Source organism: Porcisia hertigi, chromosome 36 (assembly GCF_017918235.1).
Source record: "Porcisia hertigi strain C119 chromosome 36, whole genome shotgun sequence".
Classification (NCBI taxonomy): Eukaryota; Euglenozoa; class Kinetoplastea; order Trypanosomatida; family Trypanosomatidae; genus Porcisia; species Porcisia hertigi.
In genome coordinates this window covers 149,817-283,487 of record NC_090595.1, presented here as the reverse complement: position 1 = coordinate 283,487, position 133,671 = coordinate 149,817, and the positions used below count along the sequence as shown (strand labels likewise).

The 133,671-nt window shown below is 52.4% G+C and overlaps 35 protein-coding genes across 35 annotated transcripts; 16 read left to right on the top strand and 19 right to left on the bottom strand.

Annotated features, from left to right (window-relative positions):
* Positions 1–6,304: 6,304 nt before the first annotated feature.
* On the bottom strand, positions 6,305–17,462 carry JKF63_00068 (uncharacterized protein; the record flags this gene model as incomplete). Its single annotated transcript, XM_067896121.1, has 2 exons — positions 6,305–7,870; positions 16,173–17,462. The coding sequence occupies 2 exons, from the start codon at positions 17,460–17,462 to the stop codon at positions 6,305–6,307; spliced, it is 2,856 nt and encodes a 951-aa protein (XP_067752278.1).
* A 7,365-nt stretch (positions 17,463–24,827) lies between these two features.
* On the bottom strand, positions 24,828–26,195 carry JKF63_00067 (uncharacterized protein; the record flags this gene model as incomplete). Its single annotated transcript, XM_067896120.1, has 1 exon — positions 24,828–26,195. The coding sequence occupies one exon, from the start codon at positions 26,193–26,195 to the stop codon at positions 24,828–24,830; it is 1,368 nt and encodes a 455-aa protein (XP_067752277.1).
* Positions 26,196–28,952: 2,757 nt separating this feature from the next.
* Positions 28,953–29,735, bottom strand: JKF63_00066 (uncharacterized protein; the record flags this gene model as incomplete). The annotated part of the gene is made up of 1 exon (XM_067896119.1): positions 28,953–29,735. One exon carries the CDS (start codon positions 29,733–29,735, stop codon positions 28,953–28,955), a length of 783 nt encoding a protein of 260 aa, XP_067752276.1.
* Positions 29,736–30,593: 858 nt separating this feature from the next.
* Positions 30,594–31,286, bottom strand: JKF63_00065 (uncharacterized protein; the record flags this gene model as incomplete). Its single annotated transcript, XM_067896118.1, has 1 exon — positions 30,594–31,286. One exon carries the CDS (start codon positions 31,284–31,286, stop codon positions 30,594–30,596), a length of 693 nt encoding a protein of 230 aa, XP_067752275.1.
* Positions 31,287–32,026: 740 nt separating this feature from the next.
* JKF63_00064 (uncharacterized protein) lies at positions 32,027–32,830 on the bottom strand (the record flags this gene model as incomplete). Its single annotated transcript, XM_067896117.1, has 1 exon — positions 32,027–32,830. One exon carries the CDS (start codon positions 32,828–32,830, stop codon positions 32,027–32,029), a length of 804 nt encoding a protein of 267 aa, XP_067752274.1.
* A 917-nt stretch (positions 32,831–33,747) lies between these two features.
* Positions 33,748–36,564, bottom strand: JKF63_00063 (uncharacterized protein; the record flags this gene model as incomplete). The annotated part of the gene is made up of 2 exons (XM_067896116.1): positions 33,748–35,724; positions 35,761–36,564. 2 exons carry the CDS (start codon positions 36,562–36,564, stop codon positions 33,748–33,750), a joined length of 2,781 nt encoding a protein of 926 aa, XP_067752273.1.
* Positions 36,565–46,771: 10,207 nt separating this feature from the next.
* JKF63_00062 (uncharacterized protein) lies at positions 46,772–47,422 on the bottom strand (the record flags this gene model as incomplete). The annotated part of the gene is made up of 1 exon (XM_067896115.1): positions 46,772–47,422. One exon carries the CDS (start codon positions 47,420–47,422, stop codon positions 46,772–46,774), a length of 651 nt encoding a protein of 216 aa, XP_067752272.1.
* A 3,799-nt stretch (positions 47,423–51,221) lies between these two features.
* On the bottom strand, positions 51,222–52,712 carry JKF63_00061 (uncharacterized protein; the record flags this gene model as incomplete). The annotated part of the gene is made up of 1 exon (XM_067896114.1): positions 51,222–52,712. One exon carries the CDS (start codon positions 52,710–52,712, stop codon positions 51,222–51,224), a length of 1,491 nt encoding a protein of 496 aa, XP_067752271.1.
* Positions 52,713–54,073: 1,361 nt separating this feature from the next.
* JKF63_00060 (uncharacterized protein) lies at positions 54,074–55,030 on the bottom strand (the record flags this gene model as incomplete). The annotated part of the gene is made up of 1 exon (XM_067896113.1): positions 54,074–55,030. One exon carries the CDS (start codon positions 55,028–55,030, stop codon positions 54,074–54,076), a length of 957 nt encoding a protein of 318 aa, XP_067752270.1.
* Positions 55,031–56,056: 1,026 nt separating this feature from the next.
* Positions 56,057–56,623, bottom strand: JKF63_00059 (uncharacterized protein; the record flags this gene model as incomplete). Its single annotated transcript, XM_067896112.1, has 1 exon — positions 56,057–56,623. One exon carries the CDS (start codon positions 56,621–56,623, stop codon positions 56,057–56,059), a length of 567 nt encoding a protein of 188 aa, XP_067752269.1.
* Positions 56,624–58,069: 1,446 nt separating this feature from the next.
* On the bottom strand, positions 58,070–58,291 carry JKF63_00058 (uncharacterized protein; the record flags this gene model as incomplete). Its single annotated transcript, XM_067896111.1, has 1 exon — positions 58,070–58,291. The coding sequence occupies one exon, from the start codon at positions 58,289–58,291 to the stop codon at positions 58,070–58,072; it is 222 nt and encodes a 73-aa protein (XP_067752268.1).
* A 1,483-nt stretch (positions 58,292–59,774) lies between these two features.
* JKF63_00057 (uncharacterized protein) lies at positions 59,775–60,698 on the bottom strand (the record flags this gene model as incomplete). Its single annotated transcript, XM_067896110.1, has 1 exon — positions 59,775–60,698. The coding sequence occupies one exon, from the start codon at positions 60,696–60,698 to the stop codon at positions 59,775–59,777; it is 924 nt and encodes a 307-aa protein (XP_067752267.1).
* Positions 60,699–61,708: 1,010 nt separating this feature from the next.
* JKF63_00056 (uncharacterized protein) lies at positions 61,709–62,167 on the bottom strand (the record flags this gene model as incomplete). The annotated part of the gene is made up of 1 exon (XM_067896109.1): positions 61,709–62,167. One exon carries the CDS (start codon positions 62,165–62,167, stop codon positions 61,709–61,711), a length of 459 nt encoding a protein of 152 aa, XP_067752266.1.
* Positions 62,168–64,535: 2,368 nt separating this feature from the next.
* Positions 64,536–65,180, bottom strand: JKF63_00055 (uncharacterized protein; the record flags this gene model as incomplete). Its single annotated transcript, XM_067896108.1, has 1 exon — positions 64,536–65,180. The coding sequence occupies one exon, from the start codon at positions 65,178–65,180 to the stop codon at positions 64,536–64,538; it is 645 nt and encodes a 214-aa protein (XP_067752265.1).
* A 3,080-nt stretch (positions 65,181–68,260) lies between these two features.
* On the bottom strand, positions 68,261–69,538 carry JKF63_00054 (uncharacterized protein; the record flags this gene model as incomplete). Its single annotated transcript, XM_067896107.1, has 1 exon — positions 68,261–69,538. The coding sequence occupies one exon, from the start codon at positions 69,536–69,538 to the stop codon at positions 68,261–68,263; it is 1,278 nt and encodes a 425-aa protein (XP_067752264.1).
* Positions 69,539–74,246: 4,708 nt separating this feature from the next.
* On the bottom strand, positions 74,247–76,490 carry JKF63_00053 (uncharacterized protein; the record flags this gene model as incomplete). The annotated part of the gene is made up of 1 exon (XM_067896106.1): positions 74,247–76,490. One exon carries the CDS (start codon positions 76,488–76,490, stop codon positions 74,247–74,249), a length of 2,244 nt encoding a protein of 747 aa, XP_067752263.1.
* Positions 76,491–78,875: 2,385 nt separating this feature from the next.
* On the bottom strand, positions 78,876–79,811 carry JKF63_00051 (uncharacterized protein; the record flags this gene model as incomplete). The annotated part of the gene is made up of 1 exon (XM_067896105.1): positions 78,876–79,811. One exon carries the CDS (start codon positions 79,809–79,811, stop codon positions 78,876–78,878), a length of 936 nt encoding a protein of 311 aa, XP_067752262.1.
* Positions 79,812–80,570: 759 nt separating this feature from the next.
* Positions 80,571–81,509, bottom strand: JKF63_00050 (uncharacterized protein; the record flags this gene model as incomplete). Its single annotated transcript, XM_067896104.1, has 1 exon — positions 80,571–81,509. The coding sequence occupies one exon, from the start codon at positions 81,507–81,509 to the stop codon at positions 80,571–80,573; it is 939 nt and encodes a 312-aa protein (XP_067752261.1).
* Positions 81,510–82,122: 613 nt separating this feature from the next.
* On the bottom strand, positions 82,123–82,755 carry JKF63_00049 (uncharacterized protein; the record flags this gene model as incomplete). The annotated part of the gene is made up of 1 exon (XM_067896103.1): positions 82,123–82,755. The coding sequence occupies one exon, from the start codon at positions 82,753–82,755 to the stop codon at positions 82,123–82,125; it is 633 nt and encodes a 210-aa protein (XP_067752260.1).
* Positions 82,756–83,844: 1,089 nt separating this feature from the next.
* JKF63_00048 (uncharacterized protein) lies at positions 83,845–84,270 on the top strand (the record flags this gene model as incomplete). The annotated part of the gene is made up of 1 exon (XM_067896102.1): positions 83,845–84,270. The coding sequence occupies one exon, from the start codon at positions 83,845–83,847 to the stop codon at positions 84,268–84,270; it is 426 nt and encodes a 141-aa protein (XP_067752259.1).
* Positions 84,271–84,853: 583 nt separating this feature from the next.
* On the top strand, positions 84,854–85,750 carry JKF63_00047 (uncharacterized protein; the record flags this gene model as incomplete). The annotated part of the gene is made up of 1 exon (XM_067896101.1): positions 84,854–85,750. One exon carries the CDS (start codon positions 84,854–84,856, stop codon positions 85,748–85,750), a length of 897 nt encoding a protein of 298 aa, XP_067752258.1.
* Positions 85,751–86,651: 901 nt separating this feature from the next.
* Positions 86,652–87,989, top strand: JKF63_00046 (uncharacterized protein; the record flags this gene model as incomplete). Its single annotated transcript, XM_067896100.1, has 1 exon — positions 86,652–87,989. The coding sequence occupies one exon, from the start codon at positions 86,652–86,654 to the stop codon at positions 87,987–87,989; it is 1,338 nt and encodes a 445-aa protein (XP_067752257.1).
* Positions 87,990–88,744: 755 nt separating this feature from the next.
* On the top strand, positions 88,745–91,012 carry JKF63_00045 (uncharacterized protein; the record flags this gene model as incomplete). The annotated part of the gene is made up of 1 exon (XM_067896099.1): positions 88,745–91,012. One exon carries the CDS (start codon positions 88,745–88,747, stop codon positions 91,010–91,012), a length of 2,268 nt encoding a protein of 755 aa, XP_067752256.1.
* A 4,323-nt stretch (positions 91,013–95,335) lies between these two features.
* Positions 95,336–96,886, top strand: JKF63_00044 (uncharacterized protein; the record flags this gene model as incomplete). The annotated part of the gene is made up of 1 exon (XM_067896098.1): positions 95,336–96,886. The coding sequence occupies one exon, from the start codon at positions 95,336–95,338 to the stop codon at positions 96,884–96,886; it is 1,551 nt and encodes a 516-aa protein (XP_067752255.1).
* Positions 96,887–98,287: 1,401 nt separating this feature from the next.
* JKF63_00043 (uncharacterized protein) lies at positions 98,288–99,319 on the top strand (the record flags this gene model as incomplete). Its single annotated transcript, XM_067896097.1, has 1 exon — positions 98,288–99,319. One exon carries the CDS (start codon positions 98,288–98,290, stop codon positions 99,317–99,319), a length of 1,032 nt encoding a protein of 343 aa, XP_067752254.1.
* Positions 99,320–103,016: 3,697 nt separating this feature from the next.
* Positions 103,017–103,694, top strand: JKF63_00042 (uncharacterized protein; the record flags this gene model as incomplete). The annotated part of the gene is made up of 1 exon (XM_067896096.1): positions 103,017–103,694. One exon carries the CDS (start codon positions 103,017–103,019, stop codon positions 103,692–103,694), a length of 678 nt encoding a protein of 225 aa, XP_067752253.1.
* Positions 103,695–105,507: 1,813 nt separating this feature from the next.
* On the top strand, positions 105,508–106,830 carry JKF63_00041 (uncharacterized protein; the record flags this gene model as incomplete). Its single annotated transcript, XM_067896095.1, has 1 exon — positions 105,508–106,830. The coding sequence occupies one exon, from the start codon at positions 105,508–105,510 to the stop codon at positions 106,828–106,830; it is 1,323 nt and encodes a 440-aa protein (XP_067752252.1).
* A 1,095-nt stretch (positions 106,831–107,925) lies between these two features.
* Positions 107,926–109,779, top strand: JKF63_00040 (uncharacterized protein; the record flags this gene model as incomplete). The annotated part of the gene is made up of 1 exon (XM_067896094.1): positions 107,926–109,779. The coding sequence occupies one exon, from the start codon at positions 107,926–107,928 to the stop codon at positions 109,777–109,779; it is 1,854 nt and encodes a 617-aa protein (XP_067752251.1).
* Positions 109,780–111,694: 1,915 nt separating this feature from the next.
* JKF63_00039 (uncharacterized protein) lies at positions 111,695–113,260 on the top strand (the record flags this gene model as incomplete). The annotated part of the gene is made up of 1 exon (XM_067896093.1): positions 111,695–113,260. One exon carries the CDS (start codon positions 111,695–111,697, stop codon positions 113,258–113,260), a length of 1,566 nt encoding a protein of 521 aa, XP_067752250.1.
* A 2,455-nt stretch (positions 113,261–115,715) lies between these two features.
* JKF63_00038 (uncharacterized protein) lies at positions 115,716–117,164 on the top strand (the record flags this gene model as incomplete). The annotated part of the gene is made up of 1 exon (XM_067896092.1): positions 115,716–117,164. The coding sequence occupies one exon, from the start codon at positions 115,716–115,718 to the stop codon at positions 117,162–117,164; it is 1,449 nt and encodes a 482-aa protein (XP_067752249.1).
* A 964-nt stretch (positions 117,165–118,128) lies between these two features.
* Positions 118,129–118,671, top strand: JKF63_00037 (uncharacterized protein; the record flags this gene model as incomplete). Its single annotated transcript, XM_067896091.1, has 1 exon — positions 118,129–118,671. One exon carries the CDS (start codon positions 118,129–118,131, stop codon positions 118,669–118,671), a length of 543 nt encoding a protein of 180 aa, XP_067752248.1.
* A 2,400-nt stretch (positions 118,672–121,071) lies between these two features.
* Positions 121,072–122,481, top strand: JKF63_00036 (uncharacterized protein; the record flags this gene model as incomplete). Its single annotated transcript, XM_067896090.1, has 1 exon — positions 121,072–122,481. One exon carries the CDS (start codon positions 121,072–121,074, stop codon positions 122,479–122,481), a length of 1,410 nt encoding a protein of 469 aa, XP_067752247.1.
* Positions 122,482–123,535: 1,054 nt separating this feature from the next.
* Positions 123,536–124,132, top strand: JKF63_00035 (uncharacterized protein; the record flags this gene model as incomplete). Its single annotated transcript, XM_067896089.1, has 1 exon — positions 123,536–124,132. The coding sequence occupies one exon, from the start codon at positions 123,536–123,538 to the stop codon at positions 124,130–124,132; it is 597 nt and encodes a 198-aa protein (XP_067752246.1).
* A 597-nt stretch (positions 124,133–124,729) lies between these two features.
* Positions 124,730–125,227, top strand: JKF63_00034 (uncharacterized protein; the record flags this gene model as incomplete). The annotated part of the gene is made up of 1 exon (XM_067896088.1): positions 124,730–125,227. One exon carries the CDS (start codon positions 124,730–124,732, stop codon positions 125,225–125,227), a length of 498 nt encoding a protein of 165 aa, XP_067752245.1.
* A 1,221-nt stretch (positions 125,228–126,448) lies between these two features.
* JKF63_00033 (uncharacterized protein) lies at positions 126,449–128,473 on the top strand (the record flags this gene model as incomplete). The annotated part of the gene is made up of 1 exon (XM_067896087.1): positions 126,449–128,473. One exon carries the CDS (start codon positions 126,449–126,451, stop codon positions 128,471–128,473), a length of 2,025 nt encoding a protein of 674 aa, XP_067752244.1.
* Between the last annotated feature and the right edge of the window lie 5,198 nt (positions 128,474–133,671).

Here is a 133,671-nt window from a genome sequence, read left to right as displayed (position 1 = left end):
GAGCGAACAGGGGGCGTTTATTGTGGGAAAAAAAAGGCCCTCCTGTTTTTCTTCTCCCCACGACACCGGAGACTACGGCACTGCTGTGTCCCATGCTTCAATGTGGCGACGATGCCCCCCCCCCTTGCTCCCTTCCAGATTTATTGCAAAACATCTCGATAAGAATAAGGCACATGTGTCTTGGCGTATGTGTGTGAATTTCTGTATCTGCAGAGTGCACATAAAAGCGGATACGGGACGAGTACGAGAGTGTGTACACGGCACCGGCGTTGCCCCTCCCCTGGTTTAGGGGGGAGAGGTGCGAAAGCGATACAAGATAACACACAAAAAAAAGGGAAGAGACCGCTCACAACAACAGTCAAAAAAAAGCCTACATGGTGACAGTCTGGTATGTGACACTCTCTTTTCTGTCTGACCTCCCCCTCCCTTCACTGCCCTCAGGTGTTTTCCGTAAAGGTGGCCGTGGAACCATGCGATGCGCCTTGTGAAGCAAAATAGGTGAAGGGTGGGGAAGGAAGGTGGTTGGATGGATTGAAGCCTGGGATAAGACAAGCGTCACAAGAATAAATGTCACGAAAAGGGAGATATGGGGGAGGGGGAAGAGAACACACCAACGCTGCCATGACAAGTCAACAGGCAACAACCACAACAAAGTAGACCAAGAGATGAGACACAAAAACGATAAAAGTAATGCGTCAAAAATACTCAAAATAAAATACCCAGACGTGGATGGCCTGCAGCGGGGGGAAGACGAGGAAGCAAAAGGCGGGGGAAAATCGAGTACGTTGTTCGGCGAGGGTGCAGACAAAAAATCAAAAATAAAAAAATCAGGGAAAGGACAGGGTCTTAGCATCCATCCCACTTCTTTTTATTTTTTTGCAAAAGAAGTAAAAAAAAAAAACAGAGTGGAAAAAAGATGGGGAAGCAACTTGACAGATTGCCACACACGAGAAAGTCATATTTACAGAGAAAAGAGACACGTAAACATGGAGCCGGGTGCTCATTTGGCCAACAAACAAAAAACGATCGCACAGACTCACAAAGACAACGAATGCCACGATTCCTTCAGTGCCAAAACGTGAGAACGTGTGGGTGTGCCCCGAAGAAAAGAGAGCTCATAAGTGGATGTATTTGCCTGAGATGCAGCCTTTGGGGGATTCTTTGTCGGGTTCTCATGCAAGACTTCGTCCAGTCACCCAGCATTCTTAGAGAATGGGAGGGAGGGAAGGAGGGAGGGAGGGAGTTGCAGTTGCCCTGGTGACGAATTGTGAAGCCGGCGATTGCTTGTCTGTGCGATTGACCTTGGGTGTGCTATGGGGAGAGACTCTTTTTGTTTTTTTTTCTCGAGTAAGACCTTCCCTCCTCCTTGGAATACGTTTTGAGAATGACGTGTATACATACACATATATACAAAATAAATAAATAATTGTCTTTTGCGGGAAGGGGAGGGGGGAGGGGGAAGTCGGCTTCGTCACTTACATTTTTTGTTTATTTGTTCCTCCCTTCGTTTTTCCTATGTGTGTAGCGTACGCGAACTTACATTTGCGCTCCCTCACCTAACAGATGAGAGAAGTGATGACACACACACACACACACACACAACGCACACCCTCTCGGATTCACGTACGCTGCAGCCAAGAAACTTTTTTGTTCTTGGCGTTAGTGTCTTTCTCTGTCTGTTAACCGTCTCCCCGCCCTCACACGTCGGCACCACCTTTCCCTCTTTACGTCGGAGTTCTATTAACACATTGGTGCTGCGTTGGACAGATGAAAGCGAAAGGGTGGAACAAAGTGCCGGGAAAGTGAAGGAGTGGCGGCGGTAGAACAACAAAAGGAGGCGCTAGAGGTGCAGAGAAAGGGGTGAGGAGGGAGGAGGGAGGAGGGAGAGGGAGAGGGAGAGGAAGGAGGAGGGAGGAGGGAGGAGGGAGGAAGGAGGAGGGAGAGGGAGGAGGGAAGGAGGAGACAGAACTGCCAAAAAGCACGGAAAGGCGACAGGGAGGGAGGGGGCAGAGAAGTCGAAGAGGAAATGAAAGCGTGGGTTATGAGAGGAAAACGTAAAGTCAAGAAGTGGGGATGGGGAAAGGAAGACCAAAGCAGGAAAAATAGGGTGGTGGTGTGTATGTGTGTGTGTGTGTGTATGTGTGTGTGTGTGTGTATGTGAGGGGGGAGGGGGGGAGGGGTAAACCAAAACAAAGGGAGTGGTATGGAATCAAAGTAGGAAAGGGGCGAGAAAGGAATACGCCAAGAGGTCAAAAGTCGGTGGAAAGGAGGAGGAAGAAACAAAAAAAAAATGCTCACCAAAACCAAGAAAAGGATTAATATGCACGGCAGCCAAGTCACTCGGTGCCCAAGGCAGAAAGAGGGTAGAGACAAGAGGAAGGGAAAAGACGTGGGTAGGAAGGAAGGGCAGGGAAACACACACACACACACAGTTGGAAGCGAAGCGGAGAAACGGTTTTTTATTTTTAAGGAGCGCTACACACAATCACCCAACAGGAACAGAGAAGCAACACAACAAGCAAGAAGATAGGAGGTTGGGGCTACGATATGTAAAATGGTGGCTCTCTTCGGCCTTGGGTGTTTGTGTGCGATTAACGCGCCAAGTTCATCGCCCAACATTCTAGGGGGTACATGTCGCAACTAATGATAACATTTGACACGCACAAAACGACCATCTCGCCATTTCCGCTGTGGTGTTACAGATGAACAGCGGTGTACGTGGTAGAGAATAAAGAGATGGGAGGAGAGGGGGGGGGGCAACTCACTGTCCAGACGAGTCTGCGAGTAAAGAAGAGTGCGAGAGAGACTCCAAAGGTGTGACAGGCAGGTGGATGCGCGCTCAGGTTTTGACAATGTCGAGGAGGAGGAAGACGCGCCATAAAAGGATTGGTGAGGAGTGAGCGATAAAGAAAAAAAGAACAAATTACGGAGAAAGAAACAGGCGAGCAGAAAAGGAGGAAAGGAAAAAACACTCAGACACTCACAGAGACAGGGATGAGAGATTGAAAAAAAAAGACATACAGGCACGCACAGTAAACCACAGTTCTCACAAGAAAGCAAACACAAATGACAAAGAATTGCACGAAGAAAAAAAAAGGCCCCCACTGAAGGTGAAAAAAAAAACGAAGAAAGGGGGGCACGTAAAATGAGATGGAAGCACCCTCAAATACAAAATATTCTGGAGCGAAAAAGCAAAGATATCCAGGAGAAAGCAAAGTGCCGAAAGGACACGCCAGAGATGACACACAGACGCGCACACACGCATATATATATATATATATATATATATATATGAAGGGAAAGAACAGTGAGTAAGTCAACGAGGGGCGGGAAAACAGAAAGAAGTTAGCCGGGGTAAACGTGTGCATCATACAAAAGGAAGAAAGCAAAAAGACGAGTGTATGTCAGGGAAACGAACAACGCAGAAACAAAAAAAAAGGAGGGGGACGAGGAGTACAAATAAAGAGGGACTTTTGAAAATGTGATACAATAGAAACAGACGAAGTGGGAGAAAGCACCGGAAAAGCAAGCGGCATGCAAGGTGGACGGAAGGGAGGCAGAATATATGTACATATAGGTGACAGAGAAGACATACATGCACGGAGAAAAATAAAGATCGACAGGCACACCACGAAACAAACACCGGATAACACACGTGGAGAGCAAGTCAAACAGCAGAATTAGTGATAAAAGGGGGGAGAGAGACGAGAGGTGTGGAGAAAATAAACTTTTTGAAAAAAAAAATACAAACAACCTGCTCTATATATATATATATGCCTGTGCAGGGATCCGTATGCATGTGTATACGTATATATATATACACACACGCGATCATCCTTGATGGATTCCCTTTCTCTTTTTTCCCCCTTAAGTTGATCGTCTTCTTTTTCATGTAATGTTATACCCGTAAGACATGCGCACACACAAACGTCTTTCACTGAGGTGTGGATGTGCTGCAGACTCAACACACAACTGTTTGGTAGACACACACACACACACACACACAAACACAAGCACAAACACGACGAGACGAAAACAAGTGAGAACCCCCCCCCGGGTCTTTTTTTTTGCGTCGATGTGGTGGTGGTGGTGAGCGTGTGACGATTCTCAGATCTACTTTCCCAGCTTCACCTCTTTGTCCAGTTCCCTTCTCGATGCCGATGGTATAACTGTACCACCACCTCTTCCGCAGCGGCGGCGAACATGGAGTGAAAGAAAGCAGAGAGATCTCGGCAAAGGGAGAACGGGACACGGAGACCCGCTCCCGTGTCACACACGAGAGGAGGAAAGGAAGTTCTACTCTTGTTGAGACCTGGGGACGCCCCATAATGCGAGAGCCTCCATCACCAGTACCGAGTGTCCCATGTGTGCATATCGTGTTCTGTGGCTGCCTGTTCGTCTTCTGCTCTTCCTTTTTTTTCCGCTGCTGTGGTTGTTGTTTTGTTCGCTTGTAATTTGTCCACCCCCTCGAAAACATATTTCAACCGAATACGTTTTGCTTGGGATGCGAGAAAGGAAAAAATATATACACAAAAAAAAGAAAAAAATGTGGGAACGGGGGGGGGGGGGCGCCGCCTCGCTGTATTGAGACCATCCCGACTATGGCGCAGACAATTTCAGAAAAAGAAGCGCACGAGGCAGCGAACACACCGCTCACAGAGGTGAGCACATCGGGGCCTGCATCTGCGCATTCAATAATGACCCCCTCTGTTGTCCACATGTATCGTGCGCAGTGTGCACGTCATGATAAGGAGCGTGTGTCTGTGTGGGCGATGATCGTTGCGTATTTTCTTTGAGAGAGTTTGCACAAGCGTGAAAAAAAAAGGGGTGGGCAGAACAATGACCTACTGCCAATCGCCTGCCAAAATCCACACGGAAACATTCAAGTGAAATCCACCCGATGCAAAATAAATACAACAAACATGCAATGGAGTGCCGCTCCGCTCCTCCCCCACCCCACCCCCCCCCACTCCCCCGCCCCTTCCACTCCCACAAAACGCACACCAGCGCAGAAGCTTACCAACATAGAACACACATAGAGGAAAGCACGGATAACCAGAGACGTGCCGCAGCGCGAGGGAGAGGGGAGGGGGCCGGCGGCGCTCCTGGTGTCCCAAAACAAGAACCCAAGTGGATTTTATTTTTGGTCGACGTGCAACGAGAGCCACCATGCCAAGAAAAGCAGAAACGACAAGACAAAAAGAGAGAGGGGCACTGGCAATCACGGAATGGAACAGTGCGCGGAACAAGAACACAGATGTAAAAGAAAGGCAAATACAAGGGGAACGCCAACCAACAAGATAGGAAGCCGGGAGAGAGAGGGGGGGGACGAAGAACGAAAAGGGTTGAGGGGGAAGAAGGGGAGGGAAAAAAAATGGGAAGAAAAAAGGGGGAAAAGTGTGAGACACGAAACTAAGATCAATGTAGCAAACCAATCACTAGACCAAGGTGAGCTGGAAGACACTTTCTTTTCCCACTCGACTTTCGTCTTGGTGAAGAGCACAAGAAAAACGAGCAGAATCGAGATGAACCAAAGCAAACGGGGCACGACAATATGGTAAAAAACCAAAAAGAAGGGGGTATTGCACAAAATTTGGAAAGGAGAGGACTTGAGATGCGCACCAATCACCACAAGACAGAAGAGGAAGAGGAAAGAACATCAGCGAAAAGACAAAAAAGACACGTCACATGTGGGACGCTGAGGGGAAAAAAAACGAAAAGGAGCGCACACGTCTCAACATTAAGGACAGCACCGCACCACAAACAGCAAACACTCACCTTCCCCAGCAATGCATCGAAAAAAACAGAACAATGTAATACAAACAAAACAAAAAAGAAGCGGCGGTCGAGACAACATGATGGCCATGATGGCAGAAGCTGGTCGATACGAGAGGAGACAAAAATAGAACAAAAGAGGCACTGCGCTAAAGCAAAACAACAGCGCGCACAACAAAAAAAAAGGGGAGAGAAAACGCGTTCTGGATTGACAATAGGGGGAAAAACGCAGAAGCACCGCCACCGCGCGACATGAGCCGCATGATAGAGTGAAAACTAGTGGTGCCGGAATCCATTAAGAGCGCAACAACAACGCACACAGGAAACAGGCGCACATGGTGCAACCCCTTCCCTCCCATCCTTGGGTGTATGGAGGAAGTGTACGCATTGATGTATCCGTGCGTGAAGTGCTGTACCCCCGGCGCAGGACAGAGGCTTGACCGGAGATATGTTCTTCCCCGTCTGTTGTGGGTTCCCCCCCCCTCTAACTTGCTTCATTTTGTTCTGTTTTTTTTTCACCATAGCGAACCTACTTCATCTGCGTCGAAAATTCATCCTCCAACCTCGAGTCGCCCTCTTCCACCACCACCTTCGCTTTCGCAGCAGCCTCGGCTAACTCGGCATCCCTGCGCTCCTGGATTTCTTGCTCTGTAGGGAGTACGTGAAGGAACCTGCAGGACTCGCCAAGGCGGCACATATCCTTGAGGCGGAAGTGCGCACAGTGCTGCATTCGTTTGCGGGCCGGCACGCAGTTCATCTCCTGCTCGTACTGTTTTTGATACGCCCTGGCCCCTGCCGTGATGAGAAGATTTCCACCTGGGTAGTCACGCCACGTGTCGTTGCTGTTCTGATTGAAGACACGCACTGTCATATCCGCAGGAAGACGAGGCACATCAGCCATGGCCTCAGCATTGTTGATGTGTGTCGCGTTTGCGCTGCTCTGGCGTACCATCTCTAAATCAGCGAGAGAGCAGTGGATGTCCTCGCACTCTTCCCCCTTCTCGCACACAGTGCGCTCAAGCGTTGCCGCGCAGAGCTTGAACTTCATCTTGAAGTTGTCACCGTGATCATTGAACATGTTCACATAATCCGCACTACCCTTGGTGACGTAGACGGACCCCGACGGGACCTTGTAGTACCGAGTCAACGTCGGATCATAGCAGTGCACGAAGAAACCAGTAGAGTACGCCTTCTTCCCGTCCTTCTCCATCACTTCCGCCACTATTTGTGGCCACGTGTACTCGAGACCGGCGATGTGCACCTTATCGCACCCGCTACCATGGATGCATCCCTGCGGACTGAGAAAGTTCAAGCACAAGACCAATTTTGTTGTCTTTGGGTCGCACTTGGGTCCCGCCAAAGCGTCGCCCTTCTCCTTCTGTCTCTCATCCTTATTGGCGCCCCTCTCCAGTTTGTCGTCCATGACGCTCGTATTGTTGCTCAAAGAAGTGCTGTGGCTGCCCAAGTTCTGATACTGGAGATGCGGGCGAGTGTCAGCCATGGTGCTGTAGATACGATTTAGTTTGATGCTGATTATTTTCTTTGCCTCGGGGTGTATAAGATGCACAGTTGGTGTCTTTTCCGGCACAGCATTGTTACTGCTGTAATGGTGTTGCTGGTTATAAAAGTAGTTGTTGTGCACCTGTCGATGGAATTGGCCCCCGTATCCCCCGTGTATACCGCCGCGCCCACGTCCGCCATGATAGCGTGGGTGACCACTGCCATGACCGCTCATGTGCTGGTTGGTGCTGTTGTTGTTGCCCTGCTGATTGTAGCGGATGGGCGGCGGCGGCTGGGTCTGGGTCTGGGGAGTCATTACTGAAGGAAAAAACTGCTGGTTTAACGGTTGTTGTTGCTGCTGCTGCTGTTGCTGTTGCTGAGGGTAGCCGTAGGGGAACATCTGCTGTTGATGCATGTACTGCTGTGAGGACACAAAGTTCATTGCACCCTTCCCAGGGTTGGGGGCCGCGGTGCCAGAATATGCCAAGTAGGATTGCTGCTGCGGCGGCGGTGGCGGCTGATATCCATACTGCGAAGGGAACATCTGCTGTTGGTGCTGTTGGGGGTTCTGCTGCGCCATCTGGTGTTGCTGACGCTGTGGAGTGGGTTGGTTGTTACGGTACACCATCTGCTGGTTGCCGCTGTTGGCGATATCCATGTGAAACATTTTAACTCGTGGTCGAGTGAGCGAGTTGAGTTTGTTCAGAGGTTTGTATTGCCCTGGTACAACACACCACTGTCACCCGCAATGCTGGCGTGTGTAAGTGATGAGTCCGTGTGACTCTGTATGTACTTCTTTTTGATTTCGCTTCGTGGCAGGGGTGTGGCTGGATGTCGCTCTCCTTTCGTGTAGATGATGAGGAAAAACCTGCCGACGCACGATTCGGAGGGGGAGGGGGGACTTAAAGTGGAGATTTCCTTTGGTTGTGGAGCGAATTGACAGACGTACACCGGGGGGGGGTACCGCACGTATGCCCCAGGAGAACCGGACGTAAAAAAAAAAAAAGAAGAAACACAGGGATTAGAAGCGCAAAGCGTGCCTGGGTGGAGAAGAGGGAGAGAACCACCGATAAGATCACCAAAGCAAAAGAACAGAAAGATGTAGTCAACAGTGAAAAGACGAGGAAAGGGGCTATCTAAAAAAAGGAAAATGGGGGAGGGGGGGGGAGGGGGAGGGGGGGGAAGCGAGGGAAGGAAGGAAAGTAGACACGCGCAAGAGGGCTTACCACAAAAGCAGGCGAATACCTACCAGAGGAGACAGTGGAAACCGAAAAAAAAGTGAAGGAGCGGAGACCACGTCGAACAGAAAAGGGAGGGAGAAAGCAAGCGCAGAAGTTGTGGGAGGGAGGGAGAAGGAGGAAAGGGCGAGGGGCACGACGGAAGTGGGGATGAAACACGAGAGACAAAGACGCGCTGGAAGGAAAGGAGGGCCGAGCCGAGACCTGTTGGATGGAGGGCAGCAGAATACGAGGAAGAGATGCAGAGATCAAAGAGAGGGGGTTGTAGGGGAGGCAGCGCAGTCGCAGTGCATGCTACTAACCTGCCACCGACAGCGTGGAATTCCTCTCCGGCTACCCCGACAAGCGGACAGCGACGTGGCCACTTTTTTCTGCTTCTTTTTTAATCTTTGGGTGTGCTTTTATCTCAACCCTGTAGTCTCTACGTATGTGCGTGTGTTTGGGATGAGAGAGGGGAGGGGGGAGGGGGGAGGGGAGGGAAGGGGAGGGAAGGGGAGGGAAGGGAAGGGAAAGATCAACCAAGATGCACACCAGAATAGTGGCACAAGATTCAGATCCGATAGCGAGTTGACAACAAGAGCAAAATGCACCGGGAAAAAGATGAACAGATGGGTGAAAATTGACCAACAGAGCAAAAAAAAATAGGGAATTGTCAGCAGTGTCCAAAGACGGGAATAAGGAAAGAGAAAGGGGAGAAGATGGAATCGGATTATCACAGACAGACAAATACGCACGTGAAATGCGGGCAAAGGGGAGGAGGGGAAAAAGAGGGAGGGGGGGGGGGGGGGATCGGCAACCAAAGGTGACAAAAGGCGATTGCTTCAGAGTACGCGTCGACAAGTGTCGGTGAGCGTATGGGGAGGTGCACGCGCACTTTGTAAAGGTGTGCGCACCCAGTCAAATCAAAATCTAGACACACACACACTCACACGTTCCCACACCTCCGGGGGGAGACACTCAGGCAGACACGCACAGTAGCACAGATATCTATACGGCAAATGAACCCTCGCAGCAAGTCCGCACGCTCCTGGTGAGGAAATAAAACAGGAGAAAGGGGTGGTGCAGCTCCCAAAAAAAAATGGGAAAAATCGAATCGGCACTGAAACGCAAACGATGAAATGCAAACGGATTGCGAAATACACTGAAGGGATCGAAAGGCGAGTATCCCCCCCCACTCCCGTATAAGAAGATCACAATGCTTTTGTTTTTACCCCGATAGACAAACAGGTGGAGGTGTTGGTGTGTGCGTGTGTGTATGTGTGTGTGCGCTCTCTTTTTTTTAGGCTTGACGTATTCTCTTGCTTTCTCTCACTCTTTTTTTCCTTTACACTGTCACAACACGCTCCAGTATGGTCTTGGCATACAAACACACGAATTCACACACACACACACACACATGCAGTCGGTGTGCGCAGTATCTTGTGTACAAGAGCGTGTAGAAACGAAAGGCACAGCGGCTCAGTGTGCGCCAACTCAGAGATGGACAGGCCTAGGGAAGATGGAGGAGGTGCAAGAAAACGCGAGAGAGAGAGAGAGTAGCGAGGAAGACACACGAAAGCCAAGAGAGGACGAGAGAGTGACGCTGATATGAGAGAAAAAGACACACGAGGTGGGAAGAAGGCGGGAGAGGGGGCGAAACACGATCCGAGAAGAGAGCACAAACGCGAATACGAAGGGGGAAGAAAAAAAACGCAATCACAAGAAGAGAGATGGAAAGGGAAAGGAAGACTAAGAGCGATGAGAGAAATGTTTGTTGCTGTGGAAGAGGAGCTGTATTTCCTGAAGCAAAGGGAAGAAAGAAGACGGAGCGAGGAAAAAAGGGGGGTAGAGGGAACACGCAAAAAAAAAAAGAACGGCTCTTCAAGACACCTTGATATCAACGATTTGATTGATTTTTTCTTCGTTTTTGGGGGGGAGGGAGGGGTCTCCTCAAGTACGCACGTGTGTACGTGGGTATATACAGTGTGAGAGAATCCCAGGATGGAAGAGGGGGAGGGGAGAGAAAGCGAAACAAATACACTGCGAAGGAGCTGAAAAACAACAAGAAAAATGAAAATGATCTGAAGAAAATGGCGACGCCAATGGTGTGTATAATAGGAGAAAAACACCAGCACAGAAAGAGAGGGAAGCGTGAGAGCCTTGGGAGGGGGAGGGGAGGGAGGAGGGAGGGCGGATGAGCAACGAAGACGTCCGATCGACACCAACAAACAACAAGGCCGATGCACAAGAGAAAAACAAAAGAGGGAGATCAGCGGTTTGAAGGGCGGGGGAGGGGGACTCAAGTACGGCAACCACAAAAAAAGGGGGAAGGAAAAGTACGAGTGGCTCAAGAGGGGGGAGGGAATCAGGGAACAAAAAAGAAAAACACCAAAGTTGAACAAAAGAAGAGAAACACAAAGGGGAGAAGAGGGGGAAAAAGAAAAGAATGAAGATAGAATATAGGAGAGAGGGGAAGTAGGTATGTAGAATAGGGAGGGGGGGAAGAGAAACGGGTCGGCGGGGACAATACAAATGAAACGGCACAGCGGATGTGCAACTCCTTTCCCTTGTCGGTAGAGTTTGGTAGACGATGCTGGTGATGACAATAATCAGAGACAGAAATAGAGAAAACGATCCATAAACACGCACACACACGCACAAATAGAGAGTGGGGGTATACTTATACACTACATATATATATATAAATATATATGCATATATATATATTTATAGTTCGAGGCGCGGCGAGATGGAGGTGAAAGGGGGTTTTCGATGGTAATGAAATCCTACAGACACCACGAAGACAGAAAAAGATGAGCAGTGCGCTGTAATGGACAAGGGGGGTTGTTGCAGGCGTACACTGGGAGAGGGATGTCGAGCGGTGAAACAAAAAAGAAAACGGGATAAGCCTTTTTTCAATGCCGGCGAGGGGGGAGGAGGAGGGGGGTTGAAGATGAGGTGATGGCACCAAGACGCTTCAGATCTGTGTGTGTGTGTGTGTGAAGGTATTGCGAGGAGGTGAGAACGGGAAAAGAAGACAGAAGCAGTGGGGTTTGTGCGCACAGAATCGCATGTAAGGATGCAGAAAAAGCGTGAGGAGAGCGCGTCAGGGGGAGACCAGCCCAAAAGGCAGGTGAGGGAGAAGGGGGGATATAGGGGACCCAACTGACACTGGCATGTCACACATACGTGCATATATTTATGTATGTTTGTCGAGGGTAGAGATGAGGTGAATAACGTTGGTGACCCCGAGTTTGGTAGAGGGAATGCATAGAGAAAACCTCTGAAAGCGATTTACTTTTTTTCTCCCAGCTCAGACTATTCCCCTCACTCCCCCCTCTTCTCGTCTGTTTAAGTGGTTCGCTTTGTTTTCCTCCTCCTTTCATGTGTACATGTAAATCTCCACCGTCATTTAGAATATGCCTGGCCCCACGCTGCCGGGGAGAAAGGGGGGGGAGGGAGGAGGGCATACGCGAAGCAAAAGGGGGAGAGTAAAAGACTGCGAGAGGCCACAAGTCAACACCCGCCGTGCAGAACACGGGGTAGAGGAAAGGAGCGAGGGGGGAACGGAAATGGGCGGGGGGAGGGGGGTTGGGGGCGTTTTGATGCGAGTATGAGCAGAGATCAGGCGCCACACTGAACGGCGGGGGAGGGGAGGGGGAGGGAAGAAAGAGAAACAAAGCCTGGAATGCTTCCACAATCATCCGCATGTGGCACGAGCACACGCTCACGAGCAGGAGCGCGCACAAGAGCATCCGTGGTGTCTATACCACACACACACACACACACCATTAGAGGCACGAACAAACACAACCACACGGAGTCTCGCCTGTCCATCTTCAGTGCACGTACTCCCCTCTTCGATGCGCTACGGTGCCCACGGAAGGACGCCTAAAATGCAATACAGAAAAGAGCGAGCAGAGCGATAAACAAAGCGATGGTGGTCGAAAAGAGTGGGACAATGGGGATGAGAACAGCCTCAGTAAAGAAAGGTAGCAGAGCGGACATCGCGTAATATAGAAGAGAGGATTCCTTCGAGACGAGCAGTCGATTTCTTTGGACCCGCCATGGGTGGCAGCATCGACTTCACCACCCCAGCACCGTTCCCACTCTCTCCCCCTCGAACGACCCATCACCCCTCTGTTTTCAGACACATGCTTCCAAAGCGGTCCGATGTGAAGCTGTGCCACACCTCTACACTCACAGGCAACAGTCGTGCTGTCTCGAAGCCACATCGGTGATCATGTGGAGTGATGAGAGCCCATTTCCCTCCCCCTCGAGGGGGGGGGGGCGCAACGGAGAACCATCGGCATGAAGATCAAAGCGAAAGAGAACAAGATGGTGCTCGCGCGCAGGGAAAACAAAGGAGCACTACTTGACAAGGTGATCAGTTGAAAGAAAAGTTCGCCATGTGAAGGAGGAGGGGAGTCCCGAAAAACGCTGACTCGAAAAATATCAAGTGCGAGACATGACAAGCCGTCATGCGCGCAGACTGCACAGGAGATTCCACCAAACCGGACAAAAAAAAAACAGATGAGAAGAATATCAAGGTAAAAAATATAGAAACCGTTCAAGATAAAAAAAAATGAGAGGACAGTTAAACAGGGAAAGGAAAAATAACGTCAAGACACCCCCTGCATACGAAACACAGGCTCTTAAACAAGGTGAAACAAGCAAAGATGAATGCGCAAAAAGGCACAAAAATAACAAGAGCAATAGACCGCCTGTACTTCTGCCTTGAATACACATGTCCGAAAACATACGCACACGCACATACACAGACACACCCTCTCCTCCTCCTCCCAGACTACTGTTGTCTTGAAGAAAATTACCCTGTTCATATTCTTCTTTGCGCTCCGTGTGTGTGCGTGTGCGTGTGTGTGTGTGTGTGTGTGTTGTATCCCCTCCTCGTGAAGAAAACATGCAAGAAATCTTTTGTAGGAAAAGGAAAAAAAAACATAATAATAATTTTTAACAGGTGCCTGAGAGGAGCGAGATGAAACAAAAAAGAAAGGAAAGAAAAATGGGTGGGGGCAGAAGAAAGCCGCACTAGTGCCCCAACACCGCTCGCACGCAGGTAGAACACGAGAAAGAGTAAAACAAATTAAGGGAGACGCGGAAAAAAAGAAACAGCAATGAGATCCCTTTCAAGAGAAAAAAACATAAGACGGTCACGAGCAGGGGGGCTCCTGGGAGCTAACGAGAGGACGGAGAAACAAACATAGAGAGGGGGGGAGGAGAACAAGCAGACACAGACACGAAACGGCAAAAAGAAAGCATAACTGTTACAGTGGGTGGATGAGCGGATAGATGTCGCGAACATGAGTGTATAAAAACATGTAGGCAGCCCTCCCGCTTTACTCAGATCAAGGCGGAGGCGAAAAATCTACACCCGAAAAAAAGAAGGGACTCTGAAAAAAAAAAGGGGGAAAGGGGGTGGACAAAAAAAAAAACAGAGAGGGAGGAAAGAGAAAGAGAAAGGGGAGGAGACTGATACATAGAGAAGCACACGCGCGACCAGAAAAGAACGGGAATAAGATAATCATAAGCAAAGAAAAAATGGGAGCCACGACGAAGTAAAAGAGGGATAACAATCGAAAGACGGCAAAGAAACCGTGAGCGAGATAGGGGGAGAAGGGTTTTCGCTTCCACGCAGTAGGTGACACCCTGTGTCTGCAGGAAAAAAAAGTATAGTGGGGGGAGCAAGGAAGGGGAGACAAACAAAAAAAAGACAAGGGAAAAGACCCAGAGACTAGAAACCCAAGTGCGAGAAAAAAGAGATTAGAAGAAATGTTTGATAGTGTGAATGAGCGAACACCGACACTCGCACAGAGGATAACACGCGAAGAATTCCATGCAGTCATCAGCAGAGCACGATAAGTATGCAAAAAAAAAAGAATTCCTCCGCAAATAAACCACCTGATTCTGTTGACACGGTGCAAGTTGTGAAAGCGAAGGTTGAGCAAAAAAGCTCTCAAGTGTACGAGTGGTGAATTATGGGGAACAGTTGTGTCTGCCAGGGGAAGCGAAACCTAGAAACGGTGATGCATGTACACGGCTCCGTGTAAATCATCTCTCACACACAAAAAAAAAGGGGGAAGAGCCCAGGTATGTATAAATGCTCCAAAGTCAACATACGGGAGCACGCAAGTCTCAACCAACCTCGAGATAGGAAAAAGAAGGGGGAGGGGGGAAACTACCAATAAGCCAATAGTATAAGAAAAAAAAAGTTGAACGTATTTCGCGAGAGACCACGGCACCCCCAACACGTCACTCAAGAAAAAAAAATGAGCACATGCAGATAGAGTTGAAGACGAAGTCAGGCGATCCGACGGAACACCGACACCTCTCTCTCTCCTCTTTCTTTTGGTTTACGTACATGGGCTTCTCCGGTTCACTCTATTTTCCTCGTTGATTACTTCTTCTTTTTGTTCAAAGTGGTGGAGAGGAGAGGAGGGGAGGGAGGGGAGGGGATGGGAGGGGGGGGGAGGGGTTACTGCTCATTTTATCGACCCGCAGGGAGATTCAACCACAAAAATGATTTACGCCAATTTCACAGCATACGATGCAAAAGCACATATCGTCATCGTCCGCACGCGCAACGGGGCGAGCGCGCGGAGCCGGAAGGAGGGAGCAAGGCACACGCAGGTCAGAAATGCATGACCCAATGCGCTTACTGGAACACGGGGAGGGGAGGGGGGGAGGGGGGGAGGGAGGGGGGAGGAGCCTGAAAAGCCTCCTCACAACGATGAGAAAGCACATCATACAGGCAAAAAAAAAAGATCGTGGAGTTTTTTTATGCTGTCCTATCGATTTAACAGGAATCCCATGGAAAAATAAAGGGGGGAAAGGATACAAGCAAGAGGGAAGTAATAGAGAGAACACAACGAGAAAAACAAGAATGAGTGGGGGGAGACGGGAGAGGGCTACATTGCGTGTCACAGCGATGACATCAAACCCACTACACGACACTATACTACATTACATTACACCTCACTGCACACACACACAGCACACACACACACACACACACACAGACTAATGGAAAAAGATGGAGGAGGAACGAGAAACGAGAGAGGACGCAGCCATATATATATATGTGTGTGTACCGAACACCGGAGTCACCGACATTTCAACAACAAAAAGACAACACGAAAAAAAAGGCAATTCTAGAGGAGGGGTGTGTCCATGGAATCATGACCTTGTCAAAGGACTTGTGTATGTGGTCATCAATCTTTTTTTTGTTTGCTTGGAATACGTGGAGGCTGTAGGTGGGAGAGTGGAACCCGAATGCACATGAGGTACACATGGGCTAGAAGTGAGTGCCTCAGCAAGCACAAAGGACAATGGATAAAATGGTCTGGGGTAGTGTGTGTGTGTATGTGTATGTGTGTGTGTGTGTGTGTTGCGCGCCACCAGTGCTGCTCAATTAAGGCTTGTGGAGGAGGGCGAGAGTGAGTATGGGTTGTTGCGACGCAAAGGCGAAGTTCGACTCTGGAGCTGCGGCGGCGGTGTACCCGACACGGCAACATTCGGGAAGGAGATCGGCGAGAGTCGCAGTGCTGGCGCTCCCTCCATTTGACCTGGGGTCACCACCACCTTTATCGGTGATTGACGTCCGGTGGTGCGGTACAGGACCGGGGAGACACGCCCATTTGCGGTGCCGGCAGACACTCCACCGTAGGGATTGGCAGAACTCGTTTGTGGTGGAGACTGATGCGGCTGTGGCAGCTGTGACTGCGGGGATGGCTCCAGCGGCAGCGTTGCCGCTGGCGCCTGAGTACCGTACTTTTGAGTACGTCCGTTCGACTCCCCTGGCACGACGTTGTCTGCTTGAGAACCAGTGCATCGCAGCTCCTCAGTGGCCATGGCAGCCGCTGCCATCTCAGCCGCTGCTTTCATCACGATGTCCTCCTCGCGCAACTGGTGCCCTGGAGTAGTGATGACTGGCGTCGTCGTTGTGGATGGTGGATTTGCAGCCGTGCTGGCGGTGGTGGCCTCGCTGGGTGCACTGGCGGCAAATGTCGAGGTTGTTGTTGGGACTGGAGACGGCGGGATTGACACCTCCTCATCCGGCGCAGGGCTGGCTAGTGCAACCGAGACGACGTGAAGGAAGCGACAGCCGTCACCCATGCGGCACAACTTCTTGGTTTGGAAGTGGGCGCAGTGCTGCATCTTCAGCGTCGGGATGTCGCTGTTCTGCTTGAAAGCCTCCTCGTACTGTGTGGCGCCCGCGGTTCGAAGAACGTCGTCGCCGGGGAAATCCACACCATCGCCCGGTGTGTTCGGCTGGTAGACGCGCACGATGAGCTCTCGGGGCATGTGCTCATAGCGGGCCACAGCCTCCTTGGTGGCGCGGTGGGTAGCGATGTGAGGAAACTGGTCGAGGTCCGCCACAGCACAGTGAATGTCATCGCATTGTTCGTTGTTGTCGCACACGCCGTGCAACTGCAGATTTGGGCACAGTCGACACTTGTCTTTGAAGTTGTCACCGTTGTCGTTGAAAAGCTCCACGTAGCGGTCGCTCCCCTTCGTTTGATAAATAAACTCGCTAGGGATGTCGTAGTAGACGTTCATGTCAGGGGTGTAACAGCGAACGTTAAACCCAGGGTGGTAAAATAGGGTTTTGGGGTCCACTTGGGGACTTAGCAAGCGCCACAGATACTGTTTGGGGACGTGAACGTACTGACACCCGTTTCCAGAGTCGCAGTGGCCTTTGAGGAAGCTCTCGCACAGCTCCGCGTCATTCTCAGGTTTCGATTTGGTCCGCTGCACGCGGTTCAGCTTCGTGCACATCGTCTCACCCGTCGACGGCTGTGAAAAGCGCACCGTCGTGATGCGCTCTTGGTAGGAGCGGCGCCCATTGGGGCTGCGGCGGCCCTCAGATGTGATTGTGGGGCTCTGACGCGACCCCATTTCCCCAGAGTTGGAGAAGCTCCAGTTGCGATGCTGCGGGTGCGCGCCGGGCATGCTGGAAACCTTAAAAGAGACCTGGTGAGGGGGGTTATACAGCAGCGACAAGACGTAAAACGTGTGTTTGTGCCTGTGTGTGTGTGTCTCACACCACGCCTGTGTAACCCCTCCGTGTTGTCGGAAGCGCCGTCGGGAGGAAGTGATTGGAGACAAGACGAGGATGTTGATCGTATGAGCGAGGAGGATGCGCAATTGGACAAAGGCAAAAATAAAAAGGGAGAGAGAAGGTCGAGAAAAACGCGGCAGCACTGAAGTACTAAACTGGTGCGTGTAACACAACTACACGAGGCGACAAAAATAAGGCGGGAGGGAAAACAAAAAAAAAAAACAAGATGGGAAGAACAGCACGATGTGGATGTTAGATGGGCAAAAAAAGAGGCTCAGAGAGAGAAAGAGGCTGGGGGAGGGGGGGGGCTCAAAATGGCTTTATAGAGATAAGAGCACAGACCTGATTAGCCAAGAATGAGGTGTCAATATGCGTTTGAGGCGCGAGACGAGAGAAAAAAAGTGGCGTGTGAAGCGGCACAAAGCCAACAGTATACACAAAAAAAAATGCTCAACTCGTAAGGATTTTTTAAACCCGATGGCGTTAGCACCTAATCCAAGATAGAGTGGGTGACGACAAGCCAAACCGATATGAAAGAGGAGACGTGAAGGGAAAAGGAAAAAAAAACAGAGTGTTCTGGTGTACAAGGGGGAAAACTCAACGCATGATCACTGAAAGACAGCAAAAACAGCGATGCCAAGACAGCCGAAAGCCAAGGCAGAACTTTTTTGTGAAGCAAGGGTGAGAGACAAAGAGAGAGGCGGAGGGAACGGGTAGAAGAGAACCACAAGAGAAATGCGGAAACACGAGGAGGAGGAGGAGGAGGAGGAGGAAAAAAAAGAAGGCGGAGCTAAAAGATGAGAGAGAAAACAAAGCGGGTCCGTTTGTGTGTATAAAACGTTCTCGCACTTGTTTTCCCCCCTTATCTCGTTTGTTCGTTTTGTTACTGCGGCCGTGGTTTTGAAAATGCTCAAAGAAGGGGGATCGATGTGAGGAGGGAATGGAAGGGGAAGGGATGGGATGGGAAGGGGGGGAGGGGGAGGGGAGGGGAGGGGAACGCCGGGCAAACGGCAGGGGTGAGAGGTGAAAAACACTCCAATGCCAATGATCAAGTATTCGGCCCTACCAACCCTCCTAGATCCGCACCGTTCCTTTCCGCTTTTCACAACAACAAAGCGGTGGCTGTTTGTTATCTTCTACGTACGCCTTGCTCAGTGATTTCTCAAGGGCTCGCAACAAGACACCCACTGAAGAACAAGCAACAGACGCCGACGTGGAAAGTGGAAGCGCAGACAGGCGCGCTTTAACACACATGCACACAAGAAAAAAAACGAGCACACGTCTCACTATCCTCTCTTTTTCTTTTGATTTCCCTTCAACCTTCTCCACCGTCTCTGTTGCTGCTGATGGGCAGAGATTTGATGGTGGTGTGGGGTGTGATTATATCTCTATATACTTGGGTACCTTCATACATATATATATATAGAAGATGCGGTGGTGCTTCCCTCGCAGTTCGCCCGCTACAGCAAACCGAGAGAGAAAGAGAGGAAGAAGCAACAGAAAGTGGGCTTGAATCAGTGGTGGTACAGTGCTTGATCGAGTGCAAGAGTGTAGAGACAACTTGAAAAGTGGGGCGCTTGAGTTGGCAAATGTGTGCGCAAAGACGTTACAGGAAAAGCGCAAGAGACTAGAGGCAAACGCACGGTGAAAAACACCGCCGGACGTGTGTGGAGGGAGAGAGCGCTTGACAAATCAAATAAGAGGTGTGCGTTGCTGCTTAGCGGTTGAAATAGTGGCCACGAATGAAGTGAGTGTCAAGGCGGGTGGGGAGGGGGGAGGGGGAGAGGAGCCGAGACGCGGCAACACCACCGGTCATGAGGGACGAGAAATCGCAAGTATCGCGAGCGTGCCCATGTGCAGTTGCACACGGATCCGCGTACGTAAAGTGCCAAGTAAATTTCAAAGAGAGAGAGAAAACCACCAAGAATTAAGATGATGTATTTAAATAAATCGCAAAGACCGTTGGAAGAGGAGGACAAGACATTTCATGAGCGGGTGAGGGGAGGGGGGGAGAACACCCCTAGGTGTGCCTCCGAGTAACACCTGCCTTCGGCGGAGAATCAATCTCCGTTCTTGGGCCAGTCAAACATCTCTGGCGCCACCGCCGGCAAGCCCCCCATCCACCCCTACAGTTTTTTTTTAAAGGATGCAGATGTCGGTGTGCGCTGGTGATGCAGTAGCTAGCTCTTTCTCCCGCCTCGCTGAATCCAAAACGACAATCCCCATGAGATGCAAATCATCACCGAAGGATGACCAAAGCTCATGAAAGAAAACACCGCCGCCTCAAAAAGCGACACGCAATCGTATGGCGCCTCCCTCCCCTCCAGAACTGTTTTTTTCATGAATTGTTTTCTGTGTTCTTTGACGGGCTTTAGGGGGGTCCCTACTCTTTTCTCGTGATTCCCACCGCTGTCCACATTTTCGCTGCTGGTCTTAGCTGCCTCCACTGCGTTCCTAGTCTGCATGTCTGCCACAACGACGATATGGCACCAGAGGGGAGGGGGGGAGATCTTTTCTATAGACCTAGACGAAGAGGGGAAAAGTGCGGCGTAAGGCGCGGGTAATAGGGAGGACAAAGGGACAGCGAAAAGGTGTAAACAAAAAAAAAGTGAACAACGGGACACCCACAAAACGCCAAACGAGATGACAAGCGACTGACACCTGACCGCCATCTGCTCTCCGTGACTTGCTCCCACAGGGCTGGTGCGCAGCGCCGGTTATCAGAAGAGAGAAAAGAGTGGCCAGGGAACGACAGGCATCACAATCACTGGCGCGCACATACTCGCGTACACCAGCAGAGAAATACAGGATGAGCGATTGCGAGACGCACACGAAAAAAAAAACTCAAGTAGAACACAAAAAAGAGAGAGTGATCCAAGAAGTGAGGAGCGTGGAGCCAACATTAGACACACGCGAAACCTAAACACACACACACACGACGCAGCAAGACACAGCAACGAGATTCTCTTCAATTTGCACAATATTCGGGAAAAAAAGAACAAAAATAAATAAAAAAGGCAATAAAAGGTGCGTATGGAAAAGTTGATGATGAGATCTGGGCGCGCACATACACACATGTACACGAACCACACACACACACACACACAGACACACAGACACACACGGTCAGTAACGAACACCTGTAACAAAAGAGCTATAGAAAAAAAAAACTGGTGAGATCAATAGGCGCAAAACAGGAGCCGCAGGAGCAGGGAGGGGAGAGGGCAGTAGAGAAACGGGTTCACTAAAAACTTACCACACCCGCAATCGAAAAACAACTTGACCCCCGCCCCCACACCACCGACCTTCTGTAGACAAACCACTAGATGCAGCGATTGCAACACGAAAAGCAGCATAAAGCATGAAGAGACAAACAGAAGAGCGGGGAAGGGGGGGGCTAGATGTCTGTGACACCCCGATATGCGAAATGACGTAAACAAACGAAAACGTCCCCGAATGTCTCGGGTGCGTCGTGAGCGGCTTCACAAAACACACGCATACCGCCACAGAGTCTGGCCGGCCTCTTCTGCACCATGGCCGCCCTATTCCCCGCCTCTGGGGAGTGACACTGGCTGTCCGACCGGGACATTGCGTCCAAACAAGCTCCTTCCGTCCTCCTCACGCCCCTTCTTCCAAGGCGGGGCTGCACTGCCGGCGCCAGACGAGCCAGGGCGGAGGACGTGCCACCATCAAGATGGGCCGCATCCAGTCTTCTGCTCTGCGGCCAAAGCAATGGCGCCTGTCGCGCGGTGAGTAGGGGGTGTCGGATTAGTTCCTGAGGACAGGGAAAGGGGGGGGGAGGGGGAGGGACGTCCACTTTGTCACCCGTGCAGCCGGCGTCAGCTCCTCTGACATCGCCGGTTTGGAGAACGCGTCAGCTTCACCCTTGTGCAGCAACCCCACCACGGACAAAGACATACCGAGAAATGAGTTGCGCACAACGGGTTGGGTAGCGTGTGTGGGTGTGAGTGTGTACTCTGTTAAATCAAACACGCGATTCGTAGGGAGTGGGTGCGAGCGTGACCCTGTCCGCGAGTCCCTCCCGGCAAAACGCCAACCCATGGACTTGTGCGCCAACGCCAAGAACCCGCAAGCGCACACGAGGGCAGGCCGCAGGCTCTGGACCTCCCCCACAGCGTGGGCACTAGACCCTGTGATGCAGCGGGGAGGTGGCCGGCATCATCAGGGAGCACGAAAAGAGAAACGGAGTCATATTACGAGAAGGTGATGCGGCTACAGTGCCCTGTTGTCTCTCGATGTCCGCCCCACCGTACCCCAGAGTGCGCTTCTTTCAACACTCACCCACCCCTTTTTCCGAGCATTAGAAAGCCAAGAGGAGCAGGGGAAACCGCCAGAGCAGTTCACGACACTTTTTTCCACGTTCGCTCTGTGCCACTGTGCCGCCTTGAGGTAGCCCTTGAAGCCTCCACAAACTCGTATGTCACGGAAAAAACTTCCCCCGCCCCCTGTTCCATCAAGTATATGGACCTGAGCGTGTTCTGCATCAAGTGTTTGGCATAGAAATAATCTCTAAACACACACACTCACGCGCCCATGTCTACATACAAATGTGCAGGTGCAGGGGACACACACCTAAAAGCGCGCACGCGGATACGGATGTCCCTACTTCTCGAGAGAAGCAAGAAAGCGAGGCAAAGCAGGCCGGGAAAAAGGGGGGAGGAGAATCGAGGTGGTGAAGGACCTGAGTGGTAGCACAAGGCAAAGGAGCACAGAGAGCCGACGACAATCCTAGCGAAACGCGGAGTCGCTGTCAAACAAACAGAGAATGACACCACGATAAAAAAAAAAGATGGAGGAGCAACTAAACCCAAAAAAAACAAACGTGGAAATGAAAAAATCATGTGTTCGAACACGCATTTTTGAGTATAAGCGTGGGGCGCGACAGAGAAAAAAGTCCCCATGATGCCAGGGCGGTAGAGAAGGCAAAAATGCAAAACGTCGAAAAGTGGTGGCGGTTATGCTGACACGCAGCAAGGAAGTCAGCCTCACTGCGAATAAATCCTTTGGTGCTCAGGTGGGCAATCCTTCAATATGAATGGCTTTAAAAGAGGGAAGGAGCGGCAAGCGAGGAGGCAAAAGCTGACGGAGTAACGCACACCGCATTGAGAGCTACCATCCGTACCTCTGCTCGTCCTTCACAACTGCCCCCCCCCCGCTGGACTCGTATCTCGCCAGCACAACCCTACCAGGATGTGTAGAAAGTCTCAAGAGCAACCTTGGAAGAGAGGCAACTCTTCCTGGGAACGAAGAATGTGTGTTGACAGCCTCTCTTATGAGCATGAGGATAAGACCACACCGTACAGTACATATCACGCAAACAAAAGTAAAGTGGCGAACAGGCACATGTGATACAGAGACCAGGGAAATGGGAGCAGGACACAGGTTGGCACCATGAGCAGAGAGACGCACACATGTGAAGACGTGCATGAATGCCTGTGCTTGTGTGACTTCACCAGGGAAGGAGAGCCGAACACACAGGGAGAAAAGGGGAGAACGACAACGATCGCAGCAGGACATGCAGGATCAACGCGAATGTGTGAAAGGTGTGTGTCGATTAGCGAACCTAAAAATAGTCGAAGAAGCGGAGGGTGGCAAGGCAGGTGGTGCCACACAGCGAAGAAGAGCAAGATCAACACACACACACACACACACACAGACATGGGGACCCATATCCGAACGTTCTTACGCGCGCTGAGAACAGCGAGTAAAACTGGTCCCCCATCCTTTGAAATACAATAAGAACGAGAACGGTTCAATTATAAGCCAGGATGTCGATGAAGGGGGGTTCGTGAAACGAGTTAAAGGACGCCAATACGGTGGTGGTGGTGGCGAAAAAAAAAGCAACTGTCAAGAAAAACTCACAAGACGCGCTCACAGCACAGTGGCAACGTGAACCGAGACAATGGCCACCGGGGACGATAAAGATACACCACTAGAAGTGCTCCCTCACACGCTACTGAACCCAGAGGATGGCAGACGAACACACACACATATACACACACATACATGCTAACACTCCGCAAATAACAAAAGCAAACCAATCTAATGCCTTGGAAAAAAAGAAAATGAACGAAGATTGGAAAAAAAAGACACTCCCCCCCCCCTTCCTCCCCACCCGCTGTAGATAATCGAAACTAGACGACACACATAGACACACCCAAGCGCGCGAAGTCACAAAAGAATGACAAGGCAGAAGCGTTTGTGTGTGTGTGTGTGTGTAAGGTGAAAAAGGGGGGAATCACGTACTCTGGAAAACAGTACTGCAGGTGAAGAGAGAGAAACGAAATCTCCAAATGATCGGGGGTAGGGAGGGGAGAAGAAAACGTGTCATCGTAGTCACGTGCCCCTTTTTTCCTCGTTTTGTTTTTGTGGGGGAGAGGGGAGAAGCTTGTAAAAAATTTTTAAAAGAGAAACGGTGACGGAACGCGGACAGAGAGGCAGACTGGGGCGACCCGTCAATGTAACGGAAAGCGAGACGAGAAAACACAGAAAAGTGGAGCAGACCCGAAAATGCGCGAGCCGCCTGTGTCTCAGCGAAAGTGCGGAAGTTGGGGGAGGGGAGCGGAGGTGAAACATAGCCACATCTGCCGGATATCCCCCCCCCCCCTGCGACGTCCTCTCGTGCCTCACAAACGAATTCGCCCCTGTCCATCCCGTACTCTTGGAGAAGTCGTGAAGATCGCAATACACCCCACCTCAACCCAAGATGACAACAGGAAAGTGAGTTCCAGCTCTCAAGGCGAGAGAAGCAATGATACATAAAATGGGTAGAGGAGTACACTGTTGAAACAAGAAACGCCCCGCCTCTCCCCCCCCCCCTCAAGTGGAAGAAGTGACCAAAACCAGTGGAGGCGAAGGTGGTGGCAGTGCATAACCGACGCGACACGTATTCAAAAACAGCACTCGTGTGGTGTAATGCCGCTTCATCAGATGCAGGACGCCACTAACGGACACCAACGATAAAGGTCGAAAGGTGAACTATGACGCGAAACGCAATCGACGAGGTGGGGGCTTTACGCGGAGAAAGAGTCGTGTACCGTTTTTTTTCGTCGTACGCGTACAGAAGAAGGCAGAGAATGAGCGCCCCCCCCCCAAAAAAAAAAAAAGTGAGCCGAACCTTTTCACACGCACACACACACACAATGGAAACCTCCCCCTCGTCATTCCCCCACCCACCCACCCACCCGCCACTCCACTCCACACTACAAAGACGGCAGAGGCTGCAGCTGTGACGATCACTTCCGCACCGCTGCCTCGCGCACGACGGATCTGCTTTCCAGACCAGAGGCGGCAGACGTTGCCGGGCGAGAAGCAGGGCGGGCGTACGTCTTTGAGGCTAATGAATCGTTGGCTACAGTGCTCGAGGAAGACTTCACAGCGCTGCGCTGCGGAGCCGCCCGTGCGGGTGCGCTGCTGCTAGCAGTGCTTCGCGTGGCCCCAGTAATGCCAGTGCCTGGGCGAGCGTTGCTCGTGGTGTTGGTACCGCTGGTAGACATCTTTCGGCTAGCAGTGCCACTCGAAGTTTGTCGCTCCGTACGTTGTCTGTGCTCGCCTGTGGCGTTGGCGCGGCGAAGAGCGGCGATTTGCTCGTAGATGGCGTCTCTGTACTTGTCCAATGGCAGGCGTTCGTTGTCGGGGAATAATATGGTGATCGGATCTGCGGCGACCGGCTCCTCTTCAGGACGATGAAAAGCGGCGACGTACGGATGCTTCAGAGCCTCTTCGGCAGTGAGACGGCGGTTTGGATTAAAGCACATCAGGCGCTTAATGAGGTCCAGTGCATCTGGAGAAGCGCTCGGAAGCAACTCGGCGAACGTGCGTCGGTGCGTCAAGTGGATGTCACGAAGCATGGCCTGAGCAAACTGCGAATTGGTCGCCGCCACATCTGCCGCGGAGGGCATGCCAATCACGCTACAGATCAACTCCAATTGATTCGTCGTGGAGCGGCCAGGAAAGATGGGCTTTCCAAGCATCAGCTCTCCAAGAATGCAACCCACCGACCACATATCAACACCCTTAGTGTAGTGTGTCGAGCCGAGTAGAATCTCCGGCGGCCGGTACCAGCGAGTCGCAATGTAGTCCGTTAGCACCGGACGCGACGTCTGTTCACTCTCCAGGGACAGGATGGAACGTGCGAGACCGAAGTCGGCTACCTTCATCGTGCAGTCACTGTTGACAAGGAGATTGCTTGGCTTCATGTCACGGTGTAGAATCTCGGCAGAGTGGAGATACTTCATTGTCTTGAGCAGCTGATAAATGATGAACTGTTTATGGATATCCTCCAAGATGTTCGCCCGAATCACGACGTGCAGGTCGGTCTCCATATACTCAAATACGAGGTAAATATCCCGATCGTTGTAGGCACGATGAACGTGCAGGAGCTTTATGATATTAGGGTGGTGCAGCCGGTGCAAAAACATGATCTCGCGGAAGGTGCGCTGCGCATCAGTCGAGTTTTGAAAAGCATCATAGATTTTCTTGAGTGCAACGATTCGGTTATCTTTGCGCTCCACAGCGCGCCAGACGATGCCGTAGGCGCCCTGTCCAAGCTGTGTTTGAATCTCGTACCTCTTCAAAATATGCGACTCGATCTCGGTTGACATCTCGGGCGTCGTGTACGCTAATGCCTGAGAAAGGAAGGGAAGAAAGAGAGAGAGAGCGCGCCTGCCCCCTCAGCCAGTCAACGTTAGGAGCGACGGCGTCAATGGAGAAGACAAGGGCCAAGAGGGATAAAACAGAAAGGAATGAAAAGAGTGCTGGGATGGAGAGCCGACACACCACACACAAACGTGTAAGACACAACAGCGGCGGGTGATGTAGGACGTGTGTGTGTGTGTGTGTGTATATATATATGAGGCGGGGGACACAAATAGAATGAAAACGGCACGAGACAGATTAAAAAGAAGAATGGAAGTGGCGCTGATATATGTGTGATCCACAAGCCCACGGACCCACGGCGGACGACCTTTGAAGCGTTCCTCAAATGTATCAAGCACAAGAGGAGAATATACGTAGATGCAAAATCACAAACGTGAGTTCAAATATACACACAAGTGACGGGCAGAGGTAGAACCGTACAATAGGGGGGAGGGAATGTCGAAGATGCAACAACAGCGCACCTACATCGATTGATGGTGTCGCGGGTGAGAGGCAAAAAGGAATCTTGGGCACAACAGACTGTGCGCGACACGCGGTATCAAGAAAAAGGGGGGGAGGAGGGGCAAGAAGGCCGTAGAGAAAGCGAGAGAGAAAGAGGGGAGGGAAGATGAAATATATGTGTTTTTTTTTCCTGTACAGAGACAAGTTGCAGCCGTGCCACCAATGCGTTGGTAGAAGATATCTCAGAAATTCGAGCAATGACGAGAGGGGCAAGGCAAGGAAGGGGGGTAAGTCATATACATGCACATATGTATGTATATAACCTGTATATAAGAAAGCGCGATTGGTTACTTCACCTTTGCTCTTTTTGGTTGGGTTGGTTGGTTGGTTTGAAGGCTTGAGAACTACGGCGGCAGCTAGCAGTAACGCACGATGCCAGACAACATATCTGAAAGTGGATGTGTCGTTCACACAGGAATAATGGTAGCGTGGAGGAAAGGGGATGAGAGGCGAGTTGAGATGAGTGAAGAGGGGGTCGCGGGGCCGAGGCGTGTGAAAACCCCGAGGAGAGAAAGGAGGCAATAGATCCAAAACACATTTCAAAAATAGTAATAAATTTTGGAGTCAGTACTCGCAAAGAAGTTTTAAGATGAGAAGGGGAAGAGTGCATGTGCCTCCGTATTGGCGATGAACAATTGCGCTCCACAGAGCGGCAGCCGTCCACGATCCGAGCCGCAAAGAAAAAACGCCGTTTGTAGGCGCAGTGGGAGGGCCAGGAGCTCTGGTTAGTCGCCGCTCCTCTCCATGAAATCCAGGGGGACTGAACTCTTTGTACGTGGCAGAAAGGTCGTTCGAAATGGCGTCCGCAGAACAATGACCCTCTTTTTGTAAAGACGACTGCCTTTATGTTGTTCGTGCTACACGATTTGTTGTGTTTCTTTTGAGAGAAATGCAGGTCTTTCTTCCCCCTTTTCGCTCCCTTTTTTTGTGTACGTGTGTGCGTGTGTAAAAGGGGAGGGGGGCCGTCATCACCTTGGCAAAGCCTCGCATCCAAACTGGGTAACAAGACAGCCTAAAATAAGAGGAAAACATGGTGTGCCAGACACATACACACACACACATGTATATATATATATAAACATACGTAAAAACGATACAAAGAGACGGAGGAAGACACTGTTATGCACCCCCCTGTGTGTGTGTGTGTATTCACCTTCCCCCAACATGCTCACAGTTCTAGTGAAAAGACACATGAGTCCAACCTCTCAATCATCTGAAACCCCCTCAAAAAAAAAACAGCCGCTGGACGGCTGTTTGTCGACCGCTCCTCACGCGGTGCAATATAATGCTTGACACGCTCTAAAACAATGCCGCACCAGCCAACTGGGAGAAGGGCCTCTGCCTCGAGCTCTACACTCACCCCACCCGGCGCCGCTACAGAGGTCGTCGCACAGCGGCTCCTATTATGCGTGTCGCCCCGTGTTGCATCCCTCGGGCTTGCCCAGGCTGTCCCGCCAGTAAGCAGTGAGAGTCAGGATAGATGCAATCCAATCACCTTTGAGGCTCCACCTACAACCCCAGTGTGGTACAACCCTGTCTATTAGCGCAGGATACCTAGATGCAGCGCCATCAGGGGACCTGTGCGTCGATAACGGTAGCCCTGGATTTCCGTGACGACAGTACGTTCCAGGTACTTGGACCCTGTCACCAGCACAAGTGCTTTGAGATGGACAAAAGACTGAGGGAAGCAGCTTGGCTCCCCCCCCCCTCCCTCCCTCTTCGCACAAAGGGGGAAAGGACTGGGGGCACGCGATACCCTACGCTGAGGTGTTCCTCGTCATCCGGGTCGTGTTATATAACACACAACAGTGACCAAGCCTCAGTCCGACGTACAACCCTCTTTCCCCAAACGACAGGCGAAAACAATGACAATAATAGTTACAATAACATAATGACCACCCGCTGCAGCGCCATCCAATGTGATGAAAGAAAGGGAGCGGAACAACAACAACACAATGCCAAGGGCCAATAGAGAAACACGGCAACACAATAGTAAGCACACAATTACGCACACATGGTGCTCGATAAAAAAAAAGTGTGTGTATTTGTTGGGAGAGTGGGAATGAAAAACCCTGGCACTCCTTTGAAGGAGAGCAGAGAGCAAAGAAGTAGGGGGGGGGGGGAAGAGGACCAGAAATTTAAAAGGTCGGCCGGGTTGTGTCCAAAACAGGAGGGAACGCCTCTGAGCAACTAGCACGCGGCTACTGCGAATTCTCCTGCGAGTACTTGGCTACCTTTTCCTTTTGTTTCTCGATACGCTCGTGTACCTCGCGTTGCAGCAGCTCCAGGGAGTCCACCGTCAACTCAGACAGTAGCGATACGACGGAAAGCAGAATCGTGCGCTGGGCGGAAACGGTGGTGAAAAGGACCGTTCTACCACTGGCACTTCGTTCCTCAATAATGCCTGAGTTGAAACTGCCGCCGGGCTTACCCGGAGTTGTCGCGTCGTCCGTCCCCTTCGCGGGACTCACGCCGCCGACGCCGGCGTTCTTTTTGGGTTGGGGAGACGAGGCAGCTTCATCGGCTACAGCCCTGCCAAGAATGTCGTCCAGGACCTTGGTTGTCATGCGCTTTCCCGCTGCCTTGCGCTCCTCTGCTGTGATCTCGACTCCGTCTAGCTGCCGCAGTCCCGGGCAGCAGTGCAAAACAAACTCGCGGTAGTACGGGTGCTGCGCACAAGGATTGTCTCGCAGCCACAGCACACTAAGAGTCGGCAGCAGCCGCAAGGCCGTCACCTCGCGAAGGTTCGCCACCTTGTTCTTGCGCACGTACAATTCCTGCAACATCCCGCACCCTTGGAGGGCCTTCAACGAGGAAACGTTGTTCGCTGCGAGGCCGAGCACTTCAAGGCGGGGAAGCTTCGCTAATAAAGAGATGTCGGTGAGCCCTTCACCCCACAAATCAAGGCGCTGCACATCGCCCAAAGATTTCACCTTCGTCTTCTCCAAGACGAGCTTTTCGGAGAGGGCCTTTACACTACTCATGACTAAGTCTGCCGTAATGGCGGCAATGGTGATTGTTGTTCGATGCATAGACCGATCCACGGGCAAGAAAGATGTCGTTCAAGAAGAGACAAGGGAGAAACAAGAACGATCAAGTGGAAAAAGGGGGAGGAGAAGGGGGGGGGGAGGGGTTGAGGAGGAGGGGGAGGGGGAGGGGGAGGGAGAAAAGCAGCGGGAGGACGAAAAGACCAGCAGCCGTTCTTGTTTGGTCGGGTAAGGAGAGAAGGGGGTTTCCTCGCTTGAAAAGGAGTTGAGTATTACTGTAAATACCGACGCAGATAGGGGGAGGGGGGGACGCGTGGGAGGAAAAGAGGGGAGACCCGGAGCGGAGTATATTCACCGAAGTCAGCGCCATTGCTCAGCATGCCTGTGTATTTTCGGCTTTACCCATATGTAAGACGAGGGCGGGGGTAAAGCAAAGCATGACCGCTATCAATCCATGATGAAAACATACAGACTTTTCCACATCACCACTGGGATGCCAGCTCGTGTGCCAAATCACAACTGAAGACCAAACCGAGCGGTCTCGCCCGCACGATAAAAAGAAAACACAACACGCGACAGCATCATCTGCGCCACAACAGCGCACACGGACACGGACACACTTGGTCTGGCACTGACGCAATGCCGATAGTGCATCGGCTCAACGTGAACACAGGATAAAGCGTTGCTGCTGCCTCGGTTTCCCCTCCCAAAAAAAAAAGACTGGTCGGCACCCGCAGTGACCCACACATCACCACAACTAGCATATCCCCATCGCGTGGCTCGACGACGAGAAGATGGAAAAGCTGCGCTGGGGAAACCGCGAAGAGTTAAGACTGCGTCCGCGATATGACGCCTTCACGGCGCCTTCTCAGTCTTCGTACTAGAGCTGTTACTCTCGTCCGGTGAGGCAGTGCCCACAGCACCACTATTACTGTTGTCCAGTTCACCCGTGGGCGCGTTCACCGGCGACGGAGGGGATCGACGGTCGCCGTACACGACGGACACCTGGCCATGCGGCGGCTGAACTTGTATGTAGGGAAAGTAGTAGTACTTGTTGCACGATGGCTCCATCTGCGGGTTCAAGCGCAGGCGGCCGTTCACGCACACCACGCTGCCCTCGCTGAGTTTGGAGCGGACCTCTCGGGAAAAAACATCGCCGAAGCAACGCACTGTGTGGTGATCCTTCTCTACCACGCACTCTTGGGCTTGGTTGGCTGTGTCCAGACTGGTAGTGGTGAGCGTGAATTGGGTGACTGCATCTTCGAAGACGTAGCCGGTTTGAATGTCATGCACCACGCCAACGAGTGTTACGCAGTTGATTGATGGCGCGCGCTGACCAGGTCGACATGCGGTGAGACCCGCACTCCTCGTGGAAGAGGCAGTGCCAGATGAGCTGTTGCCGCTGGTGCTGCTGCATCCACGCATTGCCCCACAGGAAACCACGTCACGCGTCCGTGTAAGTGGCACGAAACCTACCGCAGAGGTCACCGGAAGTGCCATGACCGCCATCAGTGGCGTCGCTGGAGCAGAGAAAAGGCGTCGAAACATGCGGTTATTTTATGTTGCTTTGATGCCTTTCCCAGCGACTAGCCATCCGCGAAAAATCCACAAGCGAGCCGGAGCCGACGCAGGCCGAAGCGGATGCACCAAGCTGGAGGATGCAGCAATGAAGTCGACCCAAAACGAGGCTGTATTGTTAAAAAGAGTGCCAAAGTGGGGATATAAACAGGCGAGAAAGGTGCAGAAATATGGGGGGGAGGCAAGGGACAACAGCTACACAGAAAGCAAACATATATAAGCTGCGACAGAAACACGTGATGAGATGACGTGCCCCTGTCGATAGGGGGAGCACAAGTACCCACTCGCGCCTTATCGCCTTGCTCATAATCAGCGAGTCACCACCATTGAAAGGGGGAGGGGGAGAAGAATGTGCAAGGAATAAAGGGGGAGTTCGAGCAGACGCCCTCGATACTATGGAGAAAAGAAGTCCAATAAACGCACGCGTGGACCTGTGTAGGCACCAGTTCTTTTTGGGGGTGGGGAATCCTGGGTCACACCTCCCGCGCCAGGCTCTCCCATGCTGACACAGGGTGAAATATAAACGTATGGTGTGTTGTAACGACTAAGACGCGGCAGACACCACCTGATAGACAGACACACCCAGCGCCTCTCAGACACGGAGCACGGAAACACAGAGAGGACAGCAAAAAAAAAAGTGAGCGCGGCTGCGTCGTAGGGAGAAATCGGAGGAAATAGTAACGAAGACAAGCGGTGTCAGACACATTCTCTCATGATAAACCCCCCTGAGGCAGGGCACGCACGCTCCCCTTAAAATTATCCCTTGCGACCTCCAGCACAGGCACCGTCACAACCTTTTCCAAATCACCGTCGTAGACGTCCTCCATGCGCAGCTGACCGCTCACCAGTGCCCACCGATGAAGCACCAAATCCTCGGCCCAAGTCTTTACACGGCGCAGCTTATCCATCTCTGACAAGATTGAAGATGATGCAGCAGCTTCGCCCGTGTCGCCAGCCTCGATAGCCTCGCTACCCACCGCGGATGGAGTCGCTTGCCAGCACGTTTCCATGGCTCCTGGAGACAATGCACAACGTACAGCCAACATCCCAGGAGACTCCGTCGAGACCCATAGGAGCAACATTGCGCAAGATTGGGACGTCAAGGTTGCAGTGGCAATAGTGCGCTTGCCGGGGGTGCCTCCTCCAGACGGTCCTGGTGAGTGAGAGGCCGGGTAGCCGCAGTGCACCGAATGCACATACACAGAGAGATGGGCCATGTTCACACACGAGACAGTGGCTGCGATATTGTTCTGGGCAGTGGAATGTCGCTCATTGAAAAGGTGATGCTGCCGACGCCTTATTTCATCCCAGGAGGAAGACCTGATGTCCTGTCTATTCCCCGCGCACGCAGCGTCGATGGAGCGACCACGAGAATGCGATGATACCGTGGCAGAGTCAAAACGTGTAGCTGCTCTACTCAGTTGTATCGCCTCGCGAAGTGACATGACAGTGCTACTTGAGGACGCCGATGGGCTGCACCCCAAGCCGGAAAATAGGCGACAACAGTGCCGCATCTGCTATGGCCCGCCGATCCTTGAGAGGCAGAGGCGCAAGAGACTGAGCACCGACACCTCCCTCTGATAACTGTAGGGAGAGGCACGGGTGATTTGAGATGACAGGTGGTTTTAACAAGGGACCAGCAAGGGGAGAGGAAGAGATGTAGGAAAGTACCGGCAATACACCAGCAAGGCAGACCTAAGAGCCTAACAAAAAGAGAGTGCAGCCCCTCCCCATCCCCATTTTTGGCATTGGAGTCCACCTCATTTTCTTCCTCCCAACTCTAACCCCACTTTTTTTCTTTCGGTTTATTGGACCTGTTCCATTTTGCACAGAAGGGAAACGGCATATCAGATAGGAGGAAAGGGAAGGGGGGAGGGGGCGTCACGCGAAGCGCCGACTAGGAATCAAACGTGCTACCACTTCGAAGTGTCGTAGACCGCAAACCCTCCGAGTCGCAGAAGAAAATAATGCAATGGCTGTTCACACCTTGAGCGTAGCTGGTGCCATCGGGACCTCCGGCGCTTCTCGTTGCTTCGTCGCAGCAGAGCCGATTCCCCAAAAAAAAAACACGTGCATCCCTCCCCTTCTCCCCCCCCCCCCCGGCCCCGCTGCAGAGCGGCTGTGGTGAGGGAAAGAAGAAAAAGAGGCGCACAACCCACACTCATCTTCGTGAGTGTGCGCATGCTGCTTGTCATGAGCAAGTGCTCTGGACCTGCTGCAATACGCCAGTCGAATTCACCACCTTCTACCTTGTCTTCAACCCTAACCCCTCCCACAACCCTTCGACAAGCTCAGGTGAGTAGGAAAAAAACAGGACTGCATACTTCAAGGTGCGTGTAGGGGTCGCCTAAGGGAGGAGGGGGAAAAAAGACGGACACGAGTGCGCAGGAAAGGAGACTCACAGCTCATCCACTTCGTTTGGGATAAAGATCTATTTGGAAGCTGACTGACGCGCCTCTGTTGGATTGCCAGAGTTGAGCAGCGTGCGTGAGTTCGGCGCCACGATCAGTCGGCGGTCCCGCTGCAAGGTGGCCGTGCCTTCGAGAATAAAGTGGTGCAGCAACACGCTTTGGTCCTCCATCCAGCGCCGCTGCAGCTCAGCGCGACATAACTTCTCCAGTGTTGAGAGACGGGTCAGACGCGCAGCGAAGAGGGCGGCCTCGCCTGATGAGGCCCATTGCGTTGCACCACCATTATCACCACCCCGAAGTGAGGCGACTCGGTCAGACAGCCATGCAAAAGATGTGATGGTCGTTTCTGATGGAGGTAGCGTGGTGCGCACCGCTCCCTTTGATTCATACGAAAAGGGTGCACGGACATCACGACAAGCGACAGGCGCAGGCGACCGTACACGTCGGTATTGAGAAGAGGATATGGGTGAGCGGCGCAGCCAAGAACCCGCATAGGTATCTCCGCTAACCCCGTTGAAGGACGAGGATGCGGGCGTCTGTAAAGTACGCTTGAACACAGGGCTCGTCCGCTTCGCAGTGCTCTGTCGCGCATCCGACTCTCGCAGGAACGGCGATGATGCCCTCGGTTCATTGTACACGGCATCGAAAAAGCGCTTGTACTGTCCGTAACTGTTGAACCCCTCGCGACGACGGCTCTCTATGCGTTGCGCAACCAGCGATGTCCTCCGATTCGTCGCAACGTTGTTGCGCGGGCTGCGCAGAAGATTATTGCCACGGGTACCGAGCTTCACTGGAAGTTGCTGGCATCGAGAAGCCTCGTTGGGGGCGTAGCGAGCGGGGTCTCCTGCCACGCGGGTCTCCGTTGGATGAATGCCGGTGGCTAGGCTGATGTGGCGACTCGCAGTCGTGGCGGAAACAAGACTTACGCTGGCATTCCTCACGGGACTCGACGCGACCTGAGATGAACCACGTCTTCCCTTCTGTGCGGTACACTGAAGTGAAAAGCCTCTCGAGACAGAGGGCGAGAGGGCACAAAGAGAAGAAGAGGCCCGGTCGATAGAGGCAATACCCGCGGCTGGCGGCACGGTGTCTCGCCACTCTGGCCACCCCTGCCGCCTCAGTGCCGCAGATGATGAACGAAGAGAAGCGGAAGCAAATGAGAGGCGACCGGTTGTGAGTGGTGATGTACACACCACGTGTGGCACAAGAGGCGTTCTCGACCCCTTCTGAGGCCGCCCATGACGGTCGTCTCTGTTCGCATTGCCCTCAACATGCGCACACGCCATCCCCCCCGCACGCCGTGTCACACCACTGTACTTGTCGATGCGGGGGGTACGCCAGGGCGAGAATAAGCGCGCTCGGCTCCGCATTGACGAGGGTTCGCCTGAGGTGCACACGAACGGTGATGCTGTCTCGGCCATTTGCATAGAAGAATAGTCCAGTATGCGAGATGTGGGAGGCGAAGAGGTGTGGGACCCCCGCAAGCGATGCTGTTGATCAGGTGAGCTTCGGCGCGCGTCCGCGTCACAGCCTATATGGGTCGAACTTGGCTTCTTGAACTGGTGCGCCAACACGCTACCAGCGGTGCGGCTCTCCTGATTAGCCCCCCCGCTCCGCCGACCCCGTGCGCCGATGACAGACGAATTCAAAAAGGAACTCACACGATCTGCAGCAACGGTGTTGGTGGCCATTGCGGAAGAAGGCGGTGCCCTTTGGTTGCCGGGGCTCCCACTCAGCGTGTTGGGTGCGCTTGTGTGGAAGCTGTCGAGAAAACGCCTTGACATGACATTGCCTCTTCGCGGAAATGTCAGTTGCAACGTGTCGTCGTCGCTGTAGCCCCGGTCGGAACCCTCGGCTGCCCACATGCGATACACCGAAAGTACAGCCTTGTGGGCGTGATACAGGCACCGTCTCTCTTCCGTCTCCCGCGTTTCGAGCTGTACACGGTGCCCCTCCTCCGTGTAAAATATGCTATACCGCAGTGGGCTCGGTGGTGACTGCGGTATCAGTGCGCACTTGTCCACAACTATCACCTCACCGACCGAAGGCCTCCTTGTCGACACGGGCGGGCCCTCTAGCGGAGGCTCACACGGCGTGGAAGACGAAGCCAGCAAGGGCGATAATAAAGGTGGCGATCGGGGCCTTCTCAACTTACACTCACGAGTCCCACTGCGCATCACAATGTATTTCTCAGCATCGATATTGGATTCCATGTTGACCAGCGCTGGACTCGCGCCGTTCTTATCCAGAACAGTACTGGCTCTGGGAGGTGTAGTGGAAGATACACCGCTTGACATATTTTTCCCGGGGTCCTCGAGGACCGGCGTAGGCGTGCTCGAGGGTGATGATGGCGCCCTATTGTTCTGGTCTGGAATAGATAACGGAGAGCTCGACGTGAGGTTAGCGTGATCTAGGCCATTTGTCGACGCTTCGCCACATGCTTTCTGCGACGGTGACATGCTGGCACTCACGAGAGGCGAACTGTGTCTTCCTGGACGGTCGCTGGATTGGTTAGCCATGGTTGTTGCCGGGGATGCATCCCCGCCGGTTGCGCTGAATGGGGTCAGGTACTCGCAGGAGCCGGGCCGCCGCGGTCTACCATCGGTGTGAGGAGATGAGTACGCGGTGTCCGCGAGCGGCGAACAGTGCGAAGCGAGTGGGTAGGAATCCTTATCGCCGCAGATGAGCTGCCTGTTTTGGTGATCGCCGCTGTTGCCTCCAGCAGAGGAAGACGCTGATGTGACGCACGTACAAGAGGGTGACAATGGGGAAGCTCTAATGTCGCTGCTAAAGTCGTCCACATTACTGATGGTTGTCGCCAACAAGCCGGTGAACATTTTTTTTGAGAAACTTCTGCACGAAAAGCGATAGCGTGTCACGGGGACAGAGAATATCCCCAAGCATTATTTTTTTTTTTCCTTTTTCTAGGGAGAGGAAGGGAAGGGGGGAGGGGGGAGGGGAGGGGAGGGGAGGGGAGAGGTGAGCGATAACCTTGCAGAGACTTCGAGTATCAGGAAGCCTACACCAGAGCCCCTTTTAGTCGCCAAGAGAGGCTACTTCAACAAAATGATATAAAAATGTATCAGTGAAAGTGGCACAAAAACACGCGACAAAGGCATGACAGACACGGGCAATCTATGCATATCCTCTAGTCAGAACAGGAAGTGGAAATCAGATGCTGAACGATTGGGAAGGGGGTGAACTCGATGAGGAAATTCGTGCAGAACGACGTTAGAGTTGAGGAGGAGGAGAATTCCTATCGAATGCAGAGGAGGGCAAAAAAAACCCTGCGAAGGCGTCTCTGCTCCCTCTTCCTGCCTCCCCCTCTCCCTTTCGCTCCCTTCCCGTCCCCCCCCCCTCCCTGCTCCGTGTTTAGTGAGCAGCGGCCGGGAACCGTTGCAACTGCAACTTTTGCAGAGCAGTGATGCGCATACAAGTGAAAGCCTGGGTGGGTTCTCGTAAACAGTGAGGCGGCGCGAAACGGCAAATGTGGGGTCAAAAAGGAGAAAGAAGAAGCAAGAGGAAGTGTTCACCACCGTGCAGCATACTTAAATGGTGATGTCCGGTGGGGGAGACGAAAGGGGAACAGAAAAGGCGAACTGTTCGCCCTCACGCACGCCTCGGTTCACGGAAGCAACCGTCATAGAAAGGGAGGAGGGGGGGAGGGAAGGAGGGGGGGGGAGTGATACCCTCTCATATAGTTCGGGCTCCACGAGTCACCTTTGCAGTGTTTTTCCATTGATTTCTTTTCTGAGCTCAGCCGGCCCCAGCACGCCACCAAAGGCGTGGCACCTTGTCTCTGAGAGAAGAGGGATGGATACTGGGATGTCGATGTTGCCGCTCCATTTTCATTCTCTCGATTAAACTTGCCTGGCCTCAGCCTTCTGCGGCGGGGAGCATGCGGCGGGGAACACACACGCGCGCGGGCGCGTTGCACAGAGATGAACGCCTCTGACATCCTCTTTAAAACAAATAAAAAATAAAAAGACTCCTCGAGGTTGGGGGAAAGGGAGGGAGGAAGGAAAGAAGGGGAATTGGGGACTAAAACACGGATAAAACTCTCGCTTGCGTCTGCAACATGACTATCAAGGCAAACACGTCAACAAGAATGAGAAGGTTCCGAGTCCAGGGGAGGGGAGGGGAGGGGGGATAAAATAATGTATAGTGCCCAGAGGCATGCTTGCAAAACAATGGCAAGGCGTCTGTGTTGCCCTAAATGAGGAATCGAGTTGCAGAGGTTAGGTCAAAAAAAAAAAAGGGTGGGCCTTTGATGCCTGTGTACGGATATATTAGGTGGTGTAAAATACGAGGGCTGGTCAAGCTTCCATTACGCCTAGAGCGCTGTTCTCTCCCGCAAAATACATAATTTTCAAAGGCACGCGCACAGTGATGGCAACACTGGAGGTCCTAAAATATATTTAGTTCGCTGGGAGGAAGGGGGAAGGGGGCCTACGTTGTGAGAAACCGTTTCCCTTGCGCAAAAGAAAAAGAAATCCACGCTGCAAAAAAAAATGTTGGGGAGAGTGTGACTTGTTAACGGACCCCCCCCCTCTCCCCCATGCGTCTCTCAGAGCACATTGCAGGGCAGAAAAAAAAACGAGTACATCTCTTCGTTCCCTGGACCGAGATGTAATCTCAAGCGCCCAGTGTACCTTGTAGCCCATGCATTTGGATTCGAAGGCCTCCTCTCTCCCCTCGGTATCATCTCACTTGCGCAGCGGCTCAGTGAATGGGTGCACGTGTACCCCCCCTTCACCACGTCTCCGAGAGTCCCTTCTCATCCTCTTCGGTGTCCCACAAAAGCATCAAACAGCCGTCCCCATGCGGTGCGCTGAGAGAAGAGCGTTAAAGTGCGCGATGCAGACACACCTGGGGAGAGAGATGAGGGGTAAAACGCCACCGATGTCTACGCGCGAACGGCGGGGTATGATGTGAGCGGAAAAAAAAAAGATGGGTTTGCGGCACAAGGAGCTGATAGCCGAGTACAGCAACGAGAAAAGTAAAGCAGGCAATATGATGGTGCAGGGTGAAGATGTCTGTGTGCTTCACCCGAGCCGACGAGCGCACATAGAACCGAGTGGAACTGGGAAAAGCAAGAAACACGAGTGCCACGGGAATGGGGAGGAAGGAACAAACAAGGGAAGGGACAGTAGAGGTGCAATCAGCAGTCACACTTTAGCTCTCTCTGCGTGTGATGGACATACTCATTGGTAGAAATAGAAGGACATGAAGAAGATGAAGCGATACCAAACGCACACCGCGGCCCATCAACGCCGTGTGACTCACAGCCCGCCTCGAGCACAAGAGTCATTTTGGGTAGTAGCTATGACTCTCCTATGTGGAAGTACAAGACCTCTCCCCATTGTCTTTGGTTTCATGAAACGTTGGTATAGGCGGTGAGCGCAGCAAAGCCCTATGTCTTTAGATCCCCTCGCGTCAAAACGATAACTTCACAAAACACACGCATACCGCCACAGAGTCTGGCCGGCCTCTTCTGCACCATGGCCGCCCTATCCCCCGCCTCTGGGGAGTGACATTGGCTGTCCGACCGGGACATTGCGTCCAAACAAGCTCCTTCCGTCCTCCTCACGCCCCTTCTTCCAAGGCGGGGTCTGCACTGCGGGCGCCAGACGGGCCAGGGCGGAGGACGTGCCACCATCAAGATGGGCCGCATCCAGTCTTCTGCTCTGCGGCCAAAGCAATGGCGCCTGTCGCGCGGTGAGTAGGGGGTGTCGGATTAGCCCCTGAGGACAGGGGAGGGGTGGAGGGGGAGGGGGAGGGGGAGGGTAGGGGGAGGGTAGGGACGTCCACTTTGTCACCCGTGCAGCCGGCGTCAGCTCCTCTGACATCGCCGGTTTGGAGAACGCGTCAGCTTCACCCTTGTGCACCAACCCCACCACGGACAAAGACACACCGAGAAATGAGTTGCGCACAACGGGTTGGGTAGCGTGTGTGGGTGTGGGTGTGTACTCTGTCAAATCAAACACGCGATTCGTAGGGAGTGGGTGCGAGCGTGACCCTGTCCGCGAGTCCCTCCCGGCAAAACGCCAACCCATGGACTTGTGTGCCAACGCCAAGAACCCGCAAGCGCACACGAGGGCAGGCCGCAGGCTCTGGACCTCCCCCACAGCGTGGGCACTAGACACTGTGATGCAGCGGGGAGGTGGCCGGCATCGTCACAGGGCGGCAACCGCCAAGAGAAAGATAAAAACATTGGCGATACGAGAACACGTTGCGTGGGTGGGGATGCTGTGAAAAGCTTCGCCAAAGGTAAACAGAGAGAAACGAGCACGTCCAAAAAGCTGACGCGGGAGGGAGGACTTGTTGCGGTGAGCAAGTCAAAAGGGGGAGAGCCCCCCTCAGCATACTTCACAAACCATGCAAGGACACGTCAGTGCTGGCACGGCCTATTAGTCGAGAGCATCAAAAATGAAAAGCCAAACATCACATCAGGGAAGGGGTAAAGGTAAAATAAAAAATGTGTACCTATATATTTTGTTTAGCAAACATCCGAAAATCTGTAACATCTCAAGAACGTGGGAGGGTGGAAATCGAGGCTAGTGAGTGAGTTTTTTGTTTGCCCCCCCCTTACTCTGTTGTCTACTTGTCCCATTAAAAAAAGAGAGAGAGGCACATCACACCGGCCCTGCGAGCGGGGAGTAATAGTCGAGGCGATCGCACCGCCCGATGTGAACATGTTTACCCCTACCTCCTCCTCCGAATACGTGTCGCGCCAATGCATGTGTGTTAATCAAGGCCGATAGGGCCTCCCCGGAGATCTTTGAAGGGTGATGCTTACCGCGAAGGCTGCCTTGCATTAGTGAAGCGCTTCGCAGAAAATAAGCCCGAGAGTACGTAGTCTACGAGAAGGATGGTGGTTGTGTGCTGTATGGCGTGTACGGTCGCGTGTGTCCTACCGTTTGCATCTGCTGCTGTTTTTTTGGTGCCAGAAGGGCGAAGGGAGAGGGCGGGTTGTCTTTTCTCTCTTACCGGAGAAGGGAACACTGCGGATTGCGGTACGTGTGAGTGTGTGTGTGTGTGTGTGTGTGTGTGGGCAGCGACCGGTGGACGGAAGCAGAGGCGATGATCATTTGACTTATGCGTTCTGTTTGAACTGATACCCTTCACTGAAGCACGACATTGACCCTTTTGTGGTCTATCCCCACTGATCTGCTGTTGCGTTACGTATTGTCTGCGTGTGCTCGTGCCGGCGAGTGCGTAAAGAGATGACGAACGACCGCGCGCGCCCGACGGGTGAGGGGGGTGAGGAGTGCTTGTGATGAATCTTTCTGCACAACGCGCGTCTCACATTGGGATGCCCCTCCCCCTCCCCAAACACACACACACACACACACACATACACATTCCTGTTGCTGTAGAGGTCTCTGGTACAGTGCACCTGAGCTGTCATGATTTGAACTTATCCATGCTTTCCGTGACGTCATTTCGAATGAGCACACACAGATATACAATTGTCATAGTTACAATGAACACCTGCATGCGCTTTGTGATGGGGGAGGAGGGAGGACTACTGGTGGGCGGCTGTGCAGCACCTCTGCTGTTGGTTCCCATCAGGTGGCCGTTTTACTCACAGGAGAGCGGTGCGTGTGGACCCCATGTGTGTGTCTTGCCGCTTGCGATTCCGAAAGTGGTGGTGGTGGTGGTGCGAGAATGATTTTGTGCGCTGTCCGAGCGTGGACGATGTCTTTAGGTCCTTTGCCGTTCGTCAGTCCTATACGTGGCGGAGTTATTCAACGGCATCCAGATATGCTTGGGTTTCTGCGTGCGTGCGTGCGTGCCACCACGGCTATGCTAGCTAGGCTGTGCGTTCTCACATGAGGCAGCAGGGTTATGATTTGAACTTATCCATGCTTTCCGTGACGTCATTTCGAATGAGCACACACAGATATACAATTGTCATAGTTACAATGAACACCTGCGTGCGCTCCGTGCCCTGTGGCTTTCTGTCAGCTGCTGTGCGGCAGATGTTATCGGTGTGCTCGTGGCCGGACGAATGAGGCGTCGCGTGTGTCGGCACAGGCCGCTGATTTTCACGGAAGATGTCGAGAAAGGTAATTCCGGGCTATAAAAGGTAAAGAAAACTCAAGGAAGCGTAGAAGGTCGCTAACAACATCACTTTGTATTGTTTGTAGGGGATACCGTAGTCACCTGGCGTAGTGCAATTCGGTGAGGAATGGGGTGTATCGGACTGTATGGTGTGTGTGATCGTTTTCTAATGTGGCGCAATGCATCCATTAAAAAAAAAGGACGGTGTCATGTGTCAACGACGGCTTACTCAGTGGTATGATGTCATTTTATCGCCCCTTGCGATGGAGGGGAGCTTCTTTCTCGTCCGTGTACCGACCTCTGCAGAAGTGTGCTACTTTTATCTGGTCAGGGATGTCATGTCGCACCTCTTTTTTTTTGTTTGCCCCCCCTTACTCTGTTGTCTACTTGTCCCATTAAAAAGAGAGAGGCACATCACACCGGCCCTGCGAGCGGGGAGTAATAGTCGAGGCGATCGCACCGCCCGATGTGAACATGTTTACCCCTACCTCCTCCTCCGAATACGTGTCGCGCCAATGCATGTGTGTTAATCAAGGCCGATAGGGCCTCCCCGGAGATCTTTGAAGGGTGATGCTTACCGCGAAGGCTGCCTTGCATTAGTGAAGCGCTTCGCAGAAAATAAGCCCGAGAGTACGTAGTCTACGAGAAGGATGGTGGTTGTGTGCTGTATGGCGTGTACGGTCGCGTGTGTCCTACCGTTTGCATCTGCTGCTGTTTTTTTGGTGCCAGAAGGGCGAAGGGAGAGGGCGGGTTGTCTTTTCTCTCTTACCGGAGAAGGGAACACTGCGGATTGCGGTACGTGTGAGTGTGTGTGTGTGTGTGTGTGTGTGTGGGCAGCGACCGGTGGACGGAAGCAGAGGCGATGATCATTTGACTTATGCGTTCTGTTTGAACTGATACCCTTCACTGAAGCACGACATTGACCCTTTTGTGGTCTATCCCCACTGATCTGCTGTTGCGCTACGTATTGTCTGCGTGTGCTCGTGCCGGCGAGTGCGTAAAGAGATGACGAACGACCGCGCGCGCCCGACGGGTGAGGGGGGGGGTGAGGAGTGCTTGTGATGAATCTTTCTGCACAACGCGCGTCTCACATTGGGATGCCCCCTCCCCCCCTCCCCAAACACACACACACACACACATACACACATTCCTGTTGCTGTAGAGGTCTCTGGTACAGTGCACCTGAGCTGTCATGATTTGAACTTATCCATGCTTTCCGTGACGTCATTTCGAATGAGCACACACAGATATACAATTGTCATAGTTACAATGAACACCTGCATGCGCTTTGTGATGGGGGAGGAGGGAGGACTACTGGTGGGCGGCTGTGCAGCACCTCTGCTGTTGGTTCCCATCAGGTGGCCGTTTTACTCACAGGAGAGCGGTGCGTGTGGACCCCATGTGTGTGTCTTGCCGCTTGCGATTCCGAAAGTGGTGGTGGTGGTGGTGCGAGAATGATTTTGTGCGCTGTCCGAGCGTGGACGATGTCTTTAGGTCCTTTGCCGTTCGTCAGTCCTATACGTGGCGGAGTTATTCAACGGCATCCAGATATGCTTGGGTTTCTGCGTGCGTGCGTGCGTGCCACCACGGCTATGCTAGCTAGGCTGTGCGTTCTCACATGAGGCAGCAGGGTTATGATTTGAACTTATCCATGCTTTCCGTGACGTCATTTCGAATGAGCACACACAGATATACAATTGTCATAGTTACAATGAACACCTGCGTGCGCTCCGTGCCCTGTGGCTTTCTGTCAGCTGCTGTGCGGCAGATGTTATCGGTGTGCTCGTGGCCGGACGAATGAGGCGTCGCGTGTGTCGGCACAGGCCGCTGATTTTCACGGAAGATGTCGAGAAAGGTAATTCCGGGCTATAAAAGGTAAAGACAACTCAAGGAAGCGTAGAAGGTCGCTAACAACATCACTTTGTATTGTTTGTAGGGGATACCGTAGTCACCTGGCGTAGTGCAATTCGGTGAGGAATGGGGTGTATCGGACTGTATGGTGTGTGTGATCGTTTTCTAATGTGGCGCAATGCATCCATTAAAAAAAAAGGACGGTGTCATGTGTCAACGACGGCTTACTCAGTGGTATGATGTCATTTTATCGCCCCTTGCGATGGAGGGGAGCTTCTTTCTCGTCCGTGTACCGACCTCTGCAGAAGTGTGCTACTTTTATCTGGTCAGGGATGTCATGTCGCACCTCTTTTTTTTTGTTTGCCCCCCCTTACTCTGTTGTCTACTTGTCCCATTAAAAAGAGAGAGGCACATCACACCGGCCCTGCGAGCGGGGAGTAATAGTCGAGGCGATCGCACCGCCCGATGTGAACATGTTTACCCCTACCTCCTCCTCCGAATACGTGTCGCGCCAATGCATGTGTGTTAATCAAGGCCGATAGGGCCTCCCCGGAGATCTTTGAAGGGTGATGCTTACCGCGAAGGCTGCCTTGCATTAGTGAAGCGCTTCGCAGAAAATAAGCCCGAGAGTACGTAGTCTACGAGAAGGATGGTGGTTGTGTGCTGTATGGCGTGTACGGTCGCGTGTGTCCTACCGTTTGCATCTGCTGCTGTTTTTTTGGTGCCAGAAGGGCGAAGGGAGAGGGCGGGTTGTCTTTTCTCTCTTACCGGAGAAGGGAACACTGCGGATTGCGGTACGTGTGAGTGTGTGTGTGTGTGTGTGTGTGTGTGTGGGCAGCGACCGGTGGACGGAAGCAGAGGCGATGATCATTTGACTTATGCGTTCTGTTTGAACTGATACCCTTCACTGAAGCACGACATTGACCCTTTTGTGGTCTATCCCCACTGATCTGCTGTTGCGCTACGTATTGTCTGCGTGTGCTCGTGCCGGCGAGTGCGTAAAGAGATGACGAACGACCGCGCGCGCCCGACGGGTGAGGGGGGGGGTGAGGAGTGCTTGTGATGAATCTTTCTGCACAACGCGCGTCTCACATTGGGATGCCCCCTCCCCCCCCCTCCCCAAACACACACACACACATACACACACATTCCTGTTGCTGTAGAGGTCTCTGGTACAGTGCAATTGAGCTGTTATGATTTGAACTTATCCATGCTTTCCGTGACGTCATTTCGAATGAGCACACACAGATATACAATTGTCATAGTTACAATGAACACCTGCATGCGCTTTGTGATGGGGGAGGAGGGAGGACTACTGGTGGGCGGCTGTGCAGCACCTCTGCTGTTGGTTCCCATTGGGTGGCCGTTTTACTCACAGGAGAGCGGTGCGTGTGGACCCCATGTGTGTGGCTTGCCGCTTGCGATTCCGAAAGTGGTGGTGGCGGTGGTGCGAGAATGATTTTGTGCGCTGTCCGAGCGTGGACGATGTCTTTAGGTCCTTTGCCGTTCGTCAGTCCTATACGTGGCGGAGTTATTCAACGGCATCCAGATATGCTTGGGCTTCTGCGTGCGTGCGTGCGTGCCACCACGGCTATGCTAGCTAGGCTGTGCGTTCTCACATGAGGCAGCAGGGTTATGATTTGAACTTATCCATGCTTTCCGTGACGTCATTTCGAATGAGCACACACAGATATACAATTGTCATAGTTACAATGAACACCTGCGTGCGCTCCGTGCCCTGTGGCTTTCTGTCAGCTGCTGTGCGGCAGATGTTATCGGTGTGCTCGTGGCCGGACGAATGAGGCGTCGCGTGTGTCGGCACAGGCCGCTGATTTTCACGGAAGATGTCGAGAAAGGTAATTCCGGGCTATAAAAGGTAAAGACAACTCAAGGAAGCGTAGAAGGTCGCTAACAACATCACTTTGTATTGTTTGTAGGGGATACCGTAGTCACCTGGCGTAGTGCAATTCGGTGAGGAATGGGGTGTATCGGACTGTATGGTGTGTGTGATCGTTTTCTAATGTGGCGCAATGCATCCATTAAAAAAAAAGGACGGTGTCATGTGTCAACGACGGCTTACTCAGTGGTATGATGTCATTTTATCGCCCCTTGCGATGGAGGGAGCTTCTTTCTCGTCCGTGTACCGACCTCTGCAGAAGTGTGCTACTTTTATCTGGTCAGGGATGTCATGTCGCACCTCTTTGAGGGGGAGGGAGAGGGGGAGAGGGGGAGGGGAGGGGGAGAAAAAAGTCACGCAGAATATCGCCCGTGAAAAAAAAAGGGGGGGAATACACTCTCAGAGGTTGACAAGGAAAAACACGAGCAGAACAGCAGCTTTGAAGCAAATAGGACAAATAACAATACACACGGAAGGAAAGAGCAAGGCCAAGACGAGAACAGTGGGCACGCAGTGAAGCAAGCCTCCACGTCTCAGACAATCGTGTGTATTTTGTAGGGTAGTTTACAAAGTTGTCGAATGAATGGGGCATTGGGGGCTGCAGGCCTCAAAGAGCCTGCAAGAAGCAAAAGACACACCGTTCCACGAGTCTCTTCTGGATGAACTTGGTCCATTGGAAATCGGTGTGCATGCGTTGTGTGTGTGTGTGTGTGTAGGGTTCGGTTGGTTGACGTGCTTTAGCTCCAGCAGCTGTTGCGTTCCTCAACCACTCATTTCCGTCTCCCTGCGGTCAACACCGTCACCACAGCGAAGAGTATACACACACACACACACACACACACTTAAACCTAGAGGAACATATGAACACACAGGCGCATGGGCATGAAACGGAGGGGACGAAAAAAAGAGAGGTGAGAGGCGAGCCGGCCACCTTTCTGATTCGCACTATCCCCGCCCAGGTGAAACTCCAACAAAGCAAACAAACTAATCAAAGAAGTGTAACAGCCGCAGGTGTGACATGGACACAGGGCAGTTCAAGCCTTCAAAAATACAAAAGAAGTAAACAGAAAGGAGACCCAAAAAAAAACGATCGCAAAAACTGTGAGTTTTTTATGCGTGACCAAAAAAAAACGTTGCAGCGCCAGGTGGTGGCACAGTCCACGCTCTTACTTTTTTCTTCCCGGGCAGCAATAGAGCTTTGCACAACACCCCAAAAAAAACTAAAAATCTCATTTTTTTGCCGTTTGTTCGTCCGCCTCGTACTGTCTCGCTGTGTTCCCTTTTGGTGATGCTTCATAAAGCACACGCAGCCGATCATCGACAGTTCTGTGTTGGCGCAACTTTCCAATCAGTCGTACACTTTCGTAGTAGCCACTCGTCACGCATGCGTGCGGCAGCACCGCTGGAGGGATCCGCCGTAGGCATTCACGCGAGTGTCGCACAGTATCTCCGCAGAGCTCACGGCCGCGTGTGTTCACAAAACCCAGACAGATCTCACGCGCCGCCAACCACGACCCACACGCGTCCGAGTACAGCGCAGACGTCAGTTGATTAGGCTTCTCATCATTGGCGTGTGTGGTGCGACTGTACTGCTCCACAACACAGCGCAAGGGGGAAGTGGGATAGTCGTGACAGTATAGCCTCATCTCCGTTTGGCAGGCCTCCTGCAGCGACACCGGTGCATAAGCTGTAGCAGGTACTGCCGTCGAGGACGCCGTATAATGATTGGTTTCGTCACCGGAGGAGCTCTTTTTTATGCGTGATCCAACGAGAGATCCGCCACTGACAGAAAAACAAAGCAGCACCGCCACCACAGTGGCGAAACAATACCAAGAAAAGTAAAAAAATGCATGGGCGATGATCCTTCTGAAGCCTGGCATTCCCTTGATGTTGTCACCAGTGGATGAAAAAAAATAGCGGGCGCGGCTTCAACGCGACAATCGAAATATATATATATATATATTTATATATATTTATATTAGATTCGAAGGGGGAGCGCCTGCGAAGCCAGAGGCCCAATACGAGCACTGGTTTCCGCGGTGACGGCGTAACAATACGAGCCACGACTGAACACCGGTGCCTCAACCACAGAACACCACCACCACCACAACAGCAAAAAAAAAAGAGGGAGGAAAAAAAGGGACAGCACAGCAATCGGCTGTGAACGGATTCAAAAGGGGGTACGACTCTACGGAGAGATGGAAAGGGGAAAAAATGGGGTGTTGTTATCCCCCCTTTCTTCTCGGGTCGGTTATCTTCTGTACGCCTACGACTTTGTGTACACTTGGGCGTGTGTGTCAACAATTTCGGAGGAAAATAGAATCCCTGAACGCACTATTCGACTCTCCAGTGACCGCCACCTTTCTTCCCTTCGATTTTTATCGCCCCTTTTTTTCCTCTCACTTTAGGTTGTTGCCGTTTGATGTGAAGCGTGTGTGTGTGTGTGTGTGTGTGGCAGGGGGGGGGACAAGATGAAAGGGTTTGAGTTAGCGGCAAACGGAAAATGGGAAAGAAAAGCGTCAACAAACGCTGACCATGTACATACATATATATTTACATATATATATGTACTTATATATTAATCGAGGGAGGGGTTTTTCCTTTTATCGATCAGTTACAAAGACAGTGAAGTAAACAACGCACGAGCAAGAAGGAAATAAATAAAAAAATGCCGCACGCGGTCGTGTTGGGGGAGGGGGGAGGGGGGGAAGAGGGGAGAGGCGAAGACGTCCCAGTTTTGAGTGTAGAGCGTTGTATCTCCGCGTATATGGATAGTTGAATAACTATCGGTGTGTGCTGAGAGGGAACACCTCAGCCCATCCGAGGCAGTGTAACACACACACACACACACACCTGACGGGGAAAAAAGGATCAAAGCGTTGCTCTCCCGGAACCAACGCCCTCCACTCTGTACGGTCACAAGGCGGCAATAAAAACAGAGGGAAACAACGAGAACAAACAGGCCGATACAAGAAAAAAAAACTAGCAGCTTTGCTTGGTGTCCAAACCAGTCTTCTGCTCCACTCCTCTTTCCAACCTCAGGGACCCTTCGACTCCCTGTTCCCCACTGCTTTATATCAGGCAAGGCAAAAGCAAAAGGAAGAGTGGGCAGGGGGGGAGGGGGGGGGGGGGCGCAGTAGGAAGAGGGAGGGGTCACTTGACAGGGGGGTGGAGAACAAAAAAAAAAAACAGAGCAAGAGGTGTACGCTCCTCCAAAGCGGTGGCCGAGGCGTACAAAAAAGAGGAGAACAGGAGGAAGCAAATACGCACACACACACGCAGGAAAGGAAAGGAAGGCAATATGCAGAAGAAAATTTTTGCAGCAGTTGAAGGGGGGCAAAGGAGTTTGAGCGTGCCAAACAATGCCGATGGTAGGCGGAGGGAGTGAGCCTACCGGAAAGAAGTCCGTGTGTGTGTGTGTGTGTGTGTGTGTGTGTGTGTGTGTGTGTGTGTGTGTGGCAAAATATAGACTACTCAAGATTCAAAGAAACGGGAAAACGGCAGAATAGGTCAGGAGAAAAAAAAAAGAGGAAAAAGGGGGGAAAGAGAAATGGACGTGTAGGAAGTGAGAAAATAACTGGAGAAAACAGTGCGTGGGTGCTGATATACGCAAATATCCAAATATCAAAAAAAAAAGAGCGCAAAAAAAAAAAAACAAAGCAGCAGCCAAGCGAGAAAAGCCTCCAGTCAGCAACAAGGACAACGAAACGGAGAAAGCAGAGGTAAAAAAAAATGACTAATAAAAAGTGATACGGAAAAGAAACTAATGTTCTCGTTTGTTGAGGGGGGACGTTTTACAGGTATGGCTCCTCGCGTCTCCTCTTACCTGCGTACATCCAACACCCGCACGTATGGAAGTGCGCGTGTATGCGTCCGTGAACGAATAGAGAACCTCCCCCTGGCTCAATCCTTGATCAATGTCCTTGCTCTGTCCGCCTATGCGAAACCCCGAGAAAAACCCCACGCCCCTTGGTCAAAAAGGGGGGGAGGGGGAAGACGGACAGTTGGGTTTTAGTACGGAAGCTCTATGCCTCGGGTAGCACGGCGATCACTGACAAGCAGTGCGGAGGTGGTCTCGGGTACGGATAAGGGAGACAAAAAAAAACAAAAAAGGAAGGAGTACTTCGCCTCTCTAGCCTTTTTTTTCAAGGGGTATCGACACAGTTGTGTGCGTGTTCGCGTCGCTGATTTGCTTTGTTTTATGTTGCTTCCTCTTCGTCTCTTCAAACTAAAGCGATGAGAATCACCTTGACTGAAGTGCGCGAGAGGGTGACGGGGTACCGCAGATGTGAAGAACCCAAGAAAAGTGAAGAGAGCGAAAATGACAATCTAAGTGTTGCCGTTAATGGAAACCCCACTTTCTATATTCGAATATGTCTGTGCATCCTACGCAACCCAAGAGAAGAAAAAGAGAAACTAAGAATCGTAGCCAGGACGATGTGAGGGGGAGGAGAGGGGCACTGAATGAAAAAAAAACGAAACAAAAAAGTCAAGAGCGAAACGAGTGGAGGGGAAAAAGGGAATCAGAAAGAGGCCCAGTCACGTGCATGCCATAGATACGCACTTAAGAGAGCGATTGGAAGGGAGGGCTGCAAAAACGTGTGTGCGATTCAGCGGGCGAGCGTGAAGAGCTTGAAAGGGGGGGGGGGGTTGTGATGGGAAAGCGTCAAGGGGAAAATAAGAGTGAGGGACGGATTCGTTGATGTGCCTTTTAGGTTCGTTCGTTTTTTTCCTACCTGATGAGTATGGACGCACGTGTAAAACGCACACGCACACACGATTGCAAAAGAGGAGGTGAGCGTGAGGAGTAAAGGGCGGACAACGAAGGGGGGAGGGGAAAGAGAGTGAGGGAGGAGGGGAAGAGGCACGGTGCACGCGGGTGTGCATATCGGATGTGCGTGCATAAACGTGCGGGTTCGGTTTATATGCGTATGTTTTGGGGGGGAGGGTCGGGTTGCAAAGAAATGGGGGGCGATGCGTAAAAAGACCGGGGCAAAGTGGAGGAGAGAGTGCAACATCACGAAATACACATGTTGTGGGGGTCTGGGGGTGATGCCGGCGGGGAGATTATGACGAGCTCCCTTCCCTGAAACAGTGGCTTATATGGCATCGCCTCAAGTCCGATTTACGAGAAACCAATCAGCTTTATCGTATTGTGTTTTTTTCTCTGCTGTTATGTTGTTCAGCTCCCTTTCGAGGAACTTTGCTCTTTTGGGTCATGTCACCTCTCTTGTATGAGTAGACTAATTGCGCCGAGGGCTTGAAGAGTGCAGTTTTTTTTTGTTTGTTTGTTTGGGGGGGGGGGGCATAGGCAAAAGGGCACGGGCATGGCTGATAGGCACTAATCCGCCTCTCTCCAAATGTTGTTTGAGCGCACAGCTGCGTTATCGAAATAAACTGAAACAGACGGGAAAAGGTATGGTGAAGGGTAGATAACTCCCCCACCCCCCCCTCACCCCCTCACCCACCCCACAGCACAGCACCCCTGCTTCCTCATGCTGAGGGGACCCTGTTCCGCTAAATACACGAGGGCGCCCCCTGCAAAGAGTCCTCCACGCAGAGAGACACTTTTCTGAGTTGTAGGCACATGGCCAAAGCACTGTCTTGTGAAAAGACAGTCAGCAGACGCTCGCCGGGCAAATACCAAACACGGGTATGACGTGACCGAACAGGAGTTCGTCAATCCGTCTTTTTGGTGCTCAACGACGGCGCGGAGCAAGCCACTGCATTTGCACCATCCTCCTCCTCCTCCTCACACACGAGTGCATCGTTCATAACCTCAGTGAACCACAGCACGAAGAACGATGCTGCGCTGCCCACGAAGACGACGTCGGCAAAAAATTTCCAGTTTGCGTTGGCAGTCTCGCGTATGACCCATCCAGCGTAAAAGCTCACCTCCAGCGGTACACTTATTAGTTGTAAAAAGATGGGCACGAGCAACCGCACTCGCTTGTAGGGCGAGTACGTCACCACCCGCTCGTCTTCGAGTGTTACCGTCTTTGTTGCTGCGGGGTTTAGAGACGAGTAAAAATGTAAAATGATGAGAAAACAATACGGGAGAGTGAGCTGGCTACGGAAGAAGACCGAGAGGCCCTCAGCCATGAGAACAAGAAAAAGGCGACCCTCAGTGAAGAGGTGGGGGTGCGCGGCTGATGACGCGGACTGGTGCAAGTACGCTCTGGGGAGCGCGAGGGATACAGGAATGAGAAGCATTGACGCCAGCTGTATCATGAAGAGCTCCAAACACCGTCCGAAGGAGGGCAGGATGAGCTGACGCACGTACCAAATGACGCCGTTGTCGGGCGGAGCGTAAAGCGACGTCGAGTGGTGGGGAACCTCTGTAATATACAAGTAGAACATAGAGTAGATCCCAACACTTGCAGCCAGCGCTACCGCCACCGAAAAGGCAACGGTGTACGACCGGATGCCTAGTGGAGCGAGAAGAGCCATGGGAAGAGCAATAAAGTGGCTTCCCAATGTCAAGGCGCAAAGAAGCGCGCCAGCGTACGCGATCACCGACTTGGTCCGTTGGGTGCAGAAGTCGACTGTAAGGGTCATCAGGAGTAACTCAACGGAGGTGAGCGACTCAGAGGTGGTGGTGAAGATGATGAAAGGATTCAGTACGAAAAGCGCGTACAGCAGCGCAGCAGTGACGGAGGACCAGCGCGAGATAAGCGCCGCCGTGACCCCGTCCACTGCACTCAAAGCCAGTCCTGTGAGTGGCGACTGGGCCAGCAGAGATGGAATGAAGCGCACGTACCACGGGGCTAGCGTCTGCAGGTAGAAGGGCACCCCGTCCGCAAAGCCGCGGTCGCGCCAGTACACCACCTCCCGCCATGTCGATGCCTCCGTCATTGGAATTGACATGCTGAAATGCAAAGGCGGCGGTGTTACGAGTCGCTCCGCTGCCCACCCACTGCGAATGACGTACGCAGATTGTGCGGCATCGCTGGAGGCCCTGGTGGCGCTCTTCCCCAAGAGCTCCCCCAGCGATGGGTGGGGTATAACCGGGTAGGCGATGTACGGCTCCACCGAGTAGCGAAACGTGAAGAGGGCAGCCCGAATTGAAAATGTTACAATGAAAACGACGAGAGGGTTCAACAGGAAACGCACCAGCGGCGTGCGCACTGGCAGCAGCGCTGCCGCCCCCACCGCTTTTGGTTTTGCCATCGAACGGAGCTGAGAGGGAACGAGGGTGAGGGGGCACGAGAGCACAAACGAGCGGCCTGCCTATAAAAAGCCAATCAAACAACCTAAAAGGAAGGGAAGAGCAGCCGTTCTCCCCCAATACCGTTATGCAGAAAAATAGTTGTGTTACACCTTCGAATGTTTGTAGTGAAGTCGCTCACGAGCACATAAACACGCGCAGGTACAGAAAGACCCATATAGACACGCACGATCCAGCACAAGTAAACGGAGTCGAACGAGGCCGTGGTGTCTCTTGTGCGTTGATCAACTTCTTTGCAGACACCACTGTTCAAGACACACCGGTAATCGCGCGAGGTTGCCTCGTCAGACGATTTGACGGAGAGAATCAAAGTAGATGTGCCAAATGAACGAAAGGGGAGGGGAAAAAATGACGGAATGAGAAATCATAGTTGGGCAGGAAGTGGGACCATCGAGGGAGCAACCACGCATAAAAGTCAGGCCTGCGTCACACTGCAGTCGTGCCGCAGACCGAGTCGACACCACGCAGCAGAGGTGATGGGGGGAGACAGACAGCCGGCCCGAGAGCCAAAGACACAAGAAAACAGCGGCTCCGGAGGGGTGGGGTGGGGGTACCAAACGCGTAGCATTTTGTTTGTGTCTCCATTTTGAGAGTGGATCAGCAACGCAGACAGCTGGAAGAGTGAGAACATCGAAATACAGAACGATGGGACTTTATCACTGCGGCCCAGTCTCTGGAACTGACTTGAAAAACGCCGTAGGAACGTCCGGAAGTGTCGCTGTGCGCTACATGGGGAGGGGGTATATGGGTACGTGAGCGTTGCACAGCACACTCCCGTCGATCCAGGAGCTGGCCACAGACCCTCCCCACTAGCAAACGAAAACAAAAAGAGTACACAGTCACCGAGATGATAGGTAAAGGAGTCGAGACTACAGCCTATGCGTGCTTCCCGTTCCGCGACGCGTTGGTCATCCGATCCTCAGCCTTTATTTTTCCTTGCAAACAAAGCAAGTCTTGGAAGATGGTCAAAAGCCCTACGAACGAGTGAGCGTCAAATTTACGCTTCGTGCCCCTCCTCCCCCCCCCCCTCGCACACCAGACCCTGCGAAAGGCATGCGAGGTTCAAGCACCGGTGCCCGTCAGTGGGTGGAAGGCTCCTTCATTTAAGCCATCATGACCGCTTCTCTGATACCCAAGTCTTTCTATAGTGCATACGCATGTGCGAGTACGGTTATGTTTCGCACGTGGTGTTCTATAAAATACAGTGTGTGTGCGTGTGTACCCCAAACACATACAAGAGGGGGAGGGGGGTAGAGCGGTGCGGAGCCAGCTCCAGCTGCTGCCTCCTGTTCCATCGAGCTGCTCACTCCAACAAGCTGGTCGGGTACTTGAGTTTCAGCAAGTGAGTGTACACCGTGTGCCGCTTCGGTGGCGGCTTCGCGAAGCTAAGCTTCTGCTGCTTACCATCGCCGCTGCGCCCGTACTGTTTGGGCTCCCCCTCCTCCAGATCTTCCTCAAACAGCACTGGCACGCACACCGCCGGATCCTTGGCAAGCTGCACGACGGGTCCCCATGAGTGGCGCACGAAGCCGTATGCGTGTCGAAAAACGAAAAAGCGATGTACATGCGACCGGAGCCACGCCATTGTGCGAGGATCGCTGGGGTATCCGCTGCCTATGCTCTCTCCGAGCGCCTCTATGGCGGCATCTCGCGTCGTTTTGGCGACGATCGACGCCGCCGACACAATGGGAAACTTGGAGTCTGCCTTTTTGGCAACTGTCACGCGTAGGTGTGGGAAACGGCCAGCCAGGCGCGCCTGGTACGTCTCGGGCGGACCGACGGTGTCTATGTACGCTGCGCAGAGCTTGCCGGCGGCTGCCAGCGTCGCCTCCGAGATGATGCGAATGGCCGCCTCGTGGCTTAGCGTATTCAAGTTGCGGCCACTTCGACCAGTCATTGTGCTCGAGATATCCTCAGGAGAAACGCACACGGTGAAGGTGCGAAACGTCTTGAGTCCGCGCAGCTGCTGCAGGGAGGCAAGTCTGTGTCGCTCATCGAGCATCTTGCTGTCCGCCACGTGACACAGCCGCACGAGGTCATCGTGTTCGCCAAGCGATATTACTGCGCCAGTGTAAACCATAGGACCGACCACGGGACCTCGGCCTGCCTCATCGATGCCCAATACAAGGTAATCCTCGCTCACGTCCAGCGACTTCATAATATCCTTCACATGAAACTCGATGAGCGACTCGCGCGAGCGCTTCGCACCGCTGAGCCGCGCCGACGGCCGCGCACTGAGAGCAGAGGGCGTCTCCGTCATTTATTTACGTCAGTACGCGAAGGTAGCTTGCTACTATGTATGTATGTGTATGTGTGTGTGTGTGTGTATGTGGAGGGGGGGAAGGAGTGTGTACTTCTCGTATTTCTCTCAAAGACATACTCTCAGGTGCACAGAAAAAAAAACGCGTACGAGGGAACAGTGCAGACATGCACCCGCATACATGACCACCTCTGTATGAATGGATTTTTTTCCTTATGCTTGACGGACTGCCTCAGCCCAAACAGGCCTGGGACGTAGCTGATGTTCGTTGTTATATGAACAAAAAAACGAAAAAGAATGTCTGAGTCAAAGAGGGGAGGGATTCCCGTTTTAGGTCACCTCTGTTGCCACCTTCCTGATATGGTTGACCCCCTCCCTCTCTTCACTGGGTACGACTACAGCAGTGACAAGTGGGTAGAGGGTGGTCGTGTATGTGTGTGTGTGTGGGGATGAAAGAATAATAGGGAAGAGGCGCAGTGTGGTTGTGCACCCGTCGTGCGTTGTGTGATAGGTCACAAGACCAATGCGGCATACACACGAAGAAGAGAAATAAAAATTAAATAGCACGTGAAAAACAAAGGGGAGCAAAATACAGAGAGAGCGTAAAGTGCAAAGACGACGGCAGACGACCCCTGCGGGGCAGTACGCAACGACGCACGGTTTCCTGAGCTACGTCCCCTCCACCCCACCCCCTCAGAGACGAGTCTTAGTGACGCGTGTGGTGACTTCACTCACAAATCCATCCGTCATGAGCACACCCACTTTGCACAGAAAGAAAAAGAAAATGGAGACATTCGTGAATCGACGCGTGGGGACTCACCGCCAACGTGCGCTATTGCCCCTACCGCAGCTGTAGGCTGCTACCCAGACCAATGCTTTAATCTACTGCGGCTTCATGAGCGTGCGTAAGGGTGCGTCCGCTTCGACGCCAAAATCGATGCTGTTTGTTTTGGTAAAGAATGTGATCATCAACTTTCAACTGCAGAAGGGCGGACGCGGGCCACCACCACCCACCTCACCTCCTCACTAGAGGGCCCCAGAGTCTTTCCCGTACTTCATCCGCTGCTTGGAGTGCGGGCGAGCCTGTCGCAGCCCTGAAATCCCTCCAACACGCCTATTCACACCAAGGAATCGGTAGAACATATTTGGCAAGATGGTTTCGCATCGCACCGCGCGGAATGCGATGAAAAATGAGAGGAGGGATCCAATGACGAAGACTGACTCAGCGCCGCGGTCCGTCTGCAGCTTTATAGCGCTCTCACGTGGGTCTGCGGGATTGTAATACACGACCAGCTGCGTGCCGGCGCCGAGCAGAGTTGGATTTGACACCATTTCCTCCTTGTGGATGCCACCGCTACGAAAGCGATCGCCAATGTATTCGGACCCATCGACAGTGAACTTGTACTGCACGTAGCTCGAGCCGCCGCGGGTCATGACCACCTTGTGGTCGAAAATCGTTCCGACGGCCGGTTTCCATGTGCTCGAGCGCCGATAGCGGTCCTCAGCCTCCACTAACCAACGAACTTGCACATATCCAAAGTACGAGTAAATGGTGCAGAACCCCACTCGAAAGGCGCTAAGGTACCAAGGCATTCTCTTCACCCCCGTCTCTCTCCTCCCTCCCTCCCTCCCCCCTCTTGCAACACCTCTATCCTCCCTTCCTTTTGTCTTCTCCCCCCTTCTCTTGTACGCAAAAGACACAGATACCTATCCACTGACTAACACAGCGGGAGGAAAGTAGAAGGGAAAAAAGAAGATGCCTGAGAATACTATTCAGCTCTGGGTCCTACGAGTGAGGCGAGTATGTGTGCACGCGGAGGCACAAACTCAGGGTGGCTCTAATAGCACCACACCACCACCACCACCCCCTCGAAGACCCCGATCCGTTTCACGGCGGACTGCAATAAGAATGACAACGAAGCCTACGGAGGACAAGAGAGGACTTAAGAAAACGAAGCGAAGAGCAAAAATAACGATATGGGTGTGCCCTCTCGTGGGAAGAGCTGAACAGGTGGCACGGAAGAGATTCTTCCTCTGCTCTGTTTTTGGTCTATTTTCTAGGGTCGTGGGGGACGGGGAAGGAGAGCGGAGGGGAGGGAAGCAATCAGGCGGCCCACCGCACGGTCACTGAGCGCAGTGTCCCTCTTCTTGAAAGGGTCGTGGGATGTGCAAGTGTGGGTGATACGACAGAAGGCAAGAAATGTATACGGGTGCAAAGAAGAGAGTGCGGTGTGTCCTAAAAGGCACACACGAAAAAAAAAGTGCAGAGGGGCAAAAGAACGTAGAAAGAGGAAAATAGAAGCAAGAAGAGGGATGTTGTACACGCACAAATGAGCACTGACTTGGTCCGTCTCAAAGGGGAGGGGAGGAGAGATACGTGATGTCGAGCTTGCCATTCTATCCATCTCCTTCTGTGCATGTTCTGGGTGTGATCGCATCGGTTGAGGTAGACGGCCTCTCTCTGACGCACTCCCTCTCCCTCTTGGCGCTCGCGCGCATTCCCCTTAACTCTCCAACTCAGGCGCAGACAAGAGATTGCATCGGACACCCTCCCGCCTCACCACCACCACCACCCCCTCAGTATCCGTGGAGAGCGAGTCCATCGTAGAGGTGCACTGCCGCTGAGGTATGCACGCGTCTTTACAGCACCCACAGCGCACGTTCCTAAGAGCATTCCCTGGTACGCTTGTTCCTCTTTCGTGACCATCTGTTTGTTTGTTTCCTATGTGGGCTACGTGAACTGATCGTCTGCTTCCTCTGTTTGTTTGTTTGCTTCCACTTTACTAATACCAACTATTGCGACGCGCGCTGAGACGGCCATCATCTCCGTGAAGAGAACGTGAGGCGCACTGATGCACACACACGCGGGCGCACACCGAACAAAAACAGAGAAATAAAGGGAAGAGACGCAAGACAGCCATCAGGTCAGCATCAGTTTGCTGAACAGCTGTCGCAACTCGCTGCTACACCGCATATGCAGCCAAGTCTGGGGGTGCGGTGTGCCTCTGTGTGGAAACCAGGCCTTTGTGGGAAGCGCGCCTAGTAGTCCTTTGTGAAAGCGGGGACCTTCTTGACCTCCTCCATCACACCAGTGCCATCGTTCTTCATTGCGACGTAGTTGGGCGCAGAGAATCGCGAGTATTTGGCGCGTGCTTTCTCCTTGGTGGCCATGTGAAGAGCCTCAGTCGTGACGTTAAGGTACTTGACGTAGCTAATACCGTGATCACGCCAGTTGAGGGCCATGAGGGAGCGGCGGAACATTATTAGAGACAGTCGACGACGTTATTCTCAAATCAAAAGGCGACGCAGGTGACGAGAGAAGCGATACTTTAGACAGGGGCGAGGAAGAGAAACGGATGGGAAAGTTCGTGTGTGTTCGCAATGAGCTATATGTGCATTGTGCCAAGGGGGAAAGGGGGGATAGAGGGGAAGGCATGTGTACATCCAGAAGAGTGGTCAGAGAGAATCATCGCTGCATAGAAACGAGGCAAATCAAAGAGAGACTTTTGCGTGCACACTTTGCAATTGTTTGGGGGGAGCCCACGGAAGACGAACCGAGCAGCAGTACCTGATGTGTGTTAGGGGGAAACAAGACGTGTTAGGATGTGTGCGCAATACATATTCCCTCCGACCTTCTCACTGCCTCCATATATATCCTTTGCTATTCGTCCAGGTTCCCCCCCCCTTGGAGGATTTCCCAAGATTCTCTTTGTCGGTTGATGAGGGGGGGGGGAGGGTCACATGAAGGGCAGTAATGCTCGGCTTTGTTTTTCGTTTGGTTTTTATGCGTATTGGGTGTGTGGTCCTTCGGGAATTAGTTGAAATACAGCGCGGCATCCTCTCAGTTTGTTCTTTTGGGGGTTGGGAGGGGAGGAGAGGGGGAGTGGGAAGTGGGAAGTGGAGAGAGGGTTTTCATAGCTCCACAGGAATGCCAAGCCAGAGACGGAAAGAGTGAGAGGCGTAGAGAAGAGAAGAGGAAGCAGAGGTGCTTTGAAGCATCCGCCACACACACACACACACACACACACCAGCACACATTACGAGATGCACAGAGTTCCTAGAGGGATAAAGAAAGAAAAGATCACAGCAGGCAACCAAGGCAGAGAAGACAACTAAAAACACCGAGAGTGTGAGAGAGCACAAGAACCAGACTTAAACCCTTGAAGAGTGCAACAAGAAGAGATGGAGAATTTTTTAAGCATTCGGTCGGTCAAGTGAGATAGAAGGCGAAGGGAGGTGTTACGTCGCCACGAGAGCCACAATTAGAGCATAACACCCGGAAGAACTTGGGAGGAAGGGGTAACATCTGGAATTCCTAGATTACGGTGCCTTCATGCCCCTGCAAACTTGAGAAGTGTTTGCATGAGTGGAGAAAAGACTCAGGCGCAAACGATACACTTTAGAAAACGAAAACCTCGCACAGTAGTGAGCCGTGCGCCATAACGCCCCCACCCCCCCCACCCCTCTTTCCCTTGACCTTCACGGGGCAAGGAGGGGGGGGGGGTATGGGGCCTAGACCAAGTGACGTGTTGCTCATGCAAAGGCCCCCCCAGCTATATTCTGAGAAAATTATGCAAAATGTGCGGAGTATGCGTGTGTGTGTGTGTGTGTGTGTGTGTGTTGGTAGGCACCGCTAGCACGGTTCTGAGCGCTCCGATCAGAACGCGACACCAAAACACGGCCGCAGTGGCCCAGCATAGCCCCCTCCAGCCTCAAGATACACAGCAAAGTCTAAAACCGAGGATTAGATCTGCACGTGAGTCCACCAATCTGTCGCCGAAGAGGATACCGCTGGCTGTCCTGCACCAGTAGCAAGAGCTGCGTCGTACACCCGACGCTTCTCCGCGTCTGAAAGGACTTCATTGGCTTTGGTAATCACTTTAAACAGCTCTGCCTCTTCCTGCGTCTGATCACGACCGACGCGGTCCGGGTGCAACTCCAGCGCCTTTTTCTTGTAGCTGCGCCTGATTTCCTCCTCCGAGGCCGTTGGGGCGACGCCGAGGACGTCGTAGTAGTTCATCAGCGCCAACAAACGAGCTCGCACTTTGTTGTCGTCCTTGTTGCGAGTCAAATCGGCGAGAGTTTCGCTCTTGTCCGTGCAGCCGCCAGCACTGCCGATTTTTTTGCCTTGACGTTCAAAGGCCTCCAAAAAGCTCTCCGCATTGTTGTACCTTTCTTTTTTCGTCGGCTTCGATAGGTCTAACAAATTGGTGACGCCGTCATCCACTCCGCCTCCGTTGCCGTCTACGTAAATTCTGGCGTAGGTCTCGCCTGCTTTGGTGGGTATCGCACTTTTGGACGCTGACGACAAAGTCGGGGATGCAAAGAGGTCATTCAAGACGTCTGATGAGGTGGCAGCAGCGGCTGTCGGCGTAGTCTTTTGGGTCACAGGCGCGGCTGGCGCGGAGGACACCGATAACGCACACCCGCCAAGGGAGCTTGGAGGAACATTCACACCAATACTGCCGAACAAATCGTCTAGTACGGAGCCATCACGGCATGTATGATTTTGATGGGACTTCTTCGTGCAAGAGTCGGCGACGGTGACCATGGCGGGGGCGGTCAGAGCTCCGGCGGGTGAAGCTGGCGGTGGACCCTGTGCAATCACCAACGCTGATCGAGGAGACTCGGTTGCCGAATCGTCCTCATCAATGTCGGAGAGTCTCATCTCCACGATGGAGAATGATAGCGCACAGCTGCACAGGAAAAGAGGGGAAGAGAAAAAGAGGAAGCGCGAGGGGAGGAGGGGGATGTCAACGGCAAAGCGTGTAATCCTTGAGTCGACACGGAAACGAAAAATATAAATGCACGGTCAAAACTAAACAAACAAAGCCCATGCGGTGGCAACTAACGTGTGGTGGTGTGAGTGTGAATGCATGACAGTAAACCGCTGCATCCTTTGACTGGAGATGCTGTGCAGCAGCCGCGTCAACCTACACACACATACAAGTAGGAACAGAGAGAAAAAAGAGTAGACAAGAAAGGTTTGAGCGGTGTCGAGAGGCATATGCTGTCACTTTCTTTTTTTCCCCAAATTGCCATGACACGTCGGAAGCGAGAAGCGACCCATACATGGAATCGAGCACGATAGGGTCAGCATAGGAGGTCGAACGAGCGATAATCAAGGGAGGTGTAAAGAAGATAATGCCATCATCACCTTCTTCACCCGGTCTATCCTTGGCTTCTCATTTTTTTTTGACACATCTCCGCTCCTTCGCCGCATATCGGCTGTGGTACGGGTGCGATACCCTGTGCCATCGCCGTGCGCCACTCTTCTGCTATATGCAGAATAGTAAAGCAGTGGAGACAAGACAAAAGAGGAAGACGCCAAGTGCAGTGAAGCCCAGATGAAGATGGAACGCGCAAAGGAGAGAGACCTCATTGCAGTACGTCCGTCCATCGTCTTCCCTAGCCTCACCCCTTCGTCCTCTCTCTTATTCTTCTTCCGCACCGCCACTGTGTGTGTGCGCGCGTGTGTGTGTGTGTATGTATGTTGTCGCCTCCTGTTGGCCTGCGAGTGGTCCTATGCCACTGAAGGAAAACAGTCGAAAAGTCAAAATAAGAAACCACAAAGGAAGAAAAAGAGACAGGGAGGTATGCCGGGCGCACACATGCGCCAGTACACACGCACACACACACACACACGTGTGCGCTGACTCATACACTTCGGAGCAACCTTTACTTGCTCTCCGCCTTGTAGGTCAGATGGCACTTGCCGCAGTACTGACGGTCCTTGTGCTGGGCCATGTACACGCCGGCGCCACACTGGGGGTGCGGGCAGTCCTGGCGCGTGCGCTCCACCTTGTAGGAGCCGTCATCGTTCTCCGTCACCTTGAAGTATTTGAGCGCGCGCATCTTCTCCAGCTTGTGGCGGTGCGTCGGCTTCTTCGGCTTCGTGAAGATGCGCTTCTTCTTCTTCTTCCCCTTACCGCCCTCGACCGGGACCACCACATCGACGGTGGACTCAGCGGACAAGCCGTAGGCAGCGAGCGTCTCCTCCTCAGCGAGGCACATGCCCGCGAAGAAGAGGTTGCCCTTCGTCACGTTGGCCTGGGCCTTGAGAGCGGCGACGGTGTCCTCGGCGGACACGCGCACGGCCACTGTGCGGCCAGCGGCGTTCTTGATGAAGATTTGCATCTCGTCTCCTTTTCTTCTCTGTACGCAGAGGAGGAGGATAAGAGAGAGAGCATATTAGTTAACATTGTACGCATTGTCATATTGAAACAGCAGCCGTTGCATCGAGAGAGAAGTAAAATTTGAAACAGGAAAAAAGGGAGCAGAAGTGTGTGTGAAAATTCAAGGGGGAAATAGCAGTGGTGGTGGTGATGATGGTAGTGGATGAAGGGGGCAGCGAAACTAAGCGAGTGCGCTGCTCAGAAATCGCGCGCATGAAACTCAAGAGCAGCAGCGGCAGCATCAAGTGTGGGGGTCTAAGCCGCCGAGAATCGAGGGAGAGCTCGCGAACCGCTAATCCAGTCATGTGCACAAGGATTCGGGTAGGAGAGGGGAGGGGGCACTGATGAACACACACCGAGAGCGAAGCGGCAAGGATATCATATTTTCGCTGCTCTCTCAGGACTCTCGTGCATCAACACGGGACAGTTTAGCACAAACCTCCCCCTCCCCCCCGCCCGCCCGCCCGCTCCCCGCCCGCTGGCGGTATCGTGAGCAGACCTGTTGGCGTGAGCAGAACGCGGAGAACCTTGAACAAGACGGATATGCACCCCGGCGTGCCAAAAAGATGAAAGGGCCATGATTGACGGGGGGAAGGGAGAGATGGCATGTTGCAGCACATACCGGGGTCTCTCTCCTCCCTCCCCTCGCCAAAGTCATGGTTTGCCGCTAATATAATACAAATCAGTGCACAAATTGCTTGTATCGCATTCTCATTGAGGTCGGCTCACTTCTTCATTGAGAAACGGAAAGAGCATCGATGTGAGAGCGATTCTTTTGTTTTTTTTTTTGAAGGAGAGCATCGGCTGCACATTTGGCTCGGTGCTGGTTTGTGTGTTTGGGTGTATATGCGTGTACTTATGTGTAGAGTGAAACAGAGGTTAACGGTTAGCGCAAAACGAGAATACAGATCACTGACGCACCCACACGCATGTAGACAAAACATCAAGGGGGGAAAAAAGAGGAGGACGAAGGGGAGATCATGGCAAAGACGTGAAAGGAAAAGGCGCGAGGAGTAAAAAAAGATTACAAAGGGAACACGGAGTCCAGAGATGACACAAACCGCAGAGAACCACAAAGAGACGCTGAAAGTGAGAGCCACCAAAAATAAAGCGAAATGAACTCGACAAGAGATGTGGTGGTGTTCGGGAGGGGGGGGGGGGAGGGGGCGAAGTGCGTGAAGAACGGAGGAAAGGGATACTGTGTGTGCACGCGGAAGCAGAAATATGACCGGGAAAAGAGGAGGGGAGCAGGCACTACAAAAAGGAGGTGATGCAGCATCACCCCTTTGGGGAAACGTGGCACGGGAGGAGGAGACGGGGTAAATTTAAAGAAAAAGTGGTGTGACTCATCTATAAATATTTTTCACATGTTTTAGACAAACAAGTGCACGCGCACACACACACAAGCACACTTTTCCTTTCTTCCTGAGACCTGCACGTGCCAGGAACGCGGCACACACGCACATATTGATACCAGCGTGCGAGAAATCTCTCTCAAACGAAAGGAGTGCGACAAGAGTAGAGCGAGTCGCATCACCACAAATAAATATACAAGGCAAAAGACGAGGCAGCAGCATCGGCGATGATTTTTTAAGGGGGTGAATTGTGGAAGGCTGTGAAGTGGAAAACTATTCCAAACGAGAAGTGAGGAGAAAAGAGGGAACGTGACTAACGGATCCTGTGTACTTGTGCTGCCAACTGGGGCACGATCCTCGCCACTAACCACTCTCCTCCTCCTCCTCCTCCTCCCCTTCCCCCTAAAGTATACAACGCATTTCCCTCTGACCTCTTTCCCCGTTTCTTTAACCGCGTTTTTCCCTTCTTGTTTTCGGTGCGGGGCGACCGCGCACACCTACACACACAATTTGTGCGGAGCAGGCACGGAAGCTACACCCTAGCACATCCGTCTTTACTCGTGCTCCCCCACAGTATCGTGCCCTCGGCCCCTTCACCTCCCTTATCGTCTTTGCTGCTGTTATGATGTTTGTTTGTTTTTTAATAGCAGCAATGATGGCCTCTCCTTTGTTTGGCTGGGTGACAGCGTTTCATAAATCCTTTTTGTGTGTAATGTGCTGCCTCTCACTGTTTCCCTGCTTGTCGATGAGCCCTCGTTTACTCGGGCACATGTATGCATACAAAGCCCACTTCACCACCCACTCCTGCTCCCTCCAAGGAGTCACCTCTTTCGCTCCTCTGCAGGAGGCCACGCGCTCACGCGTCAGCCGCACGGAGACATCAAGCAGACAAAATGCCCTGCTGGGTCCGTAGTGAAGGACGGGGTAAAAATAAAACAGACGGAAATTGCAGCACCTCGCGCACAACCTGGGCAACTAGTCCTTCACCATGGACGGCGACGCCGCGCTCAGCGTGACAGCAGCGGGCACCACCTTCTTATCTTTACTGGGAGCTGCAGCATCAAAGTTGACCTCCGAAATATTATACGAGTTCGCAGCTAAGCCCTTCTCTTTCAGCGCCTCCGCGAGAAACTCTGCAACGGCGTGGGAGGGGGAGGAGTCACTAAGCCACACCTCCACACGGATCTGCTCCGAGTTATCGCGGGTGGGGCGGGCCGCGATGCGGAGCACATCACACACTGGCTTCCCATTGCTTGCCTTCTCCGCTACCGTCTCCCCCATCACAACAGCAAGCACCAGCTCTAGACCAGCATCTGTCGTCGGCGGCCTCAGGAGATTAATTATGATACGCGAGCCGTTGGGATACGCCTCGTAGCTCGGCGGCTCCTTGTTGTTGCGGGCGAATATGAGCGTGCTGCCCATGCCTAGTTGGTGGACCTTGGGTAGAGAGTTCATCGTGGACCAGAGCTCCTCTACTGATGTAATCCAGTCGAGCTTCTGTGTGCGCTCCTGTGCTGCTAATTGCCAGTTGCCCTTGTAGTCGGTGTTGACCATATCTGTTGTCAGTAGTGGCAAAAAGCTAACGAACCACTTGTCGCGCAGTGCGTGTGTGGCGGACATCCTTGCGGCGCTCCCCTCTTCCTTGTGCTCCCCCCTCGAGACCCACCAACGCCTATTTTATTTTATTTTTTCAAAATAAAATAGGCAAATGGAACCGACCGCGGGGAATTTCGGGGTGTCACGTGAGGGAAAAGAGAGGGAGAGGGAAAAGAGAGGGAGTGGAGCACAAGACAGACTTCGCAAAAAGTGTGGTACGGTTAACGTTGGTGACCTCGCACAAAAAAAGGATAGAACTGTTTTGCGTCCAAACAAACACGCGGAAGAAAAAAAAAGGGGGTACGAGAGCAGGAGAGAAAACAAAAACGCGAATTGTGGAAGCACGCGAAGGACCGTCACGTGTGCCCAAAAGGGAGGAAAACGGGGAGAAGAGAGCAAAAGCTGAGATGATGTACTTGGGTTGTGCACGTGCTTCTAACGTTAGGAAGAAGTCCCGAGGAAGAGGAGGAGACGAGGTTGAGGAGGAAAGCAGAAGTGGCGCGAGTGACTACCTTTGTGACGCAACAGGAGAAACGTTCCCATAGCAAGCGTGAAAAATGAACGGGTAAGAGCGGAAAAAAAAAAGAAGGGAGGACATCTCGTGAGTCGTTGGAAAAGCATGAATCCGCCTCGGTAGTGACAACATCAACGTGCGTTCCCATACAAACATCCCAACAAAACACCTCGTCTAACCTCCCCTCCCCTCCCATCCCCCCTCCCCTCCATATCTCCATGACGGTCATATCCACTACAATAAGCACATTTGGGTAAGAGAACTGTGAGTGGATCGATGATCGCATCTTCCCCCTCTCTACAATTCTCGCATGAGACACCTTTCTGTTGTTGTTGGTTTTCCTCTCAGGTATCCAATACCATGGCGTGAAGAACATCGCCCTGATGTGCGCGCCTCGTCGCCTACCCGTTACGTGTGGATGTGAAACGTATTGTTGGGCTCTTTTTCTTTTGTGCTTTGGTCTTGACCAGCGAAACGTGAATAGAGCCGTGGCACTTCTCCTGGGAAGCTACACACGACAGAAACTTAAATGTCGATCAGTAGAGATGAAGGAACACAACAACAAGTTGAACAGGAAGAGGAAAAAGAGTCTCCGCACAGCAAGAGAAAGCAAGACAGCCAACCAATACCCAATATAGGTGATTCTGAAGCATGGGCAGAAGCCCTCTTCAACATCCACGCGGCCTGGTCCCCACCTCATCACCCCTTCAATCTCCCTGACATGGTGGTGCTCGAACACAATACTAGGTGCATCGCATGTGTAGCCCCACCCCGCTGGGCTGCGGCATATATACCTGCAGTGCTTCTGGAGTCAAGCCATCGAATCTCTTCCTGTTGCACCATCAGTTGGGTCGAATTCCTGTGATAAACGCGCTTTACGGAAACGCGAGAATTCGCATCCCAGAACAGACATCATCTACCAGTAGTGCGAGAGTAGGGGGAGGAGGGGACACACAACCAGCCTGGAGCGAACGTGAAGAGCGACCCGCCTTGTTCACAGTGGCACAGAGAAAAACGGCGAGGGGGCAAACAGGGGGAAGAATAGGAAAAACAAGAAAGAGAGGCAGGAAAGCTGCGCCGTGAGCAATAGGGATTTATATATCGAGAGGGAAGTGAGGGAGGAGAAACATGGAGGAAGGTCAAATAAGCAGGGGGAGGCAACGGCACGACATGAAGATTTAACGTCGAAACAATAGCCTAAAATAAACGAAAAAATAAAAGCGAAAAAAAAAACGTTCCCTCCATTATTTTTTTTTGGTTTGGTGACCACTTCAGCCGCGGGCGCGGCCATTGAAAAAAAAAACTGATAATAATCACAGTTGACTGTGAGACAGCCCACGCACCAAGAGGAGTCACAATCAACCAAAACAAAAAAAAAACAGATCAATACCATATAAAATGGTGTCAGCCAAGCACCGCAATACTGCCAAGTATGCCCACGTATAAAAACATATTGCGATGAACAAGCCAGTCGCAACAAAGATAGAGGTGCATATAGCATATAGGTGCGGTCTCTGGCGTGCGCGTACTCCGAAAACGACGACAAAAAAACTGAACAAACACCTTGGTCACCCACCACCACAAGAATCAAAATGAACGTGTGTGAGATGGGATGAGAGAGAGAGAGAGGGGGGGGATATTGGTTCCTTTACAGTAATGATCACAAAAAAGAAATAAACCAACATCCAAATGGTTTTTTAATGAAAAAAAAATAATAATAACATATGTACAGATGTTGAATGGCCACTTAAAGCACACGCAGAGAGCGAGAAAGACATGAAGAGAAGAGCCGGGGGCCGGAGGAGAGCGCGCGCGCGCACACAAACAGAAGCGAAGGGTATAGTGGATTCACACAACGGGAAAAAAATTTTGAAAACAAGGAAGAGAAAAGAAGCACAAATGCAGATGCGAACTCCTTAGACATGAATTAAGGGGAGGGGGGGACGCAACGCAACACAAGACAGAACGAGTAAAAACGGAAGGAAGGAAGGGCAATACACCAAGAACAGCACAATAGGGAGAGAAGGGAAGTGGTAAATCAGTTGGCAGCCATCAACAAAGGTGACGAGAAGCAGAGAGGAAGAGCAATACTGGTGGTTGAAGAGATCGCAATTTTGCTGTATTGCACCCCAGTTGCCACGGGAGCCGTTGGCAGCGCATTCCACAATGAAAAAGCGGAGTAACGGAAAAAAAAAAAAACGAGCAAAACCTCAACGGAGTGCGCAAAGAAATCACTCCCGGGCTGCACTGACGCGTTGACAGCCCAGCCACTTTCACTTCAGAGCGTCAAGATCACAAGCGCATGTGTGGAAACGAGGCACACCGTCCACGCACATATTTCTCATTTCAAGGAGAATCCTTAGCGGGAGCAATGTTCATCTTCGATTTCTCCTCCCCCCTTTACTCGGGACCTCTACCGTTAGTGAACTCTCTCTACGCCTTTTCAACACCCACCGCTCCATTGCTCGAAAAATACGTATGAGCATCTGTAGTAGAAAGCACAATAACATGCGCAATGTCTCCTCTGATCCCTACATATGCAGAGCCTCCAAATGAGGCTCACCAATACACGGACAAATACATCTGTAGCTCACTTCACAAAACCGGTGCTTCTCTTGTTGCTCACCGTACCGCTGCAGCTCGTCACCTTCGAATCCTCAGTCGCCACCTCGAAAGTCTTTGAGCTACCAATGGGCGTGAGGTTCACCGAGACCTCATCGTCCCCGGTAGAGTGCGTGGTTGACGGCATCTTAAGCTCAGGGAAGCTCCCAGAGGTTTTCCTGTCGCTGGCTTGCGAATGTGTCTGGCTCAGCTCCTCCCTCGTCGATTGGGGCAGACTGTAGCCCTCCCCTTTGTAGACATTTTCCGGGTTCGTCGAGCCGATGATGCCATTGGCAGTCTCCATCCATCGGTTGCTTGTCCCGCCGCAGAAGATCGGGATGTCCTCCCTCCGCATCACCGGCAGCATTGCCTCCAACGCCTTGCCTGGAGGACAGAGAATGATCTTCTTGTTCGTGCGGTCGTCGACGAAGACTTTGATTAGTTTCCAAGCAAAGCGGAAAAAGGCAGGGCAGTTCACGATAAAGACACGCCCGAGGTTCTCTGGATAATTATCCTGCTCTACTGTGGCTAGCGTCTGTGCAAAGCCAATCATCGAGCGCGACATGGCACTCACTTTCAGTAAGTCCACAATGTAGCAGACGCGCTTGCTGCGGTAGTCTGTAGAACGCATGCGCCTCATGCCCATTTCGACGCTGCACGCGTGCCACCGCGCAATCACGGGAAGTGTGTACCTGTGCACAAATTCAGACGGGTGGCATTGACCGCCATTTCCGGGACGCTCGCAGTAGATAATGTTTCCATCGTAGTCGGTAGTGCCTGTAAAGCCACATGGATAGTCCTCCCGAATCGACTGAGGGAAGTACTCATCGGCAGATGGCTGGAAGCTCTCGCGCCATTGCAGGTGCTTCTCTAGCATCACATAAACTTTCTCCATATCAAACTGGCGCGCGATGCAGAACTTCACCAACTCGAAGTCGTGCCACGTCTCGACACGCTCAGCGAAACGCTTTCGCAGCTTCTCTACGCACTCCACGTTCATCTCGGCATAGAGCTCGCCAACCTTTGCAAGAAAACCCCTACCCGGCTTGCAGTCGAAGTACTTTCGACCGTTCCACGTGCCGTCGCTGCGCAGGGGATTCTCACTCTCCTCGTCGTACTCAAGACCGAAGAACTTACCCGCTTCCTTGTTGGGCGCACGGTCCTTTTCGATTTTCCCCATCCAACGCAGCGTGCCGGTGGAGCCCCAGTAGTCTTGGACGCGCATGCCCAATTTCGCATCATCAAGGGTAAGGGGAACAGCCGCCATGGTGAAGGTCGTGCTTTTTTTCTGGGGAGTGCCGGTGTGCTATTCCCAAGGAAACCGCACGACGGGTGATGGATTAGCAGAGATATACACCAAAGGATAAACGAAAGGTGCAAACGGCCACGGAAAATACACGACAGTTGCTCCGATGCAATACACACACACACACACACGCAGACAGAGAAAGAGAGAGGGGCGTCCAAGCAGAAAAGAGGGAAAATGAAAGAATCAACAACGAAATAAATTTATATTGTGTGTGTGTGTGTGTGCGTGTGTGTGAGCGAGTAGAACAAAGACGTTTGAAAAAAAAAAGCGGAGGCAGGCCAGGAAAGTCTGAAACGCAGTGCCACCAATGGAAGGACGAGGTGCAGGTTAATGTACGCCGCGAAGAAAGAGTGGGCCAGAAAAGATACACCGTGTGGTATCCCAACTGTTATCGTTTATATGTTTTCTTTTATCGTGTCCCTACAGATGCAAACAGAGAGTTGGCTGTCAGAACTTATGTGGTAAGCACGTGAAACCTAAAAAAAAAAAAAAACTCACACAAAAACGCGCAGAGAGAGACACAGACGGAGACAGACAGACACGCGCCTTAGGAAAGAAGATTCAAATAGAGGAGGGAGGGGGCGGAAAAAAAAAAGGGGGGGAACGGAGTCACAGGAAAGTTGGTGGATTCACTTCTTTAAGAAAAAAGGAAATGGCACGGAATAGGTGACTCAAAAAGAGGTAAAAGTACAGGAACAGACAAAGGAGTGATGAAAAATAAGGGCTGCGTGCATGTGTGTGTGTGTGTGTGTGTGTGTGTGTGTATTGGAGGTTACAAAGGTTGGATGCCTGCGGCACGAAGAGTTGCTAAATCGAAGCGACGCAAGGAGTAGAGTCAAAGACGGGGGGGGGGACGATGTACCTGCTTCGGAGCTCCTCTGGTAAGATGAAACCCCAAGAAAAAATCTCCAGAAGAATCGACGCCAGCGATGTACATGTTTAAAAATGAATGAATGCGCATGTGCGCGCGTGCGGAGGTGGTTCAAGAGACGGGTGGAAAAAAAAAAGAGGGGGAGAGGGCACAGAAATGAGAGAGAGTAGAGACAACCGCTTTCCTCCTATTTCGCCACGCTCCTGTGCTTCTGGACGGAGAGAGCCATCTCAGCACATGCGAATAGAGAACCGCACAGGGATGCTTGAGCGCCCACTCGTCCGTTAAGCCAAAATGCGCGGGAAGTGGAGTACGCCAAGGACGTCAAAACGCCTTCCTCCAAACTTCGAACTCGGGGGCGTGTGACCCACTCCGAGCTACAGGTGGAGGGAGAGCGGCAAGCACAGAATATCACAACGTGAAGCAACAATAAAGCGCAGAGCTTTACTCGTATGCGCACCAAACCTTCCCCCATCCCTCCCCACACCCCTTTTTTGTTCGGAGTGTTACCACAGTGCCTAAAAGGGGAGGGGGGGTATTAATTATATTTGATTAGATGCTAGGTCTGGTGGTCACGTGAAGGTCACCGTCACACAGTACATGCGCACTCCAACTAAAGACGGAACGGACCACACACGCACGCACTTCTCTCTACTCGCCCTTTTGTGTTCTGTTTTTTGTGTTATACGGTTGCCTAGTCATCGGCACCGAGACAGCACACACTGTCGCACGCATGCACACTTCCACATAAAAAAACAAGGCACACACAAGTGCAACAAGCGAGCGTGCACGCGCGTGTACGGAAAAATAAGGCATACCTTATAGGGGATTTCGGTTCAAAAAAACCTCTCCCCCAAGGAAAACAAAAAAAAATAGCTCAAAAACCGCTTCAGTTCAACCTCAACCCAAGACGATTGTTGCAGGAGTCCCTGAACGCAACGCTGTAAGGCAGCTCGCTGTCGATACTTTTCATGGAGGAGCTCAATGAGATCGAGTGCACCTCTGATGCAGTCTTTGGCCATCTTTGGTAACGTGAAACCACTGAATTGTGGAGCATCAGCGTCAGCATGCAAGCGTCCTGCGTGTGTCTCGACACTCGAATCGAGGAGGTAAAGATATGTCCCGCTGACTCCCGCCACAGGAGACAGCTGCTCTTCGATGAGGCAGACGACGTTCTCCCGACTCCGTGAGGTAACCGTAGCGAGGCATTCGATGGCAGCCCCAGGACGCCTTACGCTCCCTGCTGGCGGTGGCGTGGCCCCACCTTTCTGAGGAGCAACAACGCATTTGTTTTGCTTTGAACGACGTTGATCACATGGAAATGGAAACTCTTACTCAAGCGCCTATTAGAGGCGCAACCATGCAGGCGGCGGCCTATAGGATCCAAGAACACATTTACCGGACGGTGAAGTCAAAGTTCAGGCACTAGCGGTAGGCAGGCGGGGGGAGGGAAGGGCAGATGAGGAGGGGAGGGGAGGGGAAAAAGATGGAAAAAAGAGAAACAAGTTGCTGGCGGTGGTTTTTGCTGTCTCGATTGATTGTAACGGTTAAAGTTGAAAAACGTTGCAGTGATAAAGAGAGAGGGAAGGGGAGAGGGGGGGTGGGTGGAGAAAACCCCGGCGGAAAAAAGAGCGAAAAAGGGTTCACGCCTACTAAAACGTGAGGGCCTTACAAAGGGAATAACAAAACGTGAAACACGCAAGAACGAGAGAAAGGAGAGAAGGGGAGGGGGGACAGCAGCCAAACTACAACCCCTCCTCGAAATAAAAAGCGACAAAAAATCGCATAAACGTGTGTGACTCGTACTCAGCATCGTGCAAACGCATTTGTCTCATTGAACTTTGCCGGGGGAGCACCTGCGGTTTTGCAGCAGAGCCTGAATCACAGTTCGACCTCCCAGAAGAGAGAGAGAGAGGAGGAGCAGAGAGCCAAGAAAAAAGGGAAAATTTTTTCGACTCGCGCGTGGGAGCACACGAACGGGTTTAAAAAGTGAGAGGGGGGCGACAAAAGTGGGGAAATGCTTGACAGCACCGACCTACATGAGGCGAGAGGTGTTCCAAGCAACAGGGGAAAAAAACGGGGGAGGAGATGACATACGACACAAGCAGAGGGGGAGGGCGGACTTCCAGCAAACAATGTACAACGAAGGGAGGTGCTCGAGAGTGATTTGAACATGGAGATAGACGAGGTTTTGCGTCTGCATGTTTCCCCCTATCGAGACAAAACCGCGAGCGTGAAGAAACTGAGACGTGGATATCAGAATAAAGCCCCCCAAAAAAAAAGAGAGATGATGACAATTTAGTTGGTGGTGGCACTACCAAAGCAGGGCAAACCAAAGAGAACAAGCCAGTGGCGTGATGGCGTGGTGGTGGTGGGGGGGGAGTACTTTTAATCTGACGAAAGAATTGAATTACCTATGCGAACGCCTGAAGTTGGCACACTAACCGCCATCAACATGCGCACTGACTGTCTCTCGCTCCGCGTGTATAGACGGGCCCCTTCCTGTTATTGGCAACTTTTTTTGATTGCTGCGTGGGATGGAGGGAGAACAGTTTCTCTTCAAAATAACAGGGGCGTGAGAGGCGACATGGAAAAGGGCTAGGTGCATGCAAGAGATGGGTGGCGCAACAACGCCAAGGACCGCTGTAAACACCAGTGAGGCAAAAAACAAAATCAGACGCGAGTGTCACAATATATAAATATATGTTGCGCTACAGAAATCCTCAATAAGGGCCCGAAAAAATGTTTCGGGAGTGATCAAGACAACAAAATATGAAAGAGCAAAGGAATAAGGCAGGGAAAGCAACACAAGAGGGTCGTGCAAGAAGCCTAGCTGCATTGCTGTAGTGCGTGCGTACACAACTGGATGCGTTGGCAGTTGCTCGGAAGGCTCCCTCAACATCCGGGGCTTCGAGAAAATGCGTATTGGACACTCCTGGGAGGAAGCATGCCTCAACACACCGCTGATCGTCAGCATAATTACATTTCGGAATGTTGAATGGGTTCCCCACCCGCGCAGTGCTGTCACGCGCTCTCTACTGCACGAAAGTGTTTCTGGATTTAAATCCTCAATTTTACGGACAGCCCGAGGGTGTTGACTCGAGATGCCGTATGAGCGTGTGTAGTCGCGCGCTGACAGAGGCACACGCGAACTACACGACTCTCTGCGGGTTTACTGTTGCAATTTTTCTTTGTTCATGTTTCTCTGTGATGACCATCAAGCATTAAGACCTCTTTGACTGTCCTTGGGTTATTTTTCGTTGCTCATTTGACTTCGTTAGTTACGTGCTGATCACCGAAGACCCCGAAAAGAAAAGGTCCCCCTTGATTTGTGTGTGTGTGAACCAATACATCCTTTTTTGGGGGAATGGGGGTGATGAAGAATCAAAACGAAGGTGCTCGCGCATCTTCGTCGACTCGCGTCACCTGTAGATACCCGTAAACACGAATATGCATGTGTGCGGGTAGAGCACTTCTTTTTTCTTCTGTCCACCACAGCTTCCTCTATGAGACTAGAACACCTTTTCTTTCCACCACCACCACCACCCCCTCCTCTAGAGTACAAGGAAACAAGTTGCAAGGAAGTCCAACTGTGAAGAGGTTATACGTGCGCTACTGCCTCTGGGGGGCGTGCGCGCGCTGGTAGGGGGGGGAGGGAAGAGGAGGAAGCTTGGTAGTAATGTGGATGCACTAGATGCGAGAAAAGAGAACGAATAAAGCGTAGGGTATTCTCGAATCTGCCCAAGCGAACTCGACAGTAGTGAGACGTGAAAGAGGGATAGGGGTGACCCACCCCTAGTCCGAGAGCTTGAACGGCTTTCGACCAAGGTCGGTGTTGCGCTCATCCATTCGCATTTGAGCCTTGTACTGCTGCATCGGCCGATACTCCCTAAACTGCATACTGAAGTCACCCTGACCCTTTGTGAGTCGTCGAAGGTCAGAAATAAAGCCAAACATGGTGTCCAGGGCGGTCTCCCCCCGGATCACTGCATCTGGACCATCTACGGTGGTCTCAGTCACCACTCCCTCTCGCTTCGAGAACTCGGTCGCCACATCGGTCATGTTCGCTGCAGGTACTGTCATCTCCACGTCCATGAACGGCTCCACAAGGGTCGGCTTCAGGCTGGGAAGCAGAGTCTCCCAAAGTTCCTGGGTGGCGTTCTTAAAGGCCTGATCGTTCGAGTCTACCTCGTGCATAGCACCGCCATTCAAGTGGAAGTGCACGCCCCAGACAGGTGCGTGCATCAGCTCACCCTTGACAAAAATCTTTCGCTCCAGCTGCTTGACCACCGTCTTTTGAAGTGACTCACGGATGTCGCCGTTTGAACAGCGTGTCGTGACTTTGTTCTTGAGTCCCTTCTCAACAGACATATCTATCGGCAAAGGCTCGACGTAGCCCTTCAGATGCGCCCATTGGCCCGCACCGCCGCTTTGCCGCTTGAATACAAAGTCGAATTCCTGTCTCTCTGTGATAATCTCGCGGTAGTTGACCGTTGGTTTACCGAGATCCACCTGCAACCCGTGCTCCCGCCTCAGCCGCTCCACGTAAATGTCAAGGTGCAGCTCACCCATGCCCTCCACGATATCCTCGTTCGTCTCCGAGTTGCGGTAGTAAACAAATGTGGGGTCTTCTCGCATGAAGGTAAGCATACGCCCCCGCACCCTGGACTGCTCCTTGTCATCCTTCACCTTGAGTGAAGCCGAGATAACACGCGGTGGGACGTACATATCCTCGCACGAGAAGAGCTGCGAGCCCGACTGAGGCCCAGCTTTCATGAGTGTGTCGCCCGAAGACGCGTCCACCTCGCCCTGAATTGCGCATATGTCACCGGCGCGCACCTCATCCACAACCTCGGCGCTGTCCGCATGCATGCGGACAAGCTTTGGCGGCAAGAAGCTCTTGCCGGTGCGGATATTCATCAAATGCTCCTTGCGCATCTTCCCCTGGTACACACGCACGTAGTTGGAGAGCCCAGACTTCTTGGTTTCCTCGATCTTGAAGACGAGAGCCACCAGCGGCTTCTCGTCATCTGTCATCAGCTCCACGTCGCCGTCCTTCACATTTGACACGCTGCCGTCCTCTTCCTTCACACGCCTCACCCGAAAGCCAGTATTGCGGCGCTCCTCTGGCGACGGAAGGTAGCGTTCCACCGCATCTAGGAGGAGCTGCACGCCCTTGTTCCGGTACGCAGAGCCCACCATCACAGGCACAAATTTGTTGCTGATGGTGGCGCGGCGAATAGCAGCATGAATTTGCTCCACGGTGGGCTCCTGATCATTAAGAAAAATGAGCTCCATTTCCTCATCGCATTCTGCTAAGCGACTCACGAGCTCCTTGCGCGCGGCGACGACATCCTCCTTGATGTAGCTCGGCACTGACTCGTAGCGGATGGTCTCTCCGAAAGGGCCATCAAAGTAGACGGCCCTCTCCCCAATGAGGTCGACGACGCCTTCGAAGTCCTGTGCAGTGCCCATGTTCAGCTGGATAAAGGCGGCGTTAATGCCAAGACGCTCCCGCGCCTGCTTCAGGGCTCGCTGGGGATTCGCGTTGTCGCGATCGAGCTTGTTAATAAAGCAGATTCGTGGTACCTTGTACCGCTTCATTTGGCGATCCACGGTCAGAGTCTGGCTCTGCACACCGCCGACAGCACACATGAGCAAAATAGCACCGTCCAGCACGCGAAGGGCACGTTCTACCTCGATGGTGAAGTCAACATGCCCGGGGGTGTCGATTATGTTAATGGTGCTGCTCTTCCAACGACACTGCGTCGCAGCGGAACGAATGGTGATTCCGCGTTCCTTCTCCAGTTCCATAGAGTCCATTGTGGCGCCCACCTCGGTGCCCCCCTTCACCTCGTGGATCTTTCCGATTCGACCGGAGTAGAAGAGAATACGTTCACTCAACGTGGTTTTGCCGCTGTCGATGTGGGCGCTGATCCCAATATTGCGCATTTGCTTCACGCCTTGAAGGAAAGCAGGCGTTGCGAAGAGTGGAACGCTGCTGCGCAGCAGCATGAGCGCCAGGCTGCTTCGGCGCATTATCCTGCCAGGGTACGGTGCAGGGTGGAATATATATATGTATATATGTATATATATCACGCGCTCCTCCGCTAAAGCCTCCCGTGGAATAGAAACAGGTGAAGAGAGAGAAGACGTGTGAAAGTATAATACACGTTGAGGCTCAGGAGCGGAATACGTGCAACATTGCCCGAGACGAAAAAGAGCGAGCACGGAAAAGCATTGAAAACAGAAAGACACGGCTAACACGGGGATGCCTCATTGAGGGTGTCAAGACAGAACCACGGAAAGGCGCCGTGCATCACTGCTCAACGCACTTTTTGACCTCCATGCAGATCACCACTTCCTCTGCCCATCTCCATCCCCCCCCCGCCCGCGGGTGCGCAGAGGGTGACGTTAGATGGCGCTCTTTTTTTTCCCGCATATCCAGCGCAAACTCACGTTTCTACAGAGTTTTACCTCCTTACTTGTGTCACCGAATGCTATGGCAAGATCCTTTCTTTTTTCTGAATGCTTTGAGCACACAGCAGTGCTGCCCTAAACTAGATGTACATGTCACTCACCGAACAGACGCATCGCAAAACACGCAGACAGAGCAAGAGTGGGCGTCGGAAACTCCACACCCAAGAACACAGCGAAAAAAAAAACGGTATAGTACATACTCTCCAACAACGCCCGCTTTCGCCAGCCACGCACGTCAAGAAACAGGGGCGGCAAGCACAGCTGCTCTGACAACAGAATCGACGGGAGCAGGGAGAGCGAAACATGTCTTGAGCCGACACACCCACGCGTTTGAGATGAAGAAGGGGGGAAGAACCATCGCAGGAGTAGGTACAAACTCATCCAGGATGTTAAAGTTGGACAGCTTCGCCACTCATCAGCGTACCTGCATTTACCGCTTGCTACGCTTGAGATGGTCTTTCAGCTGGACGTACTCCTCTCGCAGGGATTGAATATCACTCGTGAACTTTGCCTCGGTGAGCATGTTGTCCTTCCCCTGCTGTGCCTCTTTTGTGGCCGCCTCGAGTCGAGCAATAGTTCGGTCTTTCTTCTCATTGTTGATCCTGAGGCGGCTAGCCGCGACCTCATGATCCTCCCCTGGTGCGGGAAGCGCCTCGATTTCTGAGAGCATTTGGCGCTCCTTTGCGATCAGACGTTGTGTTTCCTTGGCTAGTGACTCTCTTTTTTTTTTGAACATTTGAATGTCCGCGATCAGTGAAGCATGCTGCTCGTTGTTTTGGCAACGGAGCTCGTGCTGGCCGTTGATCTTCCGGATGGCTCGCTTCACTTCTTGGCGCTGGTTCGCAAGAATACGTCGAAGGCCTGCAATTTCGTTCAGGAGATGAGCACGACGGTTGTCCAGGCGAACAAAAGTGTGCTGCAGCTCGGTTACATTGGTCATCTGCAACTCCTTTAGTTGTCTTTCCAACTCTGTTATTTCAACCTGGAGAGCATTGTTTCGGTGTTGCATTCTATCGTTGGAGCTCGTGTCTACAGCCCCTTCAAAGCGAGACTCGTACTCGGCCTCCCGCCTTTGCTCCTCTTCCTCCCTCTGAATCTGAGCAAGCCTCTTCTGAAGACTGTAGTTTTCCTCCGCCACCTTCACGGCAGCGCTTCGATCACATGTGACCGCCGCCATCTTTGAAGTGGCAGCTGACAGCCAAGGAAAGGGGTAAGAGCCGAAATATGCGCGTAAAACCTCGAGTTTCGACGCACTTTTAGTGAAATGAGAAGTCGACAGAGAAAAAAAAAGAGGAGTGTGAGAAGAGCATATACTTTTTTCCACTCATAAGCAATGGGAAAACGCGGCTATAGCGCGTTGTGGCTGTTCTCTCCCTTCAAGTGCTGCCTTTGTCCCCAGACACGTTGCATTTGCCAGAGCCTGTGCAAAGGCTCCCATTCTCTCGCCATCGTGCACGGCTAGACACGCCCAAGGCGCAACGAGGAGAAAGCCAGTGCTTCTACCCGAAGACATAAAACAGAAAAGGAGGTCGCATGCCGTACAAGAAACCAGACATGAGTGGAAAGTGATTACATACCTGGCATTTTTTTTTTTGCGAATGATCATGGTACAAACAAAAAACGGAGATCTGCGCTAGAAAGTAAGACATCAAATCCGTTTCGCAGCGGAAACAGTGCCAATTGATGGGGAAAGATGAGGTACGCGTGGTGATAATGCTGTGTCATGGAAAGAGAAACGGGGTGCATAGATTCATATGTGTATAAGAAAGATCTAAAGTGTAGGGGAGCTGAAATGAGACGAGCAAAAAAAATGCCAAATCTAAGAGCAAAAAAAAAAACAGCGAGAAGTGAGAGCTGTCTACAAGAAGCACCTTCACCTCTTGGGGAAAAAAGCTGACGCATTCAAGTAGTCCACAAACGCTTCGCGGTTACCCCACCTCAGCTCTACCAGCGAAGGTCGCTGAACCACGGGTGTTGGAGGGCCTCCTTAGCTGATATGCGCTCCCGTGGATCGTATTTGAGCATTTTGGAAAGAAGATCGATAGCGTCCTGATGAAGTTCGGGCAGAACCTGCCCCAGACGCTTCGCAGCCCATTTGGGAAATGCGTCACGGTAGTCGGGCAGCCGCGACACACCAGGCCAGGACCCCTCGGCGTCTGCAGGTGTCCCCAGAACCTGGAAAATCTCAAACAGCTGCCCTATTTCGCTATCACCGCGGAAAAGAACTTTTCGGCGCGCCAGCTCAGCGAAAATGCAGCCGACACTCCATATATCTACAGCAGGGGTGTAATGCTTCTCACCGAGAAGGATCTCTGGGGCACGGTACCACAGCGTGACCACCTCATGCGTGTAGGTGTGCATAGGCACTTGGAATGCACGAGCAAGACCAAAGTCAGCGAGCTTGAGCACGCTCCCCGATGTCAGAAGAATGTTGGCTGGCTTCAAGTCACGGTGGATGATGCGATGCCGGTGACAGAAGTATAGGCCATCTAAGAGCTGATAAATAAGACGCTTCAGATCCATTCCAGAATACCCCCCTTGTTGTTTTTCAAGGGCCTTTTTCAAGTCTGCCTCCACATACTCGAACACAAGGTAGAGCTTCCCGTCTGAACAAATGACGTCGAGCAAGTTCACAATATTTGGGTGGTCGAACTCTTGCAGTATCGACACTTCGCGAAGCGCAGTCTGTGGAATGCCTTCCTCAGTGCGATCGAGCCGCACTTTTTTCAGAGCAACATACTGTCCGGTGATTTTATCGATCGCGCGGTAAACTACGCCGTAAGTTCCCTCACCCAAAATATCCAAGCGATTGTACCGGTCAAGACTCTCACGGGTCCCAGCGTCGCCACCTCGGGTGGTAACTCGGCCAAACGAGGACATCTGAAATCCGGTCCAGAGGAACTCAATTTTAAGTGTAAACTCCACAGGATTCAGAGGCAAAATATTCCCTCCTCACGCTCCCTCGGAGACCCGGAAAAAAAAAAACAGGTACTCGACACCAGCTCTATGGCAGCTGTATAGGTTATGGGATGAAACGACCAGGAAAAGGCCAGTGCACAAATGAAAGAAGTCTGAAAGTGTGTACCCTCTGTTTCTATTCAAAACTCAACTCCTCTTGCAGCAAGCTCTGGATTGTCAGTCGAAGCGTTGTAAGAAATACCGCACTTGGGTTAAGTACGTTACTGCTAAGGAGCGCTAGGAGTTCTAATGTTCAAAAAGAAACTAAGGTCAGTAGCACAAAACAGAAAAAAAAATAGGACGGAAAGGGGGCGGGGGAAAATAATTTCATTCTGTCAAGGTATTTCTTAGTGTATCTTTGCCTTCTGTGCTTGCTGTAACTGAAACAGAAAAGTTTCCCCTGGCTCTTCCTTCTTCGCCCAGTTACCTGCGCATGCAGCACGACTGACAGCGCACTGCTGTCGAATATGATGACTTTCTTTTTTCCGAGTTCTAGTCATGTCCATGCAATGCCATCTGGCCTGCAAATTCAACAAAAAAGAGTTTACAAGTCCAACCCGACGCACGCTTACCCAACAATGCATAGAAGCGTTCTTTTGTCATGATCAGTTTCGAGGACCACAAGCACGAGTGAGAAGAGCCACTAGAAAAAAAAGCAAGTCAAAACAAAAGGCCACTACATCAAGCACCGAGAAGCCGCTCCAATGCAAACTGAACGTTGCCTTGTGCTTGTTGAAGGGCAGCAAGGTTCGCCTCCTCGTTTGGAAACCCCATATCTCGCAGCTGCTGCAGCTGCTCACGATAAAGCACCCGTGGATCACCCTCTGGTACAGGAGGTGCAAACATCGCAGGGTTAAAGCCAGATCCCAAGAATGGTGTCGAAGCCGATGGTGAATTCGATGCTGGGATGCCGCCCGTACCTCCTAAGCCTCCCATCATTGAGGTTAGCTGTTGCATCATGAACGGGTTTCGCATCAATTCAATAGCACTCTGCTGCTGATCGGGTGACAGGGCAGCCAATTGCGGAGAGCTTTGGATAAGGTACTGCGTAAACTGAGGATTGTTGAGCACTGACTGCATCATTTGCTGCATCATGGGGTTCTGCATCATATCCATCATCTGCTGCGGTGACGCGTTGGCAGCTTGTCCCGATTCGCCTCCCATGCCCAGCGCCATCCCTATGTTTGCGAACGGGTTCTCGCCAGCACCAGGAGCACGCGGGTGCTGTTGTGGTGCGCCAAAATTGCTCATCAGAGCTGCATACGGATTTGCAGGAGCCTGTTGCGGTGCAGATTGAGTGGGTGTCGGGCCAGATGGAAGTGCGCTCAACGATGGAGCAGGATGACTGGCTGCAGAAGTGCTTGAAGCGTTCCCCGCTGACACTGCGGCTACACTCTTTTTGCTCCGCACGACGTGGATAACATTGCCATCCTCCATGCCAACCGATGAAAGCACACTTTCGTCCTTTAGCACTTTTCCTCGAAGAATAATACGCTGCTCATCAGCTGGGATCTCCAGTGTTTCTTCGATTTGCTTTTTGAGGTCTGCAATTGTGATGCTGAAATCTGACACCTCAACTGCATGTTGATTGCCATTTGCAAGCTTGATCGTGACCGTCATTTCTCCTTTTACAATAATAAAATTTGTTGTTTTTTCGAGAGCAAGTGTCCACTTTCGTTGTATCCTTGAATCAGAAATTAGTTCATGTGGTAAAATACGCCAAGAATAGGAAAAATGGAGCAAACGCAAAAGAGCGTAATTCAATAACAGCAGTCCTACAGCGCTCCAGTTGCACAGTCAAAGAAAAAGATATCTCCTCTCGCGTATATCTTCCCCTCTTATACAACCACCTCATACGGAAAACATTAGAAGGAGCCAAGGACTTTCATGAAAAAGACCCCATCGGTATATTGCAGGTTTAGCGCTTGATGTTTCATCTCCTTGCCGACGTGTAGGAAACACCTATTTGTACTCTATATATATATATGTCCTTGTACATAAGCCCCAATATATGAATGTATATATATATATATATATATGTTGTACATTCACCAACTTCAGGAGCGATTTAACTCAGTGCACTTCTCGTGTTTACTGTAGGGCTCTCCTTTTTCCTTTAGAAAAAAATCGCAGTGATTCACCTCAGGTCACAATTCCTCTTTAAAAAAAAATCGAGCGCAAACTGAAGAAAAAGAAAAAAGCGTAAACAGATTGAAGCAGCTATACACCCCGATCATTGCAGAACCTTGAGGACATTATTATAGAAGAATGCGTGCATGTAGCGTATATCATCTGAGGTGACAAGTTTCTCGTCTCCATTCACTCGGTGTGAGCAAAACATCACTCTCTCATAAATTCGAAGAAACCGCTCCGATTGATCAGCTGGAAGTACACCCGTGACACACGCAAGACAGCAGCGCATAGACATCAGCTCCGCAACTCTCCCGTAAGACTTAGCCAGTATACTGCGGACATTGTTCAGCATCTGCACACAATCGTGCTTTGCGTCGCGCGACGCCGAGACCACCGCTGGGACCACACGCGAGTACTGAGGAGGGTTCTGAATGCGAAACTCGTGTGTTTTTAACCCGTTTTCCAGAATAATACGTGAACGGTCACCTTCTGGTTTAGCGAGAATGTAAGCGGCATCAAACCGCGCCTCACGGTGAACCTTTGAGAGCTTCATCTCACGGATAGTGTTCCGGCAAAGAAGATGCAGGAAAACAATGATTACGAGGCCAACTGCAGTCGCCAAGGACACCACAGTTTCGGCATGCGTCAGCTTGATTCGGTTGTCTACCCTGTAGCTATTCGTCGAGTTGCTAGAGCTATCCAAAGAGCTTTCTGAGTCCTTCAACGAACTCATTTTGAGAAAGCAGGTCCAATACAAAAAAAAAAGAACAAATCTTTTTTACCCCGTGGTAGATGGTGTTGGATGTGTTTCACAAAAGTGCGCTGCAAGCAAAGTCATGAAAGAAGAAGGTAGGAATTTAGAGAAGTAGCAGGGGGAGGCTTGTGAGCCAAAAAGTCCTACGCTGTAGCGACACTCGAGCTGATATCCCCGCCCGGAGCTCTCTGCATAGACATGACCCATGGCGGTCACGCTCTTCGTGAGTGTAGTAGACCGAAAATCCTGAGAGGCAGGCATGGGTTGACTGTCGCGAAAATACTTGTCATCAACAAAAGTGATAGGACATCAAACCAGTGGAAGGAGCTGCGCAGAAACTGAGACGCTGCACCAGCCTCCTCCTAAACATGTGAGAACCCCTTTCCTCCCAGCGTGTACCAGCAGTTTCCTTTTGGTGACGAGCAGTTCCACATTGTCCTCCACCTCACCGGTCAAGGGTACGTTGCGTGGTGCTCCATTGGCCAATTCGCCCACTTCCCCCCCCCCCCGCTGGAATGGTAGTGGTGCTCTTCATTCACCTGGAGCAGCTCTGAGTTTTCTATTCCTGACCTGTCAACGGCATGTGCCCCAGCTTCTCCTTCCCCCCCCCCCCCATGACACAGACTCAGAAAAAAGGCAATGTGTCTCTTACCCGACTCTTAGTATTGTAGACCTGCAGGTTCTTTCTCCTGCCTCTCGCGCACTTGCACGTGATCCAGAGTAAAACAGCTAAGCTACCGTTTGCGCACAATAATGTGAAAAGAGCAACAGAGATACCTGCCTTGAAACAAAGAAATGTAAGCAAGAACTTTCTATGAGGCCCACATGGCCTTTTCCCTGGAGCGTGCAAGGGACAGTATTCAAAGGCGAGGTAGCAAATTCCTTACCCAGTTGCTACAACGTTTTCCCGTTCGAATCCTTGAACAGTGAGTTCCGCTTCGATAAACCGGCATCGAAGATGCAAGAGAACGCAATTACCCTAAGATTTCGCGCCTGAAACTTTTATTTGCCCTGATATTGTCCTGTTTTCCTCAATTCCTAGCAATTTGTTCGCCCACAGCCGTCAGCATGGCAGATCCTACAAATGAAAAGAAGGATATTCCTTCTTCTTTGGTTTTTGAGGCCTTGCACTCGAGAGTGACGGTGGAAACCGTAAATGGTGAGCTGTACAAAGGAAAGCTCACCGCCTTTGATGTTTGTCGAGGGAACGTCGAGCTGGTTGATGTCCGGCACCAGGCAAAAGACTCGAATTACGGGTTTCACGAGCGAGTCACAGTCCGTGGCTCCAATATCCGAATGATTTTGCTGCCCCCAGAGATGAAAGCCGCGCCTTCTCTGCAGTGGCGCCGAGAGTCAGTACAGCAGGACCTCAAGAAATCCCTGAAGCGTGCACCTATTGTCCGCCCAGTCCTGTCTGCTCCACGGCCGCTGCGCATCAAGAAAGCTCCATCCAAAACTACCAAAAGCAAAGAGCTACGCAGAAAATTGCGCTGAAAGCTCTCTGTCTACTTTTTTCCCAGCATTCCTCGCTGGCTCCGTTTTGCACAAGTGTTTGGCTGAAGTTCCTTCAACGTTTTTTTGTGTGTTTTAGGTTGATTGGTATGTTTTTTTTTTTTCGCTTTGCCGCTCAGCTCTACAGAGGTCAGAGTGGTTTAGTCAGATGGTTGCATTTTCTTCTCGTAGCTTTCTTGCGGTCCGGCTGTTGCTTTTATCATCCAAAGGTCGCTATCCTGGCGTCAGGTGCTTGCAAACCACGGACTATGCTTTGCGAAGTCGGATACAACTTTCAGCTACATATGATAAAAAATATATATCAAAAGAACAACAAAACGAGTTGTGCTGTCAACCCACCCCCCGAGCTCGCTACTAACTTGCCTTGCTCCGAATGCTCCCTTTCTTGTGATCCTTGTGACTGTTTTTGGCCGCTTGAGATGATCTCTCTCACTTTCTCTTCTATCTCCACCTACCTATCGGCCTGACAACTCTTACAAGCTTAAGTGGGTGATCTTGTATATGCATGTTCACCTGATGTGCAACATCCACGCATTCAGTGCTTACTTTATTACGACGTCGCACAATGGGTGATATGCTTGCTAAACCGGAAACTCAGAAATTCTCGACTGTGTTCGAGACGTCACACCTGCGCGTTGGGTGCTGCAGTATGCAGGGATGGCGGAAGTCGATGGAGGATGCTCATGTAGCTCAGCTGAATTTGAATGGTAAAAAAGACCAGGCCTTCTTCGGCGTCTTCGACGGCCATCAATCGGATGAGGCTTCACGTTACTGCCGGGCCCACATGCTGGATGAGTTACTCAAGAATATTGCTTTATACAAAGATGATGTTGCGAAAGCGTTTGAGGTTTCTTTCCAAGAAGTCGACAATCAAATTTGCAAGAAGTTTGTTTCCAGTGGTACCACCGCCAATTGTGTTTACTTGGCTGACCAGCAAATTGTCTGCGCAAACGCTGGGGATAGCCGCGCTGTGCTCTACCGCGGCGGCAAGGTTATTCCCCTCAGTGTCGACCACAAGCCCTCAGTCCCTTCCGAGGAGGCAAGAATCCTTGCTGCTGGGTGTCAAGTAGAGAATGGTCGCGTCAACATGACGCTGGCTGTCAGTAGAGCCTTGGGTGATGTCGATTTCAAATCTTGCGCTGGGAAAAAGTGGACCGATCAGGCTGTTACTGCCTCTCCCGACATCACTGTGACCCCGTCACAAAGCGACGATGAGTTCATCGTAATGGGATGCGATGGCATCTGGGATGTCCTTTCAAATGAGGAATGCTGTAACCTCGTGAAAACGCTGATCCAAAACAACGAGATCGACAAAAATGGGAATCCGGTTGTTGTTGATATTAGTCTTGTCTGTGAACAGGTTCTCGATCGTTGCCTTGCCCATTCAAACTCGGAGAAGGCCGGTACTGACAACATGACCATTATCGTTGTTGAATTCAAGCCTCCCTTTTTCAAACGCTAAATTGCATTGATCTGCTTTCCTGAGCGTTTTCAAAGCTCTGCTTTTGTTGCTGTGCCATTGTCTCCTCTCGTATGAAATGATTGATTGTCTCCATTTTTTCTTTCTGTGTACCACAGTGTTGATCGACAATCCAAAGAAATATTGCTCATTTTTTGTTTGTTTTTGCTTGGACGACGACGACGACTCCGCTCGAAGATACATTCTGGTGCACCATGTCCGCATCCAGAGCACTCTGTATATATCCGCCTTGCGCTCTGTAGGTGTCTTTTTTTCTTCGTCTCTGGGGAATACAAATACATTAAAGAGCTCGACTGGGACACAAAGCAGCAGGCAATTCAATTTGGTCACAAAAATGCCATTCAAGCCACTTTTTTTTTTGATCTGAAAGGAAATCGGACAAGAAATGTCACGTGTTCTTCTTTTTGATCTCTGGGGTGTCGTAGGATCGAAAATACTCTCCAGAACCGGGAGTATCTTGGACTTGGTGTATTTCTTCTATACAGATACGTGCAACGTCTATTCAGAACTCTTCGTCGATGATGGTGAGTGCTTTTCCTTGTTTTTGATGCAGCTACAAAAACACTAGATGCGGGTCTATTCAGGCTTCGAGACGACTTCAAGGCGTGGATGTCCATACACGCTCTCGGCATGACGGTAGGGTCCATAGAAATGCAAGCACTCACAGGGGACACCAAAAACATCGAGCAAAAGCTCTTTGGTTTCTGCCAATCAAAAGGAAAAAATCTTTAGGGCATACCAAACACTCAGCCTACCTCAAGTCTCTCGTTTTCCTCCATTCTTCACCTTCAAAAGAAAAGATACCCGTAAAACTGTGAGACGCATCGCATGGTTCTCTATTCTTCTTGTTTATCAGCCCCGCTCAGAAACAGTATCACGTGGAATGGAGAGTGTCAAAGATGAAATTAGCCTGGTGGCCGATATAATTGATCGGTTGCTTACCGTTAATGAAAGTTTGCGCGCCGACCAGCTGACACCACTCATAAAGCGCCTGCGTGTGGCGGCAGACGAATTGTTTCGCACTGATCAGCAGTCGAAATGTGCCTTTGGTCGGTCTCTTTTGTCACGCAGCGGCGAAGAATTTGAGAGCATTACAAGCGGCAGGAGACAGGCCACCAGCAAGTTGCACTTGCCAAAGTGTGTCACACGTCTTCCTGCGGCCCGACAGCAGACACGAAAAGCTCATAGTCTCTCCGCTTCAGGGAAACCAACAGTGGGATCGAATCTGTTCATATCAAGCGAAGTCTCGCAACCGGTTTGCTGTTCCCTTTACAATGTACTAGAAGGGGCTACCCGTCTACTTCGTGCTTCTCACGGTCACATTTTTGTGAAGCGCGGCGATGACATGTATTCGATCGCTAATGTCTCGCGAAAACTCACATTCCCACCTTCACAGGTTCATCACAGATGCCTGGGCAGCGCTGATACCGAAGTTCTCGGCAGCACCATTGCATTGAATCGCCACATCGACGAGGTCGGGAGAAAATGCGCGATTTTGATATTCCCAATATATAATAAGTTGCCTGTCGATAACGAGCCTGGTGAACCTGTAGCAACTATTCACGTGGAGCGAAAGGAGCATGCCTTTGCTCCGTTCAATAAAAGCGACGAGTGTACGCTGTACTTTGCTTCGCTTTTCTGCTCTGAGTTGATGTCCCGCATTCCGCAACTAAACTTTCTAGAGTCATTTTACGACCCATCCACACAGCACATTATTGCGCCGTTTGAGCCGTACTCCCCAGTACCAATGCCATCTCTAAAGAGTGGCGGGTCGCCAATGGCACGAGGACCGGGGAAAAGGTTTACCGATGAACCGGAGTACGCGGCACATGCGGTTTCGCAGCTGACACGGAAGATGAATACTTTTTCTTCACATATTATGATTCGCCGTGAGAGTCTTCCGTCCAGCAACATGAAACCGTTTGCTCCTGGTATGACGCACATGCCATCACTACTAGAAATACAGGCTTACGTTGATAGTCTGCAATCGTGCTGGAAAAAGAACATGGTGGACAATGTAGATCTGCTGGAACTGGACCGTGGGTCTCAGCAAGAGTTGAAGCTGGCAAGAAGCGAGTTGGCTGCCACACGTCGTCAGCTCGCTGCCGCAAACGACAAGCTGCGCCTGTATGAGCTCAATGGATGCGATTACAAGCTAGAGTATAGCGCTATGAAAGCAGAGCTGAACGCTTACATGGATGGCCTCGAGCACCTACATTGAGGTGGATCTCCTCGCCGGTCTGCTCGAGCTCGGGTGCAGCACCTGTAAGTGCAATACGAAGACAACATTTCGTCTTCTCATGGAAACTGCTCCATATCCAATTGGAATGCTATCTTTTTTTTTATGTACAGATCCCATAAAGCTCCAAGTTGAATTTCTACGGCCTTATTCTGCTTCAGAGGTTTCCACTTTGTCAAAATGCCCGGTGTCAAAGCAGTATGGCGTATCTGATGCGTCAAAATGTCGGATGGCCGACTGCTTGGGAGGAGACTCTTTTTTGCCCAACTCGTGCATGCAGTGATACGTAGCCTACCTGGCGACCATCACCACCATCACCTTCCTCTCTTCCTCCCACTCCGCCCCCTTTATGCTTTTTTTTTGTGTGCAAACATCCCGTATTTTGTTTTCTCTATCACGTAGCGGTTTGTGGCTTGATTGCTCAAGTCAAACTCATATTACATACTTTAGTCATTACCATTCTGCAAACGGGGGACATCGCGTGGTGAATATACATTTTTGGGGAGGATCTTCCACTCCAGCGATCTGTTTCTTTTTGTTCGTGGCTTGATACTTCCTCCGTGTACCCCATTCGCTTTCTTACTTCGTTTGTCCTGTGGCTTGCTCCCTTCGACCTCGCTGTTCTGCATCTCAACTCTTGTACGAGAGGTTGGAGGGGACGAGTTCAACTGTCCCCCGCTTCTCCCTTGCGTTTTGTCGATTTCTGGCTTCTTTTCACTGCGAAGCGGTACATGTGCATGTCGCTAGGAACTTCGTCGTCTATTTTGGCGACTTCGACTGGGGTGGCTGGTAGCTCGCTTGCGTCATCCTCAAATGCTTCGCCTGCCAGAATAGAGTCGGGCATGACAGATGGTCCTGGTGCAGGTTCCTTGGACGAGGGGGTGCTCGTAATACCAATGCAGACCATTGTACACAAAGTGGCACCGTTGTGCAGCCTCTCTGTCCCCGAGCTGCGTGCTCTCATCCTTCAATACGACACGGACGGCGTCGGTGGTCTCACGGAGGCGCAGTGGTCGCTTTTTTGCAATGAGAACCGTCACGCTTTCTCTTCCATGGGAGAGGAGCTCTTGGATTTCGACCGTTCTGGTGAGTACAGTGTGTTTGTACTGAAGCACGGCTACGAGGGCACCAGTATTGTCGATGCGTCGCATTCATTCACAAAAGAGGTAATACGGTTTGTCGAGAGTTTCGCCGCCGGGGGCATCGCTGGCGCGACGAGCAAGACCGTCATCGCACCTGGCGACCGTGTCAAGATAATTTTCCAGGTGGAATCAACGCGTCGTTTCAGCCTGAGGAGTGCTGTCTATCTCGGTGTGGAGACGGTGCAAAAATTTGGCATTACTGGCTTGTGGATTGGCAATGGCGCGACTATGCTGCGTGTCGTTCCATACGCGGCCATTACGTATGCTTCGTTTGACTTCTACCACAGCAAACTCCAATCCCTGCTTAGCTGCACCAATCCACATGGCTCGCCCGACGAGGGACAGGCAGTGATGTTGCGCTTCATCAGTGGCTCGCTCGCAGGAGCCACCTCAACCACTTGTACCTATCCACTGGACCTTATGCGTGCCCGGTTTGCCGCGCGTAGCACCTCCGGTAAGCGGCGCTTTCCTAGCTATCTCGTTGCTTTCCGAGAAGCGAGATCTAAACACGGCCTTCTCTCCCTTTATAGTGGTCTTTTTCCCACTCTCGTGGGCATTCTCCCCTACGCCGGCTTTAGTTTTGCGTGTTTCGAGACACTCAAGCAGCGCATTGTGAGGATGTCAAATCTAAAATCTGACAAAGACATACCAACGTATCAGCGACTGGCAGCCGGAGGATTGGCAGGCCTGCTCGCGCAGTCGGCGACCTACCCGCTCGATATTGTGCGGCGGCGCATGCAGGTTACCCCAGGCCGCTACTCCGGTGTGATCAACGCGCTGCGAACGGTGTATCTCGAGGAAGGGTTTCGCCAGGGGCTTTACAAGGGGCTTGCCATGAACTGGATTAAAGGCCCCATCGCCACTGCCACGAGCTTCACCGTGAACGATCTAGTGAAGCGACGCACGCGCAGTTACTACGAGACAAAGGCTGTGAATTCATCGCGTCGCAACATCGTGACACTACCTGAGGCATTTCTCTGCGGCGGTGTGGCTGCCGCAACGGCCAAATTCTTTTCCCTGCCTTTCGATCGGCTTAAAATCCTGTATCAGGTGGGCATGGCTGAAGAAAATTCGGCAAAGAAGGGAGTGCAGCTGCTGTACCACGTCGTCAAACAGAGTCCCAACATGTGGACGTCGGGCCACATCACAATGTTGCGAGTGGTGCCGTATGGTGCCTTGACGTACTGTTTCTTCGATATGTTTCAGGTATTGGCGGAGCGACTATTGTACTCTCATGTGCCCACGTCGTACACCAACTTTGCCGCCGGCGCTGCCGCCGCCTCTGTTGGGACGGCGATCGTGTACCCACTCGATCTCCTGCGTACGCGTGTCGCTATCAATGCCGTTCCCAGCTTTCAGTCCTACTTCTGGCTGCTGCGCGCTGTCGCTCGACGCCACGGCATCAGTGAACTGTGGAAAGGCTGTTACCTCTCGATGATGAGTGTGGGTATTCTCGCCGGTATCGGCTTCGCCTCATACGAGTACTTGAAGGAGCAGTTCGGCTGCCACACCTTTGTGCAGTACATGGCCGCCGGTGCGACGTCGGGCATGGTCGGCTCACTGATCACGTACCCTTTGAATGTCATGAAGCGTAATCGTCAGGCGGAGCGTGTGGTATACGCCAGGCTGGGCACTAGTTCTGTCCAATCACTGCTCAAAAGCCCTAGTATGGTTGCCTCTCTCTATCGAAAAATGCCTTTCTCCTTCACAGTGAACAGCCTGACGTTCGGTATTTCGTTCGCAGTCAACGACTGGTGTCGAGATGTGATCGCGGCGACGCGCAAGGATATGCTGCGCGAGATGCTCTTTCCGCCTTCGTCTGTGGTGTCGAAGGCGGTTATACCCCATGGTGACGCCGTCTAGCACCCTCTATTCAGTCGCTCACGCAAGCGTGCGAACTCGGAAAAGTGATGCCAGATGACCAGTATAGCGTGGGATGATGATAGTATTATTATTATTTTTTTGTAATGCTCACGATTCCCCTTCTCATGACTGGGCACCAGTACACGCTTTGTAGGGAAGCGAAGCAGCTCTTTTGTCACCCCTGGCCAATGCCCAATCTCTTCTGGCGGGTACAGGGTCAGGTACCTACTGTTCAGGGAGCTGGATACAGCTTACAGGCTCTTCTGGCGGCAGTCTGTGTGCGTGTAGAGGAGGGGGGGGGCGTCCTGTATGGAGTGGCGTCTAGAAGACGTGCTGCCGCCAGAGCGTTTCTTCATTTACATGGACAGACCATTGAAGTGGTTCGAAGGCATCTCACCCCGGCTCCCCTTCTCCTACTTGTAGGGGAGGTTTAACCCCTTCGATGGATGCGACACGAGAATGGGCTTGATAGCAGCGACCGTGACGCAATCTGAACAGCGGGCGAGTAGAGTTCTAGCTGGGGGACGCAGTACGATTACTGATTCAGCCATTGCTGTAAGGATGTACGTACCGCTGGTTCGCACCATGCGATGGGCCTGCGAAGAGACCGAGGCTAGAGGGAGGCTCGACGTTTATTCTGTGGCGCAATGGACATACCTTCAAGTAAAGAAATCGTTCGTCGTCCTTTCAAGCGCATTCACGTGCCTGTGTGTCTACGCTTAATCTGTTTCTCGTTTCTCATATGTGCACATGTTCGCCACCTCCCTCCCCCCCCCCCTCCCCCCCACTTTCGCCCCTGCCACTTGAGTACATATATATTCATGATGTTGTTTCGCTTCTTTGATTTTTGGTGCTCCCTGCCTAGTCTCTATTTGCCTTCTCTTGCCTCCTCTCGATTATGATGACGGAAACCCTCTTTTCCTATACAGGTCTGCTTTTACTTACCTGCTCGTGTCGCACTATCAGAGTCCATTTTCTGAGGACTAATCTTTGGCCTTCCCTCTTTTTCTAGCAGACAAAAGGACGTGCTTCGCTTTTCTTTCAGCGTGCTTTTCGTGTTTGTGCTGCCGTTCTTAGCGGGTGGTCTGCGCGTTTTGTTTGTTTCTCTCTTAATGTGCAAGTTGTTCTCTTGATCCCCGTTTCTGCACACCCACGCAAAAAAAAAAAGCCAAAAAGTATATCTTAATTTCTCGCTGTGGCTGTCGCGAATGCATCCCAAGGGAGCGACAGTCTTTGGAGAGCTGTCAAGGGAGCGGAGGCTTAGGGCAGGATGACAAACGTAGCGTCCATATGCGAGCTGTTTCAGGGGGGGGGGGCGGGCGGGCGGGCGGGCGGGGAAAGAACACTGCAGTGGTGCTGCGTCTGTTGTTTCCCCGAGAATCTGCAGTGGTAGTTTGTTGGCGAAGTGCTGAGGTGAGGGGGGGGGGAGGAGGAGGGAGGAATCACGGCTTACCGGCGATCAGGACAGTGGCGCCGTCAAGACTAGGAAAAAGAAATCCGAGGAGGTATGTACATTAAATGATTCAAGGGGGATCAGTTGCCTCTCCATCTTTTTATTTGTGATTTACTCGAGCTGATTAAACAGGAGCCACGCCTGAGTTTGTCTTTTTTCTCCCTGCTTCCGCTGTTTTGCTGTTTTCTAATGTCTTCTTTTTTCTCCCCCTTCCTTGACGACTTTCCACCGTCAAACATCTCTAATGTAGTTTCTTTTTTCTTGTGTGTTTCCTTGTTTTTCTTTTTCCTCTCCCCCCCTTTCCTGTTTATATGTTGCGTTGTGTCCGTCTTAAAAAAAAATGATGAGAGAAAAATTGCGCTCGTTGGTAGATCTTTTTTTTTTGCTGGTTGTTTTCTGTCGATGACTTTTATGGCGAGAGATTGATAAGTTGTCGCCTTCGCTAGATTTCTCTGTGTTTTATATGTTTTTTTCTCACCTTGTTAGTGTGACCTCTCGGCGGCGCGGTAAAACGGATGTCGCATCGGATCCGTTAGCTTCGCTGTTCTCCACTGAGGGCATGTGTGGAGGCAAGGGGTTGCGGTAGGGCCGATGGTTTTGCTGCTGATGGGGCGGGAGCTTCGAAGTGGTCGTCTGCTCAACTCATTTCTGGGACACACGTCAGGCAACAAGAGGACGTGTCTACAATGCCCACAGACGCTCACAAAATACAGAGTAGGCCTTTTCTCTCTTTTTTTTTTTACACTAATTGCTTCGCAGTCTGCAGACATGTTTGCATGTATTTGTGTGAAGCCAAATTTTCCGGAGCTGTTCTCGACAGGGATAAACAATCAGCTGTTCGCGTCGTTTAGCTTTAAGCTGGTGTACAGGATGACAATGTAAGTGGTGTGACAGAGAAAAGTGAAGGCATCGTGCGAGGTACTAACGTCTCATTGCGCTCACCCGGAGGGGGTGAGATGGGGGGCAAAATTACTCCGGACAGTGGCAACGCCGCCGAAGAGTGCACCCGCCTTGGCATCCATCCCCTTCGCCTGCCTCTTCGCCGTGTCCTTTGCAGCAAGGCCGTCATGAGGTCAGTAGAGCAGGCAAAAACGGAAGGCAGAAGCAAGTCACCACCACCAGTAAGCCAGCAAAAAATAGACGGCGGAGGATGAGGTCAGATTGCACTGGAAGAGATTTCTTTTCATCCTCACTTTTGCTTTTGTTTAATGCTTTCCCTCCTCTTGATTGTGATGACAGCGTTCTGTTATCTTGAGCCGTGATGAACTCGGGCTCAGCCTCGCTCGTCTTTGTCATTTCCCCTCTTCCGTATCACCATGGATATTTGGATGTACCCCCCCCCCCCCCCGCGTTATACGCAAGCGTGGAACGTGAAGGGAGAGTGGACGAGTTGGTAAAGGCCCGTGTTCTGCTATTATTGTTTTTTTTGTGCGTGTTTCCTCTCATTTGATTTGGTGTTTTTTTATTTGTGCTCCCCCTTTTTCTTGCCTCCCCTTGCCGTGTTGCGTTTCCCTCCTCCTTTCCGATTTGAGGTTGGGGGAAGTGGTGTTTCTTCGATGTCCTTCCCTGGTTTTCTTTCAGACTCTTCTGCTGTATCTATGTGCATGTGTCTCGTCTGTCACTGGGTCTCTCTCTCTGTCGCTTCAGTTCGTCTGTGCGCCTGTATGTCAACCATCACGGCAATGTGTACTTCTCTCATTGTCCCCCCTCCCTTGGTTTCATTTCGTGTGTGCTCCCTCTTACTCGTTGTCGCTATTATCTTTTCTTATTCACATTTGCTTCTCTATCTGTTATTTCCTTACTCGGCGAGCTACATTTTAGGCCGACCATCAGTGTAGCGGTTATATCTTTGGTGTATGTCCCATGTTTTCATGATATATATATATATATATATGTATATGTGTGTGTGTGTATGTGTGTATTGCCGCCATGTGAAGCAGGATGGAGAAGAGCTATATTCTAACAAAGAGAGAGAGAGAGAGTCAACGATGAGCGTGTTTGTGTCGATTCAAAGACGCGTCGGTGGCGTCGGCTATATCCCGAATCCTGGACGTGTAAAGGAGGATTTTGCACCCCTCTCTGCGCGCCAAGCACGCCCCTCTGCGGTGTATGGCGTCCTAAGTGATCCCCCTTCCCCCTCAGTAGTGAAACGGTGTGCCCCACCTGCACAGCTGAAGGACCATGAGACGCTATTGAGCAGGCGCTTCAACCATTCCTCCAGAAATGACTTGTGTTTTCTCATTCCCCGCCCCCTTTTGGTGTGCGCCCTCGTCGACTACGCTTTTCTTTTTTTTTTCCGCTTCACCTGTGCTTTTACCCTCCCACATCCCCAGAACGAGGAATATAGCAATACGCTAGCACTTCTTCGGGCCTGCTTTACGGCGTAGTGCTTCTTGAAAAGTCACTACCATCGGAAGGACTTTTGTAAAGTGACACCAACCTCTTATCACTTTCCCCCTCTCTTTTTATTTCCCTCTTTCTCGCCTTTGCTCCGTCTCCATTCGCTTCGTTTCCATTCTTCCTGTACTACCGCGCATCTCCCGTTCGCGTTGTTCGCCTGCTCCGTCCCATTCGCCTTATCTGAGCTCGCTCTGGCCTTTTTATTATTCCAGTGAAACGCCCTCCTCGCTTGCGTGATTATCATCTCCGTAGTTTTGGTATTTCTGCCCTACTTAACCCTTTTGCACACCACCACTTCTTTGCGTGCTTTGTGTGTGTTCTTTCCTCCTCCTCCTCCTCCTCCTCCTCCCCCCTCCTCCTCTGTGGAACTGTGTGGCCAGCCTCCGCTGGACCCCCCTTTTTTCCCCGCTGTTCTTCCCTTTTGCGCTTCGTCTTTCCCCACGGCGCGTGTGAGTGCTTTCCGCATTTTCATGACACAGGCCGAAAGGTCCACTGCAAGCTCTAGTGGCATGAACAATTGGGAGGCCCTGAAGGAGCGAGGTAATCAGGCGTTCAAGTCGAATGACTTTGCGGAGGCGATTCATCATTATAGCGCTGCCATTGAGGCTCATCCAGATGAACCGGTACTTTACTCCAACCGCAGTGCGGCATACTTGAAGAGGGGGCAGTACCAAGAAGCCGCTGATGACGCGAGGAGGGCGGTGGAGATGGACAACACGTTTACCAAGGCGTACACGCGGCTGCATAGCGCGTTGTGCAATCTAGGCATGTTTGACCGCGCCTCGGCGGCGTTGGGGGTGGGGTTGACGGCCATAGCGGCATCGCCGAAGACTGCGCCGCAGGATATCAAGCACCTCAGAGAGCTGATGAGTAGTGCAGAGCAGGCCAGTAGAGCTCTGCTGCGTGGGCAGCAACTAATCGAGGATGGCTCCTTTTCGGACGCCGTCCGCGCACTTGCTGGGCCGTACCGCCAGTTTCCTGGCTTTCCGATGCTGGCGTTTCTCTACGCAGAGGCGCAGGCATCTTCATCGCCGGATGAGGCCTCCAAGATTCTTTCCCCCTTCGCATACACGCACAGCTCCGATCCCTTCTACCTCTATTTGCGTGCTCTGGTTCTTTACTACCGCGGCAATGAGGGCTTTTCCAGTGCGCAGAACATTTTGCGCGAGACGTTACAGATGGACCCCGACAACACCAAAGCGCGAGTCTTGCTCAAGCGCATCCGCAATGTTGAGTCGCACAAAGACGCCGGCAACGCTGCTTTCCGAAGCAAGAAAGCCAAGCTGGCTGTGGATGAGTATACGCAGGCTGTCGAGTGCGATCCCACCAACGCCCGCATGAATGCTACGCTGCGCAGTAACAGAGCTGCGGCGAAGATGGACCTAAACGACTTCAAGGGTGCTCTCCTCGACTGTGACTACGCCATCAACAATGGTGTCAGGTCCGCAAAAATATACGCTCGCCGCAGCCGCATTCAGGAGCATCTGCAGAACTTTGAAGATGCGGTACGCGATATGCAGCAAGCCGCTGAGGCAGATGCCACATTTGAGGCGGAGTTGCGTCAGCTGAATGCTCGCGCGAAGCGTGCTAAGCGCAAGGACTACTACAAGGTTTTGGATCTTCCTCAGCACGAGTCCAACCAGGATACCATCAAGCGGGCCTACAAGAAAGCGTGTTTGCAGTGGCACCCCGACAAGTGGGCGCACGCCAGCGAGGAGGAGAAATCGCATGCTGAGACGCAGTTCAAGGAGATTGGTGAGGCCTTTGGGGTGCTCTCTGACCCGAATAAAAAACGCATGTACGACTCGGGTCAGATGGACAGTGATGTTGAGGGGGCCAACATGCCAAGTGGCTTTAGTGGTGCTCGGGGTCAGGCGGATATTGTCACGGTGATGAACATGATGTTTGGTGGCGGCGGCGGCGGCTTTCAGACTGCTAGTTTTCAGACAGCCGGCTTCCCAGGTGCTTTCGGAGGCAGTAGTAAAAGTCGCTGTCGTCCTCGCGGAAGTGCAAACTTTTAAGCGAGTTTCCAGCGAGGCACACACAGGGGTCGCTGAGGGGGGGAGGGGAGTTGATATGAACGGCGTTGGTGTCGACGCTGGCGTCGCGTCATTTTCTTTTTATATTGGACGGAGGGGGAGCGGGGGAGGGGGGGGGGGAAGCTTCTTTTTTCCCTTCCCCTCTTCTTTTTTTCCTGAATGGAGACTGGAAATTGCCAAATTGACAGCCGAGGTGTATCTTCTGTGGCCTCTCTTTTGCCCTTGCTCGCTGCCAGTGGGGTATTGCTGGTCTATTTCAACTGCTGCGTTTACCAGCGGGGGGTATCACTTTTGCACCCGACACGGCTGATAGACGTGTATATCTTTCTTCCCTTTTTTCCGTGTATCTGTCGCTCTCGTATCTGTAACTGATGTCAGCATCTCTCAGCTGGTTACCTGCTGCCCTTTTCTTCTACCCAAGGTGGAGGGCTGTGTTTGTGTGTGTGCACCCGTCGTTGACTTTTTTTTGGAGCAGATCTGGAAAAAAGGAGAGTGTGTATCTTCATTTTATATAACAGCCTCTTTGTTTCACCTCTCCTCTCCTCTCCCTGCTTCTCCCCCCCTTCTCGTTATCTCGCTGCGTTTATGAGGCCCTCATTGTCTGCACACGACACACGTCATTCATCTTTTCTTTCCTGCTCTCTATCTGTCTGTTCATCCCTTTTGACGCGGTCATGAAGGGCACGAGATGCAGAGGACAAGAGGGCACCCGCCCTGACTAATGCACATGAGAAGGCAGAAAGCGAGGATGAGGACAGCAGGAAGGAACGCAAAGAGTACCTTAAGGTAGCATTCCAGGATGTGGAGGACTTGTTGGGGGTGACACACGTTTTCCAACATTATCGAAGGGTGACCGTCTCTATTAATATTCAGAGAGTCTATATATATATGTTTTATACATGTCTGGGTTGGAGAGGGGCTTGCGCTTGTTTTTGCACCGTGTGCTGCTTACCTGCAGAGCGGACGACACGCAGAGAGGAAAAAGGCTGACTTCTTTCCCTCTTTGCACGTGCGCGGCCTTGGATTCCGGCGCGCCCGGTATCAAAGGTGTATCCATAGGATCAACCGCGGCGCATGCTGTTCTGCCACGCAGAAAATGAATGAGTGGTGATCGTCATTGCGAGCGTCACTCTCCGCGCCACACCGCGTATCCATGGGAGCCCCTTTCGTTATTGTTTTTCCCCTCCCTCATGAATCCCCTTCTCTCGTTTCTCCTGTGCTGCCCGTTTTCTTGACGTCTCGTCGTCGCAAATAGTGCTACTGTTCAACGAAGGGCGTCCCATTGACGTACAACGGTGTCCCCCCCCACCCCCTTCCTTCCCCTTCAAAAAGGGGAAAAAAGGAAAAGCAACACCAGCTCCAACATTCGAGGAGCGTATCAAAATGCCCCGCCCGCAGTTCATCACGTGCCATCTGTGTGGGAGGGGCTTCGGCTCGGCCTCAATCAACATTCATATCCCGCAGTGCTACGAGAAGGCCATCAAGCGGTGGCAATTGGACCCGCAAGGGCCGCGGCCAGTTATGCCACAGCTACACGGAAAGCCGGTTTCGAAGGCGAGCAACATCCGATCCCCTGCCGTTTCCTTCGCTGGACAACCCTGTGGCAGTGGCGTATCGGCTGTTCGTACTCTGCATATGCAAAGTCAGATACCCGAGAGCGTGGCACCAGAGAATATGAATCTGCACCCGTGCTCCAAATGTGGCCGTAAATTCAATTACGATCGCGTGGCCTACCACGAGAGAGTCTGCAAAGGGGATCGAAAGCGCCGCGTTTTTGACAGTAGCAAACAGCGGTGTGCCACCGGCGACGCAGATGACGCCTACGCTGGTAGCGCCTTCGGTGCTCCAACTGGAGCCCGCGGAGGCCGAACGAAGAAAACGGTCGCCGCGAGCACCACAAGCCGCTACACCCCCGCCCCGGCCCCAAGGACGAATTGGCGGCAGCAGCATGAGGAGTTCATCGCGGCTATTCGCAGCGCCAAGCGGGCAGATACAGACGCTCAGAACATGTGGGGCACTGCATCTGGTGGGCCATCTTACGGCTCTTCGAGGGGGCCTGCACGCAGCGGTCCCCCTGGCATATCTTCTTCCAACTTCAGGAGTAGAGCTGGTGTGTCACCGCAGTTCTCGACTACCACTGGAAGAGTTCCACGACTTATGACGAAGCAAAACGAGACGTTTAAGCAGAGCATCGCAGCTGGTGGCCGTGCGGCGAGGGCTAAGGCGGGCGGCGGCATCCCTGCTCCGGGCATGGGGCGTCCTATTCCGCCTCCTGAACGAAACAGCTTCGGCGGCGGCGGCGGTAGCCGGTTCGGTAACCGTGCTGGTGGTTCTGGCATGGGTGGCGGTGGCGGTCGTATTCTAAATGACAACTCGTCTAGCATGGGCATGCTACAGGCCATGGGGAGAGGCTAGTTCTGACAGCCCAAATGCCTCTGTGCTCGCTTCACATCTCTCTTCTTTTTCTTGGGGGTGCACACATTCTTCCGCTTTTGTTTTCGCTTCCCCACGCCATCCCGTGTATATCTCATTCCCAATTACATGTGAAGAGTACGAAGAAGAGGTTGTTTTGCCCCAGTAGGAACGCTACTCTGTCGCTTCGACTCTTTTTTTTTGGTGTGGGGGGGGTGCGCCCACATTTATTTTCCTGTACCTCGTGTGTGATTTCTTGCGCAAGTGCAGCATTCTCGGACCACACGCCCCCCTTACGGTCTTTCTTTGTGTTTCTTCGCAGCAACACGGAATGAAGAGAGCGGGGGGGGGCGGGGTGAAGACACTGACGGCCGTTGGTCGTAAAGGCGCTACCGCGGTAGCTGCGATGCTTTTCTCACTTGCGGGGACTGCGATAAACACGTTCATGTATCTGCTTATGTGCTGTGAGTGCTTTGTCTGGTCTTCACTGGAAGGGTGAGCGGAGAATACTCTCTCCCTGCACTCACCCTTGTCTTGTTTTTCCCTTGTGATCTTCACCCTCTTCCTCTTCCGAGTAGCCACCATTTTCAGCTTTTTAGTGTTAGCTGCATTTTTTTTTGTATGTGGATTTGTGTCGAGGGGTATGTATAAGGGTGGATGCGTCTGTAAGGCTACTTCTTGCTTCACTGAGGTGTGATGTGTGTGCTGTGATTTTTTTTTTGCTCCTTCCCCCTTTCTCTATCTTTGAATTTTTTTTTGCGTATTTGGAATGAACAGCGCGGGGCGTTTGTGTGATTATCTTCTGCTCTTTCCCTCTTCATTGTGCGTGTCTCTGTACTCCTGTGCGTACCCGCTGTGCGGTATCTTTTGAGAGCTGTCTCTAGCACTGATGTAAAAAAAAAGAGAGAGAACACAGAAATACATATATATATGTATATATGTACACATATATATGTTTAGCGTGTTCTTGTTTCACGGTCCAGGTCGATAGGTGTTACGTGAACAGTCTCAGTTGTTTTTTATTCTGTACGACCAAAGCTCCCTTTCTGATACCAAGGAAGCCATTCGCCGTCGAATTCGAACCATTCGCGTAACAGACTCGTTCTGGCCTTCCTGGCCCTTTCTTGCATACGCGCTGCGCCACCCACAGAAAGACAAGCACCGGTGGGCAGCGCACTTTGATCGAAACCGGCCACGTTCATAACACCGCTCAGGGGTGGAAAGCCCTGGCGTCTGTAGTCCGGCAAAGTGTAGCCAACCTAAATGCACGCCACCTGACCTCGCCGACAACGTGGGTCAATCTCAGGTCTGAGCCCCCCCCGCCCCCCCGCCCCCTCTCAGCCCCTGTAGGGAGCAGCCTGCGTCTTGTGCTGCTCCCTGAGTCGCCCCAGGTTGTTGCGCTGCACAAGACCATGTGCTGACTCTCCACACCGCAGCCGGGTTGACTCGACGAGGTGATTCCAGCGGCGCTCATCGTGTCTCCCGGATTCTCTGCCGAGGCGCTTGATCCGCTCATCTGTAGGAAATACCGCGCACTTTGTACACGTGTATCGTGCGGGTTGATTGGTGCAGATCCCTTTGCACTTCCCTCGTCCACCACTTTGGCCCCCCAACCCCACCCCACCCCTCTCTGGTTACTTCGTTTGCCTATGATACGCCACACCAGCTACAGCTGATGGCGTGTGCGCGTAGTGCTCACATTCTTTTCGGATCGTGAGGTCAGTCTCACAACGGTACTGTTGCCTGGTAGGCTTGCCGCCTTTGATGTTCCAAGTGCTTCGATTACATTGGAGGTTTGTTGGGATTGTCCGCCCACATGCTCCGCTAGAGATGTGAGACGACCTCGAAGAGTTGTGACCGCGAGGCTTTCTGCCCTCCTGTAAGTCTAGACACCCTTGAAGCGAGCAAGTCTCATCGAGGGCAAGAGTCCCTGTAGAAACATGCCACCGCACTAACCAGTTCCGGGTATGGCAATATCAACTGGAAACGGGGGTGGTGATAGGCGTCCGACGGGGTAAGGTCACGCAGTGCGAGCGGGATGCGGGGAAGTGCAAGCCTCTGTCTGCAAATCGATAGCGTGAGACACGACATGCTTCCAGTCTCAAACCATCGGAAAAGCTGTCGTGACACACCGGACACAGTGCCAGGTAGGCTGTCCCGATGGCGGGGGGGGGTGCTCCGATTCTAGCAGCGCAGTAGGCAGGCACACCATATGTACCCTATCTTGTCACTGCTAGTCTACCTCCACTGTAGGAACCCAAAGCAGTGGAGACGTCCCCGTGCTTAACTGTGTGAGGATGGTTTCCCGTCCTCTTGGCAAAACGGTATTCTTTGTCGGGGTTGGACAGCTTCCAATAAGCAGCTCCTGTCATGGCACGTTGCAGCTTGTGTGGTGGTTTCAGGGGATGTTGAGATGGTTTCTCGGTCTGGGGGCGAGATCCGTGACCTCCCCTCCCCCTCCCCCTCCTCCACACCCCGCTAGAGTCGGTTTCCCCAAAGGTGTGAACTCCGCGGACTCGTCAGCACCTTTTGTCGTGCCCCACCTGAGAGCGACCCAAAGCAAACTGTTTGTTTTTTTTTGTGGAGGGGCACACTACAGGCTACTAGACCTGGCATGGGTTTTTCAATAGGTCGTACAGCATGCCATTTTCTGTGATCATGGTGCCCGGGTTGGGCGCCTTGAGAAGGTAAAGCTAATACGTGTGAACCACCACGCTCGTCCCCTGGTGCCTTAGCTAACGGTGTTCTCTTTTAAACAGCTCATGTCACAGCTCCACTACACCACAACCAGCGCTATTGCTACAGGGGAGGGGGCAAAGTTCGCGGTTGCTGCAACAGAGTGTGTACGAGCACTGTTGTGGAGCATCTATGTCGCTTATTCAAGTAGAAAGACAGGGTTCTGTTTCTATTCTTGTACCCGCCCCCGCTTCTCCGAAAAAGAATACGAGTAGAATGATGTCACGAGAAAGCTGCAAAAGAAGGAGTACGGTGCATGTGGTGCGCCACAGAGTGCACGGCGCCGACAAGATGTAGAAAAAGAGTAAAAAAAAAGGTGCCCCCTCCCACGCCCTGCTCACCCGCGTGATATCTCCTCATGGAATCTCTTCAATCTTTTTCCCCTTCGAGCCAAATCAAGGATCGCTGCTAATGTTTTTTTTTGTGTGTTGCTACCTTGCCTCCGTTGAGCCAAACAAAGAGCAAAGAAAAAGGATACAAACAAGCGCTGCACGGTAATGTTGCTGTCTTTTGCGAAGGGCGAGGCTTCTCCGACGTCGCCCAAAGGCTCTAGGCGGTAATATTTGAGACATAAGCTTGTTTTTCTGTTGTCTGGTACGTCCCACAACAACGGAATGTTGGCGTAACAACGCGGCAAAGGAGTCGCTCACTCCTCCCTTCAGAGTATTTTTTGCGATGATGAATGTGTGCGATAACTCCACAGTATCGCTGAGAGGATTTCATTATCTCGCGTGATCATCTTTTCCTCTTGAGACTCGACTCCACCCATGTTTGCTCCGTTCCTCCTTTGTTGTTTCTCCATACCCACAACAACCTTGTGTGTCTGTCACACTGGTGTTTACCCCCCCTAAAAAAAACTAATCGCTTCTGTTCTTCGACTGTGCATATAAAGTGAAGCTTTATTAGCACACTTGAAAGCTGTGAGTGCAACCCCACCCCCCTTTTCCCCCTCCTCTAGTTACGAATGCTTCGCAGGACTCAATTCTCCTTTTTTGCGGCGTCGCGCTCTCTGCTGAGTGGCGGCGGCTCGCATGGCCCCGCCCCGTACCAGGACAAGTCCTACCCTGTACAACCTCACAACCTGAATGAGCTCCAGCAGCCCCCGGATAGCTGGCGCAAGAGCCCCATCATGAGCAAGCTCATGGATCAGTCTCTGCCGGTGTACGATGATGTGGTGACCGGTGTGGGCCGCCTGTATTGGCAGGAGCCGGCGCGCGTGTGGCACATGTTCGAGGCTGATGACACCCTTATGCTTGAGGAGCACGATCGCGAGGAGTGGAACGACCGGCCCTATGTTGCGGTGAATCACCTGTACGAGCCCCCGATTGGTAGTGAGGAGCGCCCCATTCGTGTGGAAGGCACAGGTAACCCAGGTGATCAACAGATCGTACTGTGCTTCGGTAACTGCGCACCGCATGTGCCGCAGTCCAACTACTATATGATGATGAAGGGTTACACCAAGTCCAAGTGTCCGATGTGCCAGCAGTGGTTTTATGTCCACAACCGCCCCTGGCTTGTGATGCACCCGGACTGGACAGATGAGCCGGCTGCTGACGAAGGTCCCGCCTACACGTTCGCTGAGATCGAGGCCGAGTTCGACCGTGATTTCCACGAGTTCGGCGTATACCTCAACGCCGAGTGAGGCACACGGGCTCTAACCCTTGTCCTACCCCCCCCTCGTATTCCCTATGAGAGTTAGTCTGTGTGTGTTGGTTTGTGCGTATGTGGCGTTGTCTGTGCGGTGCGTGCGTGTTCAGGGGTGCTCTTTTTTTTCTTGTCTACGTCTCCCCTCTCTTGTTTTTTTCCCGCACGTTTGCACGCTGTCCTGTCGTGGATGGCAGAGGCACTTTCAAGAGAAAACAGCAGCATGTAGCAGCGGCAAGGGTGTGAGGCGCCGCGACGAAGGACAGGAGAGGGGAAATGGGAATGTTGTTATTATTTTGTATTTTCATTTCGCTATGTTCTGTTGTTTATGCTGCCCTTGGTTTTCGCGTGTTGGTCCGACCTTTAAAACAGGGAGGGGAGAGGGGGAGAGGCGTTCAGTTTGAAGGTGTCAAAAAGGAGGAGGAGGAGGAGGGGGGGAGGGGCCAGTACCTGGTTCAACCCCCTCCCCCTCCCCCGCTTTTGTTGGTTAGTTAAGTAATAGCAGGTGGCCAAAACGTGTATGGATAACATGTGAAGAAAAGCAAAGAGGGGGAGACTCAAATGATCAAAGCCAAAGGAGGGAGGAGTTGTGGCGGTGGTGGTCTAGAGGAGAGGGACGAAAGATCTGGGGGTGAGTTGGACGCGTGAAAGGCGCTGCTGGCATTGTAAATGTTTCTTGCCGCCTTTTTTTTGGCGCTTCTCTAGTCACCCTCCCCCCGCTCATTTCGCAGCATTCCCCACAAACTCCCCACCGTCTTTTTTTTTGGACCGTCTCCATCTTCGTTTCTGAGTTGTGTTTTTCTTTCTGTTTTCCTTTCACGCTGCACCGTGTTGCTGAGGCACCGAATTCCCCATCTTTGTTTTTACCTCTTTTTGTAGCCCTTTGTTTTTTTCTCCTTTATTGGTACCCCCGCCCCCTCACCTTAGCATCTATTCATGTTCATCTCCTTTTCTCGATATGTGTGTCAGTGTGTGTGATAGTTTCTGTTGCTGTGTGCGTGTTCATGCTCTTCTTGAGATTGTGGTGCCAGCGTCTGCATCGCATCCAGCAGCAGCAGCAGCACTGACCTCCTCTTCCTCTTCCTCTCCTCGTCTACTATCTCGAGACCCACACACACACGCACACACACACACAGACACTTACACACACACACAAAAAGAACAAAAGGAAGTCCGTCATTTTTCTTTGTTCCTTTTCGCTCCCTCCTCCCCCAACTGTAGGTATGCAAGCACTCAAAAAATAGACATAAATGCCCCACAAAAACATACATGGTGCGCCTCTTGGTTAGAGCCGATATGTACGAGGCGTCACTCGAAGAGATCCGCATATATCTGTCGTGGCCAAGGTCCTTATAATCGGCTCTTGTTGGAGTCGTGTGCCTTTTTCCCCCGTTCTCAGACGGCTGGTTCAGGCAATCTCCGATACCTTGCCTCAGGTTTTTCGTGATGTCGAGGACTCAACTGGACGCTGCCTCTTCGCCTTTGCCGCTATAGCGACAGGCTTTTGCACCGGTCGTCCCTCGCTGATGTCGTATCAAGTGTTTTCCTCCTCTTTACGTTTGAAACGTTCTCCTGGTTTGCGTCGCGCGCGCCTTTTCTTTCTCACTGTTACCCGTGCTGGTGTCACCACCGATGCACTACGCATGCGCCTTTCTTTTTTTACACACAAAAACCGCCACCCTCACATAAAATAAATGTTTGACATCTCTTCCCCTGTTGAGGTGCAGAGGTTTTGCTGGAGGAGCAGGTAGTTCAGCTTCTCAAACCGGGTTACACCCCCTGCTGCCGCGTTTCTCAGACACGTGGCAGTTATGAGAGCAGAGGAGTCTTTGTTTTACCAAAAGACGATACTGGCACCGATGGTGCGCGTGTGCAGTCCAGGCTTTCGCGCTCTGTGCGGCGCGCACGGCGCCGACGTCGTCTTCACGGAGGAGGTGGTGGCTGCGAAGCTTGCGACGTGCCAGCGCGAGGTGGTCCACTACCCTACAGTGGACACACCGATGGCCGAGTATGTGTCTTATGACGCGTTCAAAAAGGCATACAAGCGTTCTGTTGTGCTGAGCACGCCTGCACGCGGCGCGACCAACTCCAGCGGTCACAAAGCGGGGCATGTCGCCACTCCTTGCGTTGTGCTGCAGCTTGGTGTGGCAGACCCTGCGCTTGGCGCGGCTGCAGCGCTTGTGTGCAGCAATGACATCGACGGCATTGACATCAACATGGGTTGCCCAAAGAAATTTAGTGTGCATAACGGCTTCGGTGCCGCGCTCATGCGGCGGCCAGAGGTGGGCGGGGCGATTCTCCGTGCCGTGCACGACACTGTGAACAGCGAGACACGTGTTTCAGCGCGGGGCGGTAGGTGCGTTGCCGTGAGCCTCAAGACGCGTCTTTTGGACACTGCTGAAGACACTGTGGAGATGCTGCGGGCAATGCTGAAGGCGGCGCAGCACACGCCAATGAGTCCTGCTTTGCACGCAATTACTATCCACGCCCGCACACCGGATCAGCGCTCTGAACAAGCCCCTCTGTACAATCGTGCGGCAAAGGTAGTTGATACCTGCAAGGCTGACACCGCCTTTGAAGGCATTTCGTTTGTCTTGAATGGTTCTATCCTGTCACGTAAGGACGGGGAGTCAAAGTGCGCACTTTACGGCTTTGACGGGGCCATGATTGCCCGCGCCGCACTGGAGGACGCGCGGTGCTTTCACCACGAAGTTGGCGAGGTTTCTTTGCCCGCCACCGCCGCTCCGGACGTACAGGTGGAGTCGGCGCAGGATGCCGAGGAGTACGCCATGTCCATCATGAAGGAGCTCTTTTTCTACTCGGTGCGTTACCGCACCCTGTTCAATAACTTCAAGTATCATCTCACCCGTGCCTTTCCGGTGGTGGAGGCCCTCAGGCCACTCATGGAGAGGGTACAACTTAACCTGCGCAGCTACTCCGACTGCTACGAGTTTTTCCGCCTAACTGGAGAGGAGAAGGCACTGGTGGAATCCTGTGCACACATGATGGAACTGCTCCCTGAGAAGCCGTCTCGTGCACTAAAACGCGCAGTGACATCACCGGACGGGAGTGAGGAGGACAATGAGCATGTGCACAAGCTTCCGCGTATCGAGAAGGCGGCGGCGGTCGCGTAAGGAGACACAGTTGAAGGCTTCCCTCCTCTTACTGTGTGTGCGTGTGCTCGTGTGCTTCGATTAACTGTACAGTATCACATCAAATTTTGTTTTCCTCCCGAATCCCCTTTGTCTGTCTGCGGTGTGTGTGTGTATGTGTGTGTGTGTGTGTGTCGCCCCTCACTGGCTAACACTAGCATTTAAAGCGGTCATAAAGGCCGACAAACACATCAATTGGCGTAAGCGCTGTGGTCTCCTGAGCTGAGTGGTTCGTCTACACTTGGAGCTCGATGCATTGTGCATAATGTATCTCACATTTCAGGACGCGTTGCTAATCGGGGGGGGGGGGAGCATCCCTACTCTGCGCGCCATAACTTTTGTAGCAGTGGCGGGAGCTAATATACTTTTCCCCCCTCCCCCTTTTCCCCCTCTCCCCAAGGTGTGTCTTCTCCCCGTCACCACGCTACATCCACCACACACAAGCGCCTCTTCACCTCCCTACGAATTACTGTGGTTTTCTTTTGAACAGTTATGCATATGTGCGGTGTATACCCGAATACCTGAACAAAAAAGGAAAGGAGGGAAAGGGGTATATATATATATATATATAACCTTGATGAGCTACTGACAGAACAAAGATCGCATCACTGCTCAACTCCTTTGTCTCACCTGCGGTATACCCACAGCATTCGATCATCTATATCGGGTCCAATCGTTGCTTCGCTTGCATTCCACCCCCCTTCGCTCTTGTGCGCCTCGCTACGCTATCGATCGCTGTGCAGCGGTTTGCACTTCGCCTATCAGCACTTTTGGTTTCCATAATCCTCATTGTTCACTTTTCGTTTTTCTTTTTTTTTGTTGCGACTTTCTTGGTGACAACTGTAATCGGTTATGTATATACATTTATACATATTCCTGTTTTTTTTTGATCATCTCGCGTGATCGACAAAGTGGCACCGCGCGTTTTTACACTCTTCGTGCTCTTTCCCTTCCTCTCCCTTTACTGTACGCCTCTTACTGCCCGTGCTGCAGGTGTGCGTGTGTGTGTGTGTGTGTGTGTGCTGTTGACGTTGTTTAGTTCTCCCCCCTCCCCCCAAAATGCTACACGACAATAGAATGTCTACATCATCCACCGTGAAGGCGAGCTGTGGTCGTCGAAATTGTGTAGAGCAGGTCAGGAGCTACTTGGACAAAGCTTTTGGTGCCACGGCGGGTCTCAAGGTGCTTCTCTGCGATGATTCGGTTTGTGACATCCTCTCCGTTGCCTACTTCCAGCACCAGTTGCTCCAGCACAACATCGTGCTGGTTGATATGCTGTCGAATCAGGGGCGCTATCCGATGAAGCACTTCTCGTGTGTAATTGTGTGTCGCCCCTCGGCGGCATCGCTGGCATCCGTGTATCAGGAGCTGGCGGAGGGAAACTTTTCCTCCTACGACATCTACTTCACCTACATGCTGGATTCCACGCTGCTGCAGTCTCTGGCGAACGCAGATGTACTTAATCTGGTGTCGCACGTGGAGGAACTGTATGTCGACTCTGTTCCCATTACGGAGTGGGTATGTCTGACGCAGTTGAAGCCGTCTCCACTGTCCAAGGGTCCAAGTCCGGTCGTGAACCCTATTACCTACAGTCAGTGGGATCCCAAGTCCCTGGAGCGGATGTCGGAGAGTGTAATTAGCATGCTTCTGTCGACGAATCGAAGACCGCTTATTCGATACCGCGAGGGGAGTAGGCTTTCTGAGAAGCTCGCAACGGAGGTTGCGGCTCGCATGAAGAGCGTCCACGCTACATTCCCAGATCTCAAAGCCACTGAGAGTGTGCTGGTGATCGTAGACCGCAAGGACGATCCCGTCACTCCTCTGTTGATGCCTTGGACGTACGAGGCAATGATTCATGAGCTGATCGGCTTTCAGCGCGGCAATGAAGTAGTCATCGACGACCCGGACGCGAAGCCGGAGGATCGTGTGCACATTCTCACCCCGCAGACGGACGCTTTTTTCCTGAAGCACCGCTACAGTGATTGGGGTCAGGTCTGCGTGGCAGTTAGCGAGATGGTGAAGACGTACAAGGAGATGAACAAATTTGATCGCAACACCGTTTCCCTCGATGAAATCAAAAATTTCATGAGCCTCTTTCCCGAGGCTCGCAAAAAGTCTATGCAAGTGACCCGGCACTGCGCCATCACGAGCGAACTGGTCGCCGAGATCAACGGCCGCAACCTCACTCGGCTCTCCGTGCTCGAGCAGGACATCATTTCCAACAACAACGTGACAGAGCACAGCCGCCTCGTGCTTGAGGTGGTGCAGGACCCCAACACGGACGTTGACGATGCCCTGCGCATTGTCATGTTGTATCATCTGCACTACGAGAAGGTGGCCGGCAACATAATCATGCAGTTGAAGCAGGGGCTCATGCAGCGTCATTGCTCGCAGGAGAAGGTCCAACTGATCGACCGTCTTACCGAGTACGCTGGGCAGGACCAGCGGCACCACGAGATATTCAGGTCTTCCACGGGTCGCATGTTCCAGGCAGTCGCGAAGGCGGTTGGCCAGTTTGACAAGGATGTCCAGAACGTGCTCACCCAGCATGTGCCGCTCATCAAAAAAATTGTCAACCGCGTCTACAATGGTACGCTGGCGATGGACCGATACCCGGTACAGGAGGTGCCAGGGTGTCCTATCCCCGCTAGTCAGGCACCGTTTGTGCGTGCCAAGGACATCATCGTCGTTTACATTGGCGGTTACACCTTTTCGGAGGCGATGGTGCTGGCGCAAATCAACGAAGGCAATGTGGACAACAACCAGGAGACGCTGATGAACCTCGGCAAACAGGTGTCGCGTAAACTTGGCACCGACGGTGTTGCAGGACCATCGGCGGAGCCGTACACCGCCAAGATCGAGGCGCACGTTTCCCTCATCACCACGTCGATGCTGAGCAGCAAGGACTTCATTCGTTCACTGCCCTCGTAGAGGTCATGAGGCAAATGATGGTGTTTTTTTTTGGGGGGGGGAAGAGAGAGAGAAGTATAGGTGCACTGGGAGGAATGTATCGGGCCACGTCGTCGAGTGTGTCTGGGAAGTGCTGGTCTCGCCCTCGTGCTGTTCCCATGACATGGGAGTTGTGATTTCTGCAAGCATACGGCCAACATTCTCGTTGCTTCGTTAGTCTATGCCGTGATGGCTGGTGCCCTGTGCGCGTGCGTGTGTCTGCGCGTGAAGCGCTGCTGTGTATCCCCTTCGCCTCGGTGTGTCCGCATTCCAGCTTGCCTTGAAAGACGAAAGTTGGTGGTGCTGGCTGTTTTTCTGTCGTCGCTCTGCTCTCTGGAGTTTACGCGCGCTCCTTATTGGGTTCTCATTGGGTCCTTGTTGGACCTCTCGATTCTTTCCCGGCCGCCCCTCTTTACTTGGTAACATTAGCCAGGTGAGTCGCTGCGTTGAGACCTCTGAGAGGCCCCCGTGGTCTCTATATGAGCGATCATCTCTTTTTCTGTTTTGTTGTGTGCGTTTTTGCCCGCCTCTTCCCGTCGTCGCTCTCTTCAGTGTTGCCGGTGTTTGCTCAAACCTTTACTGCCGTCCCTTCATACACGTTTTTTTTTCCAGAGAGCCAAACGGAAGCTCACCAAAACGCAAAGAGCGAGGAGATTCCGTTTCTCTGTGACAGCGCATATGGCGGTACGGTAAAACAAACAAACAAACAAACAAGCAAACATTGCATCATATTCGTTTTTTCTTCGCATATGCGTAATCCCGACACTGTCCAAAGTGTCGTCCTCTCTACTTTCAAAAAGAAAAATGTACGGGTCAGGAGGAGGAAATCGATGCGTGGCGGCGTGAGTGGATGCAGCGCAAAGCGGTTACTGCCACCCGCTTTTCTGAATCCCCTGTTCCCCACCGGTCTTGGCCACGTCGACCCTTTGATCACACACTCGCTTCCTTCTTTTGCCGTCCTCCATTCTCGACCCTACCAACACTATCACGTGGCTTGAGAGCGTATTTCAATCCATTACGTATTCAAACGTACACGCCGCATACCCTTGACGCTCTACGGCAACTGACCTCAGCGAAGCGACAGCGCTGCAGAGGTCGCGTTCTGTCTGTGCGTGATTCCCTCCGAGACACCTTCCATCACCTTTCGCACAAAGCAGAAAGGAAGCGCACTCGAGTGCGCCACACCCCCGCCCGCGCATCACACACACACACACACACACACACACACACACGCCTGGCGCGCACGCACACCCATATCACATATCCAGAAGAGGGAGAGGGGCAACATAGAGACCCCTTTTCCCCTTCCACGTTCATGAGGCAAGGGGGGCTTACGCAAGGTCATTCACTTGTCGTCCTCTCATTCCCGAACTTTTCATTTTTTGTCTGTTTTCCACTCACCCCCCCGTGTACATGTACGGTATTGTATGTTTAGAACCCTCTTTTGTCTCGCCCTTCCTTCTCCCCTTCTTTTTTTTTCTGTCTGTCTGTCTGTCTGTCTCAGGCATTTCTCGCCGCTTCTCGCCTGTCTTTGTGTCCATTGTCGACCCACCCAAAAGGCCTACAGAAGTGTATGCCCACGCGAGCAGCTGCAGTCTCTTTCGCGTATCAAAGGTGTTTGTTGACAGTTTCTATCTCGTACATGTATGCACTGAGTTCACCCGTGCGAAAGCTTTTCTGTATCTCCCCTCTCTCCCACCGCCTGCTCCGCCAGAGACTCCACTACTTCTCTATTCGTCTTTCCGGGCATCGCTGCGGCTTCTTCGCACCGTCCTTCCATATCCCCCTTCCCTCTCACGAAGACAAGTGTTTTCTCCCTCTTTGTGCTTGGTCACTTGATTCGATTGCCGACGATATCATAGCTTTGAGTGCAACATCGAAGGTGTGGGGACGATTGATGTTTCCCGGGGGTGTGGGCAGCGGCCTAGAGCCTGTGTACCCCCTACATGGAGGTGCGTACCCGTTCGTGGACTCCATGCCCATTAGCAGCACGCCCGGCGTGTTTTCTTCTTGTATTGGCAGGTCAACATTGGGCGCAGGCGTTGACCGGGGCTGCATTGCTGGCGGCGGCATGGGCGCGCGAGTCGATCCGGCGGAGGGCTCTCCTGCCGAGGATGAGGCTTCCAAAAAGGAGGATCGGATGTTGCTTCGGCTGCTTTACCATCAACAGCAGTCTATTCAGGTACAGCTCAACACCATGATGGAGTGGATGCAGCAGGTGGATTATCGCATCGCTTCGGTTGAGCGACTGTTCCGCCGCGTGTGCCCCTCTACAGCTGACGAGACGACCTCTAATATCCCCACAAGTGCGGCAGCGCCACCTTTCCAAAGCACCTTCACAGCTGACGGCTATGGTACCGTGGCGGGGAAACCCCAAACTGCACAACTCTACTCGTCTTCCCCGGCGCTTGGCGTGCGAGAGGTATCCTTACCACATACAGGCTCTGCCCCGACGAGCGTCCACAGCGGACAAGGCCCTCAACAGCGTGGGGCGTCCAGCATATTAGAGAGCTCCTGTGCCTGTACTCCCCCATCTGAACAGACGAGACACCACACTGGCGGGGCGGGCGGCGGCAGCGCGGTGCCAAGCACAAACCGCTCCTTGGAGTCCGTGATGGCCCAGCCCTGGGATCCACACGACACTTCTTTCCGATCTACTAGTGGTGCGGCGGCACACAGTCGCACCTCCTCGTACACGAGCGCATTGGGTCGTCGTGCAAACCCTCTCTTAGCCTCGTCCACCACCGTGAGTAAATTGCCCACGTCATCCCTCCGGCCGAACTGGGGAGACCCGAAGCCGCTATCCAAAGCGGACACATCTGTGCCCAGCGGCACGGCGCAGACTTCCTTTTCTAGCCACTTCACCTCACTCGACACACAGCAGCCACCGCCGTCGCGGCAGCAACACCAGCAGAGTCGCCAGCCGCCCGTCGTCAGCCCTCCTACTGCGGCAGCTGTCCCGTACGCTTCGGCTCCTCTGTACACGTCAGCTGACGCCGCAGTGCCGCCGTACCGCCGGATACCACCAGAGTCGATCTCCCGTCAAACACTTGGTCGAGCCGCTGCTGCTGCCGTGGTTTCCACCACAGCGGCCAACCGCACATCTTCAGTTGTCAGTGGCGCAGCAGATGCGCCGCTGGCAACGTCCAATCGGGAGGGGACGCTGCCGCCTGCGCAGAACAGTAGCAGGGCTACATGTAGCAACCATGGCGACGCACAAGGATGCGCCACCACCGTAGCCCCGGTGGTGGACGAAGCGCAGAAGGTACCACCTACCCACAGTGGCACTAGAAGTCATCAAGACCCGCGAGCCATCACCGATCCCGCAACTGGGGCAAGCGGAGCTACTCGCGGGCACGGTGGGGGGACAGGCTTGCCCCTCGCGTCGAACGACGACTCGCTCAGCGATGGTTATGGCAGTTATGAGTCTCGTGTGTACATGAAGAATATTGGGCTGTTGTAGTGGTCGGGCCTTTGGGTGGTGAAGGCACTCCGCTGAGGCGCCGTTCTGTTATCCTCTGGGCGTTTCCCGTAAGTCTCTATCCCCCCCCCCCCCATGAACAAAGTCACCGTCAAGGCTCTTTTCTTTTCGTGTACTCTCATCCCCCCCCTCCCCTCCCCCTCCCCCTCTCTCTTTCCCTTTCCCATCGTTCTTGCTGTCCCGAGCATCCGTTCTTGGGGTGATGCTTGTCATGGCAACGATGCTGTGTACCACTACAACTGTTGGTCTGTTTCGATTTCTCAGTGTCTGTGAGATCATTAGTGCTGGTGTTCTTGTTAAGTGGTGATGGGGGGTCAGCGTCTTTTATGGTGGATGCCGGCCCCCCACTCGCTCTCTCTTCGCTTCTCCTTTTCTCTGTACTTGCGCTTTACCCGTTCTCTGTACGTCACGCCGGCGGACGCAGCGACTTTATGTTGTATTTCGTGCGCGTGTCGATGCTGGAGTGTCAGACGAGACGCGCCAGGGAAGGGGGGGGGCCTGCACCTGGAGAAACCACATGAAAAAAAGCGGGATGCATGTTGTTTGGAAAAAAAAGGGGAGGCTTACTTGTGTTGCGCCTTTTTCTTTTTCACTCTCTCTCCAAACTCATGGAATTCACTTTTTCCCTGTTCTCGATACCTTTAGATCAGAGCGCCGCACGCTCTGATTTGTTTGGTAGCCGTGGAGCGTGCACTCATAGGGTGAGAAGAGGAGGACGAGAAGAGGAAGCAGAGCCTTCTACAGTGAAGCCTCTCGTTTCCACTTCACCTTTTGTTTTCGCAAACAAAGCGACGGCATTCTGGGGCGTTCAACTTGTGGCCACCACACCGCTCTATGTTGTGTTCCCTTCTCGCGTAGCCTCTGGTGCAGCCATGTACAAGTCTTATGCATGGTGCTCACTGCCCCTCGCACGTCTTCGCGGACGCGTGGCTGCACAAGTGTGGCTGACTGACTTAGCACTCTCTCTTCTCTCGCACTTTTCCTTTCTCTTCCCCTCCCCTTCGTTGGGTTGTGGGTTCGGTATTGCCTCTCTTTGATTTTTTCCTCGCTTGTTTCCACACACACACACACACACTCACGCATACGCTTCGTTGCCACTGGAGGTGCAGCTGCCTCCCCCCCTCCCCCTCCCTCCTTCCCCCTCGTTTCTGTCCGCAGCTGAACTGTTTTTGTCCCCTTTTTCTCCCCCTCCCTTTTCGGTGTGTTTATCGCTCCGTGTCACCCTCCGCTGCAACGTGCACACGTTCCCTTTTTTCAACTTCATCGGCTGCTATTCAATGGGTGCATCTTGGCGGCACGCGCGGCGTTACCGGTGCGCGCGTGCGTGTGTGTGTGCGTGTGTGTGTGTTTGTATGTGTTTGTACTAGATTATTCAACGAAGCATTCTAGGGAAGGGGAAGGGTGAGAAGAGAGAGGGCTAACACCTGAACAAAAAACAAAAGAAAAAGTAACCAGGTGTTCTTTTCCGCGACAGCTCACGTCGCTGGCGCCCGAGGCAACATCAATGTTATTCGGGGCGGTGGTACTACGCCTGGTTTTTGTTTGGCTCGCTGTGCGCAGGTCAGTTTTGTGGAGCTGTGTGAAAGTGGAGTGGGGGGAGGAGGGGCAGATTTGCGCGAACTCGAGTGGAGGAGAAGCGTCGGAGACTCTTTATATTGCGGCACGAGAGGAAGGCATGTGCTGGACAAGACCCTTTTCTCCCCCTCTCCCTCACTAGTATCCATCACCATATCTACGGTTTCCCTATATCTTCCCATCTTATTCTCTGTTGTCTGCTGCGGCTACCCCCCCCTTTTTTTCCCACGTTCGGCACACACCGCATGCCAGAATGGAAGGGTTCTTTCAAGGGATCCTTTCTGCTTTCCCTCCTTTGTATTCATAATATCTTTCTTTGCGCGTGGTTCCCAAAAAAAAAACTGCACGGCTCCCTCCGCGCGTTTGACCAATAACTTCTCTCTCCCCCCTTTGTTCACCTGTGCATGTGCGCCCTCCTCACCCAACGTGACGTGGCAGCAGTTATCGAGGAGCGTCTCACAGGTCCGCCCCCCCTCCCTGCCATTATTACAAGAGCCCTCCTACGCATCCACAACTGACGCCCATTCTCAGCGTCGCCAACACGTACGAGAGGACAGCGAGGAAGACCAGTAAGAACAGTGTTTTTTTGCGGCCTTACTCCCCTCTCTTGATTCCCCATCGCCACGGGTTTCATTTTTGTTTTGCGCTGTAACGAATGATACAGAAGACATCCACCCGGTGGGGTGCAACTTTTTTTTTCTCCCTCCTCTCGTCGCCACTGGTCTCTGGCTTGATTTCCTTTCCGCGGTAAGCAACTGCGCGTCGACGCACCAGGGGATCTTCTTGTGTTTTGTTTCTCACTTTTTCTAGCGTAGTGAGGGGACTGCTCCCGCACAAACCCAATTCCGCACCATTTGGTAGGATGCGTCGTCTCCCCGCCTGCCGGGCCACACCTGCCTCAGCGGTAACCCGCAGCATCACCACAAGTTCGTTTGTTTCTTCTATAGATAAAGTGCAACAACAACTCCAGACGGCGCAGGATCGACGGACGGAGCTGCTACGCTACGGGCGGCAGCTCTACGAGGTCGAGGTTCTGGATGACCTAAGGAGCGCTTACACTCCTGCGGCCGCCAGCAAAATATGCTATGTAGCTTCACAATTGCGCATCGACACGACTAAGGGCCAACCTTTTACTGCTGTTTTGGAGGCGAGTATGTCCGCTGAGGGCGAGCGGGTAATGGACATCGCATCTCTCGCTCGTATCGTCCACAGCTGTCTGGTTCTGCGCAGTGGACACCTCTACGAGGTACTCTTCACATTTATTCCCTTGTTGCTCAAGAATGCGGGGACGATGGACGCCGTGACGACAGCGGTCCTCATCAACGCCTACGGTCGATCGGGGGTGCACCACTCCGGGCTTTACAAGGCCTTATGCGACAACGGCAGCGCGGTCCTGAAGGATCCTCGCGTCTCACTGGCGCACATCGCAAATGTGGCATACGCCGTGTCTCGGGTCAAATATCTTCATCCTGCTCTGATGCTAACCGTGCGGGACCACGCACTCCGCAAGGTAGGAGAGGCGTCACCCATCATTAGCCTCACCATCTTGGACGCATTCACGGAGCTGCGGCAGATTGACGAAGACCTCTTCAATGCCTATGAGCAGCGCCTAATGGGACAGCTGAATGAACTCCAAGCACCTCTCATGGCTACCCTAGTCTCGTGCGTGGTGCGCGCTGGGCGTGGCAAGGCAGAAGTCATGGAGAGCCTGGGTGCCAGGATTACTGCCCTCGCCGACACCTTCGATGCTGCGTCCATCGCAAAGGCCATCAACGCCTACTTCGAGGCCGACGTCGCCTCCGAGGATGTGCTTGGTGCCTTGGCGGAGCGGGCCTGCAAGGTGTCCGCCGACTTCCGTGCCGACGAGATCGCCACCGTGCTGAACGCGCTTAGTGCCTTTGATCTCTTCGATGCAGAACTCTTCCCACTCCTCGCATCTCGCCTTGTAGCGCTGCACCGGCAGGGTGGGTATGTGGATGTGGCGGACGCTGCCATCATTCTCAGCAGCTTCGCTGCTGTGCAGGAACGCAACGACGAGCTCATTTATGTGTGCACGCAGCTGTTTGCAGCGTACCCTGGTGCGACAATGGATCCTGTAGTGCGGGTGAACGCACTCTGGGCATGTGCGTCGCTGAACGTGCACAATGAAGCCCAAACTAAGATGCTGGAGCAGGCGCGGGAGACACCGTCTCTCGTGATGTGGGAGACTAAGGCGGACATGCCTCCGAAGGTCAAGGCGACACTGGAGGAGCGCAGTCAGTTTTTGGAAAAGATTTACGGTATTAAGGTCTCTTCCCCAGGCTCCCGTTAAGTAGTGGGCTCGGGAAATGAATGGGACAGCGAGGAGAGCAAGTGCGCTCAGCAGATTATCGTCCGCAGCACGAGCGGTTTATCGAGGTAATGCGCTGCCGGCTGTTATCTTGGTTTACCGTCTCTGCATTGCTGCATCCAAGACTCTTGGCCGCACCTGCCTCTCTTGATCTTTCCATCGAGCGTGCCAGGCTCGTACACGTGCACCTTCTAGTGTGTGTGTGTGTGTGTGTGTGTGTGAGGGGGGGGGTGTTTTGCATAGGCGGAAGAACGGCTCCACAGTGAACCGAAGAGTTTACCGACTTGACGCTTCACACGCTTCACACGCTTCACACACTCACAAGGGCTCTTCATCTTTTTGTTTTTATCGCTGCCTCTTCACTGAGTAGTACACGGTGCACCATTTATCGTCAAGTCGACTGGTTTGCCTAACATAAAAAAAAGGGCATGCTCAGCTGAAGAGCCACTGGCCCTTCCACGCATTGAAGAGATAAACTACAAGTCATCTACTCGCGTTTTTCTTCTCACTCAAAAACAACCACATCAGCAAACCCGCACGCACACAATATATACTCACACACAAAGACGCGACTAATAATGATAGTGGTGCTACTTGCTGTGTGTGTGTGTGTGTGTGTGTGCATTGTGTTGTCTGCTTTGACGAGCACATGGGCTACCTAAGTAGTCTCCATCACGTGCTTGGTTGCTTTGCGCACGATCTACACAGAGTTCCTCCCTTGCTTTTACACAGCTCTTTCTTTCTACCTTCCTTTCTTTCCGTTTGCCTTGCACTGCCTTGTCATCCGACGCCCCCCTTCCCCCCTGCTCCCACCCACACCTGGTCGCTTTCGAGTCACACGTATCTTCTCGGGTGTTTGGCGCTGCAATACGCTCTCTTGTGTGGAGTGCCACCGTTCCCCACTCTTCCAAGGTACACGACGCAGAGTGAAGGGAGGAGACTTCTCATGTATCGTCAGAGCATCCCAGGGCTTGCACTCGCTGCCGCGCTGGCGGAGATCCAGCCTGCTCTGACATCGCGCCAGGAAGAGGAGTTATGGCGCGTATTCGATGCGGCTATGCAGGCCTCAGTCGCTGAGGCACCTCTCATGTCGCACATCTCAGTGCATAGCCCACCGCCGAGCTCCGTAGGCGGTGGCGGCTATGCAGCGTTGACGTCCATCGCCTCAGAGCTGTACGTCCCTCCCGATGCGGAGTGTGGAAGTAGTGCAAGCGTTGCGGAGCAGGTTGAGGAAAGGTCCGTCGAAGCTTCGCAGGAGGAGGGTGAAGCACCGTTTGACGACAGCCACATTGCCTTTCCTGTGTATCGCTTGGTGGACGACGAGTGGACACTTCTGCTGAAAGACCCCACAGTGGTGGTGCGCAACGAGCTGGGTGCATCCGAGAAAATTCAATTAGACTACCTTCGAGTGCACCTCAAAGACGTTGGTGCCCAGTCGGGCGCCACGCAGGTAAAACAAAGGCGCGCGATGCGGGAGCGCCGTTTGTAAACTCTTCTTCTTAGCGTTGCGTTGGGGGTATACGAGCGCACTGCGAATATGGGTGATCTGACATCCTGAATAACGCCAGCACTGTCTCTACAGTGCGTCCCAGGATTTCTTCTGTTTTGTTGTGAGAACGAGAGTGTGTGTGTGTGTGTGTGCGTGCGTGTGTATTGCCATATTATGTAATGGGAGGTATAAAACATTGGCTCGCTTTTTGTTTACAATGTTTTGATTTCTCTTACTGTCACTGCTGCTGCTGCTGCTGTTTGCTGTTATCACGGCTGGGACGAGCTTCGTCGCTTTGTGGTCAGTGGGTGTTGGGAACTACCACGCTGCACCACAGCCCATTGCACTTTTGCGTGTATTACCGCACATCAAATCTTGAAAAACCATTTTTTTTCCGCGGTGTTCGTCTGTCATTTGATCTTTGCTGTGATTCACACGAGCGGCAAACACCAAGGGGGTAGATCAACGCTTAACAGAGAACACAATTGACTCAGGCGGAATCGCACGTGTACGCAGATGGCGTCTGCGCGACGGAGGCAAGAGGGTATGAAGGAGAGAAGGCGATGTACGCACAGAGGGTGATGCGCCACTGACGCGAACGCAAAAAAAAAGTCTTCTTTTCAAGAGTCTTTCTCAGCAACAACCGGAAGAATAACAACCGAACAAATATGTATTTCATGCGGTGTGTCAACGTCATTGCACACATCTTCTTCGTTTCCCTGAGGCCTCTGCTCTTTTTGTGTCCACAGGCGAAACCTAACGCGTACAAAGGACGGACTGGGGGGTAACGGCGCATAACCCACACGCGCTGTTTTTCTCAAACCATGTTTTATCGCGCTTCTCTTGATTCTAAAACGGAGTCCTTCCGTCGAGATGTTTACTCCGATCTTCCCCCTTTTCTCTCCCTTCTTATGGTGCGTTTGTCGGGACAGGGAAGAGTCATGCATGGGAGGTAATGCGCATGACGCCCCCCCCTCCCCCCGGCCCCTTCTTCTCTTCGTTCCGTGTCATCCTGTTGTAAGACACCCACCCACTTACCAATACTCGCCATCAATAAACTCCCACTCTCTCCTTACCTCCGTAGAGCTGTTCAGTAGTTGGCGAAGGTCGACGTAGCTGGCTTCGCATACCAAAGAGACACTCGAGAGGCTTCACCAGTTAGCCTTTCGCTGCACTCCGCTCCTTTGCAGTGCTGCTTGATCAGGCATCAATACAGATGTTTGATTTTTCTCGCTGTGCCGCATTCAATTTTCCAAAGCAGTTTTCTTTTTTTTTTTACTAGAGTAGACAAATACACACGAAAAAAATCGATACCAAGCTGCAACAAACAAGAGGTCGTGTGCAACGAGGGAAAAGGTGTGTGTGTGTGTGTGTGCCGAGTCATAAAACGGTACAGGTCCGCCCAAGCCACCACGGAGGGATTCGAAGAGGAAACAACAAGAGAGTGTAGAGTCCATCTAGAAGCGTGTATTGCTCTTCTTGTCTATCTCGGTGTGCCTGTGCGTGCGTTTCTGCCTGCCTCTCCCCTGTCTTTACTTTTTCTTGGGCCACACACGAACACACATATACATTTTTTCCGAACGCTTGTGTACACCGACTGGTGCAGCACTCCGCCCTGGTTGCCCATCTTCTTTTGTGCATGTTTTGCTTTTTTTTCGTCCTTATTACTCACTTTACTACTCTGTTTTTTTTTTCACGACACCCTTACCCAGTCTCTCCACCCCCTTCCAACTCCCTTAGAGGCCTGGCAGCAAAGTTTGACTTTCCTTCTCGCTCTGTCAACTCCATCGTTCCTGCGCCTCGCTTGTTTGCGCTTTGCTTGATACCATCTTTGACGCTTCCATTCTTTAGTTTTTCTTTTTTTTTGTGTGTGTGTGCTCTGGAACTCTTCCATATCCACATCATTAGTTGTTTCTTTCCTCATCCTCGCTCCACACGCCTCGCTCGCTCTTTCTCTTTCACACACACACAGACACACTTTCCTCGATAGCTGCCGTCACTCCGTTTCGCTTTTATTCCTCTCTCAACTGTGGGACAAGGCGTATGTTACAAGACGATCACAGAGCGGTAGCAATCTAGTGGGAAGCATATCTTTTTTTTTCTATTTGTGTGTGTGTGTGTGTGTGTGTGTGTCCTTGAGTGTGTTTTAATTTTTGCTTCGGTGTGCCGCTGCTTTTTTTTCTTTTCCCTTGTTTGCTTACTTTTGTTTTGTCGTTCTGCATTGGCTTTAATCAGTGTTGTCGGTTTTGGGCTGTTATCGCTGCGTGTGTCTCTAAGTATTTTCACTCGATTTTGCTGCTCTTTTTTTTTTAATTGATACGCCCTCTCATCTAATTACACCACTGTTTGTTCGGAAAAGCGATGAGTTTAGCGGACCTAAAGCTCAGTGAAGTGAGCCCTATGCTACCACATCGGGCTCAGTTGCGCATGTCTTATTCACATGCAATGTTTAGCGACACCGAGTCCAACTCTTGCAAACAGGGTGGCATGCGGCGGGTACATAGTGTTCCTGTATATACGAGGCGCGACCGGAGCCCCCGGGCTTTGTCGTCGTTATTTTTTGATCGATATTACGTGACTGAGGGTGGCGGTTTGGTTTCGAGTGCATTTAATCTTGCCTCTGCCACGTGTGGTGCCGGTGTGATTGCGTTGCCGTATGCGATGCAGCACTGCGGCATCCTCGCCGGCACTGCAATTCTCATTGTGGTCTGCGCTCTGACCATACACAGCGTTTATCTTCTGACGAAGGTGAGCTGTTTGACGAAGCTCATGACTTATGAGGAGCTTGCATTCGAACTGGTCGGCCCCATCACGGAAAAGGTGACGGCTACGATCATTGTTGTCTTCTGCTGGGGTGTGGCTGTCATGTACGTCGTGGTGATCGCCGATTTAACGGGGCCACTTCTCGAGGCGGCAGGCTTGTTGCGCAATGTCGATCGCCGCACCGTGACGGTGCTCTTCTGGGCTCTCATTATGTTTCCTTTGTCGCTTGTACACAAGATTCAAACACTGCGCTATGCATCCGTCGTCGGCACTGTGTCTATCCTGCTGCTTGCGGGTGCACTCATCGAGCGCTTTGCGCAGCAGCGCCGGGAAAACTCATACGATTCCAGCCTCAATGCTGCAATGCCCGCCATTTCGCGCCCACCGCTGGTCCGTTGGGACTTGGGGACGATTGGCGCCGTGACCACGATGGTGTTCAGCTACTGCTGCCAGCCGGTAGTACCAAGGATCTACGAGGAACTAAAGGATCGCTCAGTTAGGCGGATGTGTGTCTGCACGATGTGCTGCATGACAGCGTGCACCTTGGGTTACATAGTCACCGGGATATTTGGTGCACTGTGCTTTGGTGAAGCGGTGGAACCAAACGTGCTGGTAAACTTTTCGATCCACCTTGACTCTCCCTCAGCCCAGTTGGGGTACCTCGGGATGATCATCGCCGTCACTATGGCGTTTCCAATCACGATCTTCCCGACGCGGGACTCGTTGGTCATGGCAATGGGTTACCGCGACGAGGAGAAGCCTGCGCCGGAATGGCTTTCCAAAACGGTTGCTGGTTTACTCGCCCTGTTGGCGCTGCTTATCGGGATTGCGTTACCAAACATCCGCATCCTCTTTGATGTGCTTGGCGGTGTGTGCGGCGGGTTCCTGTCCTTCTTCCTCCCCGCCCTCTTTGCGCTTTGCTCCGGCCACTGGACGACAGCGGAGGTGGGGAAGTGGCATGTGGTTTCGGCATGGGCGATGCTTGTGTTCGGCGTTGTGGTGCCTGGCTTGGGTACGTACAATGCGGTCAAGACAAACTTCTTTTAGGTTAGCAGGAGCACGTCTCTTCCCTCTGCCCGCACCTCGCGTGCCTCGACACTGAGGCGCGCGCGTTTTTATCCTCTTTAATACGTCATGTGTTGTCACTCTGTGGTGGTTGCTTCTTCTCAACAGGGTGCCTTCCTCGGGTTGAATGAGCGGCAACCAATATTTTTTTTTTGTCTCACCCTGCGTCCACCCCGATGGAGCAGCCTTCGGACGGGGGAGGGGAGGGGGGGGGAGGCATCCGTGTAGTGTGGGGAAGCAATGACCTATCAGCGCCATAGGGAACATGGAATCCACAGGCGGAGTGGGGTAAACCGGTGTCCTGGGTGCAGAGAGAATATCGAACAGGAGGCAGAAGGGCTTGCTCCCTCGTGCATGGTCACCAACAAGGACAGTAGGGGCGCCGAGGTACTGAGGCGCTAGTGATAAAGAGAACTTCCAAAGAAAAAAAAACGCGATGAACACAATAGTCACCAAGCAAGGCATCTGCGTGTGAAATGCATGACACAGTGGGGGTAAGATGTCAGTCATTCCTAGGACTGCTCAGCGCTTGATACCACTGCAAGTGTTACAGACTGGATATCTAGGCGCCTATACGAGAGAAAGTGAGAACGATGCGACGCGCTTGCATGGGAAGACAGGCAATCTGGTCAGATCTTGACGATCTGAGGTTGAACTTGTGGTTCCTCTGCACACCCATTAACAAGTACAACGCTTCGCCAATACGCGTGTTGAGGTCATTCTGCGCCTCTTTTCTTGACCCATGGTGCGTGCACCTCCTTTTTTTTTCAAGCGTTCCTTGTATATGATAAATATACTCACGTGCGTCCACACGCATGTATTTACCGATTGCTCCGTATTCTTCCAGAGAACCTGACTCCATTGATCCGCTCCGGACTTGACCTTCGGCCAAGAAGCGTACCGCGCACACACACACACACACACACACACACACGCACGGTTCTTTGATCACACACTTGAGCACTGCTCTTGTGGCAGAGCAGGTACCCCCCCCTCCCTCCCTCCCTTCCCCCGATCGCCCGACGGTGTCAGACCCATGTACAGTGACGGTGAGCGCAAGACCGTGTCGGAGTTACAGCGGGAGGCTGAGGCGATGCGCAAGGAGATAATCGAAGAGGCGCAGCGGCTAGAGCAAATCAAGAAGGCGACTGCCAAGACGCAGTTCTCGATCGATCAACTCTTCCGCTTCTTTGCGCGGGAGGTGGAGACGGAAGAAGAGAAAAAGATGCTGGTCGACCTCTTTGTCTCGAATCCACCTGAACTGCACATTGAGCGTGTGCCGGTGCTGCCAGTCGTAATTGCCATCGCCAACGGCCGCATGACTAACGCGCGTCGAATCTACACAGCTGACAACGTCTTGTTGGATGACTCGACCTTAATCTTTCTTGTCCACACGCTACGGTTTTCACCCCAGGCTTTCCAAATTGACTTCCTCGACATCAGCGGCACGCGTGTTACGGAGCGCGGCATGTGCTTTGTGCTGGAGATGATGATTGAACGTAACGCCCCCTTCACACTAGTAGCGAAGCGCTTGTCCATCCCATCAATGGAGGCAGAAGCAGTGCGGGATCGCTACATGTCCCTTCTGGGCACGTTGCGGGACAAGAAGCGCACTCACATCATTGAGGAGTAAGTCGACACGGGTGACCGCGTGTGTGTTCGGTGGAACGACGTTGCGGCTGGGACTTGACGTAGCGCAGGCGTGTAAACGTGTGTATTTTGGTGCATATGTGTGGATGCATAACCTCTGCTGTCTCATGTGCTATCTTCTCCATTCTCTGTTTTGTTTGCTGTCGGCTACTTCAAAAAGGGAGTAACGACGAATGCAAACCATCTAGGAGTGCGTTGCTCTCTGTTTTGTTTTTCCCTCTGCAAGTCTGATTGCGCACTCTGCTCTGCGCGCGTGTGCGGCACAATAGTGGCCGAAGGTGAAAACATTCGCCTTCGTGGTTGTGTTGAGTGAAGCGGGAAGGGGGCAGGGTTAGCTCACACACCACAGAACATGCCAACAAAACACGAATACTCCTCACCGACGCGCGCGAACATCTGACTTCTATTCCACCCCCCCCCCCCTCCTTGGCCCAACTTTTTCACCTTCTGGATTCCCACTACCGCACCTTGTTGTTGGAACACTTGTCCACATGCAGACGTACGTACGCACACACACACACACACTTCGACCTCTTTTTTTTTTTGGGGGGGGGGCAGGTTAGCGATACTCCCGTGTAAAATGGACTTTGAGGCGCTCTTGACGAACGACGCGCTGCACCCGTTGATGAGTGAGTTTGCCCTGCACCTCATGGACCACCCGGACACTGCTTCGCTCATTTCTCGGCTCCCTGCGCCAAGCATTGCGATGCTATACAACACCGCACTCCTGTGCTCATCAGCATCGACTCGACTCCAAGACAAGTCTACCCAGGAGACGGAGCGCCTTTGCGCATTAGTTTTGGACACTTACGCCCTCCGCAGCAATGGGATAGACAAGGGCAAGCCAGAAGTACGTGGCACAGGCAAGCAATGGGTTCGCCCAAGGTCCGTTGGTGATTCTTCTGCAACCGCGATAGTCTACGCTCCGCTGTGTGGACAATTTTTCGAGGCTGAGGGCACGCAGCCTCTTCTTGAGGAGGTGCTCGCGGTGAGAGAGGCGCAGCTGCAACACTGCATCGCAACCTTGGCTGCTGGATCTCCCCCGGCTCCCTCGACCTCGAACTCGCCATATCCGTAATGTGCACCTGTGTGGGTGTGCGCTGCTAGGCGGCGGAGAGGTACAGTGGCGCTCCGTGAGTCTCCAATCATTGGGGGAGGCTCACTTTTCTCTTTGCCATGCGTTGGCGTCGGCATCTTCGCATCACTGCGGTTGCTGTGCTTCCATTGTCTCTGCCACATGCACCGGATAAGAGGCATTCTCCCGGATTGTGTGGCTGCTGCCGCATTTGTTCTTACTTTTTTTTTGTGATTTCTTATTTTCGTCTTCTTTGCTCTGCTCTGCTTCGGGGATGCAACACTGCTGCGGCGGGTCTGGCTTTAGCGTTGGTGTACATCCTCTGTTCCCTTCACATCCTTTGGGTAGATATATATATATATACACACATATGTGTATATATCTTGTGTCTGCGTGTTTAAATTCATGTTTAGATTTGTCTGAATAGCCCATCAGGATATTTCGGGGCTTTTACTTTTCTGCTGTGGCTCTTTCTCCTCCTCCTCCTCCTCGCCTTAACCAGAAAGTTCTCTCTACCTTCCCCCCTTTCTGTGTGTGTATTACGGTTGGCTCTCGTGCGTGTTATGCGCTGTGCGTAGGTGCCCCGTGGCAGCGAAAGAAGCAGCACATGGATGGGAACTCAAAAGTGCGGTGGCAATTAACTCCATTCTTCCATGACCCCCTGAGTGACGCTGCTACTGAGCCTTTGCCTCTCCTTTCTTCCGAGTCTCTCTGTCCCAATATATAGATATATATGCGCTCCGGTGCATGCTGTACTGTGCTGCTCATTACTGTCTCTCCGCCTCCTTTTTGCTTCATACACGTTCTTTCACTTCACTGCAATTCGATAAGTCGATTTTGGTCTGCCCTCTCGGTTGCCTCTGTCGTCTACATATTTTATTTGTAAGTTCTTCCTCCACCCGCACTGCTTTACATCAGCTGCACTGGGAGTTCTGTGCGTATCGTCACTTCCATTTATTCACTGAACGTCAAAGCACCTTTGGTTTTGTGTGTGTGTGTGGGCCGGCACGAGCAAGCAGGGTAGGCAAATAGGCAAGAGTTTTGTGCGCGTGGTGTGTGCCGCTGCTGCCGCTATATTTTTTCCGCTGTGCTCCGTTGGCTTTCGCGGCCGTCTTCACGGTGTCTGCCACCCCCCGTAATTTGTGTCGTCGAGTTTTTGGCGTCACTTCTCTCTCCCACGAGGCGTCCCCCCTCCCTTTTCAAGCACCGCGACATCGTCTAAGCATGTCCACTAACCGTACCGAGAAGGTGATCGCCGAGGAAGAGCGCCGAAAGGTTTCTGTGGCGTCTAACAGCTCGTTGAACGCCAACAGTACAGAGTCGGGTGAATTTAGCAGCACTGTTTCGGACAGCAGCAGCAGCGGCAGCAGCAGCAGCAGCAGCGACAGCAGCGGCAGCAGCAGCAGCAGCGACAGCAGCTTCTCTGGCTCGGAGTCCTCCGGCGATGAGCGCGTTTCTTCAACATCGCGGCGTCAAAACACTGCAGCGGCAGGGCGAGCTGCGGTTACACAGCAGCACCAGCGGTGTGTGCAGCTGAATCCCGAGCTGCGCTTTGAGCGGCCGGACAAGGAGTACATTCCTCTTCCGCCCCTCAAAGACTTGCAGGACATGGCCAGTGTGCTGTTCATTTTGAGTAGCGATAAGAGGCGCTATCCGGATGGTCGTCATCGAACGCTGGACTACTTTCGTGCCGCGGTAGAAATGTTTGTGACAGAAGTGCGGCAGGAGTACCAAAGACAGTATCAACAGGCCCAACGCGGCGGCCGTGCGATGCAGCGCTTCACGTGGAAGAACTCCGGCGAACTAGCGATTTGTTTCGCCTGCTGCTGTGACAATATCAAGTTGCTGTACGACAGCCTCCAACCCGGTCCTCTCAAGCCGCTCTGGGACGTATTCGTTGGCCAGCTCGCGCCGATGCTTATTGTTCAAAGTCGCGTGCCCGAGACAATGCTCTCGTCCCAAACATACCACACCAAGTACATGGACTGGTTGAAGGGCGGCACACGCTACGGTGGTGAGCAGTCGACGGCGAATGTCCGCTTCCCCTCCGCGGCAGACCGCCGCCTGAAGGTTGAAACATACCTACGGAGCGGCGCGGGGTACAGGATTGAGGCTGTGCAGGTAGGGTCCACATCTACCGCACCGGCAACTGGAGGCTCTGCGGTGGCGCCTCGGCCTCCGCTGTCAGTCACCACGGCTCCTGTTCAGGCCTCAGAGGCCCGGGCGCCATTCGCGGGGCGGCTGTCGGGAGCGGCTGCGGTGAAGCTGCCGATCGCCCCTGGCGCCGGTGGGGCTCGCCCGCCAGTCAAAGTTCCGATGAAGCACGTTGGCGGCAACGCGCACGGTAGCATGACGGCCGCTGCTGCTCCTCATCTCACATCCACGCAGGTGAGGCAGATGCCGCCGGAGATGAAGCATCTATTTTGGTTGTCCGTGCTGGCTCATGTGAAAGGCGGTGATGCCACTCGGGCCTTTCCGGATGAGCGACTGGAGGCGCTTCCCGGCCTGCTGCGCCTGTGTGAGATGACGGAAAACACGGAGGAGATGTGCATCCTGATGGACGTGCTAGCTGCGTCCAGCAGTGGTGTCCAGACCGTCTTTGAGCGACTTGGCGGTCTCCTGTCGTTCCGCCAGTTTGCCTCTCACTTCATCCAGGCTCAGGAGGCAGCGCCTCTTATGCAACTTGTCGAGCAGCTCGCGCGCTGGCGCGTCGCGGCGTGGGGCAGTACCTCTCAGCAGGCATGGCAGACCGATATGAATCAACGGCGCACACGTGATCTAATGTGGCTACGTACCCTTCGCCTCATCCCTGAGGCGAAGCGGGCGGTGTGGGGCGCACTCTTGCTGGTGATAGAGCAACGGTTCATTTTTAAGGCTCCGCGCCCTGATGACACACCAATGGACAATCCCCTGAAGCGGCGTCGGCCTGATAACGAGTTCGGCGACCTGCACGCTATGCTGAGCGACAATGTAGACATGCAACGATGGGTGTTGCCTCGAGTCAACATGTTCTCTGCTGTTCGCTTACCGGTGGAGTTGCGCGTGCCACCACTCTGTACTAAGTTGGAGGAAGACACCGTGCGCTTCCTAAATGCCAAACGCAACTACGCAGAGAAAACGCAGGTGGCGTGGCGTGAGTGCCTGGAAAAGATTCTCAAGGCGCAGACTCGGGTGCAGAGTGGTGCCGTATCCGTGCCTCTCTGGTACGACCCATATGCGCTCCTGAGCGTGGCGTCTCCGCAGCCCTGAGGGAAAAAAAATAACGGGAGAGACAAAGGAATATCGAAATGACATGGCCGCATATCCGTGTCGTTTCACCAAACCTGATGTCCTGTATATGCACTCGATACTAATGCAGTCACAACTGTCTCATAGAGATCACTCGCGTATGCGACCATGCACGTCTCCAACGTCCCATCAACAGACCCCCCCCCTCCCAAAATATGCACCGCGTGTACACCCGCTTTGTAAAAAAAAACCCAAGGCCCTCATGTCGAGGACGGTTGCGCTACGCAATCGTTTTTTTTTCGCCTTATTCTATAGCCATTGATGAGGGGCTCGTACCACTGGTCAGAACTATTAGGCCTATGACCCCCGAAGCATCTCTTGCTTCACATCTGGGGATCGTTGCTTAGGCCCACTCCTCGGGCACTGAGGGATTTTTGACGTCTGTGAATTGCCAATATGAGACACCCAGCCCTTCACGTATGGCAGCGCCCTCGAAGGGAAATACCCAAATTCTTCGTATCGAATGCACTTCTCCACCTCTTTACATGAAAACTCTTTACCCTCTTTCTTTTTTGTTTGCCCCCCCTTACTCTGTTGTCTACTTGTCCCATTAAAAAGAGAGAGAGGCACATCACACCGGCCCTGCGAGCGGGGAGTAATAGTCGAGGCGATCGCACCGCCCGATGTGAACATGTTTACCCCTACCTCCTCCTCCGAATACGTGTCGCGCCAATGCATGTGTGTTAATCAAGGCCGATAGGGCCTCCCCGGAGATCTTTGAAGGGTGATGCTTACCGCGAAGGCTGCCTTGCATTAGTGAAGCGCTTCGCAGAAAATAAGCCCGAGAGTACGTAGTCTACGAGAAGGATGGTGGTTGTGTGCTGTATGGCGTGTACGGTCGCGTGTGTCCTACCGTTTGCATCTGCTGCTGTTTTTTTGGTGCCAGAAGGGCGAAGGGAGAGGGCGGGTTGTCTTTTCTCTCTTACCGGAGAAGGGAACGCTGCGGATTGCGGTACGTGTGAGTGTGTGTGTGTGTGTGTGTGTGTGTGTGTGGGCAGCGACCGGTGGACGGAAGCAGAGGCGATGATCATTTGACTTATGCGTTCTGTTTGAACTGATACCCTTCACTGAAGCACGACATTGACCCTTTTGTGGTCTATCCCCACTGATCTGCTGTTGCGTTACGTATTGTCTGCGTGTGCTCGTGCCGGCGAGTGCGTAAAGAGATGACGAACGACCGCGCGCGCCCGACGGGTGAGGGGGGGGTGAGGAGTGCTTGTGATGAATCTTTCTGCACAACGCGCGTCTCACATTGGGATGCCCCCTCCCCCCCCCTCCCCAAACACACACACACACACATACACACACATTCCTGTTGCTGTAGAGGTCTCTGGTACAGTGCACCTGAGCTGTCATGATTTGAACTTATCCATGCTTTCCGTGACGTCATTTCGAATGAGCACACACAGATATACAATTGTCATAGTTACAATGAACACCTGCATGCGCTTTGTGATGGGGGAGGAGGGAGGACTACTGGTGGGCGGCTGTGCAGCACCTCTGCTGTTGGTTCCCATCAGGTGGCCGTTTCACTCGCAGGAGAGCGGTGCGTGTGGACCCCATGTGTGTGTCTTGCCGCTTGCGATTCCGAAAGTGGTGGTGGTGGTGGTGCGAGAATGATTTTGTGCGCTGTCCGAGCGTGGACGATGTCTTTAGGTCCTTTGCCATTCGTCAGTCCTATACGTGGCGGAGTTATTCAACGGCATCCAGATATGCTTGGGTTTCTGCGTGCGTGCGTGCGTGCCACCACGGCTATGCTAGCTAGGCTGTGCGTTCTCACATGAGGCAGCAGGGTTATGATTTGAACTTATCCATGCTTTCCGTGACGTCATTTCGAATGAGCACACACAGATATACAATTGTCATAGTTACAATGAACACCTGCGTGCGCTCCGTGCCCTGTGGCTTTCTGTCAGCTGCTGTGCGGCAGATGTTATCGGTGTGCTCGTGGCCGGACGAATGAGGCGTCGCGTGTGTCGGCACAGGCCGCTGATTTTCACGGAAGATGTCGAGAAAGGTAATTCCGGGCTATAAAAGGTAAAGAAAACTCAAGGAAGCGTAGAAGGTCGCTAACAACATCACTTTGTATTGTTTGTAGGGGATACCGTAGTCACCTGGCGTAGTGCAATTCGGTGAGGAATGGGGTGTATCGGACTGTATGGTGTGTGTGATCGTTTTCTAATGTGGCGCAATGCATCCATTAAAAAAAAAGGACGGTGTCATGTGTCAACGACGGCTTACTCAGTGGTATGATGTCATTTTATCGCCCCTTGCGATGGAGGGGAGCTTCTTTCTCGTCCGTGTACCGACCTCTGCAGAAGTGTGCTACTTTTATCTGGTCAGGGATGTCATGTCGCACCTCTTTTTTTTTTGTTTGCCCCCCCCCCCTTACTCTGTTGTCTACTTGTCCCATTAAAAAGAGAGAGAGGCACATCACACCGGCCCTGCGAGCGGGGAGTAATAGTCGAGGCGATCGCACCGCCCGATGTGAACATGTTTACCCCTACCTCCTCCTCCGAATACGTGTCGCGCCAATGCATGTGTGTTAATCAAGGCCGATAGGGCCTCCCCGGAGATCTTTGAAGGGTGATGCTTACTGCGAAGGCTGCCTTGCATTAGTGAAGCGCTTCGCAGAAAATAAGCCCGAGAGTACGTAGTCTACGAGAAGGATGGTGGTTGTGTGCTGTATGGCGTGTACGGTCGCGTGTGTCCTACCGTTTGCATCTGCTGCTGTTTTTTTGGTGCCATAAGGGCGAAGGGAGAGGGCGGGTTGTCTTTTCTCTCTTCCCGGAGAAGGGAACACTGCGGATTGCGGTACGTGTGTGTGTGTGTGTGTTAGTGGGCAGCGACCGGTGGACGGAAGCAGAGGCGATGATCATTTGACTTATGCGTTCTGTTTGAACTGATACCCTTCACTGAAGCACGACATTGACCCTTTTGTGGTCTATCCCCACTGATCTGCTGTTGCGTTACGTATTGTCTGCGTGTGCTCGTGCCGGCGAGTGCGTAAAGAGATGACGAACGACCGCGCGCGCCCGACGGGTGAGGGGGGGTGAGGAGTGCTTGTGATGAATCTTTCTGCACAACGCGCGTCTCACATTGGGATGCCCCCTCCCCCCCTCCCCAAACACACACACACACACACACACACACACACATACACATTCCTGTTGCTGTAGAGGTCTCTGGTACAGTGCACCTGAGCTGTCATGATTTGAACTTATCCATGCTTTCCGTGACGTCATTTCGAATGAGCACACACAGATATACAATTGTCATAGTTACAATGAACACCTGCATGCGCTTTGTGATGGGGGAGGAGGGAGGACTACTGGTGGGCGGCTGTGCAGCACCTCTGCTGTTGGTTCCCATCGGGTGGCTGTTTCACTCGCAGGAGAGCGGTGCGTGTGGACCCCATGTGTGTGGCTTGCCGCTTGCGATTCCGAAAGTGGTGGTGGTGGTGGTGCGAGAATGATTTTGTGCGCTGTCCGAGCGTGGACGATGTCTTTAGGTCCTTTGCCGTTCGTCAGTCCTATACGTGGCGGAGTTATTCAACGGCATCCAGATATGCTTGGGTTTCTGCGTGCGTGCGTGCGTGCCACCACGGCTATGCTAGCTAGGCTGTGCGTTCTCACATGAGGCAGCAGGGTTATGATTTGAACTTATCCATGCTTTCCGTGACGTCATTTCGAATGAGCACACACAGATATACAATTGTCATAGTTACAATGAACACCTGCGTGCGCTCCGTGCCCTGTGGCTTTCTGTCAGCTGCTGTGCGGCAGATGTTATCGGTGTGCTCGTGGCCGGACGAATGAGGCGTCGCGTGTGTCGGCACAGGCCGCTGATTTTCACGGAAGATGTCGAGAAAGGTAATTCCGGGCTATAAAAGGTAAAGAAAACTCAAGGAAGCGTAGAAGGTCGCTAACAACATCACTTTGTATTGTTTGTAGGGGATACCGTAGTCACCTGGCGTAGTGCAATTCGGTGAGGAATGGGGTGTATCGGACTGTATGGTGTGTGTGATCGTTTTCTAATGTGGCGCAATGCATCCATTAAAAAAAAAGGACGGTGTCATGTGTCAACGACGGCTTACTCAGTGGTATGATGTCATTTTATCGCCCCTTGCGATGGAGGGGAGCTTCTTTCTCGTCCGTGTACCGACCTCTGCAGAAGTGTGCTACTTTTATCTGGTCAGGGATGTCATGTCGCACCTCTTTTTTTTTGTTTGCCCCCCTTACTCTGTTGTCTACTTGTCCCATTAAAAAGAGAGAGGCACATCACACCGGCCCTGCGAGCGGGGAGTAATAGTCGAGGCGATCGCACCGCCCGATGTGAACATGTTTACCCCTACCTCCTCCTCCGAATACGTGTCGCGCCAATGCATGTGTGTTAATCAAGGCCGATAGGGCCTCCCCGGAGATCTTTGAAGGGTGATGCTTACCGCGAAGGCTGCCTTGCATTAGTGAAGCGCTTCGCAGAAAATAAGCCCGAGAGTACGTAGTCTACGAGAAGGATGGTGGTTGTGTGCTGTATGGCGTGTACGGTCGCGTGTGTCCTACCGTTTGCATCTGCTGCTGTTTTTTGGTGCCATAAGGGCGAAGGGAGAGGGCGGGTTGTCTTTTCTCTCTTCCCGGAGAAGGGAACACTGCGGATTGCGGTACGTGTGTGTGTGTGTGTGTGTTAGTGGGCAGCGACCGGTGGACGGAAGCAGAGGCGATGATCATTTGACTTATGCGTTCTGTTTGAACTGATACCCTTCACTGAAGCACGACATTGACCCTTTTGTGGTCTATCCCCACTGATCTGCTGTTGCGTTACGTATTGTCTGCGTGTGCTCGTGCCGGCGAGTGCGTAAAGAGATGACGAACGACCGCGCGCGCCCGACGGGTGAGGGGGGGTGAGGAGTGCTTGTGATGAATCTTTCTGCACAACGCGCGTCTCACATTGGGATGCCCCCTCCCCCCCTCCCCAAACACACACACACACACACACACACATACACATTCCTGTTGCTGTAGAGGTCTCTGGTACAGTGCACCTGAGCTGTCATGATTTGAACTTATCCATGCTTTCCGTGACGTCATTTCGAATGAGCACACACAGATATACAATTGTCATAGTTACAATGAACACCTGCATGCGCTTTGTGATGGGGG